Source organism: Macaca fascicularis, chromosome 10 (genome assembly GCF_037993035.2).
Source record: "Macaca fascicularis isolate 582-1 chromosome 10, T2T-MFA8v1.1".
Classification (NCBI taxonomy): Eukaryota; Metazoa; Chordata; class Mammalia; order Primates; family Cercopithecidae; genus Macaca; species Macaca fascicularis.
The window spans coordinates 56,551,232-56,695,410 of NC_088384.1; the positions used below are offsets into that span (position 1 = coordinate 56,551,232).

The 144,179-nt window shown below is 41.4% G+C and overlaps 1 protein-coding gene, 2 non-coding genes and 2 pseudogenes across 3 annotated transcripts; 2 read left to right on the forward strand and 3 right to left on the reverse strand.

The window, feature by feature from the left end:
- Nucleotides 1-1,197: 1,197 nt before the first annotated feature.
- LOC135965812 (U6 spliceosomal RNA) lies at nucleotides 1,198-1,304 on the reverse strand. Its single transcript, XR_010578925.1, has one exon. It is a non-coding gene; the product is annotated as a U6 spliceosomal RNA (small nuclear RNA).
- Nucleotides 1,305-29,471: 28,167 nt separating this feature from the next.
- LOC135965344 (cyclin-dependent kinase 2-associated protein 2 pseudogene) lies at nucleotides 29,472-29,823 on the reverse strand (annotated as a pseudogene).
- A 3,967-nt stretch (nucleotides 29,824-33,790) lies between these two features.
- LOC135965281 (POTE ankyrin domain family member G-like) lies at nucleotides 33,791-88,079 on the forward strand. Its single transcript, XM_065521803.1, has 17 exons — nucleotides 33,791-34,185; nucleotides 34,534-34,659; nucleotides 39,056-39,170; nucleotides 39,330-39,503; nucleotides 42,377-42,483; nucleotides 43,814-43,951; nucleotides 46,392-46,462; nucleotides 52,292-52,362; nucleotides 53,735-53,779; nucleotides 54,802-54,968; nucleotides 61,884-62,007; nucleotides 62,663-62,839; nucleotides 62,939-62,983; nucleotides 64,374-64,537; nucleotides 65,877-65,990; nucleotides 67,315-67,387; nucleotides 87,960-88,079. The coding sequence occupies exons 1-17, from the start codon at nucleotides 33,791-33,793 to the stop codon at nucleotides 88,077-88,079; spliced, it is 2,226 nt and encodes a 741-aa protein (XP_065377875.1).
- Nucleotides 45,177-45,283, forward strand: LOC135965787 (U6 spliceosomal RNA). The gene has a single exon (XR_010578900.1). It is a non-coding gene; the product is annotated as a U6 spliceosomal RNA (small nuclear RNA).
- Nucleotides 88,080-103,617: 15,538 nt separating the features above from the next.
- On the reverse strand, nucleotides 103,618-108,095 carry LOC141407769 (uncharacterized; annotated as a pseudogene).
- Between the last annotated feature and the right edge of the window lie 36,084 nt (nucleotides 108,096-144,179).

Here is a 144,179-nt window from a genome sequence, read left to right on the forward strand (position 1 = left end):
GTCATACAGGAAGTAATATCTGTTCAATTTTGTAGCATGTAGTAACATGCAGAAAGTAGAGCATAAATATATGTTAGTTACTGTAAGTACCATTGTATATGTTAGAAAGCTGAAGGAGAGAGAAGATAAGCATATAGTAGAAGAAAACAGAATAAAAGGTAGAGTCTGGATTTAAACTGGCAGTAAGATTCAGGAATCTTCTCATAAGATATAAAGCTAAACTATTTTTTATTGATCAACATAGTGTATTCATCTTGTATGCAATAAAAACCTATTCAAGATTTTGAACTGGGATAGAATACAATTATATTTGCATTTAGAGCAGCTGAAAGATAAGAAAATCAATGAGAATAATTATGCAAAGTTAAAGCAAACATGAGTATTTGTATTATCAAAGACAGATTTCACACAGTTTTCTTTTTTTTTTTCTTTTTTAGAGCGGTGACAATTTGGGCAGTAAACAAAGATTTCTAGTCATAGGCTTCTGTAAGACAGGTAAAGAGTAGCACCACTCCCCAAATAGTGAAGCACAAGAGGACAAAGAGTTATGAAGAAAAGAAGGGCTCAGTTTTGGAGACATTGCATTTGAATACTGAGAGTATCAGACCATGATTGAAGGAAAGACAAAAATACAGAGACATCAGCTTGGCATGCGACCACTTTGGCTCTAGTAGCATTTCATGCTTTGTAAGAGGTACAATGAGAGGCCAACTGAAACCACATATGTCTACACTTTAAAATGTAGGGTGAGCCAGAAGTAAAAGATACGTCCTTTCAAAATCTCAAGCCATGTGTTTAGATTAAAATGATGATCTATTGTTAGTGACACAAAGTAAATGACAGAATAAAATAATTCTCCTAGGAGAGATTTTAAAAACTCTATACATCAAACGTTGCTTTTCTAAAAATAAATTTAAACCATAATGTCTAGCATCCAGCCAAAATAATGAGGACCTTTAGTCTACAAGTCAACATAAATAGGAAACAAAAGACAGGATAAACAATAGAAGAATTCAACAGGAAATTTTTTGCGTTTATCAGACACATACTATAAAACAATCATGCTTTTATTTAGAGTGAGATAGAAGTCAAACTGGAAAATTTTGGCAGAAACCTGGAAACTATGAAAATTGACAAAGACTTTGAAAAAAAATAGAAAATATACATCATTGGGAAATTACCTAAAATTTAAGGAAAATAAAAAGAACCATCTTCATAAATTTGTGTGTCATCTTTGTGCAGCAGGTCAGTTAATCTTCCCTGTACATTGCAAATGTTACTGTGTGTGCTGTCAAAGCAAGTACAAAAGAATAATCTTAACATTAATAGAGAGAAAAAAAAAAACATGAACATTGTAGGAACAAGTCACTGAAAGCTGATTTTTCAACAGCAACAATGGAAACCGAGGAAGATTTAAATATCTTCCATTTGTTGATGTAACATAATAGCCAATTAAAAATTCTATGCTCACTAAATTTAATTAAGACTAACATGAAATAAAGGCATTTTTCTGACTTGTGAAATAGAGTTGTGTCGTTACACTTACACAGTGCTGGAATTTTCTTTGAGGAAAGTGTTTAATAAAAATGTTAATTTATGTTACATATAAGATAATATTTAGATTATTTTTTCTTGTACTTATTTTGGTAAATTTTAACTTTCAACTAATTTGTAAATTTCATCTGAAATTTCAAATTTATTGGCAAAAATTATTCATAATATCCATCAATGTTCTTTCATTAACTGTAAAACCTATATGAATATCCTATTTTGTTCAAGATATTGATAATTTGTTTTCTCTCTTTTGTTTCTAGATCCGTCTTGGGAGGTTTTGTAATATCATTCTACAGCTGCAAAATTTTACTTTACTGATATTCTCTACAGAATATTTGTTTTCTATCTCAATGCTTTCTCATTTAAATTTTTTTTCCTGCTGTTTTTCTTTAAACTTGAACTTCTCATCTTATTTCTGACTTTTAAGCTGACATTATTGATATTCAAGCTTCACTTACTTCTAACATAGGCACTTAAAGCCACAAATTTCTGTCACCTGTTTCTTTACTTAAAATAAAGATATTATTAAGTGCATACAAAATTTGATTATATCTTCTTGTTGAAATGACCGTTTTATAATTATGAAATAGTTCTCTTTAATGTTTGTCACATTTACTTTTCTGAAGGACCACTTGATCTTTTTTGTAATAAAGACATGTCAGTTGGTTTGTATATGTTTGCTTCCAACCTACAGCATTGCATTATTTAACAGGTATTCTTCAAGCAGTAAGTAGTTGCATTTACTTTTAATTCAATCTCATAATCTGTGTTTTGGTTGAAGTAGTAATGAATCCATTTACATTTAATTCAGTTATTTACGTATTTTGGTTTAGGTCTGCTATTTTATCACTTGTTTTCTCTATGTTCTGTTTTCTTCCTCTGTGGTCAATGCTGTTGTTTTTAGGTGTTGTTTTGTTGTTTTCTCCTTTCCTATCATTTTTTTTTTCCTTCTGCATTAATCAAGTTTTGGTTATTCAACTTTCTCCTTTACTAATATTTATCATAATTGTTAGTATCACCATATTTAGCAAATACCTTGTAAATTACCAAATATATGTATATCTAATTTATCTTAAATGTATTCTCTTATTATATTAAAAAATACAACAATTTCCATTTATTTCTCAGTGTTGCTTTTTTTGTCATTTTACTTTTAAATGTATTATAAACTCTACAAGATATTTCTATTGTTTCGTTTATTTGTTTTTTTGAGATGGAGTCTTGGCTCTAGCTCTGTCACTCAGGCTGAAGAGCAGTGGCACCATCTGGGCCCACTGCAACCTCTGTCTCCTGGGTTCAAACTATTTTCCTGCCTTGGTCTCCCGAGTAGCTGGGATTACAGGCATGAACCACCTCACCCAGTTAATTTTTGTATTTTTAGTAGAGACGGGGTTTCATCATGTTGGCCATGCTGCTCTTGAACACCTGACGTTAAGTGATCCACCTGCCTTGGCCTCCCAAAGTGCTGGGATTAAAGGTGTGAGCCACCACACCCAGCCTTGCTGTTGTTTAAAATGTAAACAGCTAATGTATTTTGATATTTACTCAATTATTTTATCCATTCCAGAGTGGCATGTATTTCTTTTTACCTCTCCATTCTTATATTAAATCATTATTTTTTAACTTGAAAACATGTTTACTATTTCTTGTAAAGGAAGAAAACTGTTTAATAATTTCCTCAGCTTTGTTAGAAAATATTCTTACTTTAATTTTTGAAGATAATTCAAAATAATTCTCCCAGTTATAATTGTGAAGGCATCTTTCTATTTTTTTGTGTCTTTCATAGTTTCTGTTAAAAGTTAGTGATTCTTACTGTTTTCTCTAGTTGCTTTTAGAGATTTTCTCATTGTCTTTGATGTTTGTTAGTATTATAACAGTCATTTTGTTTGTAATTGTGATTGATATGGTTTGGCTCTGTGTCCCCACCTCAATCTCATCTGGAATTGTAATCCCCACGTGTAGAGGGAGGGAAGTGATTGGATTACGGAGGCAGTTTCCCTTATGCTGTTCTTCTAATAGTGAGTGAATTCTCATGAGGTCTGATGGTTTTAGAAATGGTAGTTTTCCCTGTGCTCTCACAGGTTCTCTTTCTTGCCTGCACCTTTTCAGATATGCCTGCTTCCCCTTCCCCCATTATTGTAAGTTTCCAGAGGACCCCCAGCCCTGTGGAATTGTGAATCAATTAATCCTCTTTCCTTTATAAATTACCCAGTCTTGGGAAGATCTTTGTAACACTGTGATAACAAACTAATACAGTGATTTTATTTGTTTTTGAAATATGCTGAACTTCTTGAATCTGTTGATTTTAAAAAATCAAATATAGAACTCTCTTGACTATTATTTCTCAAAATAATGCTCTGTCTCATTATCTTTGCTTCTCCTCTGGGAATCCAATTACAAGTAGATTTGATTTACTTCTTTTCTTTCTTTTTTACTGTTTCATATTTTTCAATTTTTATTTTTGTATTTCTGATTCTTTTTTATTTATTTTGTATGTTTTTGCAATCCACCACTTTCTTTTAACATTTCTTTTACTATTTCAATTTGCTATTTTTATTTTCTTTACCGAGTTTGTTTTTATATCCAGCAATAATGTATTAACTTTTGTTTTTAAAATATATATTGTACTTTTTTATATATTCCATCTTATCATTTATTTTGTACATCTTTCCTTTCTTTTAAACATTATTGGCTAACTGTAATGTCTGGATCACCTCTGGGTTTCTTTATGTTTATTATTTTATATTTTAATTATCAATCACTTTATTCTGATTTTCTGTATATGTTATAACTTATTAATCTACATTGCTGAAGATATATTTTAGAGGCCTTTCTATAACTAATTTTGGCTTATTTTTTCCTGGCAGATAGTTAAATTTCTGGCAATTCTCATTAATTCTACCAATGCCTTGGTATAGTTATTTTTTTAAGGAAATATGAAAGGGTTTTTTATGTGATTGGTTTGTGGTTTGTTTGCTTTTTTAACCCCCAATAGAAAATAGCCTTTACTTCTAGGGTATAACTGTAATGCACCCTCAAATGAGTGTCTGGGGTGCTTGAGGAATCTCTGCTCTGGCTAAGACCAAACCCCTGCTATATTCTACTCTCTGTGCAATCGCTCAGATCTTCTCAGGTGCATTCCGACCAGCAGCTGCTCTCTACCAGTCTCTTCAGGTGTCACTATGTGCACATGTAGTTCAAAAGACCAAAAAAAAAAAAAAAAAATTCTCAAAATAAAAGGAAAATTCTCTTAGTTTTCTGGATTTCGTTCTCCTTGGCTTCCTGCATCTGGTACCTGAATCCCAATCTGAAGCCACCTCAACTGTCTGAAATTTGATGTTTGCCTTCTTTGCGTGGGAAGATTATATTTGCTCCTATCTCCCTACATTTAAGTCAGGAAATATTCCTTAGAGAAGCTGAGACAAATATTTGACCCAGATTGCCTCGATTATTTCAAGGACACAACCTGGCATTTCTTACTCCCCAAAACTAACAAAAAGATTTTTTCTTTTTCTTTTTTTTTTTTTTTTTTTTTGAGATGGAGTCTCTGTCACCAGGCTGGAGTGCAGTGGCACGATCTTAGCTCACTGCAATCTCTGCCTCCCGGGTTCAAGCAATTCCCCTGCCTCAGCCTCCTGAGTAGCGGGGACTATAGGGATGCAACACCACGCCTAGCTAATTTTTTGTATTTTAGTAGAGGTGGTGTTTCACCACGTTGGCCAGATAGTCTCGAACATCTGACCTTGTGATCCGCACGCCTCCGTCTCCCGAAGTGCTGGGATTACAGGCATAAGTCACCACGTCCAGCCAGAATTTTCCTTTTACTACATACTCAATTTAAGTTTCATGTTTGTGTGAAGCATAAAGATAAGTTTAAAATAGCTAGTCTAACATGAGTAGAACAAAAATCTCTGAGGCTTTCTTTGGATTAATCAATCTCTAGTTTGGAAGTAACACAAGTACTTTTAATGCCCTCACAAATACATGGCTATATTGTTTTAAATATTCTTATTAATGTCTTTTTCTTAATTTTTCTTTCTCTTATTTTGTTTCCAGTAGATTTCTAGCACTTTTAACCTTAATAAAATAGATCAGTTCAACACAAGTAAGTGTTTCAGACTCTCAAAAAACAGGCTCCTGTACATTCTAGGCAGCGTCTGAAAAACTAAATGTTTACTTTTCCTCTACAACCTCCCCTTTCTTCCACATCTAGACTTAAATTTCTACATGTAAGAATATTTTTTAAAAAGCAATTAACTTACTTTTTGAACCCTAATGGAACTTGGTCCTTAGCTATGCATTCATTGTCAATATAGTGTCAGAGGTTGGGTCTCTCACAACACTTTCATTTATTTCATTTATTTTTCACAAGAATCAAAACTTACTTGGTATTTTTATGTTCCTGCTTTGTTTGAATCCAAATAGGTTTATATATGTTTTTCGATTTAGACTTTACAATAGTTACCATAAAATTTAGTTATTTTAAAAAAAGAAATATGCCGGGCACAGTGGCTCATGCCTGTAATCCCAGCACTTTGGGAGATAGAAGCAGGTGGATCACGAAGTCAGGATTTTTAGCCCAGCTTGACCACAAGGGTGAAATCCTGTCTCTACTAAAAATACAATAATTAGCCGGGTGTGGTGGTGTGCGCCTGTAATCCCAGCTACTCAAGGGGCTGAGGCAGAATTGCTTGAACCTTGGAGGTGGAGGTTTCAGTGAGTCCAGATCGCGCCACTGCACTCCAGCCTGGGCGACAGAGCAAGACACCATCTAATATATATTTATATAAAATACCTTTTCCTATTTAAAAAAAAAAGTTATTATTTTTGTCTTCAAAAAATAAGACTTTATTAGACATCATACAGTATAAGACTTGTCCTATAAAAAAAACTTCTACACAGTTTAAAACTTTTTATGTATGTATTACCAACTAAACTCTATAATTTTTACATTTTTTAATTAAGTACTTTTTTTTAAAGACCAATTTTCTTTTTTTTATTTTATTTTATTTTATTTTTATTTTTATTATTATACTTTAAGTTCTAGGGTACATGTGGATAACATGCAGGTTTGTTACATATGTATACTTGTGCCATGTTGGAGTGCTGCACCCATCAGCTCGTCAGCACCCATCAACTCGTCATTTACATCAGGTATAACTCCCAAAGCAATCCCTCCCCCCTCCCCCCTCCCCATGATAGGCCCCGGTGTATGATGTTCCCCTTCCTGAGTCCAAGTGATCTCATTGTTCAGTTCCCACCTATGAGTGAGAACATGCGGTGTTTGCTTTTCTGTTCTTGAAATAGTTTGCTGAGAATGATGGTTTCCAGCTGCATCCATGTCCCTACAAAGGACACGAACTCATCCTTTTTTATGGCTGCATAGTATTCCATGGTGTATATGTGCCACATTTTCTTAATCCAGTCTGTCACTGATGGACATTTGGGTTGATTCCAAGTCTTTGCTATTGTGAATAGTGCTGCAATAAACATACGTGTGCATGTGTCTTTATAGCAGCATGATTTATAATCCTTTGGGTATATACTCAGTAATGGGATGGCTGGGTCATATGGTACTTCTAGTTCTAGATCCTTGAGGAATCGCCATACTGTTTTCCACAATGGTTGAACTAGTTTACAATCCCACCAACAGTGTAAAAGTGTTCCTATTTCTCCACATCCTCTCCAGCACCTGTTGTTTTCTGACTTTTTAATGATTGCCATTCTAACTGGTGTGAGATGGTATCTCATTGTGGTTTTGATTTGCATTTCTCTAATGGCGAGTGATGATGAGCATTTTTTCATGTGTCTGTTGGCTGTATGAATGTCTTCTTTTGAGAAATGTCTGTTCATCTCCTTTGCCCACTTTTTGATGGGGTTGTTTGTTTTTTTCTCATAAATTTGTTTGAGTTCTTTGTAGGTTCTGGATATTAGCCCTTTGTCTGATGAGTAGATTGCAGAAAATTTTCTCCCATTCTGTAGGTTGCCTGTTCATTTTGATGGTAGTTTCTTTTGCTGTGCAGAAGCTCTTTAGTTTAATGAGATCCCATTTGTCAATTTTGGCTTTTGTTGTCTTTGCTTTTGGTGTTTTAGACATGAAGTCCTTGCCCATGCCTATGTCCTGAATGGTATTACCTAGGTTTTCTTCTAGGGTTTTTATGGTATTAAGTCTAACATTTAAGTCTCTAATCCATCTTGAATTAATTTTCGTATAAGGAGTAAGGAAAGGATCCAGTTTCAGCTTTCTACTGATGGCTAACCAATTTTCCCAGCACCATTTACTAAATAGGGAATCCTTTCCCCATTTCTTGTTTTTCTCAGGTTTGTCAAAGATCAGATGGCTGTAGATGTGTGATATTACTTCTGAGGACTCTGTTCTGTTCCATTGGTCTATATCTCTGTTTTGGTATCAGTACCATGCTGTTTTGGTTACTGTAGCCTTGTAGTATAGTTTGAAGTCAGGTAGCGTGATGCCTCTAACTTTGTTCTTTTGACTTAGGATTGTCTTGGCAATGCGGGCTCTTTTTTGGTTCCATATGAACTTTAAAGCAGTTTTTTCCAATTCTGTGAAGAAACTCATTGGTAACGTGGTGGGGATGGCATTGAATCTGTAAATTACCTTGGGCAGTATGGCCATTTTCACGATATTGATTCTTCCTATCCATGAGCATGGAATGTTCTTCCATTTGTTTGTGTCCTCTTTTATTTCACTGAGCAGTGGTTTGTAGTTCTCCTTGAAGAGGTCCTTTACATCCCTTGTAAGTTGGATTCCTAGGTATTTCATTCTCTTTGAAGCAATTGTGAATGGAAGTTCATTCATGATTTGGCTCTCTATTTGTCTGTTACTGGTATATAAGAATGCTTGTGATTTTTGCATATTTATTTTGTATCCTGAGACTTTGCTGAAGTTTCTTAACAGCTTAAGGAGATTTTGGGCTGAGACAATGGGGTTTTCTAAATATACAATCATGTCATCTGCAAACAGGGACAATTTCACTTCTTCTTTTCATAAGTGAATACCCTTTATTTCTTTCTCTTGCCTGATTGCCCTAGCCAGAACTTCCAACACTATGTTGAATAGGAGTGGTGAGAGAGGGCATCCCTGTCTTGTGCCAGTTTTCAAAGGGAATTTTTCCAGTTTTTGCCCATTCAGTATGATATTGGCTGTGGGTTTGTCATAAATAGCTCTTATTATTTTGAGATACGTCCCATCAATACCGAGTACTTTTTTAAAATTTTGCTAGATCATTGAACTTTGATATTTTGTCTTTTTAAATAAAACTTAGACTTGGCATAACAAACATTTTGCAATAATACTGTTCTTTATTTGCTTTTTGGTTTTCAATTTACAGCAATTTATTGTTAATATTTAGAGAATAAGTAGTAAAATAATTAACTTATTAAAAATGTTCTTCCTATAAAATATTACTGTACACTTCCAATAAATTTTTATGTGCAATGGTCTCACTCCCAGAGAGAAGATTTTCTAGTCCAATATCGAGGTCTAAGAAGGTTTTATGTATGCTCTACTTACTGCCTAATTCTCTGGAACTATTAAACAATGAAGCATACAATATATTCTAAATTTCAAACTGCATTATCATCATATTTGTTTTACTTAAACCCTAATAATAAGTTTCACTTTTGACACCTGAAATTATTACAATGGGCTTCCATCATGCCAATCTCAACCTCTCAATATTTCTGGCATTTGCAGTATTTTTCTGAGATATTTAAGAAGAATCATCTGAATAGTATTTTGTTTATCAGAGCCTCAATTAATATATACATAAATTTTTGGTTAATACAGGCCCCTAATCTCTAAATACAAGTACTAAAATATGTTGGGTTTTTTATTTTTTTGGCTCAACTTTTATAGTTCAGATAGCCCAGGATTGGAAAGACCTGTTGATTTTTATTACTGTTTTATTCTCTTAGTTCTTGCTTGCTTGTTTTTTTTTTCCCCCCAAACTGAACCTATGTTCTAAAATTCTGAAATGAATTTTTTTCATGCTAGTATGAAGAGGGTTTAATTTGAACTTTTTTTGGCATCTGATCAGGATATGTAAAAATACACTTAGAATTTGTACATATAATCTCCAGCTAAAAAAAATAAATATTAATAGTTTTAGTATTATTGTGTTAAATTTTCTGAAAGTATATATATCATCAATGTCTTCTATAAATCCATGATTTTTTTATTTCCTCTTGTTTTTATTTCTATCAGCCACAATATATATTAATAAATTAGGCTGTATCTCTAACCTATTATCATATTCTGTTTTCCTTTTCTCCAAATAAATCATTAGTAAGTATATATTTTCTTACTATTAAAAAGGTTGGCCAGGCTCAGTGGCTCATGCCTATAATCCCAGCACTTCGGGAGGCCGAGGAGGACAGATCATGAGGTCAGGATTTCGAGTCGAGACCAGCCTGACCAACATGGTGAAACACCGTCTCTACTAAAAATACAAAAATTAGCCAAGCATGGTGGCACCTGCCTGTAATCCCAGCTACTCAGGAGGCTGAGGCAGGAGAATCACTTGAACCCAGGAGGTAGTGGTTGCAGTGAGGCGAGGTTGCGCCACTGCACTCCAGTCTGGGTGACAGAACAAGACTTCGTCTCAAAAAAATAAACAAAAAAGTAAATAGTTCATCAGTTGTCCATTTTTACAATATTTCCCACTCTATATGTTACTAGTATAAGACATGTTTACAAGGATTTTAGAGAATCTTTTTAATTGTCAATTTGAGCTGTTATTTATTGGCTTTTTTTTCAAGTGGTTATGGATTTTGTATTTGCCCATGTTTAATGAGCCTTACAACACTGGTATCAGAGAACATGAGTTATTTAATTTTTCTTTTTATTTTTTACATTGACACCTAAAACATGTTTTTCTCATTTATAACATTGAGTTATCAATATATATTCTTTACATTTACTTTATTAATTTTATTACTGATAACTTTACAACTTCCTATTTATACATATTTTATAATATATATACAAAACCTTTTAAGTTTTCCCAAAGTAAATATATATTGAATGTATATTAACTATTATACCATTTTCTATTATTAAATAAATATTTTGGAAACAACTGAATAGTAAACACATTTTCATTCTAAATTATGTATCTCAGTGTTACAAATAAACTAAATCAGGGCATTCTTAGATAGACATAAGGAGCAGTACAGTGTTTACTACTATAGCAAACAAGGAGATACTTAAAAACAACAAAAATATTTAAATTATAATATCAAAATATTTAAAAGAAGTATTTGCTTTAAGCAACAGCAGTTGAAGATAAAACAAAATTTGTTACATATGTTATCAGGATGTTGTTGGACCATCTAATAATTGCTGCATTAATTTAAGAGTAGTCATTTTAGTTTTTAACCTTATAAATTGTATTCTTAATGCAAAATTTAGGTAAATATGTTTTCATGGAAATTACCTAGAAATTTTATGACAGATTTTTTTCAAAATATGATAGAATTTTTGTTCATTAAATGTGTAAACTTTACATGTGTAATTGAAATTAGACAAGAGTTCAGTAAAAATCAGTGACAAATTATTAAAACATCAAGAATATTATTTTTAAAATTTCACTTTAAGATGAAATTAAATTACTGCCATAATTTTTAGAAATTAGTTCATTATTTATTGTTTCTATAGCATAGATTTGTTGGACATCAATTTGTAACATGAATACATTAAATGTTTCTTTCCACCTCTACAAATTAAAGAGAAAATAATGTAGATAAATTATGCCAATAAAGTTAAATTAATATGCTACTTGAATTTTAAAGAATATAAGAAGGTGATTAAAATGTAGAATGAGATATGTTAACATAAAAAATATAAGTGCAATGCATGAATACTATAGAATAGTGATATACCAAAGTAAACACTAAGAAAGAGCTAAATTATTTATAACACTATAAAGTTATATTGGGCTCAAATATACAATGGAAAAATAATACTGTAATCAGTTATTGTGGAATTAAATGTCAGTGAAAATCATTAGATTGTAGCTTAATTTTTCTAGGTCATAATTCAAAACACAACCATTTTGCATATTAAGCCTACATAAATAACACTGTAGTTATTGGTCTGAAAATTATACTGTTACTAAATAGGTTTGATATTAAATTACCTACATAGGATGACTGCACAAAACTAATCTACCACAAAAACTCAAGTTACTATGATTCAGAGAAACTGAAAGGAGAAAGGTACTTTTAAAGTCATTTTTGGCTCATTTTACAAACAAAGGAATAAAAAATCCACAAAAATATTTGATTAACATATATTGTAACTTGTTTCTAAAGATAACCAGATTTCTGCTTTTGTCCCTATTCTGGGAAAAAAAAAAAAAAAAAAAAAAAAAAAAAAAAAAAAGGATTTACTCATTATGCTGGTGCTCTCCACTGAGGCCTCTTTTGTAAAAGTTTTACAACTTTTGGTCCTGATTTCCTCCCCCCAAAAAAGAAAGCAATGGGGCTAAACCTCCATTGCATGGAAATCCACACAAGAATGGCTAATCTAGTGAAAGTACCAGCCTGTGGCTCAGTATCTACCCTCTAATAATATTATTTAATTATTACTCCTATGTGAACAAGGCTAGTCCTTAATTTTTCTTCCACAAGAAAGCCTCAATGGAGAACATTAGCATAGGATGCAGCCATTCAGAGAAAGCAGACCATACAGTCTCTACGGATACAGAGAGATTACAAAGGTGTCCAGTTTGTGCGGTTATAACAAAATATCTGAGACCGGATCATTTATAAAAAGCAGAAATTAGTTTTCTTACAGTTCTGGAGGCTGCAAAGATCAAAGTCAAGGCACTGGCATGTTTGGTTGTCTGGTCAGGGCTGCTGTCTGATCCCAAGATGCTTGGTTGGTGCATTCTTTGTAGGGAAAGGGTACTGTGTCCCCACAAAGCAGAGATAGAAGGACAAGAAAGCTGAGTGCAGAGTGAAGCCTCTTTCATAAGAACCTTCCCATTCACAAGGGTGAAGCGCCCAAGACTGAATTAAAAAATAAGGAGCATATTGAAGTTCAATTTAAAAATTATTTAAAAACATAGTGTTAAGTGTGAGTAAACATGCCTATTCCTGTACCAATAATAGAAAACCTAAAGCTTCATGCTTACAGAAATTCATGAGATGAGGCCATGATCCTAGATAAGAAAGATGAAGCTTAAAAATAAATGCCACCAAAAGGCCAAACATATGTTTACAACTACCACAGAGAGAGTACAAAGATTTTTTGTTTGGGGGTGTGTGTGTGTGTGTATGTGTGTGTGTGTGTATGTGTGTGTGTGTGTATTTTCTTACTGTCTAGTTCCTTGCTTTAAAAGTTTGGGTAGGGACAAGAGGGAAAAAAAAGAAACTCAACTAAACGTTTGTGGCAAAACCCTATGTTTAAGCAAACTTAGCAATTTACACTCACACTGTATCTTTGGTTCAGCAGCTTCATCCTAGAATATAATGTGTATGAACTGATAATATCTCTGGTTCACGTAGTAGAACTGAAACAAAAATAAATGTAGAATATAGAGACAATGTCTCATATCATTTCAAAAATTCATTTTTTTAGGATCCCTTGCTAGAGAATTATTGTGTTCCCTTTGAAGATGTCATAACATTTTGCTTTTTCATAGTTCTAGTATTATTACACTGATTTCTTCACACCTGAAGAAACATTCACTTCTTACTTTTCAATTTACTTTCATTGGGGCAGGACTTTTTTTTTCAGGCTGTGACTAGGACGTATGTTGATGGAGGTCATTTGGCTTCGCTCCTGGGGTGCTTCAGCGGCAAATATTCAGTGTGGTTTTCTTGATGATAAATAGCCTTAGGGCCAAGGCATTCTCAAATACCAGTTGTAGTAGTCGAGTACTGGGCAGGTGAGTGGGCTCACAGCCTCCTGTGTAGCTGGGATGATGTGGGTGATGGTAGTAGCAGAGAGCAGAGGTAGTAAGAAGCTTGTCTTTTTCCCAAGCACTGTGCACTTCTGTCAGCAGATGTGATGGACTGTGCAGGCTGACTTCCAGGCCTGTAGGTAGCACTTGCAGGTGACAGCCAACTGCAGCAGTGACAGTGAGTTTATGCTTGACCTTTGTTAACCAGGTGGGGTACTTGGGTGTCCCAGGTGATAGGTTGACCCATGGAATACTCAGTGGTTCAGAGGTCCTATGCTCGGCCTCTGAGGTGTAGGGCAAGGGTGGGAATCAATGAAGCTGGCAGGGCTAAGCCAGACAAGCCTGCACTTGGAACCTGCGATAGCAGAAGCAAGTGCCAACCCAGAGGGGTGTGAGGCTCCGCAGGCAAGTGAGCAAGAGTTGGACCCATTTGACTCTCACACTCTGGAGCAAGTGAAGCTCCCTTCCACAGCACAACCGCAAAGTTCATGTCAAACCTCACTCAGTTAGCACGGATAATAGTGCTCTAAAGATAAATAAATCATCCCAAGTCAGAGCACAGGAAGAGCTTATCCTCAGTAAATAAGACTGCCAACACAATCCACAGCCAAATTATTCACAGCAACACATTTCAAATTAAAGTAGTTTAGACAGATTTAAAAATAAATATATATGCATACATCAAAAATCCATTAAGGGGGCCACATTATGAAAAAAAGCATTGAAACATTTAGAAATAAGAAAAATAGAACTTAAATAACATAATTTTATATCTGTATATATTTATGTTGAGTAGATTAGCCATTGAGATTAAAATGAAATGGCTATATAAAGTAGAAAGTTAGGTTAATCTACAGATAATTAGTAAAAAGAAAGATATGAAGAAGTCATTCATAATAAAGTACCAAGTGATTAAACAGCTGCAATATATGAAACAGAGGTAATTCAAAATAGAATCCAAAATGATACAGGTCAACATATTTCGGATTTCCCAGAAAATGATATTGCTTTGGGGACACAATATTCAAACGAACAAAGTTAGACCATTTTCTGGAATTGCAAATGGGCAGAAATGCTCAAATTCAGGGAGCATAAGAAAGATAATTCACTCAGAGATTTTACAGCGCCCCAGCAAATGCAAATTAGTACATCTGTAGATAAAACATATCTAAAATGTAGATTTCTCTGCCTCTGTTTCAGTCATGGGTGTTTATGTGATTAGATTTCAGTTTAATTCGACGTAAGCATATCTGATGTGGTCACTTTTCAGACTATCTGCAAATTAAAGGAAAGCTGCTTGCTCATGAGTTCTTCTTTGCTCCCTTTCTATGGTCTGCAATGTGATTGTGGCAGTGAGCACTTTTCACCTTGAATGCAGAAATTAGAGTAAAAATGAGATCAATGTCCTAGCGGGTAACACAGCCACAAGAAAATGGGGACGAAGGTCCCTGCATAACCAAATAGAACAGAGCTTTCCTATTAGCCTGGGTGAGCGTGGAAACAGATTACCACACATAAGCCAAAACCGTGAGATCTTTTTGCAATAACATCTTGGTACTTACTATCATACAGATATTTAGGTACTCATATTGTTTCATCATTTGAGGAGAAAACAATAGCGAAAGGGAGAGAAAGAGAGAGAGGGTAATGAGTGGGTAAAGTCATAGGAGAGCGGAGAGACAGAAGTTTAGACTTTGTAAAATTGTCTCATGAAATTGTTTTATTTATAATAAAAAATAAAGTGAGAGAATATCAGCTTAGGGAATCCAAATACATTGCAGCTATGTGAAATTTATAAGTTACTCCCAGAAAACTTAAAGACTAAAAACATTAAAATTAAAGGTTGGAAAAATACACAACCAACAAGCAAAATTACTACTAGCCAAAAAAAATTGTCAAAATGATATGAACAAAAATTGGCTGAAACAAGCAAACCTAAATGGCTAGCAAACATAAAAAGTGTCAAATTTGCTAGTAGTTATTGGGAAATAAAATTGACATATATGTATACGTGTGTGTATTATATATATATGTATAAATGTATATATTCACAGATGTATATATCAACTTTTAATAATTAAACTAGTAGAAATCTTAAGGAGAGAAAGCCTTGGCAAATAAACATTTATAGTACATATTGTTACAAACATTATAGAAAGAAATCTGCCAGTGTCTATTTAAATAAAAGTCTATAAACATACTAACCCAACAACTCCACTATTAAAGCTCATCTGTGTAGAAATATCCACATAGCAAAATAATAAATGTGTCTCGTTAAAGAACAGGATTCAGGTACATAAGTTGCTAGGGCTGCCATAACAAAGTATCACAGACTGAGTGACTTAAAGAATGGCCTCTTAGCCGATAGTGGTGTCTCACGCCTGTAATCCCAGCACTTTGGGAGGCCAAGGTGGGCAGATCATGAGGTCAGGAGATCAAGACCATGCTGGCCAACATGTTGAAACTCCATCTCTACTAAAAATACAGAAAAATTAGCTGGGCGTGGTGGCGTGTGCCTGTAGTCCTAGCTACTCAGGGAGGCTGAGGCATGAGAATTTCCTGAACCTGGGAGGCAGGGCTGCAGTGAGCCGAGATCGCGCCACTGCACTCCAGCCTGGTGACAGAGCAAGACAATGTCTCAAAATAAAATAATAATAAATAATTTAAAAATGAATAAAAACTAATAAAGAATGGCCTTTTATTTTCTCACAGTTTAGGAGGCTACAAGTCCAAGATCAAGATGTCAGCAGAGCTGGTTTCTTTTTGAGACTTCTGTCCTTGGCTGGTAGATGGCTCTCATTTTACGTGGTCTGCCCTGTGTACACAACTGTGTCCTAACCTTTCGTTTGTATCAGGACACCAGTCATTAAATTAGAACTCACTCAAATGACTTTCTTTAACTTAGTTACTCTTTGAAAAGCTCTTTCTCCAACTACAGTCACATCTTGAGGTAGTGAGGGTAAGAACTCCAACACATAAACTTTGAGGGGACATAATTTAACCCATAACAATATGGATGGCTATTCTACTGTATTTTTAGTAATAAAAATGCAGAAAAATTCTGAATTACCATTAATAGAGAAATCATTATGTAATATTGTAAGTCATCCATAATACAATAATTATACAAATTTAAAATATGATTTTATTAATTTATATTAATGTGTATGGATATTCATAATATGTTATGCTATGGTTTGGATATTTTTGCCCTCCAAATCTTATGTTGGAATGGAATATCCAGTTTTGGAGGTGGTTTGATGGGAGGTGATTGGATCATGAGGCAGTTTCTCATGGTTTAACACCATCCCCCTTGGTGGTGTCAGGGAGAAAGTGAGTTCTTGTGAGATGTGGTGGTTTGAAATTGTGTGGCACCTCCTCCCTCTCTTCCTTGTTCCGACTCTCACTATGTGACGTGCTGGCTTTCCCATTTCCCTCTCCCATCATTAGAGGACTTTTCCAGAAGTAGATGCTGACACTGTGCTTCCTGTTTAGCCTGCAGAGCTTTGAGCCAATTAAGCCTCTTTTTCTTCTTTTTTAATAAATTGGCCAGTCTCAAGTTTTTCTTTACAGCAATTCAAAATTGGCCTAATATATCTGGTCAGGAGTAAAATGTAATGATGTTAGTTTCCTAGAAGGGGACATTTTTCCATTTTGCTTGCTAGAAGTTAATTTGATTATTTCTTTTTTTTTTTTTTTTTGCTATTGAGTTGAGTTCCTTTTATATTTTGGGTATTACCTCCTTATTAGATGCATATTTTGCAAATGTTTTTCTAGAAGGGGAATCTGGATTGTCTATTATGTCAATTGATCTTTTTGATGTATGGAAGCTTCTCAGTTTGATGCAATCTTCTTTATTTATTTATTTTTTTATTTGGTTGCCTTTGCTTTTGGGGACATAGTGAAAGAAAAAAGTCATTACTTGGTCTAGTGTTGTAAAGCTTTTTTCCCTATGTTTTCATCTAGCAGTTTTACTGTTTCAGGTTCTACATTTAAGTTTTTATTCCTGTTTGACTTAATTTTTGTGTATAGAGTAAGATAAGGGTATACTTTTAATCCTCTGCATGTAGACATTCAGTTTTTCCAACACCATTTATTGAAGAGGCTATGTTTTTCCTACTGTGTGCTCTTGCCTTTGTTTGAGGAAAATTAGTTGGCCTTAAATGCATGGATTTATTTCTAGGTTGTCTATCCTGTTCCGTTGGCTGATATGTCGGTTTTTATGCCAGTATCATGCTATTTTGATTACTATAGTTTTGTAACATATTTTAAAATCATTTATTGTAATGCCTCTAGCTTTGCTTTATAAAGAGTTAAAATTATCACAGGATTTAGTTATTGAAGATCAAAGAACTGTGATGAAATTGACAATGGCATATAGTTATACTGTAGTATAAATGTATCTAACTTAAGGCATGAAGAAACAAAGCATAGTGCATGTCTTCTTGGAAATAAGGTCCTGTAGTGGGAGGAAAGAAAATGAAAACAACATCCAAGGTAAGATTGAACTACTCATGGTCAGTATCTTATTCAAAATTCGCCAATTAGGTAAATGTTTATATATCAACTATTACATCATGAGTGAGGACAAAGTAGAAGCCAGGATTCTCAGGCAGTGGAGATTCTGTCAAAAAGTAAGGTAACGTCAGGAGTAGAAAAGAGGTAATCACTTTCATCAACATTTACTTATGAAAGATCATGAATCAAGAGTCATTTATGAGATTTATATGCATGTGAACATATCTGCATTATTGAAGAATAGCACATTTTAAAATATAGTAATATCAAATGTTTGAATACTCAATTGAATGCATTCTTCTTGTTGATTTTACATATATATTCTATATTTTGGATCAATATTTTCTGTCATTTTAGGTATAGTTATAGAAAGCTACACTCTTTGGAAATATAGAGCAATCAATATTCTATGCTAACAAAACAGTTATGAAAAAGCTTAAGGACGTTTTGAAATGATAATAAACTAAAAAGTAATGCTACAAGAAAATAAAAGCATCATGTATTGGGCAAAATCACTGACTTTCACTAGTTTTTTTCAGGTTCTTTTATCTACTACAATTCAGGGTAGTATAATTTTGATGCTTAACAAATCATCTATATTAATGTCAAGAAAATAAAGTTAAGCAACAATGTTAAATTTTTTCTGCATTTTTTTTAAATTTGTAAGATTTTATTTTTCAATACACCAACCATTTTCTGTTGATTCCAGTAGTGGTAACTTGAGGTATATTATTATATTAACAGACTAACAAAATAGTTATATTGAAGTTCCAAGATACATTTTTTTTTCTTAATCTGCTACTAGCTAAATCTATGAATTTTGAAAACGTACAGAATATCCTTGTTTAGACGATGTTTGATGAATTATTAATTTATCCTCCTTCTTCTTTTTGTATGTACATATCAATTTGAAAATGCCAATTCTCAATATCTCAGGATTCCTGTAAATTAGAACTCATCATGTGAGAAGTAAGCAAAGGTCTCTTGGAAACCTTTGAGAACATTATGTTTTCCTTGATAAAAGTGGTTGGCAAAGCTTCTTTCCTGACATGCCTAGACTTTAAAGACTGAAGTGATGACAGACATCTTGTTACAATGAGAAAAGGATTAAGAATGTTTCAGAGAAAATGGCTCCGCTCTAGTCATTTTATTATGTGACACAAATGAATTTCCTTTAAATTTGCTTTTCGACCATCTGTTGGGATTTTCCATTACTTATAATCAAAGCCATTTCTGATTTACATATAAAGTTTCATTTTTCATTTGAAGCACATATAGGAAGTACAATAAAAGAGAAGAAAGATTTTTAAGATTTAACATAATATAAATTATGGTATATGGGTTTTATTGTCTCAGTTATTCATATTAAACTGATTTTCATGAATTTCTAAAAAAAGTGTTTATAACAAAACAAACCATTGCATATTTCCTACAGCTATTACTGAATAAATGCTCAAGAAAAGATAAATCCTGGAATCTAAAACTTCTAGGCATGGCAACAAAAAATTTTGAAAGATACATAAAAGATACATTTTTTAGCATGTATCTACAATTCCTTGAATTTTCTTATTATAGAATAGCATTGTGTGTCCAAAATGTGTTCTTCATCTTGAAGGATCTTTCTTGAAACAAAAACAGAAACTGAACAATACTAAGCCAAGCAAGTTACAACTTATTGATTACTCTTCATCCTCCCTATCAATCAATTAAAAATGTATTTTTCCTATTATTTATTTTCTTCTATTTAAATTTTTTGCAATCTAGGAGACAGAATATAGATACATACCCTGATGATGGTTAGAAAATTAGGAATATAGCTACATAGATATTATAAAGTATCACTTAACACTACCAGTTCTTATTATAGTTCAAACAGGGTTTCACACTCATATTTTTTCTATGTTCTTTCTTAATATCAATATATTATTAATACTAAGTTGGTCATTTAAAAAAATATTTCACAAAACCTCTATGTAAGAACATTTGCTATACTAATTTTTTCAATGAGTAATTGAGGCACAAATAGCATAATAATTTATTTAAGTTCACACAATTAATAATTGGCACAGATAAGATTTGAACTCAGACAATCTCACTTCAGAAACTAACTTTATCCTATAAAGTTTTACTGTTTCATTTTTTTTTAAAGTTAAAGTCTAAAACAAGTACGCTTTTTAATGCTGACATTCTTGCTTAGAAATAAAAAATTATTTGAAGTTTTCTGGTCAAAAAATAAAGTATTTCTATACTTCTGCTTTTATTTTTTTGGCAGGACATTTTTACAGTTTTCTGTCATTATAACACATGAACAATATGTTGTAAATAAGATGTCATTTTAATATAACACACATTGTTTTACATTTTAATAACAATTATGTTACATAGATCAGTAAAGGAAAACATACTATTTTTCTGAGACAAAGTCTTGCTGTATTGCCTAGACTGGAGTGCAGTGATGTTATGGTTGACTGCAGCCTAGACCTTCTGGGCTCAAGCAATCCTCCTACTTCAGCCTCCTGAGTAGCTGGGACTACAGGCATGTGCTGCCACATCTGGCTAATTTTTTGTTATTTTATTTTAATTTTTCTAAAAACAGGGTATTCTTATGTTGCCAAAGCTGGTCTTCAACTACTGGGCTCAAGGGATCCTCCCAACTTTGCCGCTGTAAGTGCTGCAATTACAAGCATGAGCCACCGTGCCTGGCCCTAAAAAATACTTTTAATGTTTTTATGAAACTTAATTTCAGGCTACATCTGAAATCTCAAAATTAATGTGTAAAGTTTATCATATTTTCTGAAAAGTATTTTAGTTTATATTGGCTTTATAAGCAAATATACAAGTTACTTTGTCTAATATTCTTTATAAAAAATGCACTAATGTAATGAGATTAAAATATAATAAACATTAAATAACTTAATAAATTAGTACATAGAAAAGAGTCAAATGACAGTGTATAAAACTTATTTATGCCAAAGAAGAGCTGGAAAAACTGAAATTAATGTCTATTTTTAATTAGAAATTTTTTTAAAAAATTGAAAGTTACCTAATTTAAAAATTACTTTTGGAATGCAAATACATATAATTCATAATCCATATAAATTAATGATTTATTTCAATATTTAAAAAATGGAGCCTTCTATACCAATGGAAAAGAAAAAAACAGGTGTTTTAAGTATATATTTTCATAGTTGTCTCCAACATGACTGATAATTGATTAGCTATAGTTTTTCAATGACTAAAATTAAGATTTATCTGTCTGTATGAATGTTCCATTTCCTTTCCATAGCCTGTTGGAACATGAGTGTTCAAATGTTAACATAGTATTTTATACTTTTTATACTCTTAATCATAATGTCAACCAAAGTTTTGTAAACTGAATATCTGTGATTTGAACTATGGGGACCTGTATATAGTAGAAGGATCTTTAGGAGTAAGTGGTTGATTGTTTTTGGCTGTCCCAGTAACCAACTAAAACCATTATACTTTTGACCACCATTCTCAGTTTTCCTAAGGTGTTCTACCAAAGCAAAAACAAAATCGGAATAAATTTATAATAGAATTACTTCTGAAATAAAATGAGTTGAAAATGTACAGAAAAACAGTAGTACAGTAGCCCTCCTTATCCCAGTTTCACTTTCCACAGTTTTCAATTACCAGTGGTCAACTGCAGTTTGAAATTATTCAATGGAAAATTCCAAGAATAAACAATTTCTGCGTTGTGAATTGCACACAGTTTTGAATAGCACGATGAGATTTTTACCCCATCCCAGGTGGAACTGAATGTGAATCATCCCTTTGTCCCACAAATTCATGCTGTCTGCGCTTCTTGTGGGTGAATCACTAAGGAGCTAGCTGGGTTATCAGATCAACTGTTGGTATCACGGTGCTTGTGTTCAAGTCACCCTTATTCTATTTAATAAGTGCAAGAGCAGTGTCGTGCAGCAATTAGGATATGTCAAAGAGAAGTTGTAAAGTGCTTCCTTAAAGTGAAAAGGTCAAAATTCTCAATAGGAAAAGAAAAATATATATACACTGAGGTTGCTGAGATCTATAGTACAATAGAAAATGTTAAGAGAGGCCAGGCAAGGTGGCTCACACCCACTTACTCCCAGCACTTTGGGAGGCCAAGGCGGGCAGATCATGAGGTAAGGAGATCGAGACCATCCTGGCTAACATGGTGAAACCGCATCTCTACTAAAAGTACAAAAAATTAGCCATGCGTGTTGGCACCCGCCTATAGTCCCAGGTACTCAAGAGTCTGAGGCAGGAGATTCACCTGAACCCAGGAGGTGAAGGTTGCAGTGAGCCAAGATCGCACCACTGCACTCCAGCCTGGGTGACAGAGCAAGATTTCATATCAAAAAAGAAAGAAAGAAAGAAAAAAAGAAATGTTAAGAGAGAGGGACCATATTCACATAACTTTTATTGGAGTATATTGTTATAATTGGCAAATTTTATATTAAATAATGTTGTTAATCTCTTTCTGTGCCTAATCTATAAACTTTATCATAGGTATGTATAAGAAAAATCATAGTACAGGTATATATAGCTTTCAGTACTATCCATGGTTTCAGGCATCCACAGAGGGTCTTGGAACATATTCTCCATGGATAAGTGGAGACTACTACTGTCCTGAAATCTTAGAACATATAATCTAATAATAAAACAAAAACAAAAACTGGTTACTGGTGACATAGGATATATTTTTGGAAAGCAGATATTTACTATATGATAAAAACTATGGAATTTCTTCATATAAAGATACTGTATTTCCCTCTTCTTCACATATAGGAGCAGGTTTAGAAACTATAATACATCACATTATATATCATACTTTCTGTGTATTTGGAGGGGAAGGAAGTATCTAAATAGTTGCATCACTTTGGATATATTTGCAATACTTGTCATTTAAAATGCTTAAATTCTTTAATGTTTATAAAACTACAATATGAAACTTTCAGCCAAATCTAATATTGTTAATATAAAGACAGAAAAAATATATACACAGACAGACTGCACAGTCCTTGTAAACTATAAATCTAAATATGTGTCTTAATGATGGCCCTGAGTGTAACATACTTTTTGTGGTTGAAAAATAATGTATTCCTAACATATCCTTGCTACATAAATGATTAATCTAGGAAGAAATAAAGGAATAGAGAGGATTCTTACTAATACAATTTCTCTTGACCTACCTGTGACAAAGACTTTCCTTTGAGTAAACCTTTAGTCAGGTATTTGAGTCCTTCTTAACTAGTCCTGACCTCAGACTTTTCTCTGTCCTTGTAGAACCCAGTTTGAACAAGAATCTTGCTAAGTCAGTGAAGGAGTTGAAAAGATTCCACCACAAAATATGCTACTCTGGCATATTGACTATTTCCAATAAAAACAAAGCCCCCCCCCCAAAAAAAAAAAAACAAAAAAAACACAAACAAACAAAAAACAATCAAACAAAAAAACCCAAGGCAGGTTCAAGATCACTCTTAGTTTAACTCTGTTTTTTTAAAAAACAAGAGATGAAATTACCATGTGTAATACATATTCTCTATACCAAAAGTAGTAGCGTTCTTGCCATTAATGATTGGAAGGTAAAGCTGAGGAAAATCTGCACAAATAAATCTTGTTAAACTAACCTTTTTCTTCTTAGTCACTTCTCTAACCAATAAATTACTGTAACCCAAGCCCCTTTGACTCACCACATTTCACACCCACTCATGTTTAATTCAATAAATAACGAGTTGGACTCTTAACCACCTCTTTGGGTCTTCATTTCCTCATATAGGCTTTTATGCTGAGTAAAATATATACAGTTGACCCTTCAATGATGCGGATATTAGGGGTGTTGACCCTCCACACAGTTCAGAATACATGCATAACTTTTGATTCCCCCCAAAATTAACTACTGATAACCTACTGCTGACTGGAAACCTTACTGATAACATAAATAGTCAATTAACACATACACACATACCTCATACATTGTATGCATTATATACTGTGTATATAATCAAGTGGCCAGTGGTAAAGAAAGTTGGTCAAACTAACGAATGACATTTTAGATTAAAATTGACTTTTATGTATCCCAATTATTCTTACCCTATGCTCACAAAGTTGAGTTTAAGGTAGTTCGATGCAGATGGTCACTCCATTCCAAAGCCTGGGTCCAAATACCCTGTTTCCAGGAGGAGCCAGCTTTCTTCAGAAGGTGGCAAGAGTATTGCAAAGTACTGAGGAAAACTTTTTTTGCAGTGTCTTTTTTCATCATTCCATATTTTGCTCTTTATAATTGCAACTTCTCTCCTTATGCATGTCTCTTTTGAGACTTCTCACTTCTCTAAGGTGCTATTTTCCCTCCTCATCTATTTTTTTATATGTAGCGTATCCCTCCTTATTGTGCTGAAAAGGCTTCTGACTTGCTGTTCTTGCCAGGAAACATTTCTGCAGTGCGTATGGGAGTGGAACGACTTACAGAGTGTCAGGGCAAGTCCTTACATTTGTTTTATGCTTAGGACACAACACAGAAGATAATTTTCTAAGTTAAAGATTGTATGATTTTGTCTTGACTTCAGAAACTGGTCATACTTTTTACTTTAGTTTCTAAGAACCTCAGAGCTGAGCTTGAAACAACTTGAATAATTCCAATGAGACATTTGTTATTTAACCTTTTTAAAAAATACTTCTCTAATTTAAATCATTTTATTATTGTTCTAAATTTGCCAGGTTCATTTTAGAGTTTTATAAACTGTTTTAAAACTAGTTTATGGCCAGGAGCGGTGGCTCACGCCTGTAATCCCAGCACTTTGGGAGGCCGAGGTGGGAGGATCACGAGATCAGATCAAGACCATCCTGGCTAACACGGTGAAACCCTGTCTCTACTAAAAATTACAAACAATTAGCAGGGCGTGGTGGCGGGCGCCTGTGGTCCCAGCAACTCAGGAGGCTGAGGCAGGAGAATGGTGTGAACACCAGAGGCAGAGCCTGCAGTGAGCCGAGATGCGCCACTGCACTCCAGCCTGGGCAAGATCCAGACTCCGTCTCAATAAATAAATAAATAAATAAATAAATAAATAAATAAACAAACAAACAAACAAACAAACTAGTTTACATTAAGTTGGAATAAAGTTAACCAAATTAATACAAACATGTTTTATTGCACTTCTCTTTATTCACAGATATGGCCTTTTTTTCTTTTATTTACTAATGAAATGTTTGTGACAACCCAGGTGAAACAAGTCTATTGGTACCATTTAATAAACAGCCTGTGCTCACTTTGTGTCTTGGTTTCACATTTTGGTAATCCTCACAATTTTTTAAATATTTCATTATTATTATATTTGTTATGGTGATCTTTGATCAGTGATCATTAATGTTATGGGAGGCGGAGTTTGCAGTGAGCAGAGATCACTCCATTGCACTCCAACCTGGGCAACAGAGTGAGACTCCATCTCAAAAAAAAAAAAAAAAAGTTTTTATATGTAGGGTGCAAAATAATATCTGACCTTAAGGTGTGTGCAAAGTTTTCTGAATTAATTAAGACTTAAATATTAACACGAGTGATTGTTTTTGTTACAATCACCAGGTTCGATACTTTCCCCAGAAGAAAGCATATACAAAATTTTCACATAATTTAAAAACATCCACAGATATGTAGCTATGGATTCAGTTTATGAATCAATAATTCAGCTCTTCAGAAGTAAAAGATGACGTGAGAAAATATCTGATATTGAGGTGGCAAGGAATAATAATGTTGAATTGTACCTTGTTAAAAACTGCAGACAGTTGTGGCTGTCTAAGTAAGACATTGTGTATTACTGAGATGCATCCATGTGCCGAGTGAGAAGACTTGTAAGAATCCGTTTGGGAATAATGAGAACATGAGCATTCCCTTCCCTACATCCACTACTCCCCTCCTGCCATTTGAATGTTGTGAATTTACCAAACATGGTGATTTAGGTCACTTTTATTATTTCAGAAATTCCAGATACTTTACTACTCATATTAAATAGGCCTCGAAGGGACGTTTGCCATTAATTAATGTCTAATATGAAGAAAAGACAAATGTATGTGATCTGTAGTAAATAGTAATAATACAATCTGAATAATACATTTAAAATTTTACTCCACTTTCCAAGTAATAAAGCATTGATTCTAAATATATTATCTATTTGTCAAAACAAATAGAAATTATTTAGTGTTTCATTTAGAAAAGAAATTAATTAATGATGTCTCTAAGTTAATTTTTTACTTCTTTCCCCCATATCATTTTTGTATTATATAAGAGAGCTTATTTTTCTACTGTATCTTGGAATTAATTAGCAAAACATAAAGTATGATATTTAACCCATGGCTACCACATTTTATTCAGTGTATTTAGTAGGTTCTCATATATCTGGAAAAGAAAACTTAAGATATGAACATAACCAAACTAGAATAACATCTTTTTTTCTTCTATTTACTTTACTTCTTGAATCCAATGATATAATATGGCTTCCTCTACCTCTGAGAATACACTTAAAACTACAGAAGCAAATTAACATTCTCCCGATTCACAGGTAGTGCAATATTGAAGATTTCATCTCGTTGAACACATGTTGGATCAAATTTACAATACTAAAGTGCTCTTCTAAATACTGCAATGTGTAGATGGAAGACAAGCTAGTCAGTTGGCAGAGTGAACATCATGCTGGTAGGCCTTTTCAAGTTGTCACTTGCAAGATGTTTGACTGCTGAGAATGTTAGCCATAATTAATCGCAGAGATAGGAGTCTGCAAATGGGCGAGGTAATATCCAACCCCTGGAATGAACACTAGTCATGGTAAAAGATAATAGATGTGGCCACATTGCTTTGAGAAAATTTAGAGAATATTTTGGGTCACACGGATACATTTCTGCCTTATTTGTGAAATGTATTCAATGAAGTTACATCACACATGTAGACTTCCAGATCCTGTGTCTAACGTACTTTCCTTGGCTTTCTGGGAGAACACATATTCTAATGAAGCTCATTTTAAGGCAAATACTTTTTGAAAATACAAAACTGATAGATATATGTATGCAGGATTCCTTCTTATATGTTTTTTATAAACAGTGAGGTTGTATTTCTCCTTCAGTGTTTAATGTGTTTCATCACATAATGTCCTAGAAGTTTTATCAAATTTTTCTGTCCAGCTTTTGAAGGTGTGTGAGAGCAAAAAAAATGCAGTCTGCTGCTTCACTAATAAAACTAGGACAAAGGCCATTCCGACTGAAATATGTGAAACACTCACTTTTATTCATTTCAAGCATTTAAAACTCTAAATTTGGACTTGAATAAAGACATTTCATAGAAAAACAATTATTTTTTATTTATTTTTTAATCTTTATAACTTTTAATAGTTTGCAGCCACAGTGGCAGCTTTTATATGTATACATGCATTTAAATACAGTTTCATACCATAAATAGCCATGTGGAAAAATATCTGCCTCTAGGCAAAAAAAAAAAAAAAAAATTCTTTGCCACTACATAAATACCTTTAAGTAATACTGAAAATAGACGTGAGGTAATTTTTTTTATCTAAAGTGACCGTAGCCTATATTAAGACATATTCACTGTAACAATTCAAGTTTTAAAATCCTTGTTTTATAACTCAAAAATGTGTCTTTTTTGAAAAACATCTTTACATTTATCACTATTGTACATTTATTTGGTAGGAAACAGGGGTGTTTAATGGCTTGCAACAGGTATGTTTGATGTCTTGCAACGATAAAATGATCATATTCAATAGAAAATTATCTCACATTCTGCATAACTTCTGAACATTCTATAAGACAATTACAGAAGTGAAAAACCAATTTGTAGATAACTGAATGAGTACGACCATTTAATATATGTGAATAAAGGCATTTCAGAACATTTTAATGTACACTACACTTTCCGATAGTAAGATTTTAGGTTGAAATAAGATTATACTTTAAAAAGTTGACCATTTTGAAAAAATCATATCACTGTTGGCAATGCCATTTTCATACTTGAGATGCTAGTCCAACATATTGCTTATCCATTTGATTCTGTTTGATTTTATTGTTATTACATTCATGATAATGCTAAAATACACACACACACAATTACTTGGGGGTTTTTTTGTTTTGTTTTGTTTTTAATAAAAAGCCCAAAGAAAAATGCTGACAACGTTCAGTTGAAATTTTGAAACTGGGTTTTATAATTCTGCCCACACAGCAAAAGCTGAAATGGTCTATGAAGATGTAGTTTTTTAACTAATGAAGCAAGTAGTAAAACTGACAAAACCAAGTGAAAATTATACAAGGAAACACAATAATAAGTTAACAAATGAATTATATATAATACAGTTTTTCTTCATGTTGACAAGACGTCATTTAATCCTTTCTAATATTTTCCCTTCTCTTATAAATAAATAAGCTTATTTGTTAATACTTTGTCTAACTCTAACTTTTATTCTGTTACCAATGTCAGTAATACTTTATTTTTCATTATTTCTCTTATAAAGTGACTTCTGAACTTGCTAGTTTGTTTAAACTATCACAAGGTCAGAAAACCAAACACTGCATGTTCTCACTCACAGGTGGGAATTAAACAATGAGAATACTTGGACACAGGGCGTGGAACATCACACACAGGGGCCTGTCATGGGGTGGGGGGCATGAGGAGGGATAGCATTAGGAGAAATACCTAATGTAAATGAGGAGTTAATGGGTGCAGCAAACTAACAGGGCACATGTATACATATGTAACAAACCTGCATGTTGTGCACATGTACCCTAGAACTTAAAGTATACTAAAAATAAATACGTAAATAAAATAAAAAAATAAATACAAACATATTAATCATAAGTAAATGAAATATCTGATTATCTCATTATGTCTGGTAGTAATGTCATCTAAATATTTAAATATTCATCGATATATTCCTTTGCTAAATTTTCTTTTATTTCTCTTTTATATTAAACTTTTTTTAGAGAGCACAACTCCAAATCATCTTTTATTAATGTAGAAAGTAGAAAGGTCATATTTAGCAAAAGACACAAGGCAGGGAACTGTCAGGCCTGAGGCCTGAGCCCGTGCTGAGGGAGAAGGAGGCTGGGGGCACGTGGGAGAAGTGCTGGGAAGGGCTGAGTGGTGGGGCCCACAGAAAGTTCCAGTGGGCAACACTGTGGGCAGGTCATGGGTGGGACTCACGGGGACCTCCCTGCTAACTCTTGTTGCTTTGGCGGAGTGGGGTGGGGGGAAGGGAGGATCGTTAGTGCTGCCACCTGCAGTGAGAGCCACCCCTTGGTTCCTGAGGGCACCATCAAGGGACACAGGACCCAGGAAGCCCAGGATGGTTAGTGCAACTAGGGATGAGGGCCAGGGAGAAGCAGGTGCTCTGGAGTGGCCGGAAAAAGTCCAGACACAGAGGCTTAGGAGCTTCCTGTTAAGTGTGGGTTCCGCTCTGTCTCCGCCAGGCACTCTGACTAGGGATGGATGATCCCTCTCTTCAGGCGCTCCGTGGTGCTCTTGCTGCCAGCGAAGGTGGTCCGGATCCCTTTGCCCATCTCCCCTGTGACCGACAGCAGTTCCGTGTGGGTGCTCTGGCAGCCCTGGGCGCCAGGTGGTTTCATGGCCTGCACGCAGCCCATGGAAGGCGGTCCAAAGTCGTTAAACAGCGGTCTGAAAGGGACAGCGGCTCCTGGCACTGAACCCGACGGCGACAGGACGCTTCCTGTAGGGACCGGGGTGCCCGGCCCAGGGGTGCTGGAGCCTGGGGTGCTGCTGGGGGCAGGCATGATGGATCTGTAGAACATCCTCAACTTCTGGGCACTGCGGAGCCAGCAGGCCGCTCCTCGGGGGTTGGCTGCCTGGCCGCTCAGCCGAGATCTGATTTGCAAGCTGGCTGCACACCCCGTACTAAATCTATGTTAAATTTTTTAACTGCCGTTTTTATTAATCTAAATACAGTTCAGATATTCTCGATGAAAATTTCACATTTGAGTTGAGACGTACTAAAATGTAAAATACACAATGGATTTCAAAGATTTCATAAGAAAAAAGAATGCAAACTATCTCTAGTAATTTTTACATTGATTACATGTTGCCACAGTATTTTGGATTTATTGAGTTAAAATATGCATTATTTTTTTAAAAAATCTATGCTACATTTTTGTTAAAAAAATTTAAATAAACTATGAAATTACTTCTTGGGATAGAAAAGGGGACATTATTAAATATTTACCTAAATTTTTTTCAAAAATATATCTTTAACAAAAACATTATCAAACAAAACAAAAGTATTTTAATTTTGACTAGGTAAAATAAACTTATTCCTGCTGAAATTCAATCCTGGTATGATTTCTTTTTTACGCATTTGAGGACTCTGTTTATAACCCAGATAAAACATAAAGCTTATGAAACTCCTCTGAGAATGTCGAACACAAATTACCTGTATAGATATGAGGGTGCAGATGATGCTGAGGCCGGGCTGGCTGAAGAAGAGCAGGATGAAGATGCTGTACTGGCACAGGGGCTGGCCCCAGGTCACCCGCCCTTCATGTACATGGCGATGGTCACCTGGCTCACCAGCAAAGTGAACAACAGGTCGTTGGTGGCCAGCCGCATACCAGTGTGTAGAAGGCGGTCTCCTTCTGCTCCTCGCGCGACTTGCACAGCAGCACGATGGCCACCAGGTTGCCCACCACCCCGAAAATGGACGGTCCAAGGCTGTCCAGCAGATTGGGCTCCAGGTGAGGGACACATTGACCTGGGAAGGGGTTAACATGACGGTGGCTGGTGGTGTGCAGCCCTGGAGTGTGAAGCTGAGTCTGGGGTGATGGAAGAGAGACAAAGCCTCCATGAGTGAAATGACCACCTGCAGGATGTCAGAGCCGCGCCCAGGAAACGGGATGCTAACATGACAAGAGAGGATCTCAGTCCCACTCTCTGGATTGCAACCACTTACCAACTGCAGCCACCCAAATCTCCAGGCTCGCTCTGCTCCTGCCAGCGGCACACCATTGCTGATCTTAATATGTGTAAACTGAGCCTCACATTCCTCTTCCTCCCCCCTACCCCCCCCCCCCCCACACCTATCTCACTACTCTGACAAGAGCCATCTTCAGGGAAAGGTAACTCCCTAGTATTATTCCTGACAGATTCTGAGTTAATAAAATCCTCATGGAAACCCTGGAAGACAATTTGGAGAGTGTTCTCTTTCCTCCCTGGCTCCGCTGGCAGTGCCCCATCTCCACGCCTTCTACCCAATGGCCCAAATCCCATGTCACGTGTAGCGGCCCCAGTGGTGGCCTCTGCACGACCCCCTATGGTCAGCCCTCAGCTGTCTTGGACCAGCCTCCAGTCTGCCTTCACCTCCTCCTGCTCAGCCTGGAAAGTGCCAGGGCTTTGGCTTCTGAGAGCCAGGTCTCAGTGGCTGCGATTTAGGGATCTGAGGTCAGAGTAGCCAGTTTTCAAAAACGTGGGAAACAAGAGGGCCAGCGGGATGGATCTGGAAAGAACAGTGCTGGGTTACTTGTTCGATTTTTTTCCTTCCTTCAAACATGAGTCCCAGCTTTGCTGTGCCCCCCGGTGTAGGCTGTGGGAGGACAGCTTCCAGGTGTGCGCCGCACGCACAGGTGGCAGGAAGCCTGGGTTCCGGCTCTGGCCGCTGTCCGCCCCAGTCGCTAGCAGTGTCAGCAGCTACTGATGTTGGCGGCTGCCGCTCACTGGCATTTATAAAGTACTCCACCCTTGGCTGGGTGCGGAGGCTCACGCCTGTAACCCCATCACTTTGGGAGGCCAAGGCGGGTGCATCACCTGAGGTCAGGAGTTGGAGACCAGCCTGGCCAATATGGCAAAACCCTGCCTCTACTAAAAATACTAGAATTAGCCGGGTGTGGTGGCGGGTGCTTGTAATCCCAGCTACTGGGGAGGTTGAGGCAGGAGAATCGCTTGAACCCGGGAGGCGAAGGTTACAGTGAGCCGAGATCAGGCCATTGCATTCCACCCTGGGCAAAATGAGCGACACTCTGCCTCAAAAAAACAAAACAAAACGAAACAACAAAAACCCCTGCTCCTCCACCCCCTAGCATCAGAATACAGCAGAACATTTAGGTACCCACAGAACATAAACCAAGATGGTCTGTGTCCTGCATTTTAATAAACATTAGAGTTTTAAAAGAACTGAAATCATGTACAATGTATCCTCCAGCCAAAATGGCATCCAATTCAAAATAAAAAAGTAAGATAACAGCAAAATCTTAAATACTTGAAAGATAAACAGCACACATTTTAGTTTTGTTGGTTTTTTTCTTTTTTACATTTTTATTTATTTTATTTTAAGTTCTGGGGTACATGTGCAGGATGTGCAGGTTTGTTACACAGGTAAATTTGTGCCATGGTGGTTTGCTATACATATCAACCCATTGCCTTGGCATTAAACCCAGCATGCATTAACTATTTTTCCTGATGCTCTCCCTCTCCCACCCCCATCCAGGGGCCCCATTGTGTGTTGTTTCCTTCCCTGTGTCCATGTGCTCTCATTCTTCAGGTCCTACTATAAGTGAGAACATTAGGTGTTTCGCTTTCTGTTTCTGCATTAGTTTCCTGAGGATAATGGCTTCCTGTTCCATCCATGTCCCTGCAAAGGACATGATCTCATTCTTTTTTTATGGCTGCATACTATTCCATGTTGTATGTGTACCACATTTTCTTCATCCAGTCTATCATTGATGGACATTTGGATTGATTCCATGTCTTTGCTATTGTGAATAGCGCTAAACAGCAAGCACACTCCTAAGGGAAACGTCTCAAGGGAAACTATTAAATATATTAAACTGAATAAAAATACGACATATCACACTTGATTCAACACAGGTAAAGCCAGTGCTGGCAGGAAAATGTGTTTCACTAAATGTGTATGACGGAAAAGTAGAAATTTCTCAAATAAAATTTCAGCTATCACATCAGGAAAGTAGAAAATAGTAGCAAAATAAAACCAAAACAAATATAAGAAAGAAGCCCGAGCTCTGAGCGGCAGCCGTGGCCACCGGCAACAGCACCGCCACCAGTGTCTTGCGGGCTTTCCTCAGAGGAGCCTGTCAGCATCCTCCAGTTCCAGGCGCTCTAGCCCCTGTCCTGCTTCAAGAGGCTTTTTCCAACCAGAGGCCTCTCCTCCATAGCCTTAAGGCTCGGCCAGTTCCCACGAAGTTTGCCGGGAACGCAAGGCTGTCACTGATATTCGTGGCACCAAGACTTGTGCGCAGGTTGCACACATTGGCCACTGTCTGTGCCACGTGCAATGACGCCGCCTGAGGCGCGCACACCGCACGCGCACCCGCGTAACGGCTTGGCTTGCCTGTAACGGCTAGGCCTGGCTCTGCGTTCCTGGCTTGGCTTGGCGTTCCTCGCTTGGCTCGGCGTTAATCGCTTTGCCCGGTGTTTCTCGCTTGGATTGACGTTTCCTCCATCGCGTTCTTTTGCTGGGCTTGACCTTTTCGCTGCTGGGCTTGGCATTCCCTTGGCTGGGTTGGGTGTTTCCTTTGGGCGGGGCGGGGCGGGGGTTGGCCCTTCCTGGGGGGGGGGCGTGGGATCACCTCGGGTGGGCGTGGGCTTTCCCCGGCTGGGTGTGGGTTTTCCCGGGTGGGGTGGGCTGGGCTCCCCTGCTGGGGTTGGCAGGTTTTGGCTGGGATTGACCTTTCTCTTCAAACAGATCGGAAACCCAGAATTTCCTGCTAGTTGGTGAAACTGGTTGGTAGACGCGATGTGCTCGCTAGTACCGGCCTCCCCTGGCTGTTCAAAGCAGATGGTGGCTGAGGTTTCTTCAATACCCGCTGCCTCCGCTGTGAAGAAGCCATGTGGTCTCAGGAGCAAGATGGGCAATTGGTGCCACCACTGCTTCCCCTGCTGCAGGGCGAGCGGCAAGAGCAACGTGGGTGCTTCTGGAGACCAGGACGACTCCGCTATGAAGACACTTAGAAGCAAGATGGCCAAGTGGTGCTGCCACTGCTTCCCCTGCTGCAGGAGGAGCGGCAAGAGCAATGTGGGCACTTCTGGGGACCACCATGCCTCTGCTATGAAGACACTTAGGAGCAAGATGGCCAAGTGGTGCTGCCACTGCTTCCCCCGCTGCAAGGGGCGCGGGGAGAGCAACGTGGAAGCTTGGGAAGACTACCACGACAGCGCCTTCATGGAGCCCAGGTACCACGTCCCCAGCTGCAAGGGGCGCGGGGAGAGCAACGTGGAAGCTTGGGAAGACTACGACGACAGCGCCTTCATGGAGCCCAGGTACCACGTCCCCCCATGCAAGGGGCGCGGGGTGAGCAACGTGGAAGCTTGGGAAGACTACCACGACAGTGCCTTCATGGAGCCCAGGTACCACGTCCCCAGCTGCAAGGCGCGCGGGGAGAGCAACGTGGAAGCTTGGGAAGACTACGATGACAGCGCCTTCATGGAGCCCAGGTACCACGTCCCCAGCTGCAAGGGGCGCGGGGAGAGCAACGTGGAAGCTTGGGAAGACTACGACGACAGCGCCTTCATGGAGCCCAGGTACCACGTCCGTGGAGAAGATCTGGACAAGCTCCACAGAGCTGCCTGGTGGGGTAAAGTCCCCAGAAAGGATCTCATCGTCATGCTCAAGGACACTGACGTGAACAAGACGGACAAACAAAAGAGGTAACCGGGCCTGGGCTGGGAGGAGGCGGGACATGGGGGAATGATGATGGGGGCATACCCTCCTGGCGGGATCGGGGTCCTGGCTTTCTGTTCCTCCGCAGGCCCCACACCACCCTGGGTGTGGAAACCTCAGAGAGGTCAGGGCACAGGCCCTTTATGAACAACAACACAGAAACAAAACTTTAGCTGATTTCCTATCCGATTATAATTTCCCTTATAGAACACTAATAGACTGTATGAAAGTGACTTAACTCGCAAAATCAAGTCGATGCAGCAGATTATTTTTAATGTACACATTTTAAAACAATGTTCTATACATTATAGAAAGGTGTATATTGAGAACTAAGTCCCATAATATATCAACTTCTGGGCTAAATATTTTTCAAATAAAATCCAATATGGATTTTATATCAATGTACCCTATGTAAATATGTCCTTTACTGAGGAACCTTACAAGGAAACTGAAATGGGAAGATGGTTTGTGTCCTTGAATAGGAAGATTCGTTTTTCTTAAGATGTGAGCTTTTTCTGTGTTTATCACTTTTACGTAAGCCAAATAAAAATAGCAAAGTTTTAGCATTTTTACACTGCACATCCTGTATTTTATTGCTGTAATAAGTTAATTTTTTGTAACAGAATGGAAAAAGACTTGCTTTTCCAGATATCAAAATGTGAATGTGCTATTTCCATAAATTGTTTACTAACAACTGAAAAAGTATCAATGAATAGAACAGAATAGGAAATCCAGAAATACCCAAATATATGTAAGAATTTAGCACTTGATAATGGCGATGTTTCATATTGATAAAGCAAGATTAATCATTAATAAATGAAATGCATGCTGTTTGGAGAAAACTAGCTAGATTTTTATGTCACAAAAGTAAGTTCCTGGAGTATAGATTAAAATTTTTAAATATACAAAAGGAGAAAAATACCAGAAGAAAACACAAAAGCCTATTTATATATGCAACTATTTATTTATTTATTTATTTTTCTGGGACAGAATCTCACTCTGTTGCCCAGGCTGGAGTTCAGTGGCGCAATATCAGCTCACTACAACCTCCGCCTCCCGGGTTCGAGCAATTCTCTGCCTCAGCCTATTGAGTAGCTAGGATTACAGGTGCCCGCCACCACACCCGGCTAATTTTTTGTATTTTCAATAGAGGCAGAATTTCACCATCTTGGCCAGGTTGGTCTTGAACTCCTATCCTTGTGATCTACCCGCCTCAGCCTCCCAAAGTGCTGAGATTACAAGCCTGAGCCACTGAACCAAGCATATATATGCAGATATAATAAAATAAGCTCAATTTAAGATTGGGCAAGGTACTTTTTTGCATATCTACCAGTGACCTGTGCACATAGGAAAACGTAGTGTTCCTGGCAAGAGAAGGAATTTAAGTTAGAAGAGGAGTGAAATACTGTTTTCTATTGAAGTTAGAAGAGGAATGAAAGGCCGGCCGCGGTGGCTCACGCCTGTAATCCCAGCACTTTGGGAGGCCAAGGCAGGTGGATAACAAGGTCAAGAATTTGAGACTAGCCTGGCCAGCATGGTGAAACCCCGTCTCTACTAAAAAATACAAAAAGTTAGCCAGGCATGGTGGCATGCACCTGCAATCCCAGCTACTCAGGAGGCTGAGGCAGGAGAATTGCTTGAACCAGGGAGGTGGAGGTTGCAGTGAACTGAGATTGCACCACTACACTCCCGCCTGGATCATGGAATGAGACTTCATCTCAAAAATAAATAAATAAATTAATAATAAAAATAAATAAATAAAGGAATGAAATACTGTCTTCTATCCACCAAGTTTGTGAGGGTGAAGAACAGTGGTATTTATGTAGTTGCTGAAAGTTTAAGCTGCTGCAACTTTTCTAACACACTTCGATGATAAGAACCACGTTAAAAATGTGTATGCCTTTTACCTATCAACTCTATTATACTGAAATATCTATATGAAATAGAGACATATGTTTTTCTTAGTATTGCTTAAAATAGCAGTGTATTGAGAAGAGCTCACATAAAGATTTTATGAAAAAATTTCAGTGCATCCATAGGATGGAATAACATGTAACCATTGAAGGTGTCAGTAGATACAGAGATATGTTGTGCAAAGATGTGCTTTGCTATATCAAGTGAGGAAAAAATCAGTTTGTTATACACCTACACAAACAGAATCTGCTCTTGTGTTACCTGAAAACGTGTAGAAAACATAATCAAACTTATTTCTGGGGATTTGTAAGTGAAGTTCTTCCCTTTCTCTTATCTGTGATTTCTGCAATGAATATCTGAAAAGTTTTAGTTAAATTTCACTAGTAATTAAATAATCCTTGGGAAGAGAAGGAATGTGCTACTTGCATAGATACAAATAATTTCTCACATTTTATTATTTATTTTTATTCCTGTGGATAGCTATCTTCTGTGAACTTTTACCCTGTTGAGAAGTAGAGGGTTTCTGTTTACCTGTTCCTGTAGATTTTATTGTATATACATTTTATTATAAAATTATCTTTTCATTATATATATAAACATGTGTAAAAGGTATGAATTATTTTATTTTAGTTATATATTTATGAAAACTAAAATAGCAAATATAAATGACCATTACTATTGTAAATGTATTGCTCTACTCAACAGGAGCATTCTTTAAAAATATTGAACTCCCAAGCTGTGTTTATGCATTCTTTCAATCCGTTTAGTCATCAAACATAAGCCAGACACCTATTATGTGGAAGGCATATTCTACCATCTCTCAGGATCCTTCCGTCTTTGAAAACTTCATATTTACCTGCTGGGCCTGAGCAAGTTGAGAGATTTAAAATTGGGGCATTAGGAGGTAATCTCAATTGAAACTTTTCTTCCCTCCTTTCAAACAAAAGCATTTCTGAAGGTAGACAATAGTAAAAGATAACCCTCAACTACCCTTCTGAAAATGTATAAGTCTTGGGTAAAGACTGTTTTAGTACTTTTAAGAACTAAAATGTGGCACACAAACAGCATGGAATACTATGCAGTCATAAAAGAAAAACGAGAGCATGTCCTTTGCAGGGACATGGATGGTGTTGAAGACCATTATCCTTAGCAAACTAATACAGGAACAGAAAACCAAGTACCGCATGGTCTCACTTATAGGTGGGAGCTAAATGATGAGAACGCACGGACATCTAGAGGAAAGCGACACACACTGGGGCCTATCAGAGGGTGAATGGTGGGAGGAGGGAAAGAAGCAGGAAATAGAACTAATGGGTACTGGGCTTAACACCTGGGTAGTGAAATAATTTGTACAACCAACCCCCTTGACACGTTTTTACCTATGTAACAAACCTGCACATCCTGCACCTGTACCCCTGAAAGTAAACGTTGAAAAAAAGCTCCACAAATAGTTTCATAAATTCATTTTAAAAGGATAAGAATTATAACAGTCTTAAATCCTAATATGAATGATTGGAAATATCTAATGTACATACATTGTATAAATCTAAGTATTGATAAAAATGAGCCCATGCCATTCATTTGAATTTCAAGCTTTCTTTGGCTTAAAGTTTTTGAAAACCAAAGTAAGAAATAGATTATTTTAGAAATTTGTTTGTGTTTTCACCTCAGCCCTCTTATTCCATACTTCTTTTAAGAACTAAAATTTATCTAAATGCTAGTCATCTGACTGGAACCGCCCCAGACGTGTTATATTGTAACATATTCTACTTAATGTAAGGCACCAGGGATTGTATGATGCCCCATTATTGTATGTCTCAATAAGAGAATTATTTAAATGCTGCCAATTATAGTTATAGTAAATCATGAATTATAAGTGGTATTTCAGTGTGAGAAATGGTGAAACATAGAGACAATGATCATCTTAGAATCACTAAAATACATCGTTACCTGTAATCTTTAAAACATACCTGAAAGTGTAGGTATAATTGTATCATCTCATTGAATTCAAATGTTGTCTTTAGTGGTATTAGTAAAAATTATAATATCTTACAATTACTGAGCTGTTATTTGTGTTAGGAACTATTCTATATCTTTCATGTAGAGTCTTATTTAAGCATTACTGTGGTTTCCTCTGAGAAATCGACTCTTTTCATTCCCATTTTATTGATGAGGAAATTGAGAGCCAAAATAGGTAAGCAACAGCTGGGAAGCATCAGAGCTTCAAGTAGGATTCCAGCCCACGTTGAATGCCATTCAAGGGCTCTGCTCTTCCTATTCAAATAGGCTGCTCTTTCATTCATACAGTGAGTCATGAGGTAATAAGTAGTGTGCTTTCTTCAAAGGGAAATTAAGTTTGTTTTGAAGGCAGAGTAATAGCAGGCTTTCTGTGTTTGCTATTGCATGAATCATTGATGTAGCTGTAGATAGTGCACTACAATTTCCTAAAAAGTCTTCTCACTCTCATAGGACTGCTCTACATCTGGCCTCTGCCAATGGGAATTCAGAAATAGTAAAACTCCTGCTGGACAGACGATGCCAACTTGATGTCCTTGACAACAAAAAGAGGACAGCTCTGATCAAGGTATGCAGTAGTCAACTATATCAGCATGAGATGGCTTTGATTTCAATACATAGCATAAAAATGAGTTTTCTCATTTAAATGGAACTAGTTGGTGAAAGCTGTGGAATGTTAGTTTTAATTCTCAGGACTTATAATTTATTTTTGGTCTAATACTGACAGGCTGTACAATGCCAAGAAGATGAATGTGCATTAATGTTGCTGGAACATGGCACTGATCCAAATATTCCAGATGAGTATGGAAATACTGCTCTACACTATGCTATCTACAATGAAGATAAATTAATGGCGAAAGCACTGCTCTTATACGGTGCTGATATTGAATCAAAAAACAAGGTATGGGTCTACCAATTTCATCTTCAAAATACTGAAATGCATTCATTTTAACATTGACCTGGGTAAGGGCCAGTTTTCCATATTTGGAAGCTCAAGCATAACCTGAATGAAAATAGTTTGAAATGAGTTAATTATCTAAGACTTTATTTTAAATATTGTTACTTTTAAAGAAGCATTCGAGGGTACAGTTTTTTTTTTTTTTTTAATGCTCTTGTGGTTTATGTTTTTTTTAAAAACACTGAATTTGTATAAGGTAATACTTTGTTTTTTTTTTTCATGCCAGGTTTTTTTTTCCCCTAATAAATGTAAAATGACAAAATTTGCCCTGGAAATAGGTTTTACATTAAAACTCCAAGAAAACTCAAACAGAGTTCAGTGAATAGTAATCCTGCCCCTTTGGCAAGTTCCAAAAAAAAAAACACAAAAAAAAAACAAAAAAAAACAGTAATAGATATGAGGTGATGGATTTCTCAGTGACAAGTCTTTTTCTCAGTGACAAGTCTTAAGATATTTCTGATTGCACATGAGGCAGAAGCGGAAAGGGAAAAAGACAGCAATCAGAAATATCAAGGCCAATTTGGAAATTGGGTAATGGAGGGAAAGACCATGAAGAGGTTTTCTGTGTGTGTGTGTGTCTCTGCACGTGTGTGTGTGTGTTGCTGTTGATCGTTCATTTGTTTCCTTTGTATGGTGAGACAAGGTTCTTTTCAATTTTAGAGAATGACAGTTTTCAGTTTGGGAGAGGGAGTTAGTGGGTTGTAAACTGCTTAGAGATCAATTTCAGGAAGCCTCTGAGGATCCAGATAGGCAGTGAATAGGTGGTAATGTAGTGGGAAACACTTGAGCAGAGGGAACGACAAGTAATTAACTGACTTAGTGTCCTATTCTGGTAAAAATGGCCAATTGGAGTCTCAACTCTGCTTTCAACTCTAGAATATCTTGATGGGAAGGTGGGTGATAAGGGGCTTATAAGGAGCAAGATCAGGTTGGATTTTGAGTTTACTAGACCTTGTTCTACTCTTACCGGGGAAAATTATGTGATGTTTTCAGCAAATGAGTCTCTCTCCTACTCTTTCCTCTTTTTGGCCAAATCCTCAAATGGTAAAGGGAATTGGTTATGTGGATGAGCGCTGAGACTGAAGTAATCATCTATTGTACTAGATTCCAGCTAGAGTTGTGCATTCCAGTTACCTCAGGAAAATTTTTAAATAATCCACAAGTCTAGGCTTTCCCCTGAAGGTTTTGATAGAGTAAGTCTAATATGTACATTTAAAAATGTTTCCTTGAAGCCAGACGTGGTGTTGCAGGGCTGTAGTCCCAGCTGCTGGGGAGTCTGAGGTGGGAGGATTGCTTCAGCTCAGGAGTTCTAGTCTAGCCTGGTCAACATAATGAGACCCTGTCTCTAACAACAACAACAACAACAACAAATTTCTCAAAATCTGGATACACTTCTGCTTAAGAACCATGAATACATAAGTGTAATATGTAAATTCTTATGTCTCAGAAACTTAAGATATTTCCAGAAGAGTTGGAGTTGCATATGTGCTAATTCCTTTCAATCTTTCCTTTCCAATAACATTAATCTAACTTTTTTTTTGGTTTGTTTTTGAGGTGGGGTCTCAATAATTCCCCAGGCTGTAGTTCAGTGGTGTGATCACAGCTTACCACAGCCTTGACCTCCCCAAGCTCAGGTGGTTCTCCAATCTCAGTGGTTTTTTTTGTTTTTGTTTTTTGTTTTTTTTTTTTTGTTTTTTAGTAGAGATGAGGTTAATGCCATGCTTTTCAGGCTGACCTTGAACTCCTGGGCTCAAGTGAATCACCCACCTCAGCCTCCCAAAATGCTAGGATTACAGGTGTGAGCCACCATTCCTGGCCAAGTCTGACTTTTATATGTGGATGAGACATTAAAATGAATATTATTGGCACTATCAGCTTACGGAATAATACCTTTTCCTTTATACCTTCAGTTATTCCCTGCCATTCAGAAGGTCTTTAGAAATTTGCAGTGAGTAGTCTTTCATTAAGTAGAGAATGGCCCTCTCAGGATTTTGTGTCTCTTTGTTCACTTATTCAAGTGCTTAGGTCAGTAAGTCATTGTTAAGAGCAGAGTTTTCTCAGTTAGAATTGTAGCAAATTCTAAACCTTTTTTTTAATCAACTGAAGCTGTATTGTGGACTATCCATTATGTCTCTTATGTTTGCAGAGCTTTGACATAATCAAGATGGCAGGTTTAAACACTAAAAACCATGGAGTTATTAAGAATACAGACGGGAATTCTGTTAGTTTCAGTAATCCTATGAACTGATGATTTAGTTAACAATCTGGAAAAAGTAAATACAAATAGATTTTAAATGAATGAATGGAAAAATTCTTCAAATGGGCAGTAGGAGTATTAATAGCAATTTTTATTGCACATTGGAGCTTGAACTTTTGGTAAAACATGTGAAACTAAAGAAATATTTTACATTCAAATTCTTGCTTTATATACAAGAATTTTGTCTTAGGGTTGGATAATATAGAGATAAAAGATACATCTCCTGCCCTCAAGAAGCTCTTTGTTTAAATGGAAAAAAAATCGTCATCCAAAAGTGCCATGCCAAATGCTGGGTTAGAAGCAAAGAGTCTTAGAAGCAGTAAATGTTGAAAGTGAGTTTTTGAGATGATCAGAGTTGATGTGGTCAGGCAGCGAAGGGGTGTTTCCAAGGGAAGCAACAGCATGTGGGAAAGCACAGAAGAGTAAGATGGAAGCAGCTACATTTGATTTACTTTCTATGAGTGTAAGTCCACGGGATCTTATATAAAGTTTCCAGTTCAGCTGAGAAATAGGTAATTTTTTGAATTACATATTGTTTTTGTTTTATATTGTTTTACAGCATGGCCTCACACCACTTTTGCTTGGCGTACATGGACAAAAACAGCAAGTGGTGAAATTTTTAATCAAGAAAAAAGCTAATTTAAGTGCACGTGACAGATGTGGAAGGTATAGTTATTTCTTCTAATCTGTGTGTTGTTCGAGATTGATAGCAGTCACTCAAGTCATAAATAATAAATTAGTAAGATTAAATTATACTTATTGGGACATAGTGATGAGTATCAACACAAATCAGTTAAGTAGAAAAACAATTATTTGGACTGGGCAACATGAAGAACAGTTTTAGTAGGATTCATCTTCTCTCATTGTATTGACTGATGTTATTTGTTGTATGATGTTTTTGGTTAGATGAGATTATGTTAGTTAAAGGGATTTCATGTTAATTTTATGAAATGTGAACTTTAGCTTTTAGTTTACTTTATGACCCAGTATTGAACTTCTTAACCTTTTCTAGTAGTTTTTAACCTCTGTGTCTTATATGCTTTTCTGCTAAATATGCTGCATGAAACATAAATAGGAGTTGAAAATCCTTTTTTCTATTCAATGACTCTGCTTTAAGTTGCCTTGTTTGAAGAATATTAATGTTAGCTTATCCCTACTTGACAATTAATTGCTATTCCCACATACTGTGGGTCCAACAGCTTTTCCTTTTTTATTTCCAGTGTATTTTGATGGTTTTATTTTTAATTGGTATGGAGAGAGGGAGTGAAGATAGTTTTAAGTGGATACACTTTTCCTTTAATGAAGGCAAGCCGTAGGTGGGTGATAAGGAGAAAAGAGCTAGGCTTTGAATTCACACAAGACTGGGTTTAATCCCTAGCTTTCTTACTTGGTAAGTGTGTGACCTTGGGAATCTTATTTACCACCAAATGTGTTGTCATATATGAAAAGTAGGAGAATATATCCTTCAAATTGATTGTGCATAAGTAAGGAAGATATATATGGCATTTAATTGAGTGCCTAGCACATGCTTATTGGCATCATTAACTGAAACTCCTATGTCTATTCTTACCATTATTATTAATATTACTGCTTTCAGCAAGCAGAGAGGTCTTACTTATCTTACCCTCTAGCTGATTTTCTATTACAGCATATCAGTCTAGGGAAGCTGTAAGGAAATTTTCACTTATAACTTTGTCCACTTCAGATAAGTGGCCCTAGCATTGTTTTTTGCCCATTGAAAGACTTTAAATTAATGTCTTCTACTTTCCAATACCTCACCGAGATAAGAGGTTTCCTTGTTGTCCCTTCTTTTAAACCTTGTTGGTATTTTACAAAGATGAACACTTAAGCACCCAAGTGCTTGTGTGTTTTAGTGCATGTAAATCTTTAATTCTGTATGGACAGGTAAGATGTTAAGTTGATAAAGTATATCAAATTAGCTTTTAAAATAAGTTTATTACAGTTCCTAAGGGAGAAATTATCTCTGTCATTTTAGAAATGCTCTCATACTTGCTGTACGTTGTGGATCAGCAAGTATAGTCAGCCTTCTACTCGAGCAAAATATTGATGTCTCTTCTAAAGATCTGTCTGGACAGACAGCCAGAGACTATGCTGTTTCTAGTCATCATAATGTGTAAGTGTTTACATTAAAAGGCGAGTTAATGCTAAATTGAGGTTTAAAATAATTATAACAATAGCATCTTACATATCAGGTGAGATGTCATAGTGCGGTTCAGCTAGTTTTAGAGTGGCAGTCAGTTAGTCCTCTGCATCAGCCAGAAATCAAAAAAAAAGCAAGACGATTTAGAAGTACCAATGGATACAGGATTCTTTATCTCAGGACTTTTAAGACCTTGATACTTAGAGATCCCAACATTGTTCATTTCATCCAAGTATAACACCTATGGATGGGATTAAAAAACAGTGTCATATCTTTCATTTTTCTGTTTAGTTATTTGAGTCTTGAAATGTCCAGCTTAACAGAAAACCTTGTACTGTCTTCTGGAGACTATTTCCTACATACTCCTTGAATTTTTCAATAACTGAAGGGATTCACTAAATCCAAGGAAGACAGTCCCTTTTATCAAGTCAGAAGGAGGAGAATAAAAAGGACATTCCAGTCATTCTGATGTTTCCCTTGTTTCTGTTGCTGCGTTGTTGCCACTCAAACTGGTCCTGTTGCCTGGTAATGGTTGACCTTTGACACCAAGATGCCCTTACTGATTCAGATCCCTCAAGTCTTTAAGTTCCCGTATCTATGCTTCTATGCTCAGCCATTGTTCCCAAAGCACCAGCACCCTGCTCTGGCAGCTGGGCATCCTGACTTGATCTGCAGACAAAGTGAGCAAAATGACACTTGCCCCCATATTCAGAACCTAATGTGGAAACCACATCTTAGCCAAGAATTAGCTGAGACCTTCATGGTACGAAATCCTTTGAGGCCGTTGTTGGTCTTTTCTCTGGCAGATATTAATTGGGCTTGTTCTAAAGGGTCAGAGGGGTTCAAATAATGTGACAGAAAGAGATCAGTGTTTGTTTCTTCTTCTTTGCTATCAGATCTGTACTGTGAGGCACCTTTATATTCTCTATAGAACCTTAGGCAGTAGAAAGTCCCATATGAACCTTCTCCAAGCAGTGGCTCCCAGTTGTGGTCGGCCCTTGAGTGATCTGTTTTACATGATAATGAAAATCGTCCAAGCTACTTTCATCTGTAACTCAAGATTTTAAAATATCTTCAAATTCTACCTCACAGGGAACCATTGAAGACAATTCTCAGAATCTCAAGTAGGTTAGTTGGACTTAACAGAACCAAGCCCTGTGCATGACTCATCACTAATCATGTGTAAAAATAGGGCTTTGTGCTTGCTTCCGCAGCACATATCCTAAAATGGGAACAATACAGAGAAAATTAGCATGGCTTCTGCATAAGGAAGCAGCACAAATTTTTGAAGCATTCCATAGTTTGGTCAGTCACTGGAAGGTCATTTGACTATTTGCTGACTAGCTCTGAGGAAACAGTGTGAATCAAAGCAAAAAATGGGTGCCACCAAAATATTGAAATTGTGATTTGTACTAAAAAAATAGTCATGTAAGATGGTCTATGAGGTGATTCAGAGCTGAATAATGTGTTTGGTGCAAAATATGTTGTTAGTGTGTATGTCAAAAATTAGAGAATGTCAACTTACAACTTCTTCATGGAAACTAAAAAACATATAGGTAGAGTTTTGGTCTCCATGTCAGGTGGAATTGAACATCAATATAAACCATTATCCTAAGAAACATCTGCTGGCTCAGAGTTGGAGTCGGTACAGAAGGATCACTGGTCCAAGCCAGGTCTTAACATCCATTGGTTTTTCTGCCGTTGGTGTGATTGGTCAACTCCGTAATAGTGGACACTCACATTATCTACTTTAATGAGATATTTATGAGTAAATTTAGTTACAAACTAAGACGTAGTTGAGATGCCCAGAATTATAAGCCCTAAGGAGCAGGAAAACTAAGAAGCAAAATTAAGACTTAATAACATTTGCTGAAAACTATAACATTTGCATATTAGAACCTATGAACAAAATATGCATTGGGTTTTATTTGGGATTCCAAGATAATTTTAGTTATAATGTTTAGGAACAGATTATTACTTTGCTTTACTATTTCTCTGAGCATTTAAAAAATGTTATCTTGTTAAATCTTTGTAACAACCTAGTGAAAGAAGGTAGCAGAGTCCTCACTTTGTTGAAGAAGATAAGCAAGTCATCCAAGAACAAATAGCAGCTGTTCATTATGGAGCTAGGACTTAAGCAGAGTTGGAACGCTTTCTATTATGTCATGCTAATGCAAGCTAATTTACTGGGTCACACTGCTCTCGATTTATGAGCATTTCACCCTACATTTTTGTCTTCTTTACTTAGAAGCTTCAAGAGAAGTTTGTAGAATGTACTCATAAGTGGATGGGATAATACTGTTAAGTTCTGATATTATGATATTGTTTGAAATACTCTAAGAATTTTACATTTGGTAAGTGTTTTACATCAGTATTAAAATAGTAATTTGGTTTATTACATTTTTATACATAGAATTTGCCAATTACTTTCTGACTACGAAGAAAAACAGATGCTAAAAATCTCTTCTGAAAACAGCAATCCAGGTAACCCTTGTGATAGTGAATTACTTTAGGTCAGTTGTCCCTGATCTTTTTGGTACCAGGGACCAGTTTTGTGGAAGACAGTCTTTCTATGGGCTGGGGGAAGGTGGGGATAGTTTCAGGATTATTCAGTCATGTTACATTTATTGTGCTACTTTATTTATATTATTATTACATTGTAATATATAATGAAATAATTATACAACTTACCATCATGTAGAATCTGTGGAAGATCTGAGGTTGTTTTTCTGCAACTAGATGGTCTCATCTGGGGGCAACATGAGACAGTGACAGATCATCAGGCATTAGATTCTCATAGGAAGCACACAACCTAGATCCCTCGGGTGGGCAGTTCACAACAGGGTTCATGCTCCAATGAGTATCTAGTGCTATCACTGATCTAGGAAGGGGCAGAGTTCAGGCAATAATATGAGCCATTATTATTGGTTGGCTATAAGTACAGGTGAAGCTTCCCTGGTTTGCTTACTGCTCACCTCTTCCTGTGTGGTGTGGTTCATAATAATCCATGGACTGCTACCGGTCTGTAGCATGGGAGTTGAGGACCCCTGCTCTGGGTGGTCCTACCATAGATAAAAAAGTAAAAGTAAGGAACTTTTGATCTCAAAAGAATGCTGAAGCAAAGTTATGTTACATATGCTTGTCCCAACAAGGTCTCACTATTACTGACTTCATTCCTCCTCATTTGAAGTTGGAAAGAGACACATTTACTTTGTTGGAGGAAGATGTGCTCTTCTACCTGCTGGTTAGTTGTCATGATAACAGCAATTTTGTTAGAACAAATGCTCTGCTACCATTTGCCAAAAGATTGTCATAATAAATATACAAATTTCTCAACTCTAGGCTCAGGAGATTATAATAAAATTAGAAAAATGTTTCACAATAACAAAAATGCTAGTATGCTACCTGGTTGTGGACACCTAATACATTGTATAACCCAAACGATATGAGAACACCTTTAATTTAGCCATCAATTTATCAAAGAACTTTTATAAGTTTGGTTTTATAAGTTGCAGGAGATAAAGATGGAGCAGATGTAGTTTTGATCCTTAAGGTGCTCATAATAGAGCTGTCTCTATTTCATTTCTGTGCTTTTTCAATAGAATTTACAAAGAAAATATTTCCATTTATGTTTTCACTTCACTTAACAAATAACTATTGAATGTCTTTTAGATACTAAGCATTTTTCTAATGCAATAGAACACAATTAAAAATACAGACAGGAGTTTGTTATTATCATTGTCATTATTTTTTTATTTTACTACTTTATTCAGTTCTTACTGTGTGCTAGATGCCCACTGGAAGCTTATAATTTATTATATATTGATTATGTGCCAGACATAAGTGATGAGGAAGGAAAGTTTTGGTAAAAAAAAAAAAAAAAGTAGGTATGATTCAAGGGAAGCATGCAGAGTGAGAAGAATTTTTCTAGGGAAAGAAGCAGAAGAATAATGTTTGACAGAAGAAACATGCAACAAGATTGTGTGTTGGCCAGAAGGAACATCTAAGGAGATTGCCTGTTTGGCAGGAAGGGCAGCAAGTGCAAAAGACAAGATGCTTGAGTGAACTTTGCAGGGTTTCTGAGCAGTTCAGTTCTGCTAGCACCAAAAGTGTTAGATACCAGAGGTTGGGAATGAGGTGAATACTTAGGTAAGGCAAGTTTATGACAGACTTTTTAATACTACAGAGATGAGTAGATTTTATCCTGTGGGCCATGGGAAGTTTACCAGGTAGAATGCTTTGGACTGCAAATACTGATGAGCAGTGGCGAAAACAGTAGGAACCAGAGTTGTTTTGTTTGTTCAGTGATATCCTAGGGATCCCTCTTGTCCCTCTTTCTGTGCTGTCGACAGTGTTTTATTCATGTCTCCTTTCATGGTTGGGTAATCTGCAACAGCTCCAAACATCTTGTTCTCACAACACAACATCTCAAGGGCTTCTTTTCTTCACCTGTGTTTTCTAAACAGGGAGAAAACTTAGAAGTACACAAGGGGCTTCCTGTAACATTTCATTGGCTGTGTTACACTACCTGCTCATTCCCAAACCAGGCACTGGGAATGCAAACACGTGATTAGCTTAGAATTAACGTTTCCCTTTCTAAGGCTGAGGAGGGAGATTGGGATAATAAACATCCCAATAGACTTGTGTTTCTTCTGCAAGAAAGAATAAGGAATGGCTATTGGTAGGGAGTCGACAAGGTTTGCTGCAGGGGCTCATTGGAGACATGGGAGCAGGGGAGTCACAAGATTAAATGTGAGTATTAAGGCATTCTGGTTATGGTGTAAAATGGGTTAGCAAGCTTTTCCTGTAAAGGACCAGGTGGGAAATATTTTAGACTATGTGGTCTCTGTCATAACTACTTACCCCTGCTGTTGTCTGCTGTTGTAGAGTGAAAGCCACCATGATTCTATGTAAGCAAACAGGCATGACTGAGCTCCTTTAAAACTTTATTTACAAACCATAAGGCAGATTTAATTTGGACTGTGGCCTATAGTTTCCTGGGATTGGTGGAAGGTTACCATGGAAAGAAACCAGGAGACAAAGGAAGCTTTTGCAATAGTCACCTATAGTTTTCGTCACACGTCCTTGGACTAGTATCAATGTATTATAAGGTTTTCACCCATCCATGGTGGAATAAAGTTAGGAATCTCAGTTACTCATTTTAATATGTTGGTCTTTGTTTTTATGGTGTTATGCCTTTTTATTTGTTTTGCTTAATTTTTTCATGTAAGAACTAACATTAGTAGTTGACGGTTTTCTTTTAAATAGAAGCCATTTTGTAAAGTTTATGTTCCCAGTGGCAGTGGGAATATAAAGCAGAGGCAGAAGAGAGGTATAGTCCATATGATTTAGTGATAATTGAATGAGAAAGGCTTGGGGGACCGAGAGAAATGTCAGATGATTTACAGGTTTCCAGGTCGTACACTAGTATTTAACCTGGACATGAGGAAGGAGTAGGAAATTTTCTGGTGAATACAGAAGAGCAAAGAGCTGCAGGTCAGCAGGAATGACCATTTTTTTCCTATGCATGTTTAATGGAATATTCATGTAGTATATTTTGAGTAGGTAATTGGATAACCAGCATTTATAACTCACATCCTACTACTTTGACTCTCAGTAACAAGACTTATCAAAGATCAAAGAATCTGAAAGTTGATGAAACTGTCCATGTGTATCACCATCAGTGACCGAAAGTTGGCATCCACAGAACACAGAATTGGGATAGGTGAACTTAATAGATAAAGATGAATATCAGAATTGTGTTCCTCTTAGGGAATGATAGTCTCCATGACCTATGTGAGTCACGGCTGCCAGAAAAGAAAGAGAGCAAGGAGTGTATTAAAGAAGCACAGCAAATTCAGTCCTAGAGTGCCCTGCTTGACTTCATGTCATAGTTCTGATTTCTGAAATACTATTTTCTGCAAAATATGCTTTCTGTTTTTCCCCTCTTGTAGCCTGCAACCAAATAGAATCCCTTCAGTGGGGCATTTTTGTGTTCTTCCTTTAATAACAGCAACATATAAATAACAAAAAGAAGTAAGAGAAAGTGTGTTTTTTTATAGGCTCGTATTTAACATAAACTTGAGAGTGAGTACCAAGATTATACTTAGAATTTACAGACCGGGTAGGAAGACGAGATAGAAATCTGAAGATTACTGACTCAAACACAGTGTATTTTCATTGCTTTATTGTCACATCTCTGAATTCACAACTATGAATTATATTCGTATGCACTATAACTTTAGAAAGCACCTTCCCAAACCAAATATTAAGTGATTGATTATAATTTCTTTGACTTATTATAGAATTGACTTTCCAAGTGCTCATGAGAATTATTGAGAATTTGCTACATAGTAACATCTCAGCTGTGTCCACAAGAGCTGTCTGTCACCTTGTCTTAATGACTATTGGCTCACTAGGAATATTGGTTTTGGCATTAAAATGATATTTTTCTAAATGCAGATAGGACCAGGGATCACTCTTGAACATTAATGTCCAAGCATCTTAAAATTACACATCAGGTTTCATAATCTGACTTCTGCCCCACTCTCCATCTTTAGCCCTTTTCCCTGTGCGCCCTTTCTCTGGCATTACTGAGTTGCTGGTAATGTCCTACTCACTCGTTCACTCTTTCAGGCCTCACTCCTGCTCTTGCTGCTGTGTGGAATGCTGTTACCCTTTCCTTCCCTCTACCGCTTTTAATCTGGCTAGCCTCAATATTTCAGTCTGTGCTTGGGCATGTGTTCTAGAAAAGCCATCCCTGATATGCTTTATTTTCATTGTTTTTAAACCCTAATGCCTAGCATGTATGTAGCAGGACTCAATAAGAAATTTCTGAGTAAAATAAAGACTGTTTTTACAAAGATGATGTGCAAGACTGTTCTCTGCAGTCTTGGAGCAGAGGGGACAGATATGTGGCGGAATAACGTAGAGTTCAGGTGGTAAAGATGCAGTAGAAAAATCAGTGAAGTCAGAAGGCAGCCTCAAGAAGGAGGTACCTTTTTATCTGGGGAAAGACATGCAGAATCAAGGAAGACTTCACATATCATTGTTTTAAAAGATGAAAATAAGGCCAGTTGTTGTGTCTCACAACTGTAATCCCAGCATTTTGGGGGGCTGGAGGAGGTGGATCACAAGGTCAAAAGATCAGGAACATCCTGGCCAATCATGAAACATCATCTCTACTACAAATATGAAAAATAGCTGGGCATGATGGTGCATGCCTGTAATCCCAGCTTCTTGGGAGACTGAGACAAGAGAATCGCTTGAACCAGGGAGTCAGAGGTTGCAGTGAGCTGAGATTGTGCCACTGCACTCCAGCCTGGTGACAGAGAAAGACCCTGGCTCAAAAAAAAAAAAAAAAAAAAAAAAAAAAGAAGAAGAAGAAAAAAAAAAAGAAAAGAAAATAAATTTGTCAGAATAGTAGAGGGAAACATTTTAGATATTAGGAAGACATTGTGCACTAATAAAGGTGTCAGTAGTAGTTTTGGAAATCATTTATAAGGTACTATTGTTGCAGAAAACAGGAGGCAGGGAGAGACCCAGTGGGTGAAACAGGAGGATTTTATTTAGGTGCACACCGGTTCAGTGGATTTGCATCCAAATGCTGAGTCCTGAACAAAGACAGAGCCTGGCTTATAAAGGCAAGCTTACAGAAGCAGAACAAAGGCAGTTAATCATATAGTGACAGTTTTGCAACCTCAGCATAGCTTGTGACTTTGCAACTACATTGAAGGAAAAGAAGAACTTGCAAAATATATACATTTGTACAAATAGCTATGAGTAAATGCTGAGGGGAAGGGGAGACGGTAAAGGAATTTGTTTTCTTAACCTTGCTCTGGGATGTCTGGACCCATACCTGTGGACTCTGGCTTCTTGGACAGGGTCAACACAACCTTACCTGGGCCCTGCCTGTTACTATCCTTAGAGTCAGAGTAGTTAAGTGCAGGAAAACTTGTTTCTCTTTAAAACTAAATTTCCTTTTCATTACATTTACTGCTTCATGATTAGGAAGTGGAGAACAACATTCTGTGTTACCTTATATGTTTCTACTGTATTTTAAAGTTGTGTTTCTGGTGGTTTTGTTCATTTATGTTGGGTGGATGAATTTGTGAGTGAATCTCATCAGGCGTCTCCCCAAGTGGTTTGTTGAAGTCTTAGAGAGTGATTTCCTAAGTAACTATTTCATGAAACACTAAACACTCAATTTATGAGATAACATAAAATGTTGTCTTAAATCTATTTTTATAAAGGCAATAGTTTTTAACTGTTCTAAGTGGTTCATTTTAACTGAATATATGGATTTCTCAACAGAACAAGACTTAAAGCTGACATCAGAGGAAGAATCACAAAGGCTTAAAGGCAGTGAAAATAGCCAGCCAGAGGCATGGAAAATTTTACATTTAAATGTTTGATTTAATGTTGTTTTCTTTGCTTTAATAATATTAGGTAGTCCAAATGAAATTATCTTTCAGACTAGGTTTTGAGGATGAATAGATTCTTTTTTCTAAGAACTTTTTAATAGATTCATAAAATTTAATAAATTCAGCAACCTCATTAACAGAAGAATCAATAGATTCTAAGTTAGCATTTGAAACTTAACTTAAAAAACATAACCACTATAAACTTTAAAATACTCTTACTTTACAATATTCTTATTTAAAATATTCTTATCTGCCTTTTTGATTAGCTTATAGGTAATCTTTCCTTTTGTAATAGAGGCAAAAGAAATTCCAGAACTTTGTTCTTTTATTCTTACAACACCCTGACATGATAAAGAAAGTAACATCAATTATTGGATTATATTATTAAGCAATAGAATTATGAACAATGTAACACTGATGGTCCCTGAGCTGGATTCGTGGTTGAAGAGTAATCATGGCCAGTGATTGAAAATCTGCAGTTTTATATTGCAGTCACTGATAGCAAGGTGAAAGATATATTCTGCCTTGTGATCTCTCATTGACCTCAGCGTTTCTCTTCAGGGAGGGAACCAGGTCATAAAAGCAACCCAAATGCCTATTACAAGAATCGTGTCTTGCAGAGTGGGACCTTTGGTGTTAGTGCAGAAACACAATAACATTTGAACTTACTGCAGTTGCAGAAAATGAGTACAGATTATTAAAATTTTTATCCACTGTCATTAGTACACATTAGAATATATTAGAACTGGACTTAAGCAGATAAACTAGATACACAACACTATCATATTACGACATATAATTTCAATTAAAATTTAAGAATTTGCATTTCTTTCTGTTTGGTGTTGATTTCAGCTCCTAATAACTGAAAGCATGCCTACAATTCAGTTAGTAATCTGTAGAGGCTCACTGGTTAGGGTTTGGTGAGGTAAACTCTTTTCAAGTGAGGAAGACTTTGCAACACTACAAATCATCCGCTGATGCATTTTTGGCAGATTTAACACGTAATAAATTAAGTGGAGTCCAAACAAATGGTGACAAAGTTAAGTTTGCTGGTTCATGTTTATCTTCTCCCATTGGCTAAGGTGAATTATTTTTCTCATGTTAGTCAGAAGCCAGTGATGTGGCAATAGCTGAACGTAGATTAAAAAGTTAATTTTTAATTTTAATTAATTATTTATTTTAACAGTTAAATTTTAATTTTAATTATTTTCTAATTTTTCATTGTCTATACTTGATTACTTAAAATAAAATTATTTTTAAAACATGCATTCCAAAAGAGGAAACATCACAGAAATACAACAAGCAAATTAACCTTCTATTTTTGCATTTGCAGGAAATGTCTCAAGAACCAGAAATAAACAAGGATTGTGATAGAGAGGTATACCATTATATTCAAATGTTTCTGTTGAATTAGATTTTTACATTATGTTGTTTAATAAAGTGTTGTAAGTATAGGCACACATGATCCTATCATGTAAGTAGCATAAATCATCAGTGAAAAATTTAATATTTAACTCAGAAAGAATTCTGTAGATTGAGTTTTAAAGAGATACAAACCCCAGAGATATTCTTTCATTATTATGGAATAATCCTGAATGGTGCCGTAAAGTGCTAGGTCATGCGACTTTAGGAGCTTTGGATCAATCATTTTATCTTTCTTGGTTTTAGTCTGATTATCAATAGTTAATGTGGCTAAAGAAGATAATTTCTTATTCTGTGTATCTTCCAGCTAGAAAATTGTACGGCTATCGAATGTGAAATTTGGGGAACATCTTATTTTCTGGGCATCCACGCTTGTACCTCAGCAGTTTCACTCTGTTCCTTGTGTTGTGGCGAACTTTGGTTCCCATGTTTCAGTGAGAACCATCATGTTTTTGATATCCCAGGGACCAAATGAAAAAAAATGATCAAAGGCAGTGGGGGAGAAGAATATCTCAGTGCAGAAAAGGGCAATCTTCCTTTCTATTCCTGAAGCCCCACAGTGTCTCATCCTCTAAATCTGACTGCTTAATGTGAGATCTAGGTGGTAAAGACAGAAGAAGACACATTTTGCATCTTTGTCTTTTTATTTGTGTGTTCCCACGAGTCAAATGGGATAAATACATATATAAGATTCTGAAGAGTCATTGGGAATAAAAGCACAAAACGAAGGAGGGCCCTTTTTGAATTTTGAAAAATTCTGTTTTATTCAGTCAAGCAGAAATGAAGCAAACTTTACAATGATATGATAATTACATCTTAAAATTAGAGGGTAATTGTTCTGTATATATGATCAAACTTAAGTGTGAAATATTTTTAATGACTACAATAATGACAAACTGAGTCAATTGATAAAATCAATCAAAAAGGTTCTTTTTATTCAATAAAGTGAATATCCTTAATATCAAACTTCCACTCAAGGCTGAAGAAGACATGAAGAAGCACGGAAGTAATAATATGGGATTACCAGAAAACCTGACTAATGATGCCACTGCTGGCAATGGTGATGATGGATTAATTCCACAAAGCAAGAGCAGAACACCTGAAAGTCAGCAATTTCCTGACACTGAGAATGAAGAGTATCACAGGTAAGCCTATGACAACATTTAATAGGAGACAGCCATATGCTGTCAAACTAATCCTAATTTGGGCTAATATTCATGATTAAAAATTTTATATTTTTCCTAGGATATTCAGCCTTGCCTGGTAATCAGAAAAATGAAAATCAGCAAAAAATGAGTTACCATTTTTTCCAGTCATTAATTTATTTGAAAAATAACGAGTATTGGCAAATGTGAGGGGAAAGGAATTTCTTTACATTTTAGTGAACTTTTATTTTAGCTTCAGAGGTACATGTGCAGTTTGTTATATAGGTAAACTGTATCATGGAAGTTTGGGCTACAGATTATTTCGTCAGCCACATAATAAGCAAAATACCCAAAAGGTAGTTTTTTGGTCTTCTCCCTCCAGCCATGCTCCACCCTCAAGTAGACCCTTTTGCCTGTTATTTTCCTCTTTGTGTCCATGAGTTCTCATTGTTTAGTTTCCACTAAATGAGTAAGAATATGTGGCATTTGATTTTCTGTTTCTGCATTAGTTTGCTTAGAATAGTGGCCGCCAGCTCCATCTGTGTTGCTGCAAAGGAAATGGTCTCATTGAAAAAGACATGTCGTACACTGTTGGTAAATGCATTTCGAACATTAATTGAGTAGCATATTCACACACACATATATAACATAGTAAGGATATATATGTATATTAAGGATACTTGTATAGATTTGTTACGTATATACTTACATATAAGAACATTTATTACAGCATCATTATATCAAAAGATGGATCCTTATCAGTAGGAATTTATCATTATTAAAAGCAAATCCTTACCAATAGGAAATAGCTCAATTTTCATTCCCAGAAAATAATGTAGTATGGAACCATTTTTTACAAATGAGGTTAGATCTAGAGTATACGGATTATTTCACAATTAAAATGTATTTAAAACCTTTGCTTTGATAACACATCTTAAGATAATTTTGTTAGAATTCTTGTAATATCTGCTGTGTTGCAAATGGAAGCTGCATGCTCCATTGACACTGTACCTTGATTGCTAGTTGTTAAATTTTTGTTGTCAGTGCCTGAGTGCTGAAATATTGGATCTTCAATCTGAATATTGCCAAGGGATTGTATGGGGATCTATATTTAATATAAACATTTCAGTATATTGGGTAAAACTTTTATTAAAATGTATCAAAGGATCTTTCATCTACTAAACCAGAATTTGGTCAGATTTTTCTGCAAAGAGTCAGTTAGTAAATATTTTAGGCTTTGCAGACTGTATATATATTTTTGAGACAGGGTCTCTGTTGCCCAGGCTGGAGTGCGGTTTTGTGATCATGGCTCACTGCAGCCTCCACTTTCTGGGCTCTAGTGATCCTCCCACCTCAGCCTCTCTGCTAGCTGGGACCACAGGTGTGCAACATCACACCCAGCTAATTGACTCTGTGAACTGTAGAGTGAATAAGCATGGCTGGGTTCCAAGATACTTGACTTACAAAAACAGGCAGTGGGATTTGGCCCACAGGTGCTAATGTGCTGACCTTGTGCTAAAAGGAAGGTGCTACTAATGCAGTAACTCTTATTCATAAAAGTGTCCGGCATGTGTGACATTATCCTTCCTTTTAGAAAAGGATATATTTCAGTATTCACCACACCACATTTTTCCACAGTGACTTCATATAATTTTTAAAATTTCATTTATAACATAAGACTATTTTCTGCATTTCTGCCACTTTATTCCTGTTAATAGAACTCAGTAGTTTACTGTGATCAATTACTTTGTATATTTGATGAGTATCAACTGTTCTAGAATTGGCTGATTTTTATCAAGCCAGAAATACTCTCCTTGAAACGTTTAGTGTTTCTTGGTCTTTATGTATAAGCATGAACAAAGTGATATTCAGCTTATGGAATCTAGAATTGTTTAAGGTGACTTTTAGTTCTATAGTTTTAAGGATTTAACACCTCAGTCTGGCATTTTTAATGCCACATGTGTATAATTTTGTAACTTTTAAAATATATAATTGTTATGTAAAATTTGAAGACTACACCTGTTATATAAAATTTGAAATTAATTGTCTATTATTTTCCATGACTGTGGAAGAAAATTACAACATTCTCAGCCATGACTTCTAAGTATGATGTCCTTAAAAGAACTGTCTAAGTATGATGTCCTTAAAAGAACTCATGAACTCAATTATCTTTTCATTCACTCTTGATCTCACACCAGTAAGTCTTCAGTTTCAGTACTCCTCCAACGTTGTTTTTCCTCAAGATTATCACTAATTTTTTTTCTGTAATAAATCTAGGCATTTTTCGTACACTTCATTTTATTTAATCTGTTAGCAGAATTTGAGCCAATGGAGGACATCTCTTCTATAACAGCATCTTCAACGTGGCTTCCAGGACCTCAGTCCCTCAGGCTTTTCCTCCTGCCTTTCTAATCCATTCATCATGGCCTCTTTTGCTTGCTCCTCCTCATCTTTCTCCATTTGGACATTGTTTTTTCCGAGGGCTCAGTCCTCAATCTTCTCTCTCATGACTTTTTCTTTTTTTGAGACAGAGTTTCACTCTGTCACCCAGGCTGGAGTTCAGTGGTGTGATCTCGGCTCACTGCAACCTCCACCTCCTGGGTTCAAGTGATTCTCCTGCCTCAGCCCCCTGAGTAGCTGGCATTACAGGTTGGTGCCACCATGCTCGGCTAATTTTTGTATTTTTAGTAGACACAGCATTCCCCTATGTTGGCCAGCCTGGTCTCAAACTCCTGACCTCAGGTGATCTCTCTGCCTTGGCCTCACAAAGTGTTGGGGTTGCAGGCATGAGCCACTGCACCCAGCCCCTTGTGACTTTTTCTACCGTGTATATGCTAGTGATTTCCAAATGTATGTCTCTGGCTCAGATCTCTCTCCCTAATTCCAGATTTCCATATGAGCCTGCCTACTTGATATCTCTATTTGGTTAGCTATTGGGGATCACACACTTGTCAGACCCAAAATTGGGCTACTGATGGCCTTCCTGAAATTTACCCCTCATGTAGTCTTTCCTACTTTGGTTAAGGGCAACTCTTCCAGTTGCTTTGCCAAAAATCTCGTTGTCATTCTTGACTCATCTCTCTCTCCGTCTCTGACACCTTACATCTATTCTCTCAGTAAATCTTGTCAGGTCTATCTGAAGAATATGTCCAGAAACCAGTCATATCTTCTACATCTGAGCCACCCTCATCTGCAGTCTACATGAGTGTCATAGACTGGTAATTGATAGTCCTGGCTTTTAAAAACTTCCCTTTTCATCAATTCTTAACTCAGTGGATATACTTAAAATATAAGTCAAATTGTGTCAGTCCTGTGCCCCAGCCCTTCTGATTGCCTCCCATTTCACTCTGAGTATGTGTCAAATTTCCTCCTAATTCTCTCCCTTGCTCTGCTTTAGCCACACTGAACTTCTTGCCATCCCTTCTCTACCCCTAGTGCTTAAAGACTCCAAGCACACCTCTGTACTTGGCAGTTCCCTGTGTCTGGAATGCTTTTTCCCCGGATATCCTCCTAGCTTACTCTTTCCATTCCTTCAGTTCTTTATTTAAAACCTCCCTTCTGCTAAGAAGTAGAAAAAGGGTAAAAAGAAACACATTATGGAACAACCACTTTCTGAGGAAGAACCATGTACTACCCAGATGCATCATGCTTAAGATTCAACTGGGAGTGTACCAGGGAGGCTCTCTAATGTAACCAAGGGAAGGTTCAATGAAACAAAGTGATTTATCATCTCTAACTTCAAATCCATTTGTATCTTGACATCAACACTCTTAACCTTATATCATCATTTCTTAGAGTCTTTGATATACAAATAAAAGGTTTTTTTGTATTAGAAAGAAAGAAATCCCCTTTCTCAGCAGAGACTTTTCTGACCATCCCAACTTTCCCACCACCCTCCCCATCAAACACATAAACATTTCATTTTCCTGCTTTAGTTTTTTCTCCTCTAACGTACTGTATACTTTGTCTTCTCTGTCTGTTGTTATTGTGTGTTTATCTCACTCTCATGAATAAGGATTTTATTTTTCACTACTATATCCTCACTGCCTAGAAAAAGGCCTAGCGTATTGGATGTAGCTACCTAATAAATCCTTATTAAATGAATGAATGGAGTTTATCCTGGGTATGTTGTTTGATTGATTCTCACTTTAAAATTTTGACATGGGTCATTCTATTAGTTTTGTCTGGTAATTATATGCATTTTAATTATTGTTTTGGCTTTTTATAATAAGCTACATTCTTTATATTAATTTTTTTATTTAGGGAGAAAAGCCCAATATTGTGGTTATTCATTATTTATTCTTTTATTTATAATCATAATTGTAATTATGGTAAACTGAGTCAGAGGAATTGCAAACTTTACTAGTATTTTATTTGATTTGATTTTTGAGATAGAGTCTCACTCTATCGCCCAGGCTGGAGTGCAGTGGTGGGGTCTCAGTTCACTGCACCCTCCGCCTCCTGGGTTCATGTATTTCTCCTGCCTTAGTCTCCTGAGGAGCTGGGATTACAGCGGCATGCCACCACACCTGGCTAATTTCTGTATTTTTAGTAGAGACTACTAATTTCACTTTATTGGGCAGGCTGGTCTCGAACTCTTTACCTCAGGTGATCCACCCACTTTGGCCCTTCAAAGTGCTAGGATTACAGGCGTGAGCCACTGCACCTGGCCACCTGCTTTAAAAAAAAAAAAAATGGGGTGGCACATTTAATGGACTTACAAATTCTTTTCAAGGGATTATGAACCTTTGGTATTTGAAATAAAAAGACAGAGTTGGAAATTTTTTGCTTCCTATAGTAAGAGGAATACTGGTCCGGCACTGGCTATTCTGATGGAGCAGGTGCTGCTGCTTGGCTGTATTTCAGAAGCAAGCTGCTCACATCTGTATTGGTTGGTGAGCAAGACCAGTGGTCATTGATTGGTTGATTAGATTTCAAACTGGCTCTGGGTGGCTTCTTGTTACCATTGGTACAGGTCATTTCTTTCCTAAGTTACACTCAACTTTAACTGAACATTTTCTGTTTAAAAATTGCCTTCAATTAACTATGTTCAAAATGAAACTATTTTATATTCCAGAATTTTAGACCTCATTTTAAAATTGTGGTCACGATGAATTGGTTAATAATAGCTCTCAGGAAGATCTATTTACATTTTTTAAAATACATATTTCTTTGCATAATTTATTCCTTAAAATTAATTGCCTTGTTTCTGTTATTGGTATTTCTAGAAGCTTTTGTTCAAGTCCTAACATAAACTCCAGTAGGAGATTTTAGTCTCTTTGTCAGTTAATATAAGTATATGGTTGTGATATTCTCTTTTTAAATTCCTTTTCTTGTTCACTGTCTTCTCTGTACAATAACAGTAATATTCTTATGCATTTTTACCTCATTAAAAATAATTACAGTTTTCAGGTCATGTGATGCCAACATGTTTGTTCCTTTTGCTTGGTGTGTGTGCTGCTATTCAGGCTCTGTTGTGGTTCTACATGAATGGCAGCTTTTTAAAATAACTCTGTGAAGAATGACATTGGTACTTGGATAGAAATTGTATTGGATCTGTAGACTTCTTTGAGCACTATGATCATTTTCACAATATCAATGCTTTCAGTCCAGGAACATAGGATGTATGTTCATTTATTTGTGTCATCTCTGATTTTCTTCAGTGGTGTTTTCCAGTTATCCTTTTATAGTTGACTCACCTCCTTCATTACATATTTTCCTAGGTATTTTACTCTTTTGCAGCCATTGTCAAAGAGACTGGGTTCTTGACGTGACTCGCAACTTGGTTGTAGGTAGTGTATAGTGGTACTACTCATTGGTATTTGTACATTTTGTAGCCTCTGAGACTTTACTGAATTCATTTATCAAGTCTAGGAGTGTTTTGTAGGAGTCTTTAGGGTTTTCTAGGGATAAGATCATATCATTGGTGAAGAGATAATTTGACTTTCTTTTTTCCAATTTGGATGTCCTTTATTTCTCTTGCCCAATTGCTCTGCCTAGGACTTCCCAGTTTTATTCTTAACATGCATGAAATAAAAGTAAAATCAAAAGTGATTAATGATTACTTTATTTCACATCTCTGTCGCATACACAGATAAAATTAATTCAAAGTTGTATGTTAAAAACACAATATTAGACCCTGTCTTGTTCCAAAAGGAATTTCTAAGTTGTCTATAAAATACAGAGGAATCAAGAATATAAGTGGAAAGTGTTTCCCAAAAATAAATATAAAAAGTATGGGTTATCACAGGGCTTCCCAATCCCCAGGCCATGGACCAGTACCAGTCCCTGGACTGTTAGGACCTGGACCACAGAGCAGGAGGCTAGTGGCAGGTGAGCAAGCAAAGTTACATCTATTTAAAGCCACTCTCTGTCACTCACATTACTGCCTGAGCTCCTCTTCCTGTCAGATCGGTGGTGGCATTGGATCGTCATAGGAGCGTGACTCAAACCTTGTTGTAAGCTGCTTACACAGGGTATCTAGGTTGTTCACTCCTTATGAGAATCTAATGCTTTATGATCTGTCACCATCTACTGTCACCCCCAGATGGGACCATCTAGTTGCAGGAAAACAAGCTGAGGCTCCCACTGATTCTACATTATGGTGAGCTATGTAATTATTTCATTATATATAAGTAATAATAGAAATAATATGCACAATGAATGTTATGTGCTTGAGTCATCCTGCAACCATCCCCCAACTCAGGTCTACAGAAAAATTACCTTCCACAAAACCAGTCCCTGGTGCCAACATGGTTGGGGAGAACTGGGTTAAGAGATGTGAGACCCCTTTGCCTTGTCTTGGATTAACGTGCAGATATGCATTGTGTGAATGACATCTGATGGCACCATGTTGCCCTGTAGATCATTTTAGGGACACCTCCAGTATTTCATGAAAATCAAAATTTCTTCTAGTGATGAACAAAATGATACCCAGAAGCAAGTTTCGGAAGAACAGAATGCTGGAATATCACAAGAAGAGATTCTGACTGGTAAACAAGAGCAGATGGAAGTGGCTGAAAAGAAAATGAATTCTGAGGTATTTTCTTTAGTCATTTTCAAATGTTTTAATATGTGTATTTATTTAAAAGACAACTTTATGTATTTTGGAAAGTACACAGGATTTTTAAAACAGAAGTGCAATGTTTAGATGCCTACGTGTACATTGTGGAAGGGTACAATGCTTAAACAGTTATGAATAAATGCAATTCTTATAACTGACTGTAAAAATATTAGAAAAGTAGTATATTGATAAAACTTTATTCAGTAAAAGGAACTTAAAGAACTTTAAGAAATTGCTTCTGTCCAAATATATGCATAGCTAAGGTTCTTACAATGGTGTAGTTGATAGATTAGATATCAGAGAATAAACCCAATTTAAAAAATATACTCAAGCATATTAATCTTATATTTTATGCATTTGGGTTTTTTATAATTCAGAGAAAGGCTTTTCCAATTCTGAAATTCTAAAAATCCTCTAGTGACTTATTTTTCATGGTCTTTAAATAAGTATTTCAACTTTTTGGAATTTACACATTTTTAGATTTGAAGTTTTGTCCAACTTTTTTCCCGTTAAATATCCACTATGGGAATTCTTTCCTTATACAAATATAAATGTCATACTTTAATTTCAGAAGAAATCATGATATGTCATTCTCTTGAGTGCTAATTAAAAGTTCCCTTTGTTTACTTAGGTTTCTCTTACCAATAAGAAAGAAAAAGATCTCTTGCATGAAAATCGCATGTTGCAGGAAGAAATTGCCATGCTGAGACTGGAAGTAGACAGAATAAAACAGCAGAGCCAGCTAAGGGAAAAGAATCTTTTGGAGGAAATTGAAAGTGTGAAAGCAAAGAAAGATAAACTTCTAAAGGCTGTAAAATTAAGGGAGGATCATTAACAAAAATCAGCATTTAAGTACAGTGGACAGCTTAGCATTTTGACAACTGAGAATAATGATAAACTTCTTAAGGCTGTAAAATTGAATGAGGAAGCATTAGCAAAAATCAGTATTTCAGTAGAGTGGACAGCTTAGCATTTTGACCGCTGAGAATGCTCAGTTCTGAATTGCAGAATGTAAGACACAGCTAGGAAACACTGGAAATGGAAATCCTATCATGTCGCTTTAGACTGACTACTGCCCTACATGACTGTGATCAATGTCAAATAGATGAAACAGACTTCTTTACAGAGAACAAACACGAACAGGTTTATTTACAGGAAAAAATGAATTCTCATATATCTAACCTAAAAGATAACAGTGAGATTCTTTCTGAACAACTCTAATGTTGACAGCAAAATTAACAGCCTAAACATTAAGCTGCATCACACAGGATAAATTCTGAGAGACAAGATGGGGCAGGCCCCCATCTTTACTGTTCAGACAACTTAGTCATTCTAGTGTGTGGGCTTTGGAGACTACAAACCCATCAAGGGCAGAAGAGATCCTGTGGCACGGCACAGCTGCTTTACCAAATCATGGCCAGACTGCTTCTGTAAGCAGGCCCTGATCCTGTTCCTCATCACTGGACAGGACCTCCCACCTGAGGCCTCTAGCTACCCCCACCAGTGTTCCCTGACCAACGGAGATTTGAAACCTTCCTGGGACAGAGTTCTCAGAGAGAGGGGAGGGCCACCACCTTTGCTGTTTGGGCACCTAGCCGTTCTGGCCCATGGGCTTTGGAGAGCCCAAGCTGAGCAGGGGTGGAAGTGGTGTCTCAGTGCAGCACAGCCACCCTCCAAAAACGTGGCCAGACTCTTGTTTAAGTCAGTCTCCAACCACGTTTGTAAACACTGGGTGCAGGCTTTCAACCAGGGTCTCCAGCCACCTTCACTGCTGTTCTCTGGCTGACAGAGGTTTCAGACCTCCCTGAGTCAGAGCTCCAGGGGAAGGACCAGACTGTCATCTTTGCCGTTTGGACAACTTAGCCATTTCAGTCTTCAAGTTTCAGAGTGTCTGAGGCAACCAGGGGCTGAAGTGAACCCCCAGCACAGCATAGCCACTCTACAACAATGTGACCAGACTTCTTTTTTAAGCAAGTCCCTGTTCCTGTTCCTCCTGACTGTTCAGGACTTCTCAACTTGCCTCCAGCCATATCCTACAGGTGTGTACAGATTGGCAACAGGTTCATACCTCCGAGGTGCAGAGCTCCCAGAGGAAGGGGCAGGCTATCATCTTTGCCTTTTTGCAGACTTCACTGCTGATACCTTCAGGCACTGGAAAATAGGAGGCCATTGGGGACTGGAGTGGACCCCCAGCATACCACAGCAGCCCCACAGAAAAGTGGCCAGACTGTTATGTGGGTGCCCATTTCCCTATCTCCTCAATGGGTAGGCCCTCCTGGCAGGGTCTCCAGCCAGCCCCCCACTGGAACTATCAAGCCTGTAGCAACTTGGCAATTCCCTAGACTGAGCTTCCAGGAGCAACTGAAATCCTCTCTGCCGCTGCCTCTGCAGTGGAACTGCCCTTGCTTCCCTCAGAATATCAAGGGAGCAAAGACCCTAAGTGCCATATCGACACCTCCAACAAGCTGCAGTTGACCCAAGGAACACACCAGTCCATTTCCCACAGGTACCACACACCCTGCACTGTTCATCACCAGACAGGGAACCCTGACTTGGGCTCACAGCACAGACCCTCCATCCTGGGCTGATTACATTAAGTAACTGCTAACTTACATCTCTCTCGGGTGGAGCCTCCAGGAGACAAAGTTGTAGAGCAACAAGTCAGATGATATGCAGCCCAGAGGGCAGGGGCAGCTATCTCTCTAGCTCTGCGTGCTCTTATGAGACACTTTATCCAGCACTTAAGGAGTGCTGCGGTCAGACCAGCCCTGTCTCATGTGCAAGATTGCCCAGCACAGATCAGGTCTAAGAGTTACCTTCTTTAAAAAGGGGAGTTTCTTAAAAAAGAAGTCTGGCCATGTTTGTGTAGAGCAGTTGTGCTGTGCTGGGGTTCACTTTTGAGAGAGTTCTCTGAGACCTGATCTCTGCTAGGCAGTTTTGCACATCAGGTGAGGCTGGTCTGACCTCAGCACCCCTTAGTCAGCTTGCCTCTCCCAGGACCCCAGCCAGGCCACACCTGCTTACAGGACACTCTCGGGTGCACACACCATAGCTTCTGTACCAGTGGACCGTGCCTGATTAGTGGAGAGCTGCAGCAAGGTGGCCCCTACAGCCATGCACCAGCCTGCACATCACCTCTCCATACTGCAGCCCTTTATATGGAAACTTCTCACATCCCTTTGCTGTGTGTGTTTACACAGGTGGGTTTTTCTGTACGTACCCTGATAGCACATGGGAGTGCAGCACACACCCCAACCCACACCAACTGCCACTGAAGATGAAGCTGTGGTTGGAACAGAGCCAAAAACCCCATCCCTGTCAACATCAAGATATGGGTAGGAATAAAGTTCACTGAGTGAAAGAAGTACGTTGTCATCCAATACAAGGAAGCTAAAAATCATTGTACAACACTGCAGGAGATGACAGACAAAATAGGCAGTACAGAGAAAAACATAACTGACCTGATAGAGCTGTAAATCACACTACAAGAATTTTCATAATGCAGTCACATGGTGATTGTGTGTGATGGCATTATGAAAATTATTGTAGTGTGTGTGGGCACCCGAGAGTGCCCTGTAAACAAGTGTGCCCAGGCTGGAGTCCTGGGAGAGGCAAACAGACTAAGGACGGCAGAGGTCTGACCAGCTCCATCTCATGTGCAAAACCACCCAGCAGAACAGACGAAGCAGAGGAAAGAATCTCAGATCTTGAAAACTGGCTTTCTGAAATAAAACAGGCAGACAAGAATGGGGAAAAAAAAAGAATGAAAAGCAAAGAACAAAATAGCTGAGAAATATGGGATGATATAAATGACCAAATCTGTGACGAATTAATGTACCTGAAAGGGATGAGGAGAATGGAACCAACTTGGAAAACGTACTTCAGAATATCATTCGTGAGAATATCCCCAACCTAACCAGACAGCCAACAATCAAATTCAGGAAATCCAGAGAACCTCAGTAAGATATGTCACGGGAAGATCATCCCCAAGACACACAGTCATCAGATTTTCCAAGGTCAAAATGAAAAAATAGTATGTTAAAGGCAGCTGGGGAGAAAGGCAAGGTCACCTACAAAGGGAATTCCATCAGACTTAGCAGACCTCTCAGCTGAAACCCGACAAACCAGAAAAGGTATTCAACTTCTTAAAGAAAAGAAATTTCAACCCAGAATTTCATGTCCAGTAAAATGAAGCATCATAAGTGAAGGAGAAATAAGATCCTTTTCAGACAAACAAATGCTGAGGGAATTCATTATCACCAGATCTATCTTACAAGAGCTCCTGAAGGAAGCACTAAATATGGAAAGAAAAAACCATCACCATCCAGTACAAAAACGCACTGAAGTACACAGTCCAGTGATGCCAAAAACCAACCACATACACAAGTCTGCAAAATAACCAGCTGACAGCATTATGACAGGATCAAATCCACACATACCATGATTAACCTTAAATGGAAATGGGCTAAATGCTCCAATTGAAAGACACGGGGGCAAGCTGGATAAAGAACCAAGACCCATTTGAGTATGCTGTCTTCAAGAAACCCATCTTGCATGCAGTGCCATACATAAGCTCAAAATAAAAGAATGGAGAAAAATATTTCAAGCAAATGGAAAACAGAAAAAAGCAAGTGTTACACTCCTAGTTCCTGACCAAACGGACTATAGCAATAAAGATAAAAAAAGACAGAGGGCTGGGCGCAGTGGCTCACGCCTGTAATCCCAGCACTTTGGGAGGCCGAAGTGGGCAGATCTCGAGGTCAGGAGATCGAGACCATCCTGGCTAAGACGGTGAAACCCCGTCTCTACTAAAAATACAAAAAATTAGCCGGGCACGGTGGCGGGTGCCTGTAGTCCTAGCTACTTGGGAGGCTGAGGCAGGAGAATGGCATGAACCTGGGAGTCGGAGCTTGCAGTGAGCTGGGATCGCGCCACTGCAGTCCAGCCTGGGTGACTGAGCGAGACTCCATCTCAAAGAAAAGGAAAAAAAGAAGGAGATTACAATGGTGGTCCTGACCTTTGATAAATCTCATTATTGATTGATACCAACCTGGGCTATCTTTATTGCCCAAACCAATAGGATAATTTGCTGAGGTTGGGGAGCTTCTCCCCTGCAGAGAGTTCCTGATCTCCCAAAATTTGGTTGAGATCTAAAGTTGATTTTGCTGTACAAGTCCTTTTCTGAAGTTTTACTCATTTCCAACAACGAAGGCAAGTTTTCCTGCTTCCATGGCAATGGAGAGCAGGCACCTCCTTTCCTGAGTTTCGGCTTGCTTCTGACAGGAAAGGTGAGTGTCAGTTTTTTCCAGCTTCTCAGATGGCAGAGAACGATCACCAGCCTGAGCCTTATTTCCAGGTAAGTAACTGAATTAGACTTTTGTCTTAAAATTTTTTCTAATGACTAAAATTTAAGATTATCCACCAGCTACTTTTAATTTCTCCTTACCATGAGAACACTCAGTAATCATATAAATGGTGCATTTGTTTGTTTTGCTCAATTCTTTGTGTGTGTTTGTGTTTGGGGTTTTATTGTTGTTGTTTCACTTTTCTCCCATCTCTTCCTGACTTGGTCAAATCCAAGGGAATGTTCCAAATTGTGGAGAGCAAGGCATCTGAATTGGCTAAAAGCCCTGTGGCTGCAAAAATGAAAAAAAAAATTCCAGTTATCAGAAAATATTTTTTGTTTTTATTTTTTTTGTTTGTACATAAGTGGGCTCACCTACATAACAAGGCCATCTTTTGCTAGCCAAGGCCAGGCTGAAGGAGTAGTCTTGGTGACCCAGTGTTAGGATTCTGCCTGTTAACTACAGAAACCTGAGTTTGGTTCCTAAGTCTAGTTCTTTCTGTTTGATGTTTGTGTTACTTTTAAAATATCAGCAGTTTGTCCAAGCTATGAGGTGGTAGTAAAAGATTCAAAAGGATTTTTTTTTTTAAATTCTATGATTAAAAGTTTACTTAAAAGCAAATTTCCTTTTTTAAAATTATACTTTAAGTTCTGTGGTGTATGTGCAGAACATGCAGGATTGTTTTATGGGTATACACATGCCATGCTGGCTTGCTGCATCCATCAGTCCGTGATCTACATTATGAATTTCTGGTAATGCTATCCCTCTCCTAGCTCCCCACCCTGACAGGCCCTGGTGTGTGGTGTTCCCTTCCTGTGTCCATGTGTTCCCATTGTTCAACTCCCACTTATGAGTGAGAAGGCGTGGTGTTTGGTTTTCTGTTTTTGTGTTAGTTTGCTGAGAATGATGGTTTCCAGCTTCATCCATGTCCCTGCAAAGGATATGAACTCATCCATTATTGTGGCTGCATAGTACACCATGGTGCATATATGCCACATTTTCTTTATCAAGTCTATCCTTGATGGGCATTTGGGTTGGTTCCAGTCTGTGCTGTTGTCAACAGTGCCTCAATAAACATATGTGTGCATGTGTCTTTATATTAGAATGATTTATATTTTTGGGGGTATATACCCAGTAATGGGATTGCTGGGTCAAATGCTATTTCTAGTTATAGATCCTTGAGGAATCATCACACTGTCTTCCACAATTGTTGAACTAATTTATACTCCCACCAACAGTGTAAAAGTGTTCCTCTTTCTCCACATCCTCTCCAACATCTATTGTTTCCCGATTTTTTAATGATGGCCATTCCAACTGGCATGAGATTGTATCTCATTGTGATTTTGCTTTCCATTTCTCTAACGACCAGTGGTGATGTGCTTTGCTTCACATGTTTGTTGGTTGCATAAATGTCTTCTTTGGGAAGTGTCTGTTGATATCTTTGCCCACTTTTTGATGGGGTACTTTGTTTTTCTCTTGTAAATTTGTTTAAGTTCTTTGTAGATTATGTATATTAGCCCTTGGTCAGATGGAGAGATTGCAATAAATTTCTCTCATCCTGTGGGTTGCCTGTTCACTCTGATGATTGTTTCTTTTGCTCTGCAGACACAGTAGTTTAATTAGATCCCATTTGTCAATTTTGGCTTTGGTTGCCATTGCTTTTGGTGTTCTAGTGATGAAGACTTTGTCCATGCCTATGTCCTGAATGGTATTGCCCTACTCAAGAACATTTCTGTGCCTGAGTGCCATACCACCTAAAGTAATTTATAGATTCAGTGCTATTCCCATCACGCTACCACTGACTTTCTTCAAAGAATTAGAAAAACTGCTTTAAATTTCATATGGAACCAGAAAAGAGCCCACACAGCCAAGAGAATCCTAAGCAAAAAGCACAAAGTTGGAGGCATTACAGTACCTGACTTCAAACTATTCTACAAGGCTGCAGTAACCAAAAGAGCGTAGTACTCATATCAATCCAGATATATGGACCAATGGAACAGAACAGAGACCGCAGAAATGACACCATGCAACTAAAACTGTCTGATCTTTAACAAACCTGACAAAAACAAGCAATGGGGAAAGGATTCCCTATCAATAAATGGTGTTGGGAAAACTGGCTAGCCGTATGCAGAAAACTGAAACTGGGCCATTCCCTTACACTTAATACAAAAATTATATTAAGATGGATTAAAGAGTTAAATGCAAAACCTAAAACCATAAAAAACCTATAGAAGAAAACCTAGGTCACCAACTGCAGAGAAAGGTACTTGCAGTGAAATGCATGGTACAAACACGCATTCCCGTCTTCCCTGAGTGGGTCAGGTTGACGAGTGGTCCACCTGCTCCTGGCGGATCCCTGCAGACATGGCTGGTTGCTCTTTGAGCCAGCTTGGCCTTGCCTGGCATGCACAAGCTGCAGTGCAACAACTGTGCTTCAAATGGAGCCACACAGAGAAAAGTAGCAGCAGGATCAGGTGCAGGGTGTGCGCTGCCTTCAGAGTTCCAGTCCATTCCTCAGGGCTCAGATGGCACTGTGGGCTTCTTCGTTGCAAAGAGGGAGACCACAGGCCATCTTGAGGAGGACTTTATGTTCAAGTGCAGAAAGCAGGCAGGAGTTCCACCCAGTGGACTCGGCCTTCTGTGCCCCTGGCCAGATTTAGAATTTGACCCGAGGCAGGACAAGCTCACTCAGAGTAGCATGGTGGTAGCTGGGGTCTATGCATGCCAGGCAAGGACAAGCTAGCTCCAGGAGCAAGCAGCCACGTCTGCAAAGGTGTGGCTGGAACAGGTGGAACAGCCACTGACCTCACCCACTCAAGGAAGCAGAGATGGTTTCAACAGCCAGACTGGCTGCCACCTGATGGCTGATGGAGCTGAGGCCTGAGGAGAAGCAGATGGCACTGGGGCCCTACCTCTAGGGTAGAACTGATGTACCATGAGCGGCAGAGAGTAAGGTTGGTGGCTGGTCCACCAGCTCCTGGCACACCCTTGCAGAGGTGGTTGGTTGCTTTTTGAGCCAGCTTGGCCTTGCCTGGCATGCACAAGCCTCAGTGCAACAACTGTCTTACACATGGAGCCACATAGAGGAAAGGAGCAGCAGGCTCAGAAGCAGGGTGTGTGCTGCCTTTAGGGATCCAGTCAATTCCTCAGGGCTAATATGGCACTGTGGGCTTCTTTGTTGCCAAGAGAGAGACCACAGGCTGTCTTGAGGAGGACTTTCTTCTCAAGTTCAGAAAGCAGCCAGGATTTCCACCCAGGGGCCTAGGCCTTCTGTTACCCTGGCCAGACGTAGAATTTGGCCCTAAGCAGGACAAGCTCACTCGGAGCAGTACTTTGGTACCTGTGGTCTGTGCATGCAATACAAGGCCAAGCTGGCTCAAAGAGCAACCAGCCATCTCTGCAAGGGTGCCCCTGGAGCAGGTGTAGCAGCCACCAACCTCACCCACTCAAGGAAGCAGGGATGGCCAGTTTCCAACAGACTGAGTGACTGCCACCTGATGTCTGGTGGAACAGAGGCATGAGGAAAAGCAGATGGCACTGGGGCCCTGCCTCTAGGGTAGAACTGATGTACCATGAGCGGCATCGAGTAAGGTTGGTGGCTGGTCCACCGGCTCCTGGCACACCCTTGCAGTGGTGGCTGGTTGCTCTTTCAGCAAGTTTGGCCTTGCCTGGCATGCACAAGCCTCAGTGCAACAATTGTCTTACACATGGAGCCATATAGAGGAAATGAGCAGCAGGCTCAGAAACAGGGTGTGAGCTGCCTTTAGGGTTCCAGTCAATTCCTCATGGCACAGATGTTACTGTGGGCTTCTCGGATGCAAATAGGGAGACCATAGGCCATCTTGAGGAGGACTTTATGTTCAAGTGCAGAAAGCAGCCAGGATTTGAACCCAAGGCACTTGGTCTTCTGTGGCCCTAGCCAGACTTAGAATTTGGCCCAAGGCAGGACAAGCTCACTTGGAACAGAATGTCCATAGCTGGGGTCTGTGCATTGCCAAGCGAGGCCAAGCTGACTCAAAGAGCAACCAGCCACCTCTGCAAGGGTGCGCCTGTAGCAGTTGGACCAGCCTTCAATGTAACGCATTTAAGGAAGGAGGGATGGCCAGACTTAGAAATTGGCCCCACGCAGGACAAGCTCACATGCAGCAGTGTCTGTTTCTGGGGCTTGTGCATGCCAGGCAAGGCCAAGCTGGCTCAAAGAGAGGCCAGCCACCTCTGCAAGGGTGCGCTCAGAGCAGGTGGAGCAGCCACCAATCTCACCCACTCAAGGAAGCACGGATGGCCAGATTCCAACATACTGAGTGGCTGCCACCTGATGGCTGATGGAGCAGAGGCCTGAGCAAAAGTAGATGGCACTGGGGCCCTACCTGTAGGGTAGAACTGATGTACCATGAGCGATAGCGAGTAAAGTTGGTGGCTGCTCCAACAGCTCCAGAGGCACTCTTGCAGAGGTGGCTGGTTGCTCTTTGAGCCAGCTTGGCCTTGCCTGGCATGCACAAGCCTCAGTGCTACAATTGTCTTACAAATGGCGTCATATTGAGGAAAAGAGCAGCAGGCTCAGGAGCCACGTGTAGGCTGCCTTTAGGCTCCAGTCAATTCCTCAGGGCTCAGATGGCACTGCGGGTTTCTTCATTGCCAAGAGGCAGACCAGAGGCCGTCTTGAGGAGGACTTTATGTTCAAGTGCAGAAAGCAGCCAGGCTTTGCGCCCAGTGGCCTAGGCCTTCTGTGGCCCTGGCCAGGCTCAGAATTTGGCCTCAGGCAGGACAAACTCACTCAGAGCAGCACTTTGGTACCTGAGGTCTGTGCATGCCAGGCAAGGCCAAGTTGGCTCAAAGAGCAACCAGCCACCTCTGCAAGGGTGGCCCTGGAGCAGGTGAAGTAGCCACCAACCTCACTCACTCAAGGAAGCAGGGATGGCCAGATTCCAACAGACTGTGTGGCTGCCACCTGATGGCTGATGGAGCAGAGGCCTGAGGAAAAGCAGATGGCACTGGGGCCCTACATCTAGGGTAGAACTGATGTATCATGAGCAGCAGTGAATGAGGTTGGTTGCTCATCCACTGTCTCCTGGCACAGCCTTGCAGAGGTGGCTGGTTACTCTTTGACCCAGCTTGGCCTTGCCTGGTATGCACAAACCTCAGTGCAACAATTGGCTTACAAATGGAGCCATATAGAGCAAACGAGTAGCAAGCTCAGGAGCAGGATGTGGGCTGCCTTTAGGGCTCCAGTCAATTCCTCAGGGCTCAGATGGCACTGCAGGCTTCTTGATTGCAAATAGGGAGACCGCAGGCCCTCTTGAGGAGGACTTTATGTTGAAGTGAAGAAAGCTGCCAGGATTTCCACCCAGGGGACTCGGCTTTCTGTGGCCCTGGCCAGACTTAACAATTTGGCCCCATGCAGGACTAGCTCACTCAGAGCAGAATGTCAGTAGCTGGGGTCTGTGCATGCCAGGCAAGGCCAAGCTGGCTCAAAGGGCAACCAACCACCTCTGCAAGGGTGCACCTGGAACCAGTGGACCAGCCACCAACCTCACCTACTGAAGGAAGCAGGGATGGCCAGATTCCAACAGCCTGAGTGGCTGCCGGCTGATGGCTGATGGAGCAGAGGCCCGAGGAAAAGCAGATGGCACTGAGGCCTTACTTCTCAGGTAGAAGAAGTTATGTACCCTGACCGGCAGCGAGTGAGATTGGTGCCTGGTCCACCGGCTCCTGGCGCACCCTTGCAGAGGTGGTTGGTTGCCCTTTGAGCCAGCTTGGCCTTGCCTGGCATGCACAAGCCTCAGTGCAACAATTGTCTTACAAATGGAGCCTTATACAGGAAATGAGCAGCAGGCTCAGGAGCAGGGTGTGCGCTGCCTTTAGGGTTCCAGTCAATTCCTCATGGCACAGATGTCACTGCGGGCTTCTTGGTTGCAAATAGGGAGACCACAGGCCATCTTGTGGAACACTTTATGTTCAATTGCAGAAAGCAGCCAGGATTTGAACCCAAGGCACTTGGTCTTCTGTGGCCCTAGCCAGACTTAGAATTTGGCCCAAGGCAGGACAAGCTGACTCGGAGCAGAATGTTGGTAGCTGGGGTCTGTGCATGCCAGGCAAGGCCAAGCTGACTCAAAGAGCAGCCAGCCATCTCTGCAAGGGCGCACCTGTAGCAGCTGGACCAGCTGACAACTCACCCACTTAAGGAAGCAGAGATGGCCAGATTCTAACAGCCTGAGTGGCTGCTGCCCGGTGGCTGATGGAGCAGAGTCCTGAGGAAAAGCAGATGGCAGTGGGGCCCTACCTCTAGGGTAGAAGAAATGGTGTACCCTGAGCAGCATCGAGTGAGGTTGGTGGCTGGTCTACTGGCTCCTGACACACCCTTGCAGAAGTGGTTGGTTGCTCTTAGAGCCAGCTTGGCCTTGCCTGCCCTGAACAAGCCTCAGTATAATTATTGTCTTACAAATGGAGCCATATAGAGGAAATGAGCAGCAGGCTCAGGAGCGGGGTGTGCACTGCCTTGAGGGCTCCAGTCCATTCCTCAGGGCTCAGATGGCACTGCAGGATTCTTGGTTGCAAAGAGGGAGACCACAGGCCATCTTGAGGAGGACTTTATGTTCAAGTGCAGAAAGCAGCCAGGATTTGAACCCAAGGGACTCGGTCTTCTGTGGCCCTAGCCAGACTTAGAATTTGGCCCAAGGCAGGACAAGCTCACTCGGAGCAGAATGTCCGTAGCTGGGGTCTGTGCATTGCCAAGCGAGGCCAAGCTGACTCAAAGAGCAACCAGCCACCTCTGCAAGGGTGCGCCTGTAGCAGTTGGACCAGCCTTCAACGTCACCCATTTAAGGAAGGAGGGATGGCCAGACTTAGAAATTGGCCCCACGCAGGACAAGCTTACATGCAGCAGTGTCTGTTTCTGGGGCTTGTGCATGCCAGGCAAAGCCAAGCTGGCTCAAAGAGAGGCCAGCCACCTCTGCAAGGGTGCGCTCAGAGCAGGTGGAGCAGCCACCAATCTCACCCACTCAAGGAAGCACGGATGGCTAGATTCCAACATACTGAGTGGCTGCCACCTGATGGCTGATGGAGCAGAGGCCTGAGCAAACGTAGATGGCACTGGGGCCCTAACTCTAGGGTAGAACTGATGTACCATGAGCGATAGCGAGTGAAGTTGGTGGCTGCTCCAACTGCTCCAGAGGCACTCTTGCAGAGGTGGCTGGTTGCTCTTTGAGCCAGCTTGGCCTTGCCTGGCATGCACAAGCCTCAGTGCTACAATTGTCTTACAAATGGCGTCATATTGAGGAAAAGAGCAGCAGGCTCAGGAGCCACGTGTAGGCTGCCTTTAGGCTCCAGTCAATTCCTCAGGGCTCAGATGGCACTGCGGGTTTCTTCATTGCCAAGAGGCAGACCAGAGGCCGTCTTGAGGAGGACTTTATGTTCAAGTGCAGAAAGCAGCCAGGCTTTGCGCCCAGGGGCCTAGGCCTTCTGTGGCCCTGGCCAGGCTCAGAATTTGGCCTCAGGCAGGACAAACTCACTCAGAGCAGCACTTTGGTACCTGAGGTCTGTGCATGCCAGGCAAGGCCAAGTTGGCTCAAAGAGCAACCAGCCACCTCTGCAAGGGTGCCCCTGGAGCAGGTGGAGCAGCCACCAACCTCACTCACTCAAGGAAGCAGGGAAGGCCAGATTCCAACAGACTGTGTGGCTGCCACCTGATGGCTGATGGAGCAGAGGCCTGAGGAAAAGCAGATGGCACTGGGGCCCTACATCTAGGGTAGAACTGATGTATCATGAGCAGCAGCGAATGAGGTTGGTTGCTCATCCACTGTCTCCTGGCACAGCCTTGCAGAGGTGGCTGGTTACTCTTTGACCCAGCTTGGCCTTGCCTGGTATGCACAAACCTCAGTGCAACAACTGTCTTACACATGGAGCCACATAGAGGAAATGAGCAGCAGGCTCAGGAGCGGGGTTTGCACTGCCTTTAGGGTTCCAGTCAATTCCTCAGGGCTCAGATGGCCCTTCTTTGTTGCCAAGAGGCAGATTACAGGCCGTCTTAAGGAGGACTTTATGTTCAAGTGCAGAAAGCAGCCAGGATTTATACCCAAGAGACTCGGCCTTCTGTGGCCCTGGCCAGACTTAGAATTTGGCCCAAGGCAGGTCAACCTCACTCGGAGCAGCATGTCGGTACCTCGAATCTGTGCATGCCAGGCAAGGCCAAGCTGGCTCAAAGGGCAACCTGCCACCTCTGCAATGGAGCTCCTGTAGCAGTTGGACCAGCCTTCAACCTCACCCACTGAAGGAAGCAGGGATGGCCAGACTTAGAATTTGGCCCCATGCAGGACAAGCTCACATGGATCAGTGTTGGATTCTTGGGCCTGTGCCTGCCAGGGAAGTCCAAGCTGGCTCAAAGAGCAACCAGCCACCTCTGCAAGGGAGCGCCTGGAGCAGGTGGAGCAGCCACCAACCGCACCCACTCAAGAAAGCAGGGAAGGCCAGATTTCAACAGACTGAGTGGCTGCCACCTGATGGCTGATGGAGCAGAGGCCTGAGGCTCCTGGCACACCCTTGTAGAGTTGGCTGGTTGCTTTTGAGCCAGATTGTCCTTGCCAGACATAGACAAGCGTCAGTGCAACAACTGTCTTACAAATGGAGCCATTTAGAGGAAATGAGCAGCAAGCTGTAGAGTGGGGTGTGTGCTGCCTTTAAGACTCCAGTGAATTCCTCAGGGCTCAGATGGCACTGTGGGCTTCTTTGTTGCCAAGAGGCAGTCCACAGGCCATTTTGAGGAGGACTTTATGTTCAAGTGCAGAAAGCAGCCAGGATAGCAATCCAGGGGACTAGGAATTCTGTGGCCCTGACCAGACTGTGAATATGGCCACAGGCAGGACAAGCTGACTGAGAGCAGCACGTTGGTACCTACGGTCTGTGCATGCCAGGCAAGGCCAAGCTGGCTCGAAGAGCATCCACCCACCTCTGCAACGGTGCGCCCGGAGCAGGTGCTGATGGAGCAGAGGCTTGAGGACTCTGCCTTCTGTGGCCCTGGGCAGATTTAAAATTTGGCCCCAGGCAGGACAAGATCACTTGGAGCAGCTGGGGCATGTGCATGCAATGCAAGGCCATGCTGGCTCAAAGAGCAACCAGCCACCTCTGCAAGGGTGCGCCTGGAGTAGTTGCACCAGCCACCAACATCACCCACTCAAGGAAGCAGGGATGGCCGGATCCCAACAGCCTAAGTGACTGCCACCTGATGACTGATTTAGCAGAGGCTTGAGGAAAAACAGATGGCACTGAGGCTTTACCTCTAGGGTAGAAGAAATGAGGTACAGGAGTGGCAGTGAGTGAGGTTGGTGGCTGGTCTACCTGCTCCTGGCACACTCTTGCAGAGGTGGCTGGTTGCTCTTTGAGCCAGCTTGGCCTTGCCTGGCATGCACAAGCCTCAGTGCTACAATTGTCTTACAAATGGAGCCATATTGAGAAAAAGAGGAACAGGGTCAGGAGCAGGGTATGCGCTGACTTTAGGGCTCCAGTCAATTCCTCAGTGCTCAGATGGCACTGTGGGCTTGTTCATTGCCAAGAGGCAGACCACAGGCCATCTTGTGGAGGACTTTGTATCCAAGTGCACAAAGCAGAAAGGATTTCCACCCAGGGGCCTAGGCCTTCTGTGGCCCTGACCAGAGTTAGAATTTGGCCTCAGGCAGGACAAGCTCACTCAGAGCAGCACTTTGGTACCTGAGGTCTGTGCATGCCAGGCAAGGCCAAGTTGGCTGAAAGAGCAACCAGCCACCTCTGCAAGGGTGCCCCTGGAGCAGGTGGAGCAGCCACCAACCTCACCCGCTCAAGGAAGCAGGGATGGCCAGATTCCAACAGCCTGAGTGGCTGCCCCCTGATGGCTGAAGGAGCAGAGGTCTGAGGAAAAGCAGATGGCACTGGGGCCCTACCTCTAGGGTAGAACTGATGTACCATGAGCGGCAGTGAGTGAAGTTGGTGGCCTGTGCTTTATGTTCAAGTGAAGAAAGTAGCCAGGATTGAAACCCAAGGGACTTGGCCTTCTGTGGCCCTGGCCAGACTTAAAATTTGGCCCCAGGCAGGACAAGGTCACTCAGAGCAGCATGTCCGTAGCTGGGGTGTGTGCATGCCAGGTAAAGCCAACCTGGTTCAAAGGGGAATGAGCCATCTCTGCAATGGTGCATCTAGAGCAGTTGGACCAGCCTTCAATGTCACCCACTGAAGTAAGCAGGGATGGCCGTGTTCCCCCAGCCTGAGTGGCTGTCTCCTGATGGCTGATGTGGCAGAGGCCTAAGGAAAAGCAGATGACACTGAGGCCCTAACTCTATGGTAGAGGAAATGATATATCCTGACCAGCAGCGAGTGTGATTGGTCGCTGGTCCACCGCCTACTGGCACATTCTTGCAGAGGTGGCTGGTTGCTCTTTGAGCCAGCTTGGCCTTGCCCAGCGCGCACAAGCCTCAGTGCAATAATTGTCTTACAAATGGAGACATATAGAGGAAATGGGCAGCAATCTCAGGAGCAGGGTGTGTGCTGCCTTTACAACACCAGTCAATTCCTCAGGGCTCAGATGGTACTGCGGGCTTCTTCTTTGCCAAGAGGCAGACCACAGGCTGTCTTGAGGAGGACTTTATATTCAAGTGCAGAAAGCAGCCAGGATTGCAATCCAGGGACTAGGCATTCTGTGGCCCTGGCCAGGCTTTGAATGTGGCCACAGGCAGGACAAGCTCACTCAGAGCAGCACATCGGTACGTGGGGTCTGTGCATGCCAGGCAAGGCCAAGTTGGCTCAAAGAGCAACCAGCCACCTCTGCAAGGGTGCGCCTGGAGCAGGTGCTGATGGAGCAGAGGCCTGAGGACCCTGCCTTCTGTGGTCCTGGGTAGATTTAAAATTTGGCCCCAGGCAGGACAAGATCACTCGGAGCAGCTGGGGCATGTTCATGCAAGGCAAGGCCATGGTGGCTCAAAGAGCAACCAGCCACCTCTGCAACGGTGCACCTGGAGCAGTTGCACCAGCGTACAACTTCACCCACTCAGGAAGTAGGGATGGCCAGGTCCCAAAAGCCGGACTGGCTGCCACCTGATTGCTGATGGAGCAGAGGCCTGTGGAAAAGCAGACGGCACTGAGGCCTTACCTCTAGTGTAGAAGAAATGAGGTACACGAGCGACAGTGAGTGAGGTTGGAGGCTGGTCCACTGGCTCCTGACACACCCTTGCAGAGTTGGCTGGTTGCAAGCCAGTTTGGCCTTGCCCCGCATGCACAAGCCTCAGTGCAACAACTGTCTTACAAATGGAGTCATATAGAGGAAATGAGCAGCAGGCTCAGGAGCAGGGTGAGCGCTGCCTTTAGGGCTCCAGTCAGTTCCTCAGGGCTCAGATGGCACTGCGGGCTTCTTCATTGTGAAGAGGTAGACCACAGGCCGTCTTGAGGAGGACTTTATATTCAAGTGCAGAAAGCAGCCAGGATTTCCACCCAGGGGCCTAGGCCTTCTGTGTCCCTGGCCAGACTTAGAATTTGGCCTCAGGAAGGACAAGCTCACTCAGAGCAGCACTTTGGTACCTACATTCTATGCATGCCAGGCAAGGCCAAGCTGTCTCAAAGAGCAACCAGCCACCTCTGCAAGGGTGCCCCTGGAGCAGGTGGAGCAGCCACCAACCTCACCCACTCAAGGAAGCAGGGATGGCCAGATTCCAACAGACTGAGTGGCTGCCACCTGATGTCAGATGGAACAGAGGCCCGAGGAAAAGCAGATGACACTGAGGCCTTGCCACTAGGGTAGAAGAAATGAAGTACCTTGACCGGCAGCAAGTGAGGTTGGTGGCTGATCCACCGGCTCCTGACACACCCTTGCAGAGTTGGCTGGTTGCTCTTTGAGCCAGCTTGGCCTTGCCTGGCATGCACAAGCCTCAGTGAAACAATTGTCTTACAAATGGAGCCACACAGAGAAAAGGAGCAGGAGGCTCAGGAGTAGGGTGTGGGCTGCCTTTAGGGCTCCAGTCAATTCCTCAGGGCTCAGATGGCACTGCGGGCTTCTTCATTGCCAAGAGGCAGATCACAGGCCGTCTTGAGGAGGACTTTATGTTCAAGTGCAGAAAGCAGCCAGGATATTCACCCAAGTTCCTAGGATTTCTGTGGCCCTGGCCAGGCGTAAAATTTGGACCCAGGCAGGACAAGTTCACTCAGAGCAGAATGTCCATACCTGGAGTCTGTGCATGCCAGGCATGGCCAGGCTGCCTCAAAGAGCAACCAGCCACCTCTGCAAGGGTGCGCCCAGAGCAGGTGGAGCAGCCACCAACCTCACCCACTCAAGGAAGCAGAGATGGCCAGATTCCAACAGACTGAGTGACTGCCACCTGATGACTGGTGGAGCAGAGGCTTGAGGAAAAGTAGATGGCACTGGGGCCCTACTTCTAGGGTAGAACTGATGTACCATGAGCGGCAGTAAGTGAGGTTGGTGGCTGGTCCACTGGCTCCTGGCACACATTTGAAGAGGTGGCTTGTTGCTCTTTGAGCCAGCTTGGCCTTGCCTGGCATGAACAAGCCTCAGTGCAACAATTGTCTTACAAATGTAGCCATATTGAGGAAAAGAGCAGCAGGCTCAGGAGCCGCGTGTGGGCTGCTTTTGGGCTCCAGTCAATTCCTCAGGGCTCAGATGGCACTGCGGGCTTCTTCATTGCCAAGAGGCAGACCGGAGGCCATCCTGAGGAGGACTTTATGTTCAAGTGCAGAAAGCAGAAAGGATTTCCACCCAGGGGCCTAGGCCTTCTGTGGCCCTGGGCAGACTTAGGATTTGGCCTCAGGCAGGACAAGCTCACTGAGAGCAGCACTTTGGTACCTGCGTTCTGTGCATACCAGGCAAGGCCAAGCTGGCTCAAAGAGCAGCCAGCCACCTCTGCAAGAGTGCGCCCAGAGCAGCAGGAACGCCACCAACCTCACCCACTCAAGGAAGCAGGGATGGCCAGATTCCAACAGACTGAGTGACTGCCACCTGATGGCTGAAGGAGCAGAGGCCTGAGGAAAAGCAGATGGCACTGGGGCTCTACCTCTAGGGTAGAACTGATGTACCATGAGGGGCAGCGAGTGAAGTTGGTGGCTGCTCCACCGGCTCCTGGCACACCCTTGTACAGGTGGCTGGTTGCTCTTTGAGCCAGCTTGGCCTTGCCTGGCATACACAAGCCTCAGTGCAACAATTGTCTTACACATGGAGCCATATAGAGGAAAGGAGTAGCAGGCTCAGGAGCAGGGTGTGTACTCCCTTTAGGGCTCCAGTAAATTCCTCAGGGCTCGGATGGCACTGCGGGCTTCTTGTTGCAAATGAGGAGACCACAGGCCATCTTGAGGAGGACTTTATGTTCAAGCGCAGAAAGCGCTTGGATTTAAACCCAAGGGACTCAGCCTTCTGTGGCCCTGGTCAGAGTTAGAATTTGGGCCTAGGAAGGACAAGATCACTTGGAGCAGCTGGGACCCATGCATGCAAGGCAAGGCCATCCTGGCTCAAAGACCAACCAGCCACCTCTGCAAGGTTGCTCCTGGAGCAGTTGCACCAGCCACCAACCTCACCCACTCAAGGAAGTAGGGATAGCCAGGTCCCAACAGTCGGACTGGCTGCCACCTGATGGCTGACAGAGCAGAGGCTTGAGGAAAAGTAGGTGGCACTGAGGCCTTACCTCTAGGGTAGAAGAAATGAGGTACACAAGCGGCAGTGAGTGAGGTTGGTGGCTGGTCCACCGGCTCCTGGCACACCCTTGCAGAGTTGGCTGGTTGCAAGCCAGCTTGGCCTTGCCTGGCATGCACAAGCCTCAGTGCAACAACTGTCTTACAAATGGAGTCCTATAGAGGAAATGAGCAGCAGGCTCAGGAGCAGGGTGTGTGCTGCCTTTAGGGCTCCAGTCAGTTCCTCAGGGCTCAGATGGCACTGCGGGCTTCTTCATTGTGAAGAGGTAGACCACATGACGTCTTGAGGAGGACTTTATATTCAAGTGCAGAAAGCAGCCAGGATTTCCACCCAGGGGCCTAGGCCTTCTGTGTCCCTGGCCAGACTTAGAATTTAGCCCCAGGCAGGACAAGCTTACACAGAGCAGTGTCAGTTTCTGGGGCCTGTGCATGCCAGGCAAGTCCAGGCTGGTGCAAAGAGCAACCAGTCACTTCTGCAAGGGTGCGCCTGGAGCAGGTGGTTCAGCCACCAACTTCACCCTCTCAAGAAAGCAGGGATGGCCAGGTTCTGACAGCCTGAGTGACTGCCGCCTGATGGCTGATGGAGCAGAGCCCTCAGGAAAAGCAGTTGGCACTGTGGCCCTACGTTTAGGATAGAAGAAAGGATTTACCATGTCTGGCAGCGAGTGAGGATGGTGGCTGGTCCACCTTCTCCTGGCACACTCTTGCAGAGGTGGTTGGTTGCTCTTTGAGTCAGCTTGGCCTTGCCTGGCATGCACAAGCCTCAGTGCAACAATTGTCTTACAAAGGGAGCCATATAGAGGAAAGGAGCAGCAAGCTCTGGAGCAGGGTGTGCGCTGCATTTAAGACTCCAGTCAATTCCTCAGGGCTCAGATGGCACTGCGGGCTTCTTCGTTGCCAAGAGTCAGACCACAGGGCATCTTCAGGAGGACTTTATGTTCAAGTGCAGAAAGCAGCCAGGATTGCAATCCAGGGGACTAGGCATTCCGTGGCCCTGGCCAGACTTAGAATTTGACCCCAGGCAGGACAAGTTGACTCAGAGCAGCACATCGGTACCTGCGGTCTGTGCATGCCAGGCAAGGCCAAGCTGGCTCAAAGAGCAACCAGCCACCTCTGCAAAGGTGCGCCTGGAGCAGGTGCTGATGGAGTAGATGCCTGAGGACTCTGCCTTCTGTGGCCCTGGGCAGATTTAAAAGTTGGCCCCAGGCAGCACAAGATCACTCGGAGCAGCTGGGGCATGTGCATGAAAGGCAAGGCCATCCTGGCTCAAAGAGCAACCAGCCACCTCTGCAAGGGTGTGCCAGGAGCAGTTGAACCAGCCGCCAACCCCACCCACTCAGGGAAGTAGGGATGGCCAGGTCCCAAAAGCCGGACTTGTTGCCACTTGATGGCTGACGGAGTAAAGGCCTGAGGAAAAGCAGATGGCACTGAGGCCTTACCTCTAGGGTAGAAGAAATGAGGTACACGAGCAGCAGTGAGTGAGGTTGGTGGCTCGTCCACCTGCTCCTGGCACACCCTTGCAGAGGTGGTTGGTTGCTCTTTGAGCCAGCTTGGCCTTGCCTGGCATGCACAAGCCTCAGTGCAACAATTGTCTTACAAATGGAGCCATATTGAGGAAAAGAGCAGCAGGCTCAGGAGCAGGGTATGAGCTGCCTTTAGGGCTCCAGTCAATTCCTCAGTGCTCAGATGGCACTGCGGGCTTCTTTTTTGCCAAGAGGCAGACCACAGGCCGTCTTGAGGAGGACTTTATTATATTGAAGTGCAGAAAGCAGAAAGAATTTCCACCCAGGGGCCTAGGTCTTCTGTAGCCCTGACCAGACTTAGAGTTTGGCCTCAGGCAGGACAAGCTCACCTGGAGCAGGTGGAGCAGCTGCCAACCTCACCCACTCAAGGAAGCAGGGATGGCCAGTTTCCAACAGACAGAGTGGCTGTCACCTGATGGCTGATGGAGCAGAAGCCTGAGGAAAAGCAGATGGCACTGGGGCCCTACCTCTACGGTAGAACTGATGTACCATGAGCGGCAGTGAGTGAGGTTTGTGGCTGGTCCACAGCCTCCTGGCACACCCTTGCAGAGGTGGCTGGTTGCTCTTTGAGCCAGCTTGGCCTTGCGTGGCATGCAGAAGCCTCAGTGCAACAATTGTCTTACAAATGGAGCCGTATAGTGGTGAGGAGTAGGAGGCTCAGGAGCAGGGTGTGCGCTGCCTTTAGGGCTCCAGTCAATTCCTCAGGGCTCAGATGGCACTGCGGGCTTCTTGGTTGCAAGCAGGGAGACCACATGACATCTTGAGGAGGACTTTATGTTCAAGTGCAGAAAGCAGCCAGGATTTAAACCCAAGGGACTCGGTTTTCTGTGGCTCTGGCCAGGCTTAGAATTTGGCCCCAGGCAGGACAAGCTCTCTCAGAGCAGCACTTTGGTACCTGCAGTCTGTGCATGCCAGGCAAGGCCAAGCTGGCTCAAAGGGCCACCAGCCATCTCTGCAAGTGTGCACCCAGAACAGGTGGAGCACCCATCAACCTCACCCACTCAAGGAAGCAGGGATGGCTGGATTCCAACAGCCTGAGTGACTGCCTGCTGATGGCTGATGGAGCAGAGACCTGAGGAAAAGCAGATGGCACTGAGGCCTTACCCCTGGGGTAGAAGAAATGATGTACCCTGACTGGCAGTGAGATTGGTGGCTGGTCCATTGGCTCCTGGCACACCCTTGCAGAATTGGCTGGTTGCTCTTTGAGCCAGCTTGGTCTTGCCTGGCATGCACATACCTCAGTGCAACAATTGTGTTACAAATGGGGCCATATAGAGGAAAGGAGCAGCAGGCTCAGGAGCAGGGTGTGCACTGCCTTTAGGGCTCCAGTCAATTCCCCAGGTTCCCACAGCCTGAGTGCCTGCCACCTGATGGCTGCTGGAGCAGAGGCCTGAGGAAAGCAGATGGCACTGAGGCCCTACCTCTAGGATAGAAGAAATGATGTATCCTGAACGGCAGCAAGTGAGGTTGGTGTGCTGGTCCACCGGCTCCTGGCACACCCTTGCAGATTTGGCTCATTGCTCTTTGATCCAGCTTGGCCTTGCCAGGTATGCACAAGCCTCAGTACAACAATTGTGCTGCAAATGGAGCCAGACAGAGGAAATGAGCAGCAGGCTCAGTGGCAGGGTGTGTGCTTGCTTTAGGGCTCCAGTCCATGCCTCAGGGCTTGTATGGCACTGCAGGCTTCTTGGTTGCCTCCACAAGCCATCTTGAGGAGGACTTTATGTTTTAAAATGCAATTCAAATTAGCATAAAACATTTACAGCCTAGGAAAAGGCTTATGGCATTAGAATCCTTATTTATATGATTATTTTGTGTTTTTTTGAGATATGGTCTTTGTCTCTCATCCAGGCAGAAGTGCAGTAATTTTGTCGTAATTCACCACCGCCATGAACTCTGAGTCCAATCCATCCTTTTTCCTTGGTCTTCCAATTAGTTGGAGCTGCAAGCATAAGGCACCATGCCTGGCTAGTTTTTTAAATGTGGTTTTGTTGTTGTTGAGAGTATAGTATCATTATGTTGCTCTGGCTGGTCTCAAATTCCCAGCCTAATGTGATCTTTCTGCCACAGCCTCCTAAAGTGCTGGAATTACAGGCATGAGCCACCATGCCTAGCATAGAGTATTACATTATTTTCAAAGTCTTATTCTAAGATCCATTTATTGACTTTGGCCTAAATAACTCAATATAATATCTCAGAAACTTTTTTTTGACAAATTTTGGGGCATGATGATGAGAGAAGGGGGTTCAAAACTTTCTAATAAGAGTTAACTTGGAGCCATTTAAGGAGGAACAAACACAAATTATCAGAAAAATAAAAGAAAGATCAAGTGCAGAAGTTCTGTGGCAAAGATGATAGTAAAGAATATATGATTGTGACTCATGGTGGCTTTTACTCTGTTCTTGAATTTCTGAGTAATTTAAGGGTTAACATTTAAAGAATGTATGTTATAGATAACATTTTATTGCAAGTAAATATATTTCAAATTTTGTTACTGGTTTTGTATGAGATTATTCTCAGCCTCCTTCATTATCAAGCTGTATTATTTTATTAATGTAGTTTGATGATATTACAACACAGCTGGGAGCTGTATCTTCAAAATATGTCTATTTGACTAAATAAAATCAAGTTATTCAATGGGAGTTACTATCTATGAAAAAAGTACAACAGGAATGTAAAAAATTTGAGGAGGATAAAAATATGTTGGAAGAAGAAATATTAAATCTTAAGATGCTTATGGAAAGAACACACAGGTGAAGACAAATTGGTGATGTATAAAATTATAAATTGGATCTAGAAGAAAGCGCAATGCAGGCAATAGAAAAATGAGTAGAAATCCCTTTACAGGTTAATTTGCAAAATCAGGTAAGTTTATTTATAATGTGCTTCTATTTATTTCACTGCAAATTATATTTTGGAGATATATATATATTTCCTCTGCCTCCCTAATAGCAATTTGCCTTGTAGAATTCTAGCAATAAGGTGGCATCTGTTTTTACTTTCAAGTATTTAAATTTCCATCATTATAACAAAATTGATTTTTCAGAGTAATGATTCTCACTGTGGAGTCATTTGATTAATAAGACCCATTGGCATAAGATTACATCCTCTGACTACAAAAATCCTGGAAGAAAAACTACGAAATATTCTTCTGGACATTGCACTTCGCAATGAATTTGTGGGTAAGTACTCAAAAGCAATTGCCAGAAAAATGAAAACTGACAAGTGGGATTTATTTAAACTAAATAGCTTCTTCTGCACAGCATGAGAAACTCTCATGGGATTGAACAGACAGCCTACAGAATGGAAGAAAATATCCACACACTATGCACCTGTAATCCCAGCTACTCGGGGGGCTGAGGCAGGAGAATCATTGGAATCCGGGAGGCGGAGGTTGTAGTGAGCTGAGATCACGCCATTGCACTCCAGGTCGAGACTGCGTCTCAAAAATAAATAAATAAATAAATAAATAAAATAAAAACAAATAAATAAAAGCTAGAAGTTCTATGAAAACATTAATGCACATATAATCTTTTAAAAATGTTCATTGTTTCTCTAGAGAGTTCAATACCTATTCTAGCTTATTACAGTAACCTACAGTTTATATTATATCAACTATGGCATAAAAACCTTAAATTGTATATTTCTGTTTCCTCCCTCCTTTACACTATTTATGTCATGCACTATAGTCTCAAATATTATGAATTCCATGATGTGAAGTTACTCTTTTAAAAAAAAAATTTTAGACAATCCATGATCTTTAGAGCAATGTAAAATAATTGGGCTACATATCTTTATATCTTCCCTGGCACTCTTTATTTCTTTGAGTAGTTTCAACATTCATCTGCTTCCATATTCCTTTTGCTTCAAGAAATCGTTTTGACGTTTATTTTAGTGCAGACCTGTTAGCAAGGACTCTTCCAGTGTTAATCTGAAAATGTCTTCATTTAATTGTTATTTTAGTTATATAGTTAATGGATATAAGATTGGGGACTGATTTTTTTTTAGTTATTTAAAAATTTTGTATCATTGGTTTGTGACTTGTAGAGTTGCTGACAAGCAGTTCACTGTAATGTTTGTTTTTGTTTATCTCTGTACACAATGTTCCTATTTTTCTGTAACTGAATTCAAGATTTATGCTAATCGTTGGTTTTCATCAGTTAGACTAGTGTGATTATTCTAGCATTCTTTAAATTTTTTATTAATCTTTCTTGGAGCTTTTTGAGGTTGCTTGGGGTCCTCAGTCATCTTTTTCCAATTTTTCTTCTCTCACACTCTGTTTTTAATCTCCTTCTGGAATTCCAATTAATTGTATTTTAGTTAATTTCGTATTGGCAGAGAATTCTTGGACTCACCGGAGTATTTTATTTGCTTGGTTCATTGGTTTATTTTGTTTTCCTCTTTCTTCCCTTTGTGCTGCCATTCAAATAATTTGTGTTGGCCTAATATAAAATTAGCTGCTTCTTTCTTAACTCTGATGACCAGTCTGCTAATCAGCTTGCTGATGTAATTCTTCATCTCTGTTCTCAAGCTTTCACTTATTTCTAGCTTTTGCCTTTTACTGTTCCCATCTCTGCTGAAATTCCTCATTTTTCCATGCATGTCTTTTTTTTTTAACTAGATCCTTTAACATTTTGATCATTATTATTTTAAATTACTTGCATTTAGTTCCAACATCTGAATTATCTCTGAATTTGATTCTGTCGACTTTTTATCTTTTGAAAATATTATAACTCATAACTCAAATTTCTAACTTGCTTTTATGTGTCTCCCAGTTTCTAAAAAATGCAAATCATCAGATGTACAAAAACAGTAGCTCATGAGATAATTACTTATGTCAAGATTGTTTTATGTTTCTGTTTCATTTTGGTTTGTGTCCTGCTATTAGTGTGGGCAGGAACAAAGGCTGGTTTTTGCTGTGTTGTCTGAAACATTCAGTGAACCATGTAACTTCAATTTCTCCAGCAGTAGGCTGCCATACCATGTGCCTTTTGTGGGGCCTTAGGCTCTGCAGGGCATATGCCAATGCTCCTGTTCCACAGTTACCTTCCGGTAGTCCTTACCACCTATGTCACAGAGAGGGTCTCTCCACTTTCTTGTTCCTCTCTAACTGTAGAACATCATTTCTTGTGTGTGTGTGACTACGCAGAAAATTGAGGTTGGGAGCAGAGGGATGATTCATGTTATTTTGGAGCCAGTTTCAACATCAGAGTCTCAGAGAAGGGATATTTTTAGCACTTCACGACTTTTATTCCAGTGGGAGTCAAACTGTCACTTATCTGTGTTGGTTTTTGAGGAAGAAATAATATCTTGCCTCCTCCCACCTCAGTGGTAGAAAACCTTTGATTTATATCATTGAAAGTTTTCAAACCCACAATAAGGGCTAACTCTTTCCTTTCTCCTTCCATAGGAACAATGCACCTTTGTCTGTGGTCGCTGGATGGAGATTTTCCAACCCTTTACCACAGTAGCACGACTCTGCATTAGTGCAAAATCCTGGGCCCCAAAACAATCCTTGTTCCTCTCCTGATGGAGAAGTATTTTTCCTCCATCCATGCCCTAGAAGCAGTGATCCTTTGCCTGGTCTCAGGTGGGGTGGAGTAGGGTGTGAGAGGTTTCTTAGCCTTCTCTGAAAGCTGATGTGTTTTGCTTCTTCTTATCTCCCAGAAACAGTAGACTTTTGCATGGCTTGTGGACCTAGATGCTTTTAAGCCACAGCAAATTAAGTGTTTTGATTCTTAGGAGAGAAGCAAATGTTCACGTAGTCAATTTTTTTCTTATTTATTTTTTGCTTTGTTTTCTTATTTCAGTCATGATGAGTTGAATATGATCATGATTTTCCAGTTAAGCCGCTTGCATTTCTAAAATTTTATTAGTCCCCCTTTGGTCATTCGGCACTAAATCAAATGCAGATAATCATCACTTGTGTGAATAAAGTGTTTTTATTGAGAACAGAATTGTTCATATACACACGGATGTTGATATTATCTACTTAGCACAATATGTCATTGTTTCAAAATGTAAAATCTGCTTTAGGCTGAACAAAGAATGGTTCTTGAAACTATTTTCCCTTTGTGATCAATTAAAAAAACCCAGTACTTTCTATCTCATGGGTAGATTATTAAAATAATTACATGCCTGATCTTCATTTTATGTTCTCTCTCTTCGAGATATTTCCTTCAAAACTACTTTGACTGATTAGTCTCTTTTGGATTACGTTATACTCTGTATTTTCTTCACAAGCTCATCAGGATAAATCCTGCCTTTACATTTGTTATAAAAATTCTCTCTCTCTCTTTTTTTTTTTTCAAATCTTATTTGAGCTGAAAGCTCTCCACCAAATGTCTCCTATGCCACAAAACCTTATTTTACTGATCTCTCCTGTCCTCCTTGCTCAAGCTCATTTAGGAATTTTTTAATGAAAATATTCAAGGAATAGTTTAAAAAAAAAGTATGAACATATATTATTTTCAATTTGAACACAAAATACTGCTCTACTTGAAAACAAGTTTTAGAAACAATTAAATGTTTCTAGAAGGAGAATCAACAGTGTCATAAATATCATAATCCAATTTTCCTGTTTGTACTAAAACACACATTAGCAAATATTTACTGAGAAATTACTATTTGCCTTAAAGTATAATGCTTTTGATACATGTTATAAAAACTAGGTACTATTATTAGCCGTATTTTAAGAGTAAAAATATCGAGTCTTAGAGATATTAAGCAATGTGCACAAATAGCATAGGGAAAGTTGGAGTTCTGAAATTCTGACTATGCTGTATGTAAGATAGGAGAATCAATTCTTGTCAAATGTAACTGTCAAGTCATTGTGCAGATTCGGAGGTCTCTGATTGCTAGGGTCAGTACACTTAAATCATGTCACAACTGAGTTAAATCTATTTCATTAAAGCAAAATTCCATGTATAATTTCACAAAGATTATTGGCACCAAAAACATTATTTTTCCTTCCTTCCTTCCTTTCTTTCTCATTCCTTCCTTCTTTCCTTCTTTCCTTCCTTCCTTCCTTCTTTCCCTCCTTCCTTCCTGCTTTCTTGCTTTCTTTCTCTTGTTCTTTTGTTCTCTTTCTCTTTCTTTCTTTGAGATAGGGTCTCAGTCTGTTGCTCAAGCTGGAGTGCAGTGACACAATCATGGTGCACTGCAGCCCCAGCTTCCCCAGGCTCATGTGATCCTCCCACCTCATTCTCCTGAGTATCTGGGACTACAGGAAAGCCACCACACCTGGCTTTTTTTTTTTTTTTTTTCAAGATTGGGTTTCACTGTACTGCCAAACCTGGTCTGCAACTCCTCAGCTCAAACAATCCACCTGCCTTTGCCTCCTAAAGTATTGGGATTCCAGATGTAAGCCACATGCCTGGCAAATAATGTTATTCGATAAGTTCAATTTAACTATTAGATTTTGGACAATGAGAGATAGAATTTTCTATATCATAATTCATCTTGTGTTCTTATTTGAAGTAATATATAAGGATTTCAATTCCACTCAAATATATTTATTAGCAAATTAAATTTCTTTTTCAGGATTCCAAACTTTTGTTCAAGACATAAATGCTAAATGATGTCACTAATTTTAATTAGATTAACAGAAAGGTATTCTGGTGTTTAATAACAGAGACAGAATGGGCTATTGATTTTATTTTCTTTCTCTTTTTCTCTTTTCCCTTTTTAAAATATTTTACTTTTTAGGCTCTTTGGAATCCCAAAGATAGAGTCTTAAGAATTAAACAAAACACTCACAGAAACTGTCAATGCTAGGATGAAATATATTGTTACTGTGCTTTGGGATTAAAATAAGGAACTACAGTTTACAGAACTTTCATACTGATACAGAGACACTAAAAAGGGAAAGGGTTTGGATGAGAAGTTCTGCTAGGCAATCAAGAATCTCAGCCACTCATTTCTGTAGGAGCTGCAGGAGCTCCCTGTAAAGAGAGGTTAGGGAGAATGTAGCTTCAGAGTTTCTCCATTTTTCCCAGAGGTTCCCCCAAAAGGTCATGACACTTTATAAGAATGCTTCACTTGTGAAAAACAAATATCAAAGTCTTCTTGTAAATTATATTTAAGGACAAATCTTCATTCCATGTTTAATTTATTTAGCATTTTATATGTGCAAATGTGTAAAATATCATCACCTAAAGCTATATAACATGTTCTATTTCTATACTGTCATTACAGGTTTATAATTCTGGAAAGATATACAGAACAAAAGATTTACGTTTTTAATCACTTTAAGTGCACGGTTTTGTGGCATTAAGTATATTTGCACTGTTGTGCAACAGTCACCACCATAGACCTCCAAAACTTGTCTTCTTCTCCAACTAAAACTCTGTACTCATTGAACACCAACTTCCTATTCCTCTCCCTCCCCCTCCCCGTAGCAATCACCATTCTACTTTCTGTCTCTACAAATTTCACAAAGTATCTCACAGAAATGGCATGATATAGAATGTTTGAATTTCTCGAACTGGCTTATTTCACTTGGCATATCTTCAAGTTTCATCTATTTCATAGCATGTTCAGAATATATTTTAAGGCCGAATATTATGACGTTGCCGTATATACCACATTTTTTTAACTACTCATCTATCAATATTCACATGGGCTGCTCCTTCCCTTTGATTATTGTGGATAATATTGCTCATGGACACACTGCACAAACATCTGTTTGGTCCCTGCGCTCATTTATTTTGGATATGGATTTGCATTTTAATACAAAGGAGAAATTACGCAGCTTTTTAAAAGTGTCCAAATGAAAAGGAGCACAGCATCAGTAAAATATTAGAAAGTAGATTATTGGAAAAAGTAGGGAGAGAATTGAACCAAAATTTAATAAGCAGTGTAAGAGAGTTTCAAGAGGAGGGAAAAAATCGACAATATAAACAGAGAATTAAATAGTGAAAGGTCGATATTTAGAAAATTGTCACATGTACCCATATGTTGCCTGTGAGCTGATATTTACATTATTGTTTTATTCCAGGTTTCCAAAAGTAAGTGCAATGTGAGAGTTTCATGATGCTAAATAACTGAAACGTAATACATATTTTGATGTACTGTCCTTGAGAGCAGGCTGGTGGTAATTAGTGCAATTTTAAATTATGATATGATAGTGGAGTCAATCTGCCAAACTGAAAAAAATGTATATATACAATGTGTATACGTTTCTCAAAACCCCGTTGTATCATACAATTAAATTATGATTTAAAGCTACCTGACAATTACTGGAGGAAAAAATGAAACATTTACATTAATATTACCATAATTTTGATATTATTGCAAATATCAAAGCGTGTAGTACTTAGGGATAAACCTGCAAAAAAGAGAAACGTTTGAAAACTACAAAACTACAAAATATTGTTAAAATAAATAAGAGACCTCAATCAATGGAATATATGAGTCATAAATCTCAATACTGTTAAAATGTCTATTCTTCCCACATTGATCTATAAGAATTCCAATCAAATCACAGCTGTATTCCTTATTTTAGAAATTGAGAAACTAAAATTCTGAAATGTATGTTGATGGGTAGAGGACCTATAAAGGCAAATTACTTTGAAAGGAAACAATTACTTTGAAACCAGGTGCTGTTGGATAATTAACAGCACCTGGTTTCAAGACTTATCAAGTTACAGTACTTAAGACAATGTGGTACAAATATAGATATACACATGTATATCAGCTTTCAGCTAGTTTTTAATAAACTTCTTAGAGTATTCATGGACATAACATTTTCTTTTTTTTTTTTTTTTTTTTTGAGACGGAGTCTCGCTCTGTCGCCCAGGCTGGAGTGCAGTGGCCGGATCTCAGCTCACTGCAAGCTCCGCCTCCCGGGTTCCCGCCATTCTCCTGCCTCAGCCTCCTGAGTAGCTGGGACTACAGGCGCCCGTCACCTCGCCCGGCTAGTTTTTTTGTATTTTTTTAGTAGAGACGGGGTTGCTTCTGAAACAATTAGATATCCCAGTGTGTGTGTGTGTGTGTGTGTGTGTGTGTGTGTGTGTGTGTGTGCATGCGTGTGTGTGTGTGTAGCTCAGTACTTCACACCTGAGAGGTATGAGCGTGCATTACCAAGGGGAACTGAGAAGCTTTGAGAGTATTGGATATGCTCACTGACCCCTTCATGGTGATTGTTTAATGGGCACATGTATACATCAAATTCATCTCATTACGCTTTAAATATTGGTAGTGTATTTTATGTTCATTCGACATGAATAAAGCTGTAAATGTTATCAAAATATTCACTTACTATGCTTCTATTCATTTTACTCTCTCTCTCCAGAGACCTTCAGATAGAAAATGCAGTTCAAAGATATTTCATAAAGGAAGAAAAGAAGTATGAAGACAGGTGAGAGATAGTACTCAGATTTTTTTTTTTTTCAGTGCAATCCTGGTCTTTTGTGACTAGCAATATTTTTATGTGCAGAAGTAGTAGAAAAGATAAATATTTTGTACAGTAGAGAAACGCATAATTTCTGTGCCATGGAAGAGATAACTCACAAAGATGACAGATTCTGACTATGTTGGATACTATCTAGTATTGTAACTAACCAACGATCTCACCTGAACATTGGCTGTAAAGCTACTTTAATGTTCCTTGCAATGATTTCAACCTTTTACTGGAAACTTCATTGCTTACTGAGTTGAATAACACTGTTGATACGTGTTTATCTTATATTAGCACTAGGGTCATAATTTTACTTGTTAGAAAATTAAAATTAAACAACACTTGAAATTATATATTTTTAATGTTTCAACTGTGATCTCACTCCACATGCATCTTTAAATTCTTATGTGATAAAGGATAGCAAATACAGAAAGAATTCTTGTGATAATAGAGAACACAGAACTGTTGAACGGTGTTGAAGCTGAGCTGGAGAGAGTCACCAAAGCTGGCGCGGAAGCTGGCAAGGTCGGAGAGTTTCCTGCCTGGGCACAGCTTGAGCTCACCCCTGCGCCACCGCCAGTGGCAGAAACTGCACACCCAGCTGGGCCCTGAGGCCTCCGCCCCATCCTCCCACCAGCCAGGAACTGTGCTGAGGTTGCAGATAGGCGACCCTGGAGGCTTGCGCCTGAGGGAAGGCGGCCCATGTTCCGGACAGCAGCAGGACACCAGGATCCAGGGACCCACCTCCCGCCGCGGGAACCCCAAACCTTGCCTGGCGCCCCTTGTTTGCTCCGCCTGGCCTCCAGAGGCCGGTGTGTGTCCTGGTCATGAGGATGCACAGCAGGTGCCCGGGAGTCCCCCTCCGACATGGCTTACCGCTCTGCCAGCCATCACGCCTGGTTCACAGACCGCAGCGCAGCCTGGCTGCCTCTGATCCCGCCAGGCCGGGACCTGTCCTCCTCCTGGGCGACCAGCCGGGGGAATGCACACTGCCCGGTGGCCTGCACAGCCCCTGACCGCCCATCCCCTCTGGCGCCTCCGCCCCAGGCCAGGACCTTCCTGTAGCACAGAACCCACCTGCCTTCCCGCCGCAGAGCTGCTCCGCTTCCGCCACCCACAGGGAAAAACTCAGATTTCCAAACAAACAGAAATCCCCGTGTGACTCTGGTTGGATACTGCCAGTCCCCACATTTACTTCCAGGAGTTTTCTTGGCAGAAGGTGTCCGACATTTGATGTTTCACCAGCGATGAGGCTGAAAAGTGACAGCAATAGAGAAACACATCAGGCTTTCCGCAACAAAGATGACCTTCCCTTCTTCAAATCTCAGCAATCTCCAAGGCCCACAAAGGACTCAGGACAAGATGACTGAGCTGGAGTAGTCGGCCCAGGAAATGCAGGCCCAGAGCGGGTCACCTCCTTAGGGCAGGCCCAGCCTTCTCCTGGCTGCCTGGGTGCCTTTCTCCTCACTCCCACCCAATGTAGGGGACCCCACAAACTCAGCTCTCGGGGCTCCCTGCACCTCCCTCCACAGGAGCCACCTCCTGCCTGCCAAGCTGGGGCCTTCTGGGGCATCCTGGGCTGAGAGGGCAGGGTGCCAGCTCCACACACTGGAGAAGGAACACTGCTACACTGTCACACTGACACACCGCCACACGAAGACACCACCACACGGGCACACCACCACATGGCCACATGGACAGACACACAGACACATGGAGATATCACCATACGGACACACAGACACACCACCACACTGTCACATGTACAGACACACGGAGACATTATGACACGGACACACTGCCACACTGTCACATGGACGGACAGACAGACATACGGAGAAGTCACCACACGGGCACAGCACCAGACTGTCACATGAACACAGGCACACGGAGACATCACCACACTGTCACAGGGACACACCATCACTCTCACACGAACACACAGACACACTGCCACATCGACACTGCCACACACACAGACACACCGCCACACTGTGACATGGACACACCTCCACACTGTCAGATACCACCACACAGACACTGTCACGTGGACACAAGGGCACACAGGCACATTGTCACATGGATACACAAACCTGGGAAGCCACATCTGAAGGAACTGCCAGGTGACTAGGACCATAAGTCAATCAAAGTAGACTTTCCCTGGCTTGCTTACAAGTCATTTAAACTGTGGTGAGATGGTATCTCATTGTAGTTTTAATTTGCATTTCTCTGATGATCAGTGATACTGAGCACCGTTTCTTATACCTGTTTGCCATTTGTAGGTCTTTTTTTGAGAAATATCTATTCAAATATTTTACCCCCTTTTTAAAACCAGGTTATTAGATTGTTTCTTAAAGAGTTGTTTGAGCTTTTTATATATTCTGATTATTAATCCCTTGTCGGAAGAGTAGTTTGCAAATATTTTCTCCCATTCTGTGGATTGTCTCTTAATTTTGTTGATTGTATCATTTTCTGGGCAGAAGCTTTTTAACTTAGTGTGATCCATTTGTCCATTTGTGTTTTGGTTGCCTGTGCTTGTGGGTATTGCTCAAAATATTTTTGCCCAGACCAATGTTCTGGAGATTTTCCTCAAACTTTTTTTGTACTAGTTTTATTGTTGGAGTTTTAATCAACTTAGATTTTACTTTCATATATTATGAGAGATACTAGTCGGTTTTCATTCCTCTGCATATGGATATCCAGTTTTATCAACACCATTTACCACCAGTGTATGTTCTTGGCACCTTTGTCAAAAATGAGTCCACTGTAGCTACGTAGATTTGCTACTGGGTTCTCTATTCTGTTCCACTGATCTATGGGTCTGTTTTTATGCCAGTACCACATTCTTTTGGTTACTATAATTCTGTAGTATAATATGAAGTCAGATAATAGAATTCCTCCAGCTTTATTTATTTATTTATTTATTTATTATTGCTTAGGATAGTGTTATTTCTTATGCTGAAATCATTCTGTTATTTATTATTAGTCTACTTTTATAGTTTTACAATGCTATCCTCTTTTACAAAGCTATGATCAACTCAAGGTGTCCAGATCAGGGTTAATTGTAGCTATTTGAAAATGTAGCAATATTCTGGCTGGGCATGGTGGCTTATGCCTGTAATCCCAGCTGTCTGGGAGGCCAAGGTGGGCAGATCACCTGAGGTCACGGGTTCAAGACCGGCCTGGCCAATGTGGTGAAACACTATCTCTAATAAAAACACAAAAATTAGTTGAGGATGATGGCAGATGCCTGTAATCCCAGCTGCTCAGGAAGCTGAGGCAGGAAAATTGCTTGAACCCGGGAGGTGGAGGTTGCAGTGAGCCCAGAATGTGCCATTGCATTCCAGCCTGGGTAACCAAGACAGACTTCATCAAAAAACAAACAAACAAACAAAGGAGCAATATTCTGTGTAATTGTTGACAGCTTAATTCACTATTATGTGGATCAGAGAGCAGAGGATTCTGAATGCATGAACATATCTTTAACATTTCAATACATTACTCATAATTACTAATGAACTAAAGAGAAAGCAAGAAATTATGGTGATAGTTATATTGACCTGGAGAAATGTAGACATAAAAGAACAGTAAGATGAGAAATGTGTTCACACGGTCTGTAAGAGCACACAAGAATAAAAATAGGGAAGAAAACATGAGAGTTTTCAACAGATTTCTGGTCATGTAAGTCAATTTGTATCAGTTAATTTTTAAAAGGTTTATTTACATGCAATAAACTGCACATACTTCAATTGTACATTTTGATTATTCTTGGTATATGTAGCTCTATAAAACCAACAACATACTCAAATAAAAAGCATACCCATTACCTTTACCACCAAAGTTTTCTTGTGTTTTTTCTACTCACTTTCTCTTGCCTATCCCCATCCCATCCACAGGCTACCACTGATCCACCTGCAGTCCCTGTGAGTTTTTATTTCCAAATACTTGAAATCATAGGGTGGGTATACTTTTACATCACTCAGCATCACTATTTTGGAGATTTATTCATGTTGCTACATCTATCAATTGTTCTATTCTTACTAGGGAGTATTATTTCATTATATACATATACCATAGTAAATTTTTCAGTCACAAATTCACCTGTCCATGGACATTTGGACTGTTTTCAGGTTTTGGCTGTTGCAAGTAAAGCTGCTATGAAGATTCATGTAAAATCCATTGAGTGGGCATATGCGTTAGGTTTTCATCTCCACTGGAAGTGGAATAGATAGATATACGGCTATCATGTCTGTAACACGAAAACACAAAGCCTGACAAAACCCATTTCTAAAGTGGAAACTCCACCAGAGAACCTTGACTCCAGCCTGGCTTTTGAGACTATGTCCTATGTCTGGTGCAATGACTGGTCCTGGGGTAGCCACATGACCCAAGGAGGACCATGTTTAAACTTCTGAGTTTTCACCGAGATTAATATGCATTTGTTGAAAGAGAAGCCCCTTTGCCTCCTCCCCCAGCTGCAAATGCTTTCAGGGATCACATCATGCTGGAGCATGTGGTTACAGTGTTTCCTAAACTTTCTGGGGAAAATTTGTTCAAGCAGGTAAAAATGGAGCAAATACAAAGAGAGAAGCAGTCCAGAAATATCAAATAAAAAAGAAAAGATCTCCATAAAATCATTTGAACTTATGATTAATTCAATAGTCATTAAAACCAGTTTAGTGTACAAAGAATCATCCCCTCCACCACCCTTTATTCCTTCACCAGGTTTAAAGTACATTTTTTAACTAGCAAACAAAAGTTTTGTCATTGACTTAGACATTAAAATCCCTTGTCTCCAAGAGCAATCATTCAATTCTGTCCCTCTCATTGTTAGAATAATATGTTCACTTTATTCTGCATACACCTCTCCTTTGCCCTTGTTTGCCTATTCTATTAAAGTTATTTCAGACATTTATTTCATTTTATATCAAAGAAACTGTATACATTTTCTTAATCTTACAAAATGTTCTGAGTAATTTTTTGACTCATATTTGATTTTAAACTACCCAAGAAGCATTATTTTCTCATTTAGTATTTTGACTTTTCTAACCTAGGACTTTTATAGTAGATATTATGTCTTTTTCTAAATGCCTTGCTTCAATTTACATTTTAAATGTAATTTTTAAAAAGTGTATGTTTTAAATATTTGCATCTTGCAGCTCAGGCCTAAATATCCCTTAATAACAAATATTGTCTTTTTTTCTGTATATTTTTCACATATTTCAGTTGTGAGGTATATTGCCACAATAAAAGTTTTTGTCAACGTAACAGAACACATAGGCAAAATATTGTTTCCAAGTGATTGATGATGTGATGCTTTCAGTCTAGCGACAATCCCTTGAAGTAATCATCATCCCTATATCTAATGAAATACGAAATAAATATTTCACTTTGTTTCTAAAATTCAGCCGACAAATATATAGCCTGTCACATACAGCCTGTAACACCAACATATAAAAATTAAAGCAGTTCCTTCTCCACTCCCACTGCTTCACTTGACTAGCCTTAAAATATAATAACAATAATAAAAAATAAAAGCAAAACTGTTCCTTAACTTATGTTTGAAATTTAGTGGATAGACTATCATAAAAGCACTTATACGTATGGAGGGCCTCTGTAAAATACAGACTTTTAACAGAAAAGTAGACATATATGATAGTTAAATTAAAAACACAATTAAACGCACCAGGACTTGTTTTAGAATGCAAGATGTAATTGACTAAACCATTTAGGGCTAGACCTCTGAAACAAAAGGCATTCACACTTTGCGATTCTAGGGGGACAATATTATTCAAAATAGAAGCATGCAGAACCTTTACCTGATCATGATAAAAATCTTTCCTACTTGTTGTTAATCCACTGCAGCTTTTACAAGGTCAGCAAAAAGAGATTATCCCACAGTATAAGCTGATGGCCAAAATTATCCGCTTTACTTTAGGTAACATGATATCTATTAACTGTAAATTTATTCTGAAAGAAAACAGATACATTTTTCTCAGAAATGTCTTTAGATGAAGATCTGGCACAACTGTTTTGCTCGCTTTTGAAAATTTTGTTTTTATTGATAAATAAATATATATGGATACAATGTGGTACAATACATGTAAATATTGTGAAATGGACAAATTAGGTTAAATAACATATCCTCCACCTCACATATTTATTACATTGTGGTGAAACATTTGAGTTGTAGTATTTTAGCAGTTTTAAGATACGCACTTCATTATGAGTAACTGCTATCACTTTGCTGTGCACCATATCACCAGAATGTATCTCTCCTTGCTGAAGCATTATCCCATTGAATAGTTCCCCTTTTCCCACCCCCCACTCCGCCCTGATCAGCTTGTGATAAACCGCCATTCTAATCCTAACTTCACCCCCGCCCTGCTCAGCCTCTGATAAAGCACCATTCTACTCCCAACTTACCTGCACCCCGGCCCTGCTTAGCCTCTGATAAACCACCATTCTACTCCCGACTTCCCCCCGACCCCGCTCAGCCTCTGATAAACCACCATTCTACTCCCAACTTCCCCCCCCCACGCCCTGCTCAGCCTCTGATAAACCACCATTCTACTCCCAACTTCCCCCCCCCCGCCCCGCTCAGCCTCTGATAAACCACCGTTAAACTCCCAACTTCCCCCCCACACCCCGCTCGGCCTCTGATAAACCACCATTCTACTCCCAACTTCCCCCTCCAAAGCCCTGCTCAGCCTCCGATAAACCATCATTCTACTCCCAACTTCCCCCCACCAAGCCCCGCTCAGCCTCTGATAAACCACCATTCTACTCCTAACATCTGTGAGTGCACATTTGTGGATTTCACATATAAGTGATATTATGAGATATTTGTCTTTCTGCGATTGGCTTATTTTACTTCGTATAATATCCTCTAAATTCATCCATGTTTTTACAAATGACAGAATTTCATTCATGTATAAAGATAAGTAGGATTTTTGTATGCATCCTACATATACTTTTAACTTCCCACAGCTTTATTGAGATATTATTCATACTTTGTGTAATTCACTCATTTAAAGTACAAACTTCAAATTCTTTTAGTATATTAACTGGGTGGAGAAATAATCATCATAGTATAATTTTAGAACATTTTAATGTGCCTTAAAGAGACTTGCGCCCATTAGCAAACTTTCCCCATTTTCTCCAGCCTTTCCTAAAGCCCTCCTAGTCTAGGCGACCACTCGTCTACTTTCTGAATATGAATTTGCCTATTCTGGACATTTCACATAAATGGAATCATTATAACACATAGTCATTTTTTACTCCTTTCACTTCACATATTTTTAATGTTCATCCATTCTGGAGCATGCATTAACACTTTTTTCCCTTTTATTGCTAAATAAGATTCTATTTTATGGATTCATTTGATTTATCCACTCCTCAGTTGATGAACATTTCTGTTGTTTTCTACTTTTTGTTGCTATAAACATTTGTGTACTACTGTGTGTAGCATTTGTTTTGTTTTCTTTTTGGTAAATACACAGGAGTGGAATTGCTGCCTCATGTGCTAAGTCTATGTGTAACATTTTGAAGAACTGCCAGACTGTTTTACATTTTGAAATCTCACCAGTGGTGTAGAAGGGTTCCAATTTTTCCACCTGTTTTTATCCATTCTTCAGTTGATAAGCACTTAGGTTGTTTCTAATTCATGGCTATTAGGAGTAATGCTGCAATGAACATGAAATTGCAGATGTCTCTTTTTGACATCCTGATTGAAATTCCTTTGGACATATATCCAGAAGTGGGATTGATGGATCATAGGGTAAATATGTTTATAATTTCTTGAGGAAGCTTCATACTGTTTTCCAAGATGGTTGTACTAATTTCCATTCCGACCAGCAGTGTACAGGGTTTCTTTTTCTCTACATCCTCATCAACACTTATCTTCCATCTCTTTTTATGATAGCCCTAGTAAAATGTGTGAGGTGATATCTCAGTGTGGCTTTGATTTGCATTTCTCTGATAATTAGGAATGTTTGTGATTTTTTCATGTACCTGTTAGCTTTTTTGTATGCCTTAGGAAATGTCTATTCAGGTTCTTTGCTTATTTTTTTAATAAGCATAATTTTTTTCTTATTTTTGAGTAGGTTGAGTTACTTATATATTATTATATGAGCCCCCTTATCTGATGTATGGTTTAAAAATGTCATCCCATTTGTGGGTTCTCTTCACTCATTATTGCTTTTTTCCTGTGGAAAAGCTTTTTAGTTTTATGCAATCTCATTTGTGTGTTTTTGCTTTTGTTGCCTGTACTTTCGGAATAATCTACAGAAAATCATAGCTCAGGCCAATGTCAGACAGTCTTCTTTTCTATCTCCTTGTGGTAGTTTTACATTTCAGTTTTTAATTTTGATTTGATGCTTGTATAAAGAGAAAAATAAAAGTCAAATTTTATTCTTCTGTATGTGGATAGTCAGTTTTTTCTATACCATTTATTGAAAATAATTTTCTTTCTTCTTTGTGTATTTTTTAGTTATTTTATCAAAAAACCGATTGACCACAGACATATGGATTTATTTATGGGTTCTATATCCCTTTTCACTGTTCCACGTGTCTCTTTTTATGCCACTGCTATGCTGTTTCAATTACTACAGCTTGGTCATATAGTTTGTAATTGGGTCGTCTGATGCCTCCAGCTTTATTCTTTTTGTTCAAGATTGCTTTGGTTAGTTGGGGTCTTTTGTGGTTCCATACAAATTTCAGGAGTAATTTTTCTATTTCTGTGAAGAATGACATTGGAATTTCATAGTGCTTACATTTAATCTGTAGATTGCTTTGGGTAGCATTGACACTTTTAAAATACTAATTTTTGAATTCATCAATAAAGGATGTCTCTCCATTTATTTATGCTATTTTAATTTTGTCATCAATGTGCTATAGTTTTCAGTGTGCAAACCTTTCACGTTCTTGATTAAATTAACTCCTGTCTTTTATATATTTATATATCTGTTTTGATTCTATTATAAATGAAATTGCCTTATCAATTTATTTTTCAGGTAATAGTTTGTCATTATTGTATAGAAACAATAATGGTATTTGTATATTGATTTTGTAACTATTAACTTCATTGAATTTCTTTATCGGCTTTAACCATTTATTTTGGTGGAGTCTTTAAGATGTTCTCTATCTTAAGATTATATTTTCAGAAAACAGAAACAATCTTACCTCTTCCTTCCCTATATGGATTTATTTTATTTCTTTGTCTTGTGTAATTGTTCTGGCTAGGCAATTACACATAATGTTTTCAGCATTTGTAATTTTACATCAAATCCATTCATTGTAACACATTGATTGCTACTTTTCAACTTGTAAACCTGGACATTTATCACTACTCTTCCCCCAGTACAGGAGTCCATGACGTGGTGTGAGCCCTACTGGGCCACAGTCCAGGGCAGGCTGGGTGGAAGTTCTCTCCTGCAAGAGTCCGCGGCTCTGTGGAGGAAGAGTTCTCCAGTGCCTTAGTCCAGGGTGAGGCAGGGGTGGGGCTCCTTCAGTAGCTCAGTCCAGTGCGCTGCCCTGCAAGGGTCTTCCTGTGCAGGAGTACACAATGTGGCCGTAGTCCTACTGTGCCTTAGTCCAGGACGCCGGGTGCTGGGTCCTCCGGTGCCCTTGTCCCGGGCGCGGGGAGCTGGGTTCTCTGATGCCATAGTCCAGGGTGCGGCGGAACAGGAGTCCTGTGGCGCAGTAGTCCAGGGCGCACTGGACTGTGGATCCTCAGGTGCCACAGTGCAGAGCGCCACAGGGCGGAATTCCTGCCTTGCTATGTCCAGGGTGCAGTCGGGCGGGGGTTCTCTTGTACAGGAGTCCAGGACGGGACTGTGAAGGAGCGGGAGTCCTCCGTGTAGGAGTCCTGGGGTGCTGGAGTCCAGAGCGCAGTGAGGCTGGGTACTCTCGTGCCATAGAGTAGGGCTTGGTGGGACAGGGATCCTGCCCTGAGATAGTCCAGTGCTTGAGTCCACAGTAATGCAATGGTCTTCCAATACTGGAGTTTACGGCCTGGTGGGGTCGGGGTCATTGCCTGACTTAGTTCAGGGCATACCAGGGCGGGGGTCCACAGTTGCCACAGTGAGGACCTCCGAGGAGTGTGGTTCCTGCCTTGCTGTAGTCGGGGGAGCAGGGGGCAGGAGTCCTCTCTTGTCAGAGTCTCTGTCACGGTGGGGCTGGGGGTTTTCCTATGCGATAGCCCTCGGGGCGGTGAGGCTGGGTCCTCCCGTGCCTTTGTCCAGGGCGCAGGGGGGCGACGGTCTTCGGTGGTGGAGTCCGTGGAGCGACGGGATTGGGGTCCTCCAGTGCTGTATTCCGGGCGTGGCAGAGTGGGGGACCTGTCCTGAGGTGGTGCAGGGCATGCGCGAGTGGCGGTCCTCCTGTGCCATAGTCCGAGGTGCGGAGGGGCGGGGGTCACCTCGTCCTATAGTTCGCCACACACGAGGCCCCAGTCCTGCTGTGCCTCAGTCCAGTGCGCCGGGGGACGGCTGTCCTGCTGTGCTGTAGGGCAGGACGCAGTGGAGCAGGGGTAGTCCAGAGAGCGCCCTGGCAGGGGGTCCTCCAGTGCTGGAATACAGCCCATGACGGGTCAGGGATGTTACTGTGCCGGAGTCGGTTTGCAGGGTCCTCCCCTGCCATAGTCTAGGGGGAGACGGGACAGGGTTTTCTAGTGTAGGTGTCCAGGGTGCGGGGGGACAGGAGTCCTCTGGTGCAGGAGTCCAGGACGTAGCCGAGTGGGAGTCCACCAATGCCAGAGTCCAGGGCTCTGGGAGGCCGGATTTCCCATGCCAGAGTGTAGGAGGCGTTCAGGCGAGGGTCTTGGCGTGCGGTAGTCCAGGGTGCGGTGGGGCAGGAGTGGTCCATATCTCCGTGGCGGGGATCCCTCTGTGCTGGAGTCCAGTGCTCAGCGAATTGGGGGTCCTTCCCAGCTGTAATCCAGGGCACTGCAAGGTATGGGTCCTCTGGTGCCCTAGTACAGGGGGTGTCGGGTCCTCCTGGGTCTTGGTCTAGGGCCCGGCAGGACTGGGGTCCTGGAGTCCACGAGGTAGCCCAAGTTGCCACAGGACCAGGTCCTCTGGAAACACAGTCCAGCGCGCTGAGGGGCAGGAGTAGTTCAGGACGAGCCAGGGCCGGAGTCCTCCAGAGCCAGAGTCCAGGGTGTGGAGTGGCGGGGGTTCTGCAGTGGCACAGTCCAGGACACCGCCGGGCGCAGCAGGGCCGGGATCCTCCGGTGCCTTAGTCCAGGGCGGAGAGGTCCTTCAGCAGCATAACCTAGCTCTTGGCATTGCAGGGGTCCATGGAGCCACCGGTCGGGTTCCTCCCGTGTTTTAGCCTAGGGCTGGGAGAGGACGGGGTCCTCCTTTGCCCTAGTCCACGGCATTGTGAGGCCCGGCTCCTGAACACTTACTGTCTGTGCCACTACCGCGGCGGGGAAAAACTACACCATCTCAGCCAAGCCTAACAGAGCAGCTGTCCTTAAAAGATTCCCAGTTGAGCGTGGTGGAGCAGGCCTGAGAAGTGTGCCCTTAGATGGCTTCAAGGGCTCTGAGCAGTGTTTAAGGAATCCAGCTGACCTCAGTTACTCCAAGCCCTTTTCCACTCAGCAGAACTCGCCAGGGCGTCCCCCATCTGCGGAGCCCTTTCATCATCCCAGATCCCCACAGGGTGGACTCCCTCTCATCCTCACGATCTCAGCTCAGGCCTCATTCATCACCCCATTCCTGGCTCCAGGCCTGGCCCAGAAGAAATGGGTCAGATTAAGAGCTCAATGTGTTTCCATGGTCACTTTTCTACAGCCCTCCTTTCTTTGTGCCAACATCGTTGGGTTTCTGGATAAAGTTTTCAGCAGCTGCTTGCAGCTCCATTTTTCTTACCAGGTAAGAGACTGTGCTTGAGTCCGCAGTAAGGCAATGTTCCTCCAATGCTGGGGGACTCCAGAAGTCTTCCTGAAAACAAAGGCACAATGCTTGTGACCAGAGAACTCCCAGTCCTCTCCCTGCATAGGAAAACTGGACTTCTCTGGAAGGCTCTAGTTCCTTGCAAATCTCTAGGGCCACTTAATTGCGCTGTCCCCCACCTTTGCTTCTGGTTCTGAAGGGACTGAAGTTGGGAATCCTTTCTAAGTCTCTACACACGGAGCCCTTCTTTTGTGGGAATGTTTTGCCATACACTAGGATTCTCATTTACCTTTCAGGGCCTTCAAGAATCCTGATGTGTTTTGGCTTCTGTTCCTGGAAGGGAGGCCAATGAACTGCTCAGCAGCTGAAGTTCAAATATTCATCACTGTTATTAAACCTTTATATAGCATGTTCTTTCTTTCTGGCAGGCTCGTGGTTTGCTTGTATGTAGATGGGCTTGTATGTAGATGGAGTGGTCTGCGTCCTCACTAGGTAACACCCTCAGTCTTTCATGCTGAGATTGGCCATTTTATTTGTAACTCACTGTACAATCCATTTGCTCTTCCAGTGTCCCTTAGAAGGATGCAGAGTGTTCTGTAGAATGCCATAGAGACCTGCGCTTAGGGAAAATATTTGACCAAAAGTTCGCCAACTCACATGAGTATCTCCCCACAACTTGTACTGGGCTAGTCTCTGGGTAATGAATTTCATGGTAAATGAAACCGTGCCTGAGCAGATGTTACAAACACCCTCCCCTGAGAGACTCCAGGGCTGCTTTATTCAAGCAAAACAGTGTGCTCTAATAAGCTCAGAACTGAGAGAAACAAGTTTTCTTTCTATCTTTCTTAAAAACTGCCTTTGTGACTTTAGACATAATAATAACACTGCCTGGGTAGTGAACACCTCTGTGCCAAAAAGTATGATGATCGTTGCCTGAGCTGTAATTCTCACCATAGTCCTGCAGGAGAGCTGCTATTACTGCTTATTACACAGATGGGCAGCCTGAGGCTCAGATGGAGTTAAGTGGCTTAATTGGTAGCAATAGAGACAGGATTTGACCCCAGGGCTGCCTGATCACCAAACAAAATTGTATTCAACATGATGCACTTAACACTTCTGGCCCTCCCTTGAAGATGGTGGCTTGTCTCTCTTTCTGTAGGCAAATGTCATGTCAAGCAATATTAAACGATTACAAGTAATGTCCCTATCTGCTTCTACACTGCCTTTGAAATATTATTTTAGATCTGCCAAAATAAAATGCAAACTCATTAACAAGAAAGGAGGTTGCACGCATCCCTGCCTTCCTGAGTAGTCTATTCACTCAAAGACTAAAGGATGACCAGCCTCCAGCTGGGATATTCAAAGACACAGTCACCCTGCCATGCAGCCTGAGGCTGGTGAACGTCCAATCCCCTTTTTAAGAAGCTTTTGGCATGAGCTCTTCAAATGTACAACCACAAAGGAAAGGCACAGCCGGTGTAAGTGAGGCTGATAAGATGGGCATTTTGTCTGCTTCAAGGTTAGAATCCAACCTGTCTATCAAATGTGGTTATCTGACCTTCACAATGCTGTAGTCCAGCTAAGGCCTGCAAATTTTCCTCCACCATTTACTATGGATGAAACAATAATGTGCTGTGGGGAATCCAGTTACACACACACATGCGTGCACACACACTGCTCCTGCTGTCTCAGAGCTTCTAGGCTGGCAAGGAGGAGGTGCAAACACTAGTAGGTAAGTCCACCACCAGTATGAAGCTATCATCTAGTTATCAACTAGATCCAACAAGGTAGAACACAGTATGATAGAAGCAAACAAGGTGGAGATGAGATCTGACTCCCTTTCCCTTATGAAACTGATGATGGAATAGTGTATGAAAGACTTGCCTGAATGAATCTCATATTTTCCAGTGTTTTCTATCCCCGTGATTGGAACTTTTATTCATCTATATCATTATCCAAAAGGAAAAAACAGGAGATTTTCCTAAGACCATTCTCTGTCTTATCCCTCATATCCCCAAACATCACCAAGCCCTGCCCACTTTTACCTCCTCGGTTTCTCTCCAGTTGCTCTGTTTTCTCCACATGCACTAGCGATACCTTGGCTACATGAAGACCACCAGCAGCAGCTGGGGCAACCAGCACCCTGTGGACCTGCATAGGGTGCATAGATTATGTCCAAATGATAGAATAATCCAAATCTGTTTGCATGGGGCATGGTGTGGCTATCTGAGAAAAACCTGGCTTTTATAGGAAGGAGAAAGGAGAATGCTTCTTGAGGGGAAGAAACCAACAGGAATGTGCCTCAGGGAAAACTCTCCAGAGGGGAGTGAGTTGTAAAGAGTATTTTGGTAGTTTGCATGTTTCTTGGGTTCCTTTGGCCTGTAGAGCTACCATTTATTCATTTGACAAATATTTGGGTGGTCGACTCCAGGGTTCAATAGTGAGCAATATGCACAGAATTTCTTCCCTAGTGGAGCTTTGAGTCTAACAGAAAGAGGTGACGTTATTCACGGAATTATGTAATAAGGGGAAGTGCAGCAGACCCAGGTGTGCTGCAAGAGCCTGGGAAGATGGACTGGCCCCACGAGGGAGGCAGGAAAGGCTGGCCCCAGGAAGGAAGCAGCACTTGAGCTAAAATCAGGGAGAAAACTAGGGAAAGACACAGCATTCAGGAGGAAGTAGAAGCTGGCCCATGAGGATGGTGGTGTGGAGAGGTGCACCAATACCCAGGTCCTTGGATTTATTGTTGAGCTGCTGAACTAACCAATGTTGGCTCTTGCCCAACCTCTGCACTTCTTGTTTTGCAAGATTATACATTTTTTTATTTAAAAGCTAGTATGAGTTGGGATCTGTTGCTTTTCTGAGGCCCTGTCCTGTGAGGTAGACAGGGGGCCTCATGGTACTCTGCGGAAGCTAAAGATGGAGAAGAGTTTTGGAATGCCTGCAGAAGAGAACCTTTAATGGATCATTTAAGAAGAGGGTGCTACCCCTAGACTGCCCAGATTCACTTCCCAGCTTTGTGACCTTGGACTCTCTGTGTCTGTTTTCCAATCTGAAAAATGGAATAATGATAGTATCTGCCTCTGCCTGTAAGACCCTGACCTATCAGACCAACTACCTTTTCACTTGGAACTCTCCTCCTACACCGCACACCAACCGGACCGCTCATTAATACTTTACATTGGCCTGTTTTCCTTTTTGAGATTTCGCTCAAGACATTTCCCTCGTCAAAATTAACTTGGTCCATCTCCCCCTATTGGAATTCAACCCATTCTCCAGAAATCAGTTCAAATTGTATCACCAGAAAGCCTCTCTCAATTACCTCCACCCTTTTTCATTCTTTGGGCCATTTCTGCCATGATTTCTTATGTTTTTCTTTTTTGCTACATATTGGCATTGGTACATATAATCTCCACTTCCACTCAAATGTGAAGTTATTGCGGACAATCCCTATGGGTATAGTCCTATCCCAAGAGTCCTGGGCAGAGGGTCTCCCTCTTTCACCCAGGCTGGAGTGCAGTGGTGCAACCAGAGCTTACTGCAGCCTCAACCTCCTGGGCTCAAATGATCCTCTCACCTTAGCCTTTCCAGTAGCTAGTACTAAAAGGCAGGCACCCCCCTGCTTGGCTAATTTTTGTATTTTTCATAGAGATGGGGTTTCACCATGTTGCCTTGCTTGGTCTCAAGCAATCCACCTGCCTCAACCTCTCCACATCCTGGAATGACAGCATGAGCTACCACACCTGGCCACATGCCGAATACTTTAAAGTCATTTATGCCTGACGCTTCCAGGGCATACAGAAGTATGGTGGCATTAACCGACACCTTAACCAATTGCCTTGCTTACTTTTCTTTTGACTCAGTTTATAAATTTTCTTAATTTAAATTTTAATTTCAACATGAATGCATCTTTGAAATAAATAAAATAATCTCTTTGAATATTTGACATAATGTAGAAGAAATTGACAAATGGACATCTCTACTTCATTTTCCATCTCAAAATAGGGTAGAAATACACTCCCCTAAAGTGATCCCACATATTACATAGCTATCTTGCTGTGGTTAATGTAGGATGTTTCTGCAATATCACATGCATGACAGGGCATATCCAAAAATCATTTGAGTGAAAATAATACTAGATTCTAGAAAGTATCTAGACACTTAAGAGCAGGCAGTGATGATGTTAATTAACAATAACAATATCAAGGGGCTGGCTTTTGCCCTTCCCTAATAAACATAAAGAGCATAGAAACTCAGCAGATTTGCTCTTATTGTCTTCATGGTTTGGATTTTGAGTCAGTAAATGCTTTCCACAGGGGCCATCTTGTGAGTCATCCTGTCATTTTGCTGTGTCCCGTCTTCATCCTTGCACTTTTCCCTTTCTCCCACTTTGGCGTGGATTGAGAGGAGTATTATGCTGATGGAATTCCCTGTCCTGACTTGCCATCTATTAGAACTTCCCTCAACTTTTAAAATGCTTCTTGATATGGTTTGGATTTCTGCACCCTCCACTCCCAATCTCATGTGGAATTGTAATGACCAGTGTTGCAGGAAGGGCTTGGTGTAAAGTGATTGGATCATGGATGTGATTTCTAGTGGTTTAGCCTCATCCCCCTAGTGCTGTCTGAAGACAAAGTTCTCTGAGATCTGCTTGTTTAAAAAGTGTGTAGCACCTCCCCTGACTCGTTTCAGTCGTGTGAATATGTGCTTGCTTCCTTTTCGCCTTCTGCCATGATTGTAAGTTTCCTGAGGCCTCCCTATAAACATAAGTCTGTACAGCCCACAGAACTGTGAGTCAATTCAATCTCTTTTCTTTTTGAATTACCCGGTCTCAGGTATGTCATTATAGCACTGTGAGAACAGACTAACACACTCCTCCTCAGAAAGCATTCAATTCAGCTTTGTCTAAACGTATGCCAGCTGTCCCGGGGGATTATCTTAGCCAATCGTTCTTCCTCTTCAGCAAGATCTATTTGCCGATCACAGCTTGACCTATAGTTCCTACCATACTTGTCAGTAACAAGTAGCCCATAACATCTGTAGGGACTTCATTGAAATCAAAGAGGTTCCTTAGTTCTTTACTTTATTAGCAGCCATTAGGAAAACCGATCAACTTTCTCATTTAATAAGGTGTCTGTTGCTTTGAAAAATTGCTCAAAAGAAGCAAGGAGAGGCTTACTTAAAGATATCACTATAGGCATGGCATGCTGGTCCACACCTGTAATCCCAGTACTTTGGGAGCCTGAGGAGAAAGGATCACTTGAGACCAGAAATTCAATACCAGCCTAGGTGACATGGCCAAGTCTCATCTCTACAAAACAAAACAAAACAAAATACAAAAAATATGTAGGCACGGTGGCACGTGCTTGTATTCCCCCTTACTCAGGAGACTGAGGGTGGAGAATCACTGAGCCTGGGGAGGTTGAGACTGCAGTGAGCCATGATCATGCCACTCTACTCTAATCTGGGTAACAGAGCAAGAGCTTGTCTCAAAAAAAAAAAAAAAAAAAAAAGACTGTCACTATACTATCTGTAACTGTTCTTAATTAGTATAACTATTAGTATAACTAGGTATTTCCCAACAGTGGAAACTCAAAACAGACTAAAGTTTTGTACATCAAGATGAATTGTCATAGTCAGTTAATTCCTTTGCTTACAACTGCCCAATAAATGAATGAGGAGTCACTTCACCAATAAATAAGAAGGGTAAACAGCACGTGGGGCCTGTAGATGCCTTTTGCAGGGCCCTCTTTTTCTCTTCCTCAAGTTGCAATGTGTGTATTTCTCTAGGTGGGCAAGTCATAGACACTGTCACACTACATCAGAACCTGGAGAGAGATATACAGGTGCCATGTTTACATCTGCAGAGTGGGAAAAAGCCCAGAGAAATCAAGACGATTGAGCAGAGAGCTTCCATACTGGAAATAAACCAGCTGTGCAAAATATCACACTTATTGAACAAAAAAACATTGTACCATCGAAATAACTGATTTAACTAAGAAGTAAAGGAACTGATGCCCCAACAGAGCACAGAGAGCCACACAGACAGGAGCTGCATTTCAAACAAGGTCATTTCTGTTGTCTCCACCCTGAGTTAAGTGTCTCTTCTTCACCCTTCCTTACCAAAGTTCTGCTGGATCATCATTTTGTTTTCTTTTTTTTCTTTTTTGTACTTCACTTCTTTGAGAAAATATAAACCAAAATCTTACATAAAACAGGAACTGAACTTTTGACAATGTTCACCATTGAAACAAACAAAAAAAAAGGTTTCTATTATTTCTCATCTCTGTGCTATCCACTGCAGTAGCCAATAACCACAGGTGACTATTGAAATTAAATTTAATTCAAATAAAACAAAATTTAACATAAGCTGGTTAGTTGGAGGAGGCCTGAAATGTTTCGAAGATGAAAATGGTTTGAGAAACAACTTTTTTTTTTTTTTTTTTTGAGACGAGGTCTCGTTCTGTTGCCCAGGCTGTGGTGCAGTGGCACGATCACAGCTCACTGCAACATCCATCTCCCATGTGCAAGAAATTCTCCTGTCCGGTCTCCCAAGTAGCTGGGAATACAGGCACACCCCAGCACGTCTGACTATGTTTTTGTATTTTAGTAGAGATGGGGTTTCCCTGTGTTGCTAAGGCTGATCTTGAACTCCTAAGCTCAGGCAATCCACCTGCCTTGGAGTCCCAAAATGCTGGGATTACAGGCGTGAGCCACCACACCTGGCAATAAACAACATATTTAAACACTGGAATGTTATGCAAATATTCCAGGCATGGTTCGGAAAAACAATTAATCTCACAAAAGTTGCTTATGTTATTATATAGACTAAGAGACCAAGATTCTCCAGGACACTTACTATGTTACGTGTGTGAAGTACAATATAATACCATATATAAATTGTGACCTCAACTCAAGTCCCCATCTTTTCATATGGAAAATTCTATTAATTATACTGCCCTTCCCCTTTTTAGGTTTTCTGCAGGAGTTAATACAATACACTTTGTCAAATGCTTAATACCATGTGCAACACTGGTAGGGGAGATATAAATGACAGCTTAAGTGCTTAAAATTATTCCCAGTTCGCATTAAGTACTCAATAGATTGGGTTTAACATCATGAGTGCGTGTGTTTCTGGAGCAATGTTCATCTTGGGCTGGGTGGTGCCTACACAGAGAAAGACTCTGGCCTCTTCTCATCCACATGTATCTGTCTTATGCCTGGTTCCCATTCCCAGATCCTTGCTGAAACAGTGAAGGGTGATGGGCACCTCAGGGCAACTAAGTTGCTCCCTAAACATCTTCCCCCTCCCAAATGCTCCTGTGGTCTTTAGCATTTAAGAGGAATCTCTCACACTCTCAAAGGGTGATCCTCTCATGGAAGGCCAGTGGGGAAGAGGCTGCGGGAAAGGTCAGGCTCTGTGCACTTCCCTGACAGCTGCAAATGGTTCTGTTTCCAAGCCCACAGGTCACTACAAAGAAGGCAATGTATTTGATATAATAATGTCATTCTTTGATGCCTCAGTCCACACTGGCATTTTAATACTCCTCGAGTGGATTGCATGGTGGTCAATTAAAAGATATGTCTAACTGGAACTTGTGAATGTGCCTTTATTTGGGAAACACTCTGCAGATGTAATTAAGTCCAGCACCTTCAGACAAGGGCATCTCATCTTGGATTAGGATGGGCCCGAAATCCAATGACAAGTATCCTTATAATAAAAGCGGCAGGTAGGGCCCAGTGGCTCACACATACAATCCCAGCACTGAGGAAGGTCCAGTTGGGAGGATCGCTTGAACTGCAGGCGTTCAAGACCTGCCCGGGCAACATGGTGAGACCCTGTCTTTCCAAAATATGTATAAAATATAATAGCCAGGCTTTATGGCACCTGCCTGTAGTCCAGCTACCAGCTAATCAGGAGGCTGAGGTGAGAGCATAGCTTGAATCTAGGAGGTTGAGGCTTCAGTGAGCTGTGATCATGACACTGCCCTAAAGCCTGGGTTGCCCCTGGCCCCTCCACAACCTGCGCTAGAAGAGCTGGGCCCTGGCTCTGGGAACCATGCAGCCTCTGAGGTGGGGCTGAGCGTCAGTTCCCGTCCTCCTGCAGCTGAGGACCAACACCCTGACTTCGGTGCCCTGGAGGCTTCTGGCCCAAGGGACCGCACTGCTGGTGGCGCTGGCAGGGTCGGAGTTTGCCACAGCTGCTGCAGGTTGCCACTGCAGCTGAACCTACAGCAGAGGCACGCAGGGTGTTCCCAGACCGCCTGGGGATCGCTGAGGGCACGGCCCTTTCACCATAGAGTCAGCTCTTTCTTGCAGGCACCCAGAGCAGGGTGCTCATGCGCTGGGCATAGGGCAGCCTCCAGGAAATGGTTGAGTAGCCGGTTCCCATCCTCCTGCAGCTAGGCCTGACCACCCGAATTAGCCGCTGGGCGGCTTCTGGCCCTGGGGTCCGCCTGGCTGCTGTAAGAGCACGGTCTTGGGTCGCCACCAAGGCTGCTGCACCCATGTGCAGTGGCTGCTGCAGCTGAGCCCATGATGGAGGCTGGCAAGGCTTTTCCCAGACAGCCTCAGGGTCATGGAGTGGACCACTATCCCAGCATAGGGTCTGCGTTTCTTTTGCCTGCGCCCAGAGTTCCGGGTCGCAGGCACTGGGAACTGTGCAGCCAGGGGGACTGGGCCGAGGGCAAAGGTTTCTGCCCTGCGGCTGCTGCAGGGCTGACTTCCTGAATTCGGTGCTGAGATGGCGTTGGCCCCGGTGTCTGGGCTCTTGGTGGTGCAGGCAAAGTGCCCGGTTGCTCTGCTGCTGCCGTGCCCTTGTACAGGTGGCAGCTGCAGCTGAGCTCTCAGGAGAGGCCGGCAGGGTTGGTCCCATAAAGCGTGAGGATCGCCCAGTGCACCGCTGTCCCAGCCTAGGGTCCATTCTTCCTTGGCCCGCGCCCAGAGCTCGGGGTTTCAGGCGCTGGGCCCTGTGCGGCTGCCTAGAATAGGCAGAGCGGCAGGTTCCTGCCCTGGAAAGGCCTCCAGCCATGGAATCCTCACTGCTGTTGGCAGGCGCTGAGCACAGTGCAGGCGATGGGATGGGGCTGAGCTGCAGGTTTCTGCCCTCTGGGGGAAGGTTTCCGCTGCTGGGGGGCCGACCGCCTGAGTCGGGTGCCTCAGAGGCTTTTGGTCATGGGGTCTGCACTGCCAGTGGCTTGCACAGGGTCCGCGGCTGCCACAGCTGCTATAGTTCAAGTGTGCACTTGGCAGCCGCCCCTGACCCCACCGCTGAGGCTGCAGGGCTGGTCCGGTCCCAGATGGCCTGAGGGTCATTTGCCCGCACCCAGAGCACTGGGTGGGGGGCGCTGGGCACTGTGCAGCCTCCAAGAATCCGCCGAAGGGCAGGTTCCCGCTCTCCTGCAGCTGTGGGCTCACTGCCTGACTTTGCCACTACGTGGCATCTGGCTCTAAGGTTTCGGGGCCGCTGGTGTGGCAGGCAGAGGCCGGGTTTGCCACTGCTGGGCGCCACGAGCAGGTAGCAGCTGCAGCGGAGCATTAGACCGAGGCTGGCAGGGCTGACCCCAGATGGCCTGAGGATCTGAGAGTGCAGGCTCTTCCCACCCTAAGTCCGCTCTTCCTTTGCTCTTATCCAGAGCGCGTTGTGTGGGCTCTGGGCTCTGTGCAGCCGCCAAGATAGGGCTCAGCGTCGGATTTCCACCCTGCTGCAGCTGGAGGAGGAACACCTGAATTAGCCGCTGAGGCGGCATCTGGCCCTGGGGTTCCTGCTGCTGGTGATGCGGTCAGGGTTGGTTCCAGGTGGCAGCTGCTGCTAAACCCATTGCGAGCCTTAGGGTCACCAAGTTCACCGTCCTTTCATGGTAGTATCTGATCTTTGGCCCGCGCCCAGAGTGCAGGGTCGCCTCGCTGGGCATTGCATAGCCTTTGGGAGCTGTGTCAGCGGCAGTTTCATGTCCTCCTGCAGCTGCATGGCCTAAGGTCTTAGGGGCGGAGGCACACTCTGGCCCTGCTGTCCACGCTGCTGGTGGCGGGGACAGGGTCAAGGGTTGCCACTACTGCTCCCATGCGCTGTCAGCAGGTGGCAGTTGCAGCTGACCCCACAGCTGAGGCTGTTGAGGCTGTTCCTAGATGGTCAGAGTGTCGCCGAGTTCACCGACAGGCCACCCTAGGTTCTGCTGTTTCTTGGCTTGCACCCAGAGCGCCCGGTCACGGGTACTTGGCCCTGTGCAGCCACAGGGATGGTGCTGAGTGCAGGCTCCCGTCTTCCTGAGAAGTGAACCGACTACTGGAATTAGGCCTTGTGGTGGCATCTGACTCTAGGGTCCAAGCTGCTGGTGGCGTGGGCAGGGTCGAAGCAGCCTCCCTTGCTGCTGGGCGCCATTTGCACTGTCCTCCGGAACAGGCTGGTCTGTGCTGTGTATGGTCAGTGGAGTCTTCTCTGGACATTCTTCACTGATATCTGCTGATGTGGCTCATCTTCTCTTTGATTTTGCATGTATTGGCACCCACTGATGCAGTTTCTGGTCACCCAATGCCATTTCCCTCTAGCCTCCTAGACCTCACATTCTGAGGCCAGCATGTCCCACCGGGGGCCTCCACTGGTCCAGTCAACCCATTTATGAGTCCCCCTCCCACTAAGCTTGGAGAGACTGGATTTTCAGGCAGCACTTACAAGCTGAGAGTAAGGGAATTGATCTCTAAGGCACCTCCCGCTGTCCTGCCACTCTGTCATTCCTGGGCCACCCTATGTGCACTAGAGAAGACACCAGCCTCCATATTTTCTCATCTTTCTTGGTCTATTTTTTCTTATCTATCTCTTTGAGCGAGTCCCAGGAGGATGCTGGGGCTCAATACCTGATCAGAGACACAGGCAGAGCCATAGTCACTGAGAAAGTTCACATCTCCTGGGAACTTTCTCCTTCCTGTGTAGTTCAAAGCTCTTCTCTTCCTCTTGTTCATAGAAATTCCCCTTACATTAAACCTTTGACTAAAACAATCCCTTCAGCTTGATAAAATTTTAGACAGGATTATTTCTGATTCTAGGCTCCTTTTCTTTTCTTTTCTTTCTAATATTCTAGAAATGTTATCATTGTAAATTATTTCTCTGCCTCTTTGACATAGACATCTTTGTAAGAGCTCACTTGCCAGTTTTACACTTCAGAAATGTCCATTTCAAGAACCTCAGTGCCATCCCTTTGAAATATACTTCTCAAGAAAGATAACACCATTATCTCCCAGACTCCATGAGAGAGTAAGAGCAAAATTTTGGTGGGCATATTGATCTAATTTGTAAAATTACCTTCTGTCATAAAGATAAAAAGATAGTTTAGCATTCCTTTGGAAAAAGACAACTAGCAAAGAAAGGTGGTCTATGATCTCCCCCTCATCCCAACTCAAAATCTCTACTGCTGTTTGTTTCAGTGGAGCTGAGTTCAGACTAAGTACTGGCCTCTTTACCCTTTTGCGATAACCTTCAATAATAGCTTTTTTATGTGTTTAACTTTGTCTGGTGCAATTTTTTTCTTTGACAATTTCCACCCTACCTAGAACTTCCCTTAAAGTCATAGTAGGATTCAAGGCAGCCAAACTTGACTCACATACGTAAAAAATCTCTTTAGGATTTAGAAGCCCACATTCTCTTCAATAAATTGTTTCTGGAGACTATTGCCTTATTCAAACTGTCTAGGTCTTATTTTGGCATTGAAAAGGAGAATGCCAATTTTTAAATAAGTCTCTGCTCACTTTTAATTTCTGCTATCACAATTTTATTGCTTTCCATGGCTGAACAAGGAGAAGAGTAGAACACAATTTTAAATTAAATTTTATTTAATTTTTACTATTACAATGGTTTTGCTTTCTGTGACTGAAAAGAGAAAACTCGAACAAAGCAGTCTAGTCTATAAAGAGACTAGAACAAAGAATCACATCTCATCAATACATTTCAGAAAGTTACTTCCATTTAACATCAATGGTGTCATTTAATATTCTTAACCTTCCTATCAACTAGACACTATTATTACCTCTATTTTATAGGACATTAAGTCTTATATATCATATCTAATCAACTGAAGGTCATGTAGCATAGTGGATATGATAGGTGTACAAAGAAACAATGACATTAGAAGCAGAGGAGGGAGAAGGATTAAAAGATTAAACTTGGTCGGTTAAGAGAAAAAGAAAAACGAGGAGGAGACAAATTCTTGTTAGAAAAAAATGATCGAGGCTGAGCAAGACAGTGGTGCAGACCTCTCCTGCTATCACACCCCTATAGAAACATCAATATGAGCAACTGTCTACATGTGAAATTACCATTATGAGAACAGAACCTCAATGCATGAACAAGGTTATGAAGCACGTTTGGACTGTGAAGATGAGTAAAACCATGGCTTAGACAGTGAGTGAACCAACTCTGTGACTGTGATACTCCTCCCTCAGGCCATTATGGTACCATCTGCAGAACCTCCCACAGGGCTTATAGTTTTACATTGAAAAAAGTCAACAAGAGGTTGATATTTGTTTTTTTCACTACACTGAGTGCCTTCACAGTAGACTCACTCCTGTATCAGCCCACAAGTGGCATCATGAGTGCCAAAAGGGATGAACCATGTGAGGATGCTAAGGACATAAGAGGAGGTGAGGCTAGCAACAGCCTCATGTGAAACAACACACAGACTCTACAGGCTTGATGGCCTTACATGTTCACCCCATAGCCAGGGGACTCTATGGATCACCCGTGGGCCCATTCAGCAAATGGTGCATCAGTGGTGCAGCCATAGCAAGACTTACGTCTAATGCGGGATCTGGGCTATCTCTAATGCTGCAATGGAATACAATTGCGAGTCCACTCAAAATTTCTTAATAAGTCCACTGAAAAGTAGTCACAAAGAAACCCAAACTGAGAAGACTCAAATATCTAATTCATCAATGTGTAGACGGAGATGTATATCTAAAAATATTAATAATAGCTTAGGAAAGTTGCCTCACCAAATGGAAAAAGCAAGGAGCCAGCAACTGACCTTAAAGACATACAGATGAATGATCTGGCAGGCAAAGAATTCAAAATGGCTGTTTTAAGAAGAACCTGTGAACACTGAGAAAGTAGAAACACAATTCAGAAATCTACCAGAGAAATTCAACAAATAAATCAAAATAATGGGAAAAAATCAAATGGAAATCATGGAGCTGGAAAGTTCATTGAACACATTGAAAATCCAATGGAAGGCATTAATAGTAGAACTGATCAAGCAGAAGAAACAGTGAGCTCAAAGACAAGCTCTTTGAAAATACATATTCAGAGTAGAATGAAAATAAAAGAGAATGAGAAGAAACAAAGAAAGTTTATGAGATTTGGGGGACAACAACAAAAGAGCAAATCTACATATCATTGACATTAAAGGGGAACTAAGAATGAAAAAGTGATAGTTTATTCAAATAGATAACAGAAAACTTTTTAAACCTGGTGAAAGATTAAAATGTTTAGGATGGTCAAAGTCACCAATCGTATTTAATCTGAATAAGGCAACCAAGGACATATTACAATTAAACTCTCAAAGGTAAAAGACAAAGAGAAGACCCTGAAAGGACTAAGAAAAGGGAAACAAATAACACATAAGAGAATTCCCATATGCCTGGCAGCAGATTTATCAGCAGAAACACTACAGGCCAGGAGAGAGTAGGATAATAGATTCAAGTGCTGAATAAAAAAAACTGTCAACCATGAATACAGTATCCAGCATAGCTATCATTTAGAAATAAAGGAGAGATTGAAACATTCTCAGACAAACAAAAAGTGAATGAATTCATTGTAATCAAACCAGCCTTACAAGAAATGCTAAATATTGTTCTTCAAACTGAAAGAAAACGGCAGCAATATGTAACATAAAATATCTGAAGGTATAAACCCACAGGTAGATGTGAGGATTCAGACAAATTTGGAATGCACTAATATGGTAATAATTGAATGTAAACCACTTATATATCCTTAGTAGGAAGGTTAAAATACAATACAAATAATAACAATTACAATAATTTGTTAAGGAAGAAGCAATATACAAAGATGTAAATTAAGACATCAGAAATGCAAAATGTGAGGGATTGATGGAGTTGAAGAGTAGAGTGGTTTCTTTTCCCCTTGTTTGAATCAAAATTAAGTTGCTATCTCTTTAAAATAACTTATTGTAAGCATAAGATGTTCTTTGCATGCCTTGCGGTAACCACAAAGCAAAAACTTGTAGTAGATACTCTAAAAATTAAAAAAATAAAACAAGAAACCAAAACACACTGATAGAGAAAACTTAACCACAAAGGAAGATAGTGAAATCAATCAACCAATCAATCAATGAAAGTATAAATTTTAAGAAAAACATGAAAACAAGTAATAATGTGGCAGTACCAAGTCCTTGTCTATCAATAATTACCTTGTATGTAAAATAGATTATCCCATTTAAGACATATAATGGCTACACTGATTAAAAACAAGACCTAGCTATAAACTTTCTACAGGAAATTCAGTTCATCTGTAAATATATACATAAATTGAAAGTGATCTGATGGAAAAATATATTTTATAAGTATGGAAACTGAAAGACAGCTGGGTATAGATATATTTATATCAGATAACATATACTTCAAGCAAAAATCTATAAAAACAGACAAATACGGCCATTATATAACTATAAAGGGGTCAATATCACAAGATAATATGATAATTGTAATTGTATATGCACTCTATATTGAAGCACCTAAATACATAAAGCAAATGTTAATAGATCTAACAGGAGAAATAGCAAGCAAGAAAATAATAGTAAGAAACCTTAACATTCCACTTTCAGCAATAAACAGATTATCAAGCCAGAAAATCAACAAAGAAACGGCATATTGAAACTGAACTCTGGACCAGAATAACTTAGCAGTCATTTACGGAACATATTATCCAACAATTGCATAACTCACAGTCTTCCCAACTGTGCATGGAACGTTTTCCATGATGGGTCATATATTAGGCCACAAAATGAGCAAATTTAAAAAAATCAAAATTATATCACATGTCTATTCTGACAATATAGAATAAAACCAGAAAGAAACAACAAGAACTTCAGATATTGTGCAAATAAATACAAATTAAACATGTCCCTAAACAACCAATGGGTTAAAAAATAAATTGTTTCATTTTAAAAATTCTTAAGACAAATGAAAATGAAATCAGAACATATAAAAATGTATGAAATACAGCAAAAAAAGTCCTCAGAGGGAAGTTTGTAGAAATAAATTTCTACATGAAAAACAGAACACTCTCATTAACAATTTAAGAATGTATTTCAAGGAATTATAGAAATGTGAACAAACTAAGCCCCAAATTGGTGAAAGAATATAAATAATGAAGACCAGAGCACAAATAAACAAAATGGAGACAAAAATATGAAAGATCAATGAAATAAAACGTTATTTTTTGAAAAGATAAACACAATCGATGTATCTTTAGTCAGATTAAGAAAAAAAGAGAGAAGAGTCACATAAATAAAATCAGAGATGAAAAAAGACACTAAAGTAGTTACTACAGAAATACAAAGAATCATGAGAAAGTACTACAATTATATGCCAATAAATTAGAAAACCTAGAAGAAATAAACAATTTCCTGAACACATGTAACGTATCAAAATTGAAGAATGAAGAAATGCGAACAGACCAGTAACAAACGATGAGATTGAAGCATTGTTTGTCAATACAAGAAAATCAGGAGGGCTTGGCACAGTATCTGACACATGTAAAATCACACTTTGGGAGGCCAAGGCAGGAGGATTACTTGAAGCCAGAAGTTCCAGATTAGCCTGGGGAACATAGTGAGACCCAGTCTTTACAAAAGTAAAAATAAAAATTAGCCAGGTGTAGTGCTGTGCACTTGTAGTCCTAACAACTTGGGAGGTTGGGGCAGGAGGATCACTTAAGACCAGGAATTTGAGGCTGCAGTGAGGTATGACTGCACCATTGTACTCCAGCCTGAGTGACAGAGAAAGACCCTGTCTCTAAACAAAAATATTTAATAATAAGAAGAACAAAGAAGGAAGGAAGGAAGGAAGGAAGGAAGGAAGGAAGGAAGGAAGGAAGGAAGGAAGGAAGGAAGGAAAGAAAGAAAGAAAGAGAGAAAGAAAAAAAGAAAGAAAGAAAGAAAGAAAGAAAGAAAGAAAGAAAGAAAGAAAGAAAGAAAGAAAGAAAGAAAGAAAGAAAGAAAGAATAACAGTTCAGGACCTGAAGCTTATACTGCTGAATTCTTCAACACATTTAAAGAGGAACTTATACTAATTATTTACAAACTCTTCCAAAAAAAGTGAAAAGGAGGAAACTCTTCCAAACTCATTCTATGGAGACACAATTACCTTATTCCAAAATGAGACATGAACAGTGAAAAACTAAACCACAGGCCAATGTCACTGATGAACGTGAATGCAAAAATTCAAAACCAGCAATGCTAGCAATCGTAATTTGAAAGCACATTAAAAAGATCATTCACCATAATCAGGTTGTATTTGTTCCAGGGAGGCAAGGAGGCCTTATGATATGTCAGTCAATAAATGTGATACACCACATTTGATAAGGGAAGATAAAAATAATATAATCATTTAAATAGATACAGAAGAAGCCTTTGACAATATTCAATGCTTTTTGTAAACATAAGATCTCTTAACAAATTAGTTATAAAAAGAACATAACTCAATAAAATGAAGGCCATATATGATAACCCACAGCCAACATGATACTGAATAAGGAAAAGTTGAAAACCGTGTCTCTAAGATCTGGAAGGAGACACGGATGTTCACTTTACTAACTTCTCTTCAACACAGTACTGGAAGTCCTAGCCAGAACAATTAGGCAAGAGAAAGAAAAGACATCCAAATTGAAAAACAAAACGAAAGCCAAATTGTCCCTGTCTGCAGATGACATGATCTTATGTATAAAAAAAACCCTAAAACAGAAACAGTAAATGAATACAGTAGTTTTAGAAAACAAAATCAGCATAGAAAAATCAGTCGCATTTCTACACCCAACAGCAAACTATCTGAAAAAGGAATCAAGAAAACAATCGCATTTAAAACAGCTATAAAAAAATGGCTGGGAATAAACTAAGCAAAGAAAGATGTCTAAAATGAAAACTATAAAACATTCATAAAAATCAAGCAGCCTCGATGTGAAAGTGCTTGTGTGTCCCTGAGGGGAGGAGCAAGTCACAGTCGAGACACTGGTTACTGTCATAAGGTGCAGCACAAAGAAGGACCCCAGGACATGGGGTGCAGACAGGAGCACAGAGAGGGTGGCTGCTACTGGGGTGCACAGGCAGCTTGAGGAGGATGGAGATGGCAAACTTCACTTTGTCACACCAGGTCCACTTTTAGGGCCAGAGGACCACCAGATCCCCAAAGCCCCCAGTGCTTCTGAGGCAGAGGAGAGGCAAGGCCGGTGGCCATCGGCATCAAGGGACCTGGCAGCCACCACTGAGGCCCACCTGCTTCTCCCTCAGCTGGATGCCTACTGGCGGCCACAGTCCAGGTCTCTGGGCTCTGCCTAGGACTTGTGTTTGGGCTTCTCTCCCCAGCAGAAGTCATCTGCGTACCCTCTGCATCCCACGGATTTGCTTTGTTTCTGAGGGAATAATTATGGAGTCTTAGTATGATATCAAAAATTAGATAATTATGGCAAAGAGCTAACAGGACGATCTGGGAACTTGTGGAGCTCTAGTTAGTGATGACAGAAGACGAATATATTTGACTGTTTTGTGCTACACCCAGGTTCTCAGGAGGCGGCGAGGGAGGAGGCATGGCAGTGTGCCATGCTCAGAGCCCCTGGTCCCGGGGACTCTGTGGGGGTTTAGAGGAAAGGTGGTGGGCTGAGAAACTCAGGATGGAGTGAGGAAAGAGAACAACTTGAGGTGCTTGGGTTGGAGAGTTCTAGTGCCCCAGGCGGGACTGGCTGTGGCCTGCACTCACCCCAAACTCACATTCTGTCATGCTCACACACAAGCACACACACACACTCATAGGCTCAAGCTCACACACCACACTCACATGGCTTATTCACACACACACATGCACTAATACACATACACACTCATATTCACACATTCACATGCAGTTATATTCCACATACACACTCATACTCCCATGTTCAAACACACATTTCTCCACATTCACTCAATAACTCACATACACACTCTCACACATGTACACACTCACCTATACACTCTCCATTACACACATTCACCTGTCCGCTCTCACACACATGCACAAACACACACACTTCAAGCCAAATTAGAGCCCCTTTCCTGGTCCCACAGAAACAAAAATGATACCTCAGTTTCTTGGTCTTGACCAGAGCTGGGCACATGATTCCATCCATCCACAAGGTGGGACGGGAATGAAATCCTATCACGTCCTCAGATCGTGGAGAACAAAACTATGTCAGGCCGCTCTAATGGCTACTGCAAATGAGCAGGAGGGGTTGAAACAGAAAAGAGTTTCCTCCTGACGTGTGGCATTGACAGAGCCCAGTTCTGCCTCATGCCAAGTACCGCCTTGCCCCTGGATGATGGAAAATGGTTGTGTCTTGTTTCCCGGCCCCCGTCTCTGTCTTGGTACAGAGTAGAGACTTAAGTCTCAGCTCCAAAGCCAGGAGTCCCTCTGAGCTGGCCCGCCGGCTCACAGGTGAAGTCTTGCCATCTGTTGACCAAGTTCCCCAAGGCCCCTTGAGACTCGATTTCTGATGAGGGTCTGCCCAGAATTCCCTGTCCCCATGCTCTGCCCAGCTGTCAGGCCACTTGTGAGCCTGGTCTGTGGGGAGTCCCTTTTCAGCTCAGTCAGCAGGTGGCTCTTCTCTACAAAGAAGCAGAGGATGAACCTCCTGTCTAGTTTTAGCAGCAGAGGCCATGAGACCCATGGCGAGAGGCCAGGGCTGTGCAGGCTGTAGGAGGTACCACTTCAGGGATTTCAAATGGAGGAAGGTACTTTCCAGAGAGTACTGCAGGGGACCAAGCCATATCCACCATAGCTGCAGTGAAACCTCTGAGGCTCAGCTTAACCTTGATCCTAGAAATGATGTCCCAGCACAAACTTTGCAGGAGAAGCAAAATCTAGAGAAGAGAAAATGCAGACCCAGGCAATGATAAACATAAGTCATCTGGACCAGCACAGAGCAGATACAGTGCCTTCTCCAGGTGCAGTGAATGATGTTCTCACGTCTGTTAGTGTGTGGAATTGAACATCAATATCAGAATCATTCTGTGTTACCTACAGCTGATTTTATGTTGTTATGCCTGTTACCTGATGAATGTGTATCTTCACCCCAAAGCTCCTGCCCCAACCCCTCCTCCTGGAAGTGCCCATCTCTGGTCTCGGCAGGAGGCTGTTCTTCCCAGCCTGTGGGGTAGCCATCTTGCAGTCTGTAACCCTCTACAAGAAATAAAGTCTTCCCTCCTTTTCCAAATTTCAATATTCACTTAATCCTTAGCTTCTATTTTTTCAAGCTTTTAAATAGCTTTTAGGTTGCGGCCTCTTCTCTGTAGGGTCTGGAGGCCGAGAGATGTCCAGTGGGAAAGAGCTGCTAACTAATTCCGGTAACACTGCTTTTCTGCCTAACGGAGGTGTTTAAATGTTGATTATGAAAAAATGTATGAGCAGATAGCTGCCCCTCTCCCAAGATCTCTCACAATACTTTGTAAAACCCAATTTAGCATCATCTGTGAGGGCAGCTTTTACTGGTTCTGCAGCAATGTTCCTTACTCAGAATCTTTTGGAATATTGGAAAGCGATGAGGATTTGTGGCATGTGAGGAGAGCATGTAGACACACGCTCCACTGTCATTCAACGTGCCCTAACACCTTCCTCTCCCCTGCAGGTTGTGATAGGAGGGTGCTCTGGGTCACTGAAGAGAGGGAGTCATAAAGGAGCAGAGGCCCTGTGTCGTGAGTGCCATCTGACCTTGAGTGTGGCCTCTTGTTCTAGCCCACGGGCTCTCCATGGCCTGACTAAATGCTGGCACTGCTCATATATCCACTTTTAAAAGTTGGGTTGAACATGAGAACGTAATCATTCATATTTTGTCCATTTGCATGTATTCGATAACATCCTTTCTCTGTTCTTGTCCCTACTTTACAGCCTTTTTCTTTAAAGAATGAATGTTTCTGTGTTTTATATCCACAGATTTTCTGGTTTTTCCCTTTGGAGCCCAAGGATCAATGGCAGAATGAGGAACTTGATGTTCCTTACAGATAGTTACTCATAAGGCCACAGCACAGAAACTGCAAGAAATGTCAGTCATAAAGTGTCCCAGTGCGTTTTAAATTGATGATTATTAAAATCCTTCTTTATCTCTAGGGGATCTAAAAAATTAAACAATTCACAATTTAAACACAGTTGCCAGGTAGCCTGAGTCAAAAATCTGGAGAGGCTCCGTGGTCTGAAGTCTCCTAGTGCTCACCTTGGTGAGGGTCTAGTTGCCTAATGGGTTGGTGTAATGACATCATTCTAACACAAGAAAAACACAACTCTCTTAGAGTTTTTCAAAAAATCAGGAAATTGAAAAAAAAATAAGGGAGAATAAAGTATTGACAGGAGAGAAAAATGAAGAGTTACTTGGAGATTTGAAGGAGGTGAAATGGGCAAAAAGTAAATTTAGCAATTAGATTTTAAAGTCAGTGGATAATTAAGTCGAATAATTCATTCTTATGTCCATGTATTTTGGTTTTAAAGTTTTGATTAATACTCATGCAACACTAATTTATAACAAATTCGTATGTTTTCTCATTGTCAATTTTTACTAATGAGTTTGTAATAAAGATCCACCAGTAATTTTAGTACACCGTAACCCTTCAAAAGAAGCCCATAGAATAAACTAATTTTTAAAGACTCACATTTTATTCAATGTCTATTTATACATGTTATTAGCAATAAACTCTTTTATCTTTAATTTTGAGAAGCTTTACAAATACAGAAAAGTAGAATGACCAGTAGTGCCCGCAGCCAGAACTCAGATCTGGAAAAACAGGTCTACTCGGTTGTTACATTGTGTTTATGTCATACATTTCACTTATTTTTATCAAATAAAAATTAGAATCTATAAAATGTTGATGAAAAGGAAAACATTCTGAGTAAAGTTTAGTCCCATGTTTCTTCCTCCAAATCTCTTTGTTCTACATTAACAGGTCAGGATAAGTATGAATGGGGAGGCTGAAAAAGGGGCACCCTTGCCTATGTGGTCCCCAGAGCCATCTTCTCCAAGCGGGACTTGGGGAACATCTTTCTCCATCCAGGACCTAGGGGGCATCCTTTCTCCATCCAGGACCTGAGGGATGTCCTTCTCCACACTGGACTTGGGAGGTGTCTTATCCACCCAGGACTTGAAGGGGATCCGATTCCATTCAGGAGTAGGGGAAATTCTTCTTCATATGGACATGGGGAGCATCCTTCTCCATCCAGGACTGGGGTTTGTCCTTCTCCATATAGGACTTGGGGGACATCCTGCTCCATCCAGTACTGGAGGTTATCTTGCTCCATCCAGGACTGGAGGTTGTCCTTCTCCATGTAGAACTAGGGGGCATCTTTTTCCATTCAGGAATTGGGGAGCATCCTTCTCTATCCATGATTTCGGGGACATCTTTTTCCATCCAACAACTAAGGGGCATCCTTCTCCATCCAGGACTTGGGGGGCATCCTTTTCCACTCAGGAATTGGGGGGCATCCTTCTCCATCCAGGACTTGGAGGACTGTCTTTCTCCATCAGGACTTGGGGGGCCACCTTTCTCCATCCAGGACTCAGGGGACATCATTTTCCATCCAGTAACTAGGGGGCATCCTTCTCCATCCAGGACTAGGGGGAATCCTTCTCCATCCCAGAACTGGAGGGCATCCTTCTCCATCCTGGAATTGGGGGGTGTCGTTCTCCATTCAGGACTTGGGGGACATACTTTATCATCCAGTAAACTAGGGAGCATCCTTCTTCATCCAGGACTAGGGGGCATCCTTCTCCATCCAGGACTGGGGGGCATCCTTCTCCATCCCGGAATTGGGGGATATCCTTCTCCATCCAGGACTTGGGGGATATCCTTCTCCATCCAGTAACTAGGGGGACATCCTTTATCATCCAGTAACTAGGGGGCATCCTTCTCCATCCAGGACTTGGGGGACATCTTTTATCATCCAGTAACTAGGGGGCATCCTTCTCCATCCATGACTGAGGGGGGCATCCTTCTCATCTAGGACTGGGGGCACTCTTCTCCATCTGGCATTGGGGGTCTTCCTCCTCTATCCACCTAAGGAGTGTCCTTTTCTGCACTTCCTTGGATGGCAGCCTTTCCTGTGCAGTCATTCAGAAAGTCAGGCTGACACATGTTGTCATCTTGAACTCTGCACCTCATCTCTATTCTGGGTGAATCCCTTCATGTTTATAGTGATTTATCATTAAATCACTGTGCCGTTTTTTTCCTAATATCTATGGGGTGTGTTTTTTGTTCTGACTTCTGTTAGTCCTTTGGTCCCTAGCTCCATTTTTTGTAATTTCTTTTGCAGCCAAATATGGGTCCCATTTGGTAAGTATTGCATATACTAGAAAATGATGTATGTTCAGCATTTGTTGTGATTTTAAAACCTTTTATAAACACATAACATCTTTGTCTATTTCCCATTTAAATTCAGAAGTATGGGTTCCAGCATCCCTCTCTAGACCTGCTCTATCCTGTTAGTTTCTTTGTATGTCCTGGAGGCGAGGCCAGCATTGGACTTGATGTTGCTTCACCTACATGATTCTCTTGTCCGTCCGTGTGCAGTGTCTCTCCTGTTTTTATAATTTCTTCCTTACATTTTATTTGAACTAAAATTGATTTTGTGATAGCAGCTTGCTTTCTGTGAATATTTACTTAAAAATTTTATACAATATTTATTTTATTTTTTTCTTTCTTTAATTTGAAAGTGTTGCTTTATTATTGATAATTTTTTTATTTTAATATATAAGGTTAATCCCTCTATGTTTGGTAGGAAAAAGTGATATATTTGAACTTATTTCTATCATTTGATTTTTGGATTTTGTGTTTGCAAAGTTTTATCCTCAATTCTCTTTTCCTTGTTTCAGATTTCTTTTCTTTCCTTATTTTTTGGGGGGACAGAGTTTTGCTCTTGTTGGCCAGGCTGGAGTGCAATGGGGAGATCTTGGCTCACCACAATCTCTGCCTCTCAGGTTCAAGTGATTCTTCTGCCACAACCTCCAAGTAGCTGGGATTGCAGGCATGCACCACCACAGCCGGCTAATTTTGTAATTTTAGTACAGACAGAGTTACTCCATGTTGGTCAGGCTGGTCTCAAACTCCCGACCTCAGGTGTTCCACCGACCTTGGCCTCCCAAAGTGCTGGGATTACAGGCATGAACCACTGTGCCCGGACTTCCAGATTTATTTTCAATCAACATTTCATTTTCCACTTCCTTCCTATGCTGGCTTGTAGGTTTTCCAGGCTATTTACCTTTATCTAGTGTCAAAAATTCTTTTGGGAACTTTTGACTTGTCAACCAATAGTTGTAAGTATATTGGATATTGCTGTTTATCTCCCGGTGCTCTGGTTATAATCTACCCTATTAATACCTTTTAGTCTTATTGTTGTAGTTATTTTTTCTATTAATTTCTGAGATAAGAATTAAAATTGTCAAATTGTGGATTTATGCATTTATCCTTTTAATTCAATAATTTTTGCTTCATGTATCTTTTTATTTTTCTTTGGTGCATGCATGCTTATGATTATTAGGTGTTCTAAGCAAATGGACTTATTAGTATAAAACATCCTTCTTTATCCCTGGTGATGCTTGTCTTTCTTGTAGTCTGTCATATCTGCCATTGATACACTGGCCCCAGTTTTTGATAACAAAGATTTGCATGGTGTATATTTGTCTATCTTTTCAGTGCGAATATATTTGTATCTTTATCTCATGAGTGTATTTCTTTTTAAAAGCAGATATTGAGGTTTCCTTTTTACCTACTTTGACAGTCTCTGTTCCACCTTCCTGGTCTTCTTCTGGATTATTGTAGTTTTGGTTCGTTTGTTTGTTTGTTTGTTTGTTTGTTTGTTTTATGGGTTTTCTTTCTTTCTTTTTTTTTTGTATGGATTTTGTACTTTGATTTTTTTTTAAACTATGACTCCTCGTTTCATTTATTTATGTTTGGTGACTTCTTTAGAAATTAAAATATAAATACTTAACATATATTAAATATCATAACACTTATATAAAATACGAAAACCTTACCTTACCCTCCTCTCATCTTTTGTGCCTTGTTGTCTTGGATTTTTCTTCTGCACATGTTGTAATTCCTGGAGGATGTCATTAAAATAGTAATTTCCCCTTCACATATTTACTATTTTTGGCACACTTTAATCTTTTCTGTGAACTAGAATTTCCAATTATTATCATTTTTCTTCACCCTGAACAAGTTTCTTTTGCATTTATTATGGTTTGGGTGTGATGGCAACACAGTCTCTCAGACTTTCTTTAACTGAAAATGCATTTTTCTCAACTTCAGTTCTGAAGGCTGCTTCAGCAGGTTCATAATTCTAGGGACTCTTTCGACTTTGAACAGCATGAAGTCTCTGCTCAGCGGTGCTCTAGGCGCCATCTAACACATTATCATAGCCAGTTGTGTCAAATCCGTCATCGGTCATAGAACCCTTTGACAGGTGCTTCTTGTTGCTTAAGTTCTAACATTTCATAGTCTTCAGAGACATGGAGAAGTAGCAGTGCTAGTAGCAGTACTAGCAAAAGCAGGTTAAGCCCTAAAAATAATTAAGGAGCCATTGCATGCATACATATGAATGTTTAACTTCAGCTAAAACACTTTCAAATGTACTATTTTATCTTTATACAAGGTTATAACACAAATTAAAAATTTAAAAATATTTTCACTTTACATATGTGAAAACTGCAGCTCAAAGAATTTAAAAGACATGATTGAAACCCCACAACTAGGTAAAGATGGTCAGATCTGGAGCCCGCATGTCTGGGTGCCCCCATGTCTGGGTGCCCCCATGCCCTGGTACAGAGCATGTGAGGCTTCACCAGGAAGCTCTTTCAGCTCAAGGATTAGCCCTGGGGAAGTGCAGCAGGCAGGCCTGCTTTACACCCTTTTTCCAGCAGAAATCCAATGTTTGTTCAAGTTTCTAGTTCTTTTTGTTTTGTTTTGTTTCTTACCATCATGGCTCTGGGAGTTATTTATAAAATTTAATTTTAAAAGAGACAGTCCCTATCATTAGGATTCCTTGCAAACTTATGCAAAAACAAAAAAATACTGGTAGATGAGAAACTTCTGCAAAATTGCTAGTTTTATATATATATATATATATATATAAAAAATATATAATTGTAACTAAAGAAATGTGTATCACAGTAATAATTTAATTTATTACTGTCATTTTTTTTTTTTGCCAGATTTGAGGGTAATTTTTTTAAGCTCTCCACATGTGGTTTACTGTGGACCAAACACTGGCATAGTTCAGGCTGACAATCTGCTGACAACCCCTCCTTAGTTCCTTCACTTGAAAAATGTGAGTGTGCCCTGTTCATGTGCCTGGCAAGCTCGTAACCCACTCAGGAGAAGGACAGTGGCCACTCAGGTCATCAGGTGAACTTGTGATGAGGCCATCAAGAGGCTGCACGTGAGCTCCAGAAAATGAAATTCCCACTGTCTACCTATTTCCCATTTCCACCCAATGCCCCGCCCCTGCTCCAAAGCAAAGTCTCCACTTCCTAGGCTTGATTTTCAATATTGCTGAACAAGGGTCATAGAAAACAAACTGAACAAAGACACAAATGAAGCCTTTAACTCAGTGAGCAAAGACACAGCACCTCCCCACCCCCACAACAGCTCCAGAGCCGCACAACTGCTGCCAGAGCCTGAGCACAGGCCTGAGCTCTGGCCCGTGGATCTCACCAATGTATTTCTTCCCTCTGTGTCAAAAAATGTATCCATACATGGGATTCGTTTACTTGGGACATAAAATAAGGTATACCTCTAATTTTGTCCCAGAACTGTGTAAACCGGCCTGCTGTCTGCCACAATACAGTCCTCACCCTGCATCAGGAGCTTAGATGGGGGAAGCTGGTGGACTGGAGGCCTGGGAGTCACAGGTGCTTGGACAGGAGAGAAAAGCACCACAGAGAGCCAGGACTTGCCTACAAGTCACACTTGTAGGGGTCTAGTGGTCTGGGCAGGCTGGGAGATGCTCTCTACAGGAAAGGCAATAAATATTGCCCCACATCTCCCACCACCAAACAGAAAGTGCAGGTGGTCAGCCCCAGGGCTCAGCTGCCCTTTGCCAGGGTCATGAGTCAGGCCCAGACTGTGCCCTCCACGCTACCCTCAAGGGGACTTCCTGCCAGGCTGGGACAACTGCACCAGGCCCTGATGCCCTGGGAAGGACAGGGTTGTGTTTGACAGAAAGAGCTAAACCTGCCAGGATGAACTTGCCTTTCCCCGGGGCCATGAGATGATTTATAGAAAGTTCTACCCATCAGGAGAAGACTTCACATGACACCATCAGATGAACTGATTTCACGCCACAGAGGGAGGAAGAGGGCACATGCCATAGGTCTGCTGGTCACAGCACACACACGCTCCTGAGAGCTTCAGACCCAGCAGTGTGGCTCAGGTGCCAGGTCAGGATGTGGGAGGACACTGTGTCTGGGTGAATCTCTCACCTTTGCTAGCTGCCTTGTTTCACCAGGTAGAAGATATGGCAATGGGAGCATAGCAGCAGGAAGTCCAGTGTCCCCCAACCTTCCACATCACACCCAGGACCTCTGAGGTGCATCTATATCCTGCACATCTAGGCTCTGAAAAGCAGGTCCTGGTTTCCACAGCTGTGGGGCTTCTAGCCAGGGCAGGTCCAGGTTCTCTGAAAAAACAAGCTCTGGGTGCTGCTTTGTCCTCAGGCTGCTCCTCCATGGGACCTGCGGGCAGAAAAATGAGTACCACCTGGACCGTGGTGTCAGCTGGAGCAGGACTGTGCTGCCTGGGGAAGGAGGGGCTCCACGCAAGTGCCTCTCAGTACACAGCATTTGATGGCATGTGGACAAGTGCGGGAGCTCTAAACCAAGGACTCTGTGGTGAGCAAGGCTCAGGGCACCTTAGGAGAGAGGGCCTGGGTTACACCACCAGGGGGTCACCTGGACCCTCAGCAGAAGGTGGAGGGGGTGGTGATCATTACCTGTGCGACCTTGAGATGGGTGGCAGCCACAAGAAAAAGGGTTCATTGAACTCACATTTTGTAACTAGCACCCAGGAAAAAGCCTAGAATTTAATAAAGACAAGGCCCCTGTCAGTGCAGTGCTGGCTGGGGCACACCCGCTGTTGCACACCTGATCCTCCCCCAGGGCCTCAGCTGTGAGCTTTGATTGTAGACACACTTATGCCATGGCCCCTTCAGACTGCTCCTTTCACCTCTGAAAAACCAGACAGGATGCTTATGTTCCTGGAAACGTGAATGCCCTTCGTGTGCTTTTTACTTTGGCTATAAACTCTTCTGCAACCGAAATATATACAGAGGCCTTGTGTGTTCCCAAGGTTTCCAGGCATCTCTGAGAGTTTGATTCTCAGTTCCCAGAAGGTGTGACAGCTCCAAAGCATGTGCTGCTGGTTTCTCATCTCCGTGTATTTTTGCTCCCTGTGGACAGCATGTTTCTAACCCCCTGGCACATGCTTGGCTCAGATCTTTGAAAAAGCCAAGGGTGGGAGGCACAATGATGTGGAATGGGCAGAAACTATGAGTAAAGGCTGGCCTCACCCCAGGAGGAGATAGAATGCATTAGCCCAGTGAGAGTGCCAGGGAACCCATGCAGCAGCCTAGAGAAGGTCAGGAAATGGAGCTGGGGTTTCGGTTGTCACCATCCCAGAGTTAGACTCAGCCAGGTGAACAGCTGATTCTCCTCCACAGAACCCTTGGGCTGACACAAAACATGCGATTCACACAGAGAAAGACCAGTCATGTCCACCCCCTGTGGCCTCCACATACCTGAGCCCGTACCTGATAAATCGCAGAACAAGACTCCACAGCCATGCATCTGTTCTCTCCAGGGGATTTTATGATGAGAAAGAGATTTACCTCACATGATGAAAATAGAAGAGGAAATAACCTTGACAAGGACATAGTTCCACACCTGCCATCCAAGGCCTAGGAATAGTGCTCAGCCAGGGCCCAGCACTTCTAGGGCTCTGGGAAGCTGCAGTGGAGTTGGGGTTGGAACAAGGAAGAGTGGCTATTTGCAGGCAGTGTGGGTACCAGGCCCTCTGCAGGGGAAAAGCCCAGTGGCAGGATGAGAGGACAGCAGAAACCTGGCAGGGGCTATGCACGCCCTCACCGTGGGAAGGGGATACACTCCCAGGTGGAGCCACTGTTTAAATTGAAATCACTCAAGTCCATCACCAGAAAACACAAAGAGGATTGTCTTGCCAGAGATTAGTGACCTGGGACTTAAACAAAATGCCAGTTCACAAATGGAAGGATTCTTAGTTCCACAGACATCGTGTCTACAGTTGCGGTAAGCAAGACTGAACTCAGCCACGCTCACCTGCAGACACTGAGATGCTTGCCAGGAGGCTGTGGAGTGGAATACAAGACACGAATGCTGACAAAGATGGGAAGAGCCTCCCTTTCCTGGCTGGGGGGAGGGGGAGACTTGGCCAATTCAAAAATACATAACAGAAGGTCTCAGAGCTCCTGAGGCAAGTGCTACTTAGGCATTCAGAGATACTTGGATGATGGCAGTGTCTTCAGTAGAACCCTGAAAAAGCACCAGGGACTCCCAGGCAACTTAGCTTAAATCTCCCTTGAGTAGAGCTAGTCTTTGAGATCTCCATCAAGTGGGTGAGCCTTCGCCACCATGACAGCACATAATAAAGTCGCCCTTGTTAGCAGCAGGGACAGGCCTGATGTCACTGATCCTGAGGCAGGAATCTTGTAAACCCATATAATTTAGTTTTGTGTAAGCTCAAGCTCATCACTGAGATCATCCTCTGTATGATGATCCATGAGGCCGCTATGAACAGCATGGATGGACCCAGGCCACGGATGGGCCCTCTTCATCCTGGATGAGGAGCCCACAGTCGCCATTGTCCCTCAGTCAGAATAAAATCAAGACAAAAGCAATCAGAAGACCCATACACCATGAGACTGAGGCTTTTTTTCAAAGATGCCAGAATAGGAAAATAATATAATGGAAAAAAAAACCCAGAATTCCATCCCCTGAGTTGCTTCAGAGGCCTCCCCAACTCCAGGCCACCAGGTGCAGGGGCCCTGCCGAGGAACTCTCCCTGGGTAGAAACTCCTCTGGTTTTTGCCTTCCACCCAATGTTGGCAACTTCAATTTCATCTTTTTCGACATCATAGCTAACATTAAAAGGACGCAGGTCAAAAAAGAGTGATGCGCTGCAGCCCTGACAATGCTCCCAGTGAGAATTTGTGCAAAACTCTTCCCTTGACCTGCAAAACCAGGTCCAGGCAGGGTCTTGGGGCTGTGATGACTGCATCTCTGCCTCCTCCTCTCTGCAGTGCGGTCTCTTCACAGGCAGAGCATTCGTTCCTCTCTAGCTTCTCACCAGCCCAGGATGCAGGGAAGAAGTAGCTTATCAGCACAGTCTTCGAATATTTTGCTTTTCCAGCTGGGCTCCTATGAACAATGTGTCCAGCTATAGGTAAACAATGTGTGCAGATAATGTGAGAGTGACAGCACCGTGTCAGGACCATGCAAGAAGCTGGCCAGAGGCACAAGCAGCAGATGGGATGCTGATGGGGGTGACTGAAATCCAGTGTGGGGCAGCTGTGTGCTGTGATCAATCTGCAGGGGTAGGGAAAACAATAACCCTGGGCCTGGCTAACATTTGCGTGGGAGAACATTGACCCAAGTCCCCAGGAGAATGTGGAAGAGAACTGCGTGTCATTGCCAAAGGCAAAAGTAACCACAGAGTTTTCTTTCTGGTTCTAAGCAGATGGGAGGGGTGTAGCCTGCAGAACCAAGGGTGTGGGGGTCCTAGAATGTTGTTGGTGGTTGTTCAGTAAAGGGCTTCACTTCTCAACCTGCAGAACTTTCCGTCTATGAGTGTGGGTTACACCTACACATATACAGGAGATCATATACTCTCACTCAGCCACCCATATCTAAATATGGGAGTATTAGGAAACATAGGAAAGCAACATCCTACTAGATTACATTGCTTGCAGTGAAACCATTTAAACCCCTGAGCCTCCGTGTCACCAATTAACACTGCGTGTAAGGAGAATGCTTGCCTCGTGGGGGTTTGTAAAGACAGAATGTAAAAATAAAATCTAGAGTGCTTGGTAAACTAAAGGTCTAAATAAATATTGGTTGTTACTATTATTATGTCAGAAGTACTAGTCATAAGACTGAAATACTTCCCTTGAATGAGAACTCATTGGAAAGAAGTTGGATAAATTCGTGAGTTTGAAACTGCAATAGGACTAAATATATTCCAATTAATTTATTAATGTATTCATGTTCATTAACTTATTTATATTCAAATGAATTAAATATTTAGTGCATGCTCAGAGCTGGGAACACACCACCATAAGGGCTGCACAAACTCTGTCCTCAAAGCGATTGTTTTCAGATGACCTCAGAGGAAAATGAGAAGGAAACACCGGCAATTTCCTTCAGTGGATACCTTAGCTGGCTGCATAGCTCATGTTAAGTCAGTCTTCATGAGGAACTCAGAATGTTTGGGGCTTTGGTATTAAAACTACAGATCTCTATGGCAAGCCTTCAGAGCTCCTTGGATTAGACATCAGCCGCTGCAGTAGCGTCCCCTGAGAAACCCGCACACGTTCTGAACACTTGCATGAGTTTCCTTTCCTTTCGGGCCACTATATGTGGAAAAACACTTTCACCCATGACCCTAACTGTCCCAAACTGCAGAAGAGGCAGATTGTAGCCAGCTAGTCCCTGTCAACGGCCTGTTGCCCTCTTCTGGGTCAGCCTTGTCCACCCAGCCTGAGGTGTTCTCTGAGACAGCCTAGCCACCACGCCACACGCCCCTCAGCCTGACCAGAGCATCAGCATGCTGTGCATGGCCATTAGCTGGGATGACTCAGAATTGTGTGCTGTGGAGCAGGGCTCCGAGTGAAGCATGTGGTCACTCAGGCCATGGAAATGATTCAAGCTCTTACTCCTCTGTCAGCTCAGTGCCTGCACAGTGGAAAGGAAGCACATCTATTGATTTCTTGGCCAAAAGAGCAAGTTGATACATTTTTTAAAGCTTTGACATTTTGTCTTAAAGCAACAGTGGGCCTTGTTCAACTAGAATCTCATTTCTCCAGCCTAATTTTGCTGGAAAGGCCCCCAACCCAGGCAAGCCCATGGAAGAGAGAGAGCACCTAGGATGCTGGCACCAGATGGCTGTGTTCCCCAGCCTTCAATATACTCAGTTACAAAATAACCACAGCAGAGGTTTGATAAGATTACCCCCAGGCCATTTTTCAGGTTTATATGCTACCATATTTTCTACCAGAATACAGTATTTGAATCAACTTTCAGGGGCCCCAGCCTTCAGCAGACACTCTGGTGAATAGAGCCATTTTTCTAGCCTCAAAAGCATGGTTTGCAAACTGGTTTGTTCTTTGCAGGAGAAAACCACACGCGTGGCCATTGAGGCCCTTGGTTAGCAGAGTTGAGGGGATTTTGTCTGGCTCTCACCTTGAGGTCACCGTCAGCATCCTGAAGTCACTTGCCAGCCTCTGTGCAGATGTCCCCTCGAGGGGCTTCAGTCTGTGGAAGTGAAACAGTGAACACAGGACCTGCCTAGACTTCCTGCCTCACAGCACAGCACCACAGCCTGGATTGCACTCAGCCTGATACTTGGTTGGGAACTTTACTCCATGAAAGCATCCAAATAAAAATATACAGACTCCCCACCTATCCTGTCTGCCGTCGGGTTCTAATTCCTCCACAGACATCCCATCAGGGAGCTTTCCCCCGTGACGGGGGACTCCTGCACTGGACTCCATCCCTCCCCTACTGGAAAAGCACAGGTGCTGTGGCATGAGTTTAACCGACTGAAATTCCCTGATCTTCAGAGTAATAATTCTAAAACAGGGCCACAAATACCCTTGTCAGTGTACTTGGAAGAAACTCTCATTACTTGAGGCCCCGGAAATGTAGACACCCCTCCTGTTTTCCAGTGTGCTGTCAACCCCGGCATCAGAGCTCTTCCCGCCGTGGGCACTGGTAATTGTCTTACTGGAGAAAGTCAAGCTTCTAAGTCCCAGGAATACAGGGTTCCTATTTCTTTAGGCTGTGTTTATTTTTACACTATTGCTGGTAGAGTCAGTGTGCACTCAGTGAAGATGAAGCAAAAGTGTCAAAGAGTGATTTCCAAGAAGATGGAAAATATCTGCAGTTTCTACTTCCTTACCCAGCAGGCGATGTCTCTCCTGTGGCATCAGACAGTGGAGACAGCGGCGCTCAGTGTGGGGCCTCCTGGCTGAAGGAGGGGACAACACAGTGTTCTGTCTCCCTAGATGCTGTATGCACCTCACCTGGGTGGTGATTTACTTGAGAGAAACCCATGTGTGGAGTAGGGAGTGCTGCCTTGGCACCTACCCAGGTCCAGCTCTGGACTCTGCCTCTTACCAAGGGTGACTTCTAGGCCTAACTCACCTGGTGGCTGTGAGAACCCAGTTCTCACAGATCCAGGCACTTCACAGCTCACAAGGTGAATGCTCAAGATGATAGAATCTTCCATTGGCTCATCTGAGCACAGCACTCCCACAGCATCAGCTCCATTCACAGCCAGCTGCTCTGCCAAGCGCTGCTGTTTTCCTGGAATTGTGAATGCCCGGAGTCTCCACAGGTTGCCAGCTTGAGTCCGGAGAAGGTATATGTATGTGGAGAATAATAAATAGTGAATTTTGTGAAAGTTAAAATGAAAGAAAATAAAGTGAAAGAAAAAAAACTTGAATATGAAAAGGTCTTTACACACCATTTTTGCTTTGTTTTTTGCTTTCGGTCCTTTTTAGTTGGTCACAAGGTCTAGCGCAGGTATTAACATATGATGTCAGTCTTCAGGCTCAGTGAATTCCTCTGTCTCACCTTGCAGGTTATATAGGAACTTGCAGGTGGCAGAATCCTAAGAGCTGGAACTCCTGACTCCGCCTGAGGGATCACGGTGCTTCCCATGCAGTGATTCTGTGACTACAGGCACCTGCCTCTCAGAGGAGGAATTTTCAAATCTGTCACAGCTACACTTGCAGGGGTGTCCGTTGTCACTTTTTCTGATGGAGAACTCGGTTGTTGTGAAACATATAGTTTCCGATATTTTGATCCTCACACTTCCCACACTAAACAGCGGCACTGCATTCTGTCCCGCAACTTTGAAAGGGGAAGCAAGAGGTTACATCCTGTCTGAATCTCGAGGTGCTCCTTGAGGAATGTCCAGTGGCTGCTCTGGCTTGGGACAAGCAGTGTCTCACAAGACCAAAGTGCCTCGTGGCACAATCCTGTCAGCCACAGAGGCCGGTGCCAGGGCCATCACCCCAGACAACATGACCAGTCCCAGACTGCTGTCCCAGACAGCACACTGCCCATCAGTCCAGGGAACCCTCTATTTACCATTACATACTGTCGAGGGACTTCATAGAAAATGGTCTTGTGGATGTTGTGAGCTTCTTATGGTTATTTAACAATAACCCCATGAGATGCAGACCCTGAGCACAGGGGGAGCTCAGTGTGCGTTCCTGTTGTAAGGGCAGGATGAACGGTCCAGTCAGAGGCCTGTGGCATTGGGCATGTGGGCACGTGGATCTGGTCAGCATCTTCTGCCTGCAGCTCTTTCTTCTCCAGCAGTGCACGGCATCTGCGTTAGTCAGGGTTAGCCAGAGAAACAAAACCAACAGGATGTGAGTGTAGATGCAGAGGGAAATTTATTATAAGGAGTGAACTTGTTATTCGCAATGCCGACCAGCCCCAGATCTGCAGGATGAGGGGGCAGCTGGAGGCCCAGGAAAGCCCCGTGTGGTTCTGTTCCAAGGACTCACAGGCAGGAGGAATTCTCTCTGTTTGGGGAAGGGCAGGCCTCTTGTTCCCTGTGGGCTTCAGCCTGATGGGGTGAGGCCCCCACGCTGGGAAGGGCAAACTGCTTTATTCCCTCTGCTGATTTAAACATTAACCTCATCCAGAAATACCATTGAGAGTAAGGCCTGACCACACCGGGCTCCCCGTGGCCAAGTCAAGCTGACGTATAACTGAAGGTCACAGCATCTGAGAACTTTCTCTTCCTCCTTACGTCAAAACCCCCATGAGTGTTTACAGCAAAACAAATTAAGAACCGAGGCTCTCCTGGGTGCCCCTGTCCAGACACTCTGAATGAAAGTCCGAATTCCAAATGGGGCACCTGCCTGCTCCCCAGGCCCCTTCTTCCAGGGATTGGAGTTGGGACGTGGGTCTGGGTGCATCCACTTCGGAAGTCCACACCGGGAGGCTCAAGGTGGAGCCATAGCACTGGGCCAGGGCTATGGGTTCCTAGGGGCTGGTTTTCCAGGAAATAAGAAAGCAGCCACTTGCAGAAGAGACAGAGTTGAAGCCCTGACCCTGCAGTGCTGGGTCAGTGGATCCGTTCCTGTCTCTGCTGAAACTAACCTGTGTTCTGTTATTGACAATACAATATTCCCAGCTAAAACAAAATGTGCCCTATGCTGACCCTGCAGGAACTGTCTTTGTGAAGTCAGTACTACCAGGTTACTGAAGTTCTATTTCTAAACTGCTGAACCCAGTGACCTGGACGACTGTTAGACCTGGAGGCTGGCTCTCATACAGGCCTGAGGCTGCCTAAAATCACTGCAGGAGTGGAAAAGGCCAATTGAGTGTTCATTTGACTTTTCTGCTACTGCACAAATTATGCCAGGCCTCTTTACATTCTAAGCCAACAGGTGGGATTCAAGAGCCATTCTCCATTGCTTTTTGTTTTTTTTTAAACTTCGTCAAGTTTAGATACTGGTAAGTATGTGACTTTATTTCTGTGTTCTCTATTCTGGTCCATTGGACTCTGTGTCCGTTTTTACACCGGTAGCTGTTGTGTTGGTTACTACAGTAACCTTGCCGTGTAGTTCGAAGTTGGGTAATACGATGACCCCGGCTTGGCTCTTTTTACTTAAGTTTGCTTTGGCTCTTTGGGCTCTTTTTTGGTTCCACACACATTTTAGAACAGTGTTTTCTAATTCCGTGAAAAATAGCATGGGTAGTTTGGTAGGATAAGATTTCTAGATTGCTTTGGGCAGTATGACTATTTTAATAATTTTGATTCTTCCAATCCATGGCCATGGAATTTTTTTTTTTTCATTTGTTTGCCGTCTGTGATTTCTTTCAGCAGTGTTTTGTAGTTCTCCTTGTAGAGATCTTTCACCTCCTTGGTTACATATATTCTTAGGGATTTATTCTTTTTGTGGCTACTGCTAATGAGATTGAATTCCTGATTGGGCTTTCAGCTCTAACATTATTGCTGTATAGAAATGCTACTGATTTTCATACATTGATTTCTATTCTGAAATGTTAGTGAAGTTATTACTTCTAGAAGCCCTTTGGTGGAGTCTTTCAGGGTTTGGGTATAGAATTACATCATCAGTGAAGAGAAATAGTTTGACTTTCTCTTTTTCGATCTGGATGTCTTTCATTTCTTTCTCTTGCCTGACTGCCCTGGCTAGAACTTCCAGTACTACATCCAACAGGAGTGGTGAGAATGGGAATCATTTTTTGTTCTAGTTCTCAAGGGGACTGCTTCCAGCTTTTGCCCATTCAGTATAATGTCAACTGTGTGTTTGTCATACATAGCTCTTATTATTGTGAGGTATGTTCCTTTGATGCCTACTTTATGGGTTTTTTTTCTTTTTTTTTTTTTTAACACAAAGGGATGTTGAATGCTATCAAAAGCTTTTTTTCACATCTATTGAGTTGTGTTTTTAATTATGTTTATGGGGTAAATCACATTTTTTTATTTTCACATGTTGAAACAACCTTGATTACAGAAAAGAAATCTACAGGGTGATGATGAATTATCTTTTGGATGCGCTGCTACACTAAGTTTGCTAGTATTTTGTTGAGAATCTTGGGTATATGTTTATCAGGGATATTGGCCTGTGGGTTTTGTGTGTGTGTGTGTGTGTGTGGGTGTGTGTGTGTGTGTGTCTTTGCTAGGTTTTGATATCAGGTTGACACTGGCTTCACAAAATAGTTCAGGAGGAGTCCCTCCTTAACTGAGTTTGCTTCAAGAAGTTGCCGGGATTCCCCCGTCTCACCCCCAGATCCCCAGGAGAGTTCAGCACCGCCCTTGCTGTGGGTGTCACAGAGACCAATGCGGGTCCCTCTCCCCGGGAATGGGCGAGCCTGGGTCCAGTCCACAGGGCGCCTCACAGGCGCTGATGCAGGATGGAGTTGAGGTGGGGGCAGCGCTGGACCCCAGGGCCCATGCCTGCCTCCTGGGAAGCCCGGTGACCCAGGCAGCCCTAGCGAGGTCCCCGGGCTCCCACAGGACAGATGCGGACATTGGGGCCGGGGAGGCCCTGCTACCCTCGGGACTGTCCCTCCAGCCCCCAGCTTTCTGTGATTCTCTGGGCACCCTCTGCAGAGGGGCAGGGGATCCACCCTGGATACCGAGGTGCCGAGCTTGAGGGACCCCAGAGCTTCAGCCAGGCCGCTTCGTTTGCGGGGTGAAGCTGAGGTTCAGAGGAGGGCAGGGGCAGGTCCTGGGGGCTCACCAAACAAAGGGAGCCTATCTCTTGGCTGGGGTCACAGGGAGCGCTCCTGTGCCACAACCCTAAGCTGTGTCTGGCCCGTCCGAGCCGCGGGCCCTTTAAGAGGGGGTGGTGCTTCAACCTGGCGGGAGGGACGCTGCCAGCGTGCATGTGCCTGCGTGCACGTGCCCGCGTGCATGTGCCGCCCCTACGGAAGCCGAGACTACACTTCCTGTGAGGCCTCGGCAGAGGCGGCGGAGCAGCCTGGTGGTTGGAGAGAGCTTCCGAGAAGCCGTGGTGGGTTTCGCGTGACAGTGGAGGAGGAGGCGAGTCTCGGTAAGTGTCCGGGGCATGGACCCCACTGGGAACCCTCTGGACCTCCCTTCTCCTTCCCGGTCACTCCCTGCTTTCGGGCCCTGACTTATTCTGGGCATCTGGGCCCAAGTCGTCCGCATGGAGGCGGTTGTGGGGTCCTGGCCTTGGCAGCGTCCGCCCTCCTGCCGCCCCTTGGCCCAGAGCCCCGGCGGTGACACGCTGGTCCAGGGTCTCTGCGAGCCCCATGGGCTTCTGAGCTGGGGTCTAGGGTTATTTTTGATGCCTCAAGACCTTTAGCAAGAGACCTGGCCAGAGCAGGGGACATGTGTAGTTTCAAATCTTTGAGGAGTGTCCGGCTATTTAGCTGTTTTCCATGGTGTGTATCCTAATTTTCAGTTCCACCTACAGTGTATGAGTTCCCCTTTCTCGAAAACCACACTCGCATTCCTATGTTTTTCTTTTCGTTTGTTTTGTTTTCTGAGACACAGTCTTGCTCTGTTGCCCATGCTGGGGTGCAGTGGCGTGATCGCGGCTCACTGAAACCGTTGTCTCCTGGGTTCAAGCAATTCTCCTGGCTCAGCCTCCAGAGTAGCTGGGACTCTGGGCACCAGCCACCACACCCAGCTAATTTTTGTATTTGTAGTAGAGTCGGGGTCTCACGACATTGGGCAGGCTGGTCTCAACCTCCTGACCTCAGGTGATCCACCCGCCTTAGCCTCCCAAAATACTGGGATTACAGGCCTGAGCCACAGCTCCCTGCCCCTCCTATTTTTAAAAGTTTTTTTAGGAATATTCAATAAGTGTGAGATTATGTGCATGTGGTTTTGAATTACAGTTTTCTGATGAATAGTTAATTTTGAGGATCTTATATCGTATCTGTTGTTCTTTTTTATGACTGTACAGAATTGTCTGTTCAGGTTCTTGGCGAAATAGTTGATTGGATTCTTTTGCTGCTTTATGGTGTTTTCTGTGTACACATTAGATGACAACTCGTGAATTACAAGATTGCCTGAAATTTTTGGCTAATCTATAGGATGCTTTTATTATTTGTAAAGTAATTTGTTTTGAGATACAGAAACTTTTCAGGTTGGTATAGTCCCATATGTTTGTTTTTGCATTTCATGCATGTAATTTTGGTCACCCATATAAGAAAATATATATCAGTGACAAAGCATTTAGTTGTCAGTGAGGTTTTTCTTCAAAGGTGTTTGTTTTCCTCTTTGCAAAGATGAGCAGAGATTCAAGTAACCAAAAATACATGTTCATCCTGTGTTTTAAAAACTTTTTGTGGTTTATGGTCTTTTGGCCTTCAGTTTGGGGGAGGGGGTTTTGTTTTTCATAGGTCGTGTAAAATAAGGGTCCTATTTCTTGCTTCTGCATCCGGATATCATTTTTCTCAAATGTATTCATTGAGCAGACTCTGCCTTCCACATTGTGGTGTTCTTTATGAAAGTCAGTTGACTATGTCCATATTTGTGTTGATCATGTTTTTGCTCTCCCTGTTTTTTTCCACAGTTCTAGGTATTTTTATTTATGCAAGTACCATATTTCTGCCGCATGACTACAACTTGGCAGTGTAATTTGATATTGAGGATTGTGGGTTCTCACTTTGATTGTATTTCTGAGGGTTCCTTTAAATATTCATTGCCTTTGTGGCTCTCTGTGATTTTTAGCAATATGTATTTATTGCTGTTAACTTTATTTCACAACACAAAGGTCTATAATTAGGGGTACATTTTCATACATATAGATGGGATAATGATCAAATCAGGGTACTTGGGAGCTCTATTCCCTCACACAGGTTATATTTTTGTGTGGAGAGAACATTCAAAATTATCCCTTCTTGCTCTTTAGAAAAATATAATATTGTTAACTCCAGTCACCGGGGCTGAGGAGAACATTCAGATGTATTCCTTTAATGTTAAGATAACTTTGTTTCCATAACCAATCCTTCCCCATTCCCCCTCTAGCTCCCAGACTGTGGTAATCAATATTGTGCTTTCTACTTCTTTAAGATAAACATCTTAAGATTTCACGTGAGTGGTATCATGCAGTGTTTGTCTTTCTAGGCCTAGCTCATTACATTTAGCATAATGTTTTCCAGGTTCATCTGCTTGCTCTAAGTGACAGTGTTTCATTGTTTTGATGGCTGAAGAATATTCCCTAGTGTATGTATATGAGAGTTTCTTGATCTCTGTATCTGTGGATGAACAGGTGGGTTGAATGATACCCAGTAGTGGGACTGCTAGATGGTTTGGTGTTTCTT

Bases quoted from the DNA above. Each gene is read 5' to 3' on its own strand.
- LOC135965281 (XM_065521803.1), top strand. From the start codon at position 33,791: ATGGTGGCTGAGGTTTCTTCAATACCCGCTGCCTCCGCTGTGAAGAAG. The intron at 39,171-39,329 runs GTATGCAGTAGT...TAATACTGACAG, and splicing joins AGAGGACAGCTCTGATCAAG to GCTGTACAATGCCAAGAAGA. The intron at 42,484-43,813 runs GTATAGTTATTT...CTGTCATTTTAG, and splicing joins GCACGTGACAGATGTGGAAG to AAATGCTCTCATACTTGCTG.